This window comes from Argiope bruennichi, chromosome 3 (genome assembly GCF_947563725.1).
Source record: "Argiope bruennichi chromosome 3, qqArgBrue1.1, whole genome shotgun sequence".
Lineage (NCBI taxonomy): Eukaryota > Metazoa > Arthropoda > Arachnida > Araneae > Araneidae > Argiope > Argiope bruennichi.
Window position 1 is genome coordinate 21,978,254 of NC_079153.1, and position 144,179 is coordinate 22,122,432.

Below are 144,179 nucleotides of genomic sequence, written 5' to 3' on the forward strand. Positions count from 1 at the left end.
TGATATTTTCATTTAAATATTCGTCATATATAAAAGTGCAGACCTTTATTAATTTTTCATGAGGTAGATTAGTGTATAAATTTTCGAAATCAAAAGTATTAAGTTTATTAATGTTGTTATCTTTAAGAAAATCCAATACTTCTTTGTTACTAGAAATAATAAAGTTGTCTTCATTTTTTATTTTGTCCAGGATAATTTTTAAGTATTTAAAGAAATGTTTACCCGTATAGTAATTATAACTACCAGTGCTATAGGTTACGAATCTGAATTTTAATGGATTTTTATGAAATTTAACTGTTGGGAATAAATAAGGATAGTTAAGAGAGCAAGTCTTAGTTTTGGTTTTTTTTGCGAAAGCTAGCATTCTTTTATCTAATTCCTTTTTCCCGGTGTTCTTTAACATATAAGTTGCATTAGAGTTATATTCATTAATTAAAAGTTCTTTATAATAATATTTACAAATTAAACAGAAATTATTTGCTGATTTATCTATTACTGTAATAACAAATTTTTCTTTTAAATTTTTTATTTCATTTTTTAATGTTTTACTAAAATAAATCCCACGTTCTTTAGATCTGTCAAAATCAGTATTCAATTTTATTTTAATTTCCTTTAAAATTCTCACTTTCCATTCCCCGAAACCTTCCGCAGGCCAGTGGTATTTTCTAGATAATTTGGCAATAAAAACATCCAAATCATTACCAATAGAAATCAAAATTTTGTTATGGTTTATTTTTTCTCTTAATCTAAATTTTGTTCCTCTTCCCATCAAATCTCTTAAAGAGTTGGATTCAATAATTTTTAAATTACCTGTAATAATATGACCTTTATCAATATCTATAAAATCTTTATATTTTTCCTTGTTACAGTAACAATCTGTTTTATTTATTTTATCTAAATTTTTGCTATAGTAATTATAATTACAAATTTTTTTCTTTAAAGTTGAAGTGTAACTAAACGCTATTGATACATTAGTTTTATCTGCAAGAGGAAAAAATATATTATTATTATGTATAATTTTGGGTAATTTAAGATATTCGAAGTAAATATCCAAGAATTTAATCACACAGTATTCTTTGTAAACATTATTTTTATTATTAAAAAGTAAATCGTTTTTTCCAATGTTAAGTTTACATTTAATAAGATCTAGAATAATACATTTAGTGTACGAATTTTTAAACTCTAATTCCCCGAATTTATTATTTAAAAACCATTTCATTTTATTATTTCTAAGACCAAAAATGTATTTCCTAATTCTGTGAATGTTTTCACTATTGTGTTCCAGATTACAGTAATTTTGAAATTCCTCAAATATAATTTGAAAATTGCCTCCTTTCCCTTTACCTCTTTTAAATCTTTTAGAAAAGTTATCTTTATTTAGAAAATTTTTAAAAATGTTAAATTTGTTATAAATGCAATTATTGTTTAAATCTGCATAACCTTCCCCATTTAATTTACTATTGAGACCATAAGGAAATAAAGTTTTCAGGTTGCAAATATAAATGTTTTCCAGATCTAATCTTTTGTTTAAAATATATATATGTGTGTGTGTGTGTGTGTGTCTTCAAAACCGATCATTAATTAAAAGACAAAACTTGGTTGATCAAATGCAAAAGGCAATGAAAAGTGCTATTTCTCACATAGCCATTTCAAATTGAAGGACTTAAATTTAATTTACAATCTCACTTTAAAATTGCCCACCCTTGTTTTGCATACAATGCTTTCACAAGGCAAGCAAACTGGGGGCTGCGTCAGGAAAATTCCCAACTCATTCCATTAAGTTTATGACAGCAGAAACGGTAAAAAAAACTTTTCTTTTTAAGTTAATGTGTTTTCTTCCGATAAAAGTGCAAAAATAAATAAATCTCATCTTCCCAGCAGCAACCTGTTTTGTGGGTTCCCACTCACATTCCTTCAACAGCCAATGAGCAACCACCTGCCCCCCTCCTCCCCTTCCTCAGGATGTTGTCAAGTTCCTGACTTTTCCAACAGATAAAGAGAAAATTTTTCTGCAGCGAGCACATTTTCATCTTCATACTTTCTCTCTCGACGTCCACTATGAAACTCCTGCAAGCGGTCTTCTTGACCGTTCTCGCTATCTGCGTCACAGGTGAGTACCGTTCAACTTCGATTCAAGAACCGGCTCAAAAACAATCCATGCATTCAGTATCAGAGCGCGTTTAGAGAAGAAATATATATATATATATATATATAGATATAGATATATATATATACATTAAATATTAAATATTAATCGTAATTATGAAATAAACGTTATCAATTTATAGAGAAAACATGCAAGAAAAATAAATCGAAATTTGCTTCGTTTCTTGCTACTGCAAATGTCATATATATATATATATATATATATATATATATATATATATATATATATATATATATATATATATATATATATATATATATATATAGATATAGATATTTTAATTCATTCTTTGAAATATAATTTGAAAAAAATTAACGTTATTTGCATTATTATTGTATTTTTTATAAAGAAATCATTATTAAGATTTTTTTTTTAAGGAAAGAACTATTTTTCTTTTCTTTTTGTTTTAATGCGATTAAAACAGATATTAGATTAGCAAGATAGGACTGCTAATAATGTTCGATTATGATACAAAATAAGTAAAAGAATAAAGATTTAGTTCAGTTATTTAAATTTCTCAGCGAAAAATTGAAGGAAAAAAAATCGAATGCAGTATAACTCATATGCATGATTATCTTCATTTAAATTTTTAAGAAATTCCAAAACTTAAAATAAAACAAGAAAAATAAAAGTAAGAAATAATAAATATTTATCGGTTTGAAAAAATTCATCTACGGTTTTAAACATACGCATACTCAATGCAAAATCCTCCTTAATCTTATTTTTCCAATTTAATTTCAAAGTAAATACGAAACATTTTTAATTTCGTTACTGTTAACGCTACATTTTCAATTCCGTTTGGAAAAAAAATCATATGAAAAATAGCATGAAAATTAATATAGTTTTTTATTTAATTTAGATTTTTTTAAAGCAAAAAAATAATATTCCTTGTTTTATTTGAAATAAAATTTTATATTACTACAGCAAATAATTTAAAAAGTTAATCTTAATTCTGCTTAAATTTTACTAAGAAAACATCTTATTATAATTTGTTTGTCATAAAATTTAGTAGTTCGGTCACAGTTCGCCTCGAATTCCGATATCTGCATTTCATTGGCTAATGAAAACTTCTTGACCGATGAATCTAAAAGGAACACTTTTTTCTTTGATTTTAATGTTTTATTATCTTAATTATTATTTACTTTAATTATTATTATGTTTGTAATAAAAATCTGCATAATGTATAATTTTTTAATGAAAATTATAGCTGAATAACAAGAAATATTTCTCGTCCTTTTTAATATCAAGGAAAAGGAACAATTGTTACATAGTATAGTTTAATAAAAGCCCTTTTTAAAGTGCGTTTTAATGAATAAAAATGAAATATTTTTTTATCGTTATTATTTTCTATTTTTATGTCAATATTTTTTAACATTATAATAAATATATGAAGTCTTGAAACAAATTTTTCCTAGAGTTCCACCCTTGGAATAACTTTTATGTAAATTAATAATATTATTAACTTAATCTAGATATTGCTAATTAATTTTTCAGAATGTTAAAATAGTACTTTTCATTCGGTTTAAAATTTATAATTTTTTGTATTTTGTAAAATTTGTAAAATTTAACGCATTTGGAAGCGAATGAAGAAATGATTACAAAATTCCAACTGCACAAAAATGAAACCAGTCAAATTAAAGAACTGAAAACAAAACTGAGTTCAAGTACAGAAGCATTATTTTCATTAATTCAAAATAAAGATAATGATAATCTTTTCATTAAATATAATTATTAATAACAGAATATCTTTAAATTTTAACTTCTATAAAAGCCTATAAATCTCGAAAAGCGTGGGTATATTGCTAATTAATTTTTCAGAATGTTAAAATAGTACTTTTCATTCGGTTTAAAATTTATAATTTTTTGTATTTTGTAAAATTTGTAAAATTTAACGCATTTAGAAGCGAATGAAGAAATTATTACAAAATTCCAACTGCACAAAAATGAAACCAGTCAAATTAAAGAACTGAAAACAAAACTGAGTTCAAGTACAGAAGCATTATTTTCATTAATTCAAAATAAAGATAATGATAATCTTCTCATTAAATATAATTATTAATAACAGAATATCTTTAAATTTTAACTTCTATAAAAGCCTATAAATCTCGAAAAGCGTGGGTAAAGGTCCAGAAAAATGAAAGAAAATGGAAATATTTACAATAAAAGAAAAATGGAAATCAATTGTGAGACGAAATTTACAATTTTTAGAGATTTTCAAAACCCATCAGTGGCTATGAGCTAATGGAACTTCTAAGCATTTTACATTTACAATGTCACATATAAGAACGTGAATTTGGTTCTAAAAGAAATTCTATTCAGAAAAAGTTGGATATAATAAGAATGGGAATGGTTATTATAAAAGCGGAATTATTATTTATCGACAAATTATCTAATAAAAATCATTAAGTGAATATTGCAGCTTTTAAATGAATGAGATTTAATATAGTTACTAAACTCAAAACTGATTAAAACTTTGAAAAATTCATAATGTAAGTTGGTTAATTCTATTTCTATCTCTAATAATAATAAAGAAGTATATGTTGGCGATTTACAGGCCAGCCCAATCTGAATCTAAAAAAAATTGGCACATTACGAAATATTAAGCGTATTTTCTTCAGTAATATTTGAAAAGATTACAGAAGGGGAAAATGTTTACATCATCTTATAATTTAAGAAATCATCTTTTATATAATTACAATATTTTCTTCGTGTAATGCTTTCTATTTTTAATAAATTTAAAAAAAATATTTTGAATTTATTTTACAATATTACATTTTATTGCCGAACTGAAACTGAACTCGTTTTCCTTATTGCTTCAAGTATTTCATCCTTTAATTGTTGATGATCGAGTTTTGAAGATTCTGCTTTTTTTTCCCACTTTGAGTGTGTCGCAGTTTAAGGTATGCCTTCAATAAACGTTTTAAATTTTTTTCAATACTTACATCTTCAGAATCTACTTATCTTTCACTTTTACTTCAGAATCAAGCAATGATGAAAACATTTTAAAGTGCGCACATTTCTAAATACCATTAGTCTTTCTTGTGATATATTGAATTTCCTGTGATATAGACAGAAAATTAGAACAAACAATGAAAAAAATGGCATAACGCTTCTCAAATAGTATGGGCTATATGTCTATCAAAATTTGATGTTCAAAAACATTTAAAATCGTTTATTCATTAATTCAAAATTGTTTAATAATTAATTAGTAACATAAAATATTTAATGAATTTTTTAGCAACTAATTTCACGGAGAACCAACTGGTTACCAAAGGTGGCTAATTTTAATATAAACTCCCCAAAAGTGGATATGAAATATAGTGTGTTGCTTTTGTTTTCTACAAGAACAGCAGAAAAAGGAAATAGCGTTTTCGCTTTTTTGTTTTGATTTCACTTTCTTTCTTTTCTTTTATTTATTTCCTTCACTTTCTTTTCCGATATCGTTTTACAAGTTCATTCCATCCTACGAAGAGGCAAAAGAAATCGCAACCGATCCTTCTTCCAGTATGGCTTGAATAGCGTCTTGTTTCTGGAGACCGGTTTTCCAAGGTTGAGGTTCGGAAAACTACTCACTTTCGGTCTCGAACGAGACCCTTGACCTTTTAGTTTCTCGCAATGTTATCAGCCAAAACCTATTTTTGCACTCAAACACCTCAGAGGAAAGAGGAATTTCTTGAAAAGTATTATCAATACCATCAGTCAGTCTTGCTAGACTTTTCATTGCAATTCGTTTCTTCACATTTACAAATATTACCTTGTGGTTTTACTGCACGTTTTCGTGGAAAATCCATGATTAGTTTTAAATGCAACCTTGCCTTTGATATAGCATTATCATATCTGGGTTTCTTTTGGTGCCCTCAAATCAAATCGAACAATCAGACTCTTGAAAAGTTTTAGATTTGACTCTCTACATATTTATTCTCTCATTTGAATTTCTTATTGAAAGTTGACATTCTATTAACAATTGAGTCATTCCTTAAAAATTATTAAAATTATTCATAGGGTTTAGAAGAAAAAATAGCAAACTAAACGAAGAAACAAAAGTAACACAGAAGAAGAATAGTCACTTTTTTCCCCTTCTTTTCTTTTGCAAATATAATACCAAAGACTTTTGTATTATTCAACAAATATTATGCTACTGTGCCTGAGAAGTTAACATGTCTTAAATAACAGTAGCTATCATTCGCAAGTTAATTTGTTTTAAAATAATCAAGATGGTTTTTTTCGAAACATTTTTAATAGTTAAAATAGATGATAGTAGATTTGAACGGAAATGAATCCAAACTAATTAACTTCTTTATACATATTGACTAAATAATATCTCCTTTTAAAGTAAATGTGTAATTATTATGCTATTGTTATTGATTTATATAAGATGATAAAACATTACAACAACAAAATATATCATTCCTGCATACCGATCCTAATTTTAAATCTTCGAATCCCAGTATGCTTAGATTTAAAACTGCTGATTTTATAGAAAATAACAGTTTTTGGTATTAACTTTGAATTAAAATAAGAAAAACGGTAATTCATTTAAAAGAAATATGATATACTTACACAAATAAAGAGCAATAAATTTTAGAATTCTGAGCTATAAATATATTACACAAAAACCACAATCTTCCACTTTCTTCTTGTTGTAGATTCAGCAGATGCAGTTGATTCTTAAAAAGGATAGTTTAAATAATTATTGTCTCACTTTTTTAGAGAACACAGAGCTCTCGAATTATTCTTGTGAAATACAAAATTCGGACCTATGCCATCTTTATATTAATAAAATAATTTGCAAAAATCGGATAAATAAATCTTTTGGTGACCGTATTAAACTTACATAATATAAATTAGTGAAATAAAATCGTTTGCAAAGCAATATTTTAATTTGTGCAAGGTAAATGAATAAATAAATCTTTGCAAATAATGAATAATAACTAATTGATAATAAATCTTTATCAAGTAAAATGACAGTTTATTTAGTAATGAGTAGCTGTAATAGTAAGTAATTAAGTATCATCAAGTAATTATGAATAAATCTTTTGTGGATCTTAACTCAATAAACTTGCATAATATAAATCAGTGAAATAAAATCATTTGTAATGTGAGATTTAATTTTGTGCAAGATAAATGAATAAAAAAAATCGTTTGCATTTGCAAATAGCGAGTAATTATCAAATTTTTTAGGACTTTTTTTTTGTGTGTGAAGTCCAAGAGTTTTTTTAATCAAATTAAATTTTAAACAATTAATAATTTCATTGAGAAGAGATTATTTATGGCTTAAGGTTGTCGTAAAGACATCATTACATGTTTGCTGTTAAAAGATTAAACTTCTTAACAAAAGCATTTGCTTTTTTTTTTCTTTCTTTTAGCACAATTTAATGCTCCTGGCCGAAGACCACCACCAACGCCGAAAGTTCCAGAGATGGATCAAAGATGTATGGATTGTCTCTGTCAGGTATGATCACCTTCACTAAACTTTTAAGGAAACATTTATAATTTTTTTTATAATTTATAGAAATGTACACGATTATAGCACACGATTCTCCTAACATAATATAACATAATATTTCCTGATAATTAATATTCTTATCCCTTGTCGTGGTAGTTTATAGATTACTTTAATTTTCCTGCTGGGTTTTTTCAGTTTACTAAATAACAATAAAAAGATATAAAATTGCTGTGTCAGAGATTTGGTTTGATTCTTTTTAAAATATTGAATACTAATGAAAATAAGAAAATTTTAATAAAAATAGCATCTAAAAATATGGATTTAGTCAATTAAAAAGTTGAATTTTTTGTTTAAATTATGTTACATTTTACAGTCTTTGGATTAAATTTCGCTCCCCAAAAAATAGTATTCAATTTTCAAATCCGTCTTACTCAAAATCTTTATTATATGGCGTAAGCCTACGGAATAAAAAAAATATGAAACTATTTGAACAAATAACTGATAACGGAGTCCAAAATATATTTAAAAATTGAATTGTTATCGAGTTGTGTAAGCAATTGTATAATATCCCAAAATCTAACGCATTAGAAACTGAGATAAAATATATTACACTTTTTTTATCTTTACATCCATGATGTAAATCAAATTAAATAAAAATGTATGAAAAAATCGGAAATATTTTTGTATTTAAAAATTTATAAGTGAGAAAATAAAATTTCTGATTTCTGTTCCGAAATAATAATATTTATATGAATATGACAAACAAAAATTTATTTTCTTTGCTATTATCTGTTGATGAGAAATACTTGACAATACAAAATTTCCATACTTTGATGTATTTCTATTTGTTCTAAAAGGATAAATTGTTATTTCTGGTGTTGAAATGTCATGCAATTGTTGTTTACTATCAATCATTACTTCGCAAGCTGTCATAACAGATATACACACAAAACAAAACAGAAGTTTGGAAAAAATTATTTATAATACTTCAACTGATTGTTATAGGAACTTATGAAAATTCCTATAAAATTTTTATAAAAGTATAGTTTAATAAGCGAAGGACAATTTATTTCTTCTAAGCTGATAAGGATTGCAAATACTTATACTAATAATATAACTGCTACGATTAAGATCATTCATATTAAATACGAAATGCATTTTTTAAAACTTACTTATGTATTTCACACATAAGCAAGCCACATTGTTTATTAAATGAAATATTTAATTTTACTAAAAATGTATATAAACATACAATTTTTGAAAAAAGAATTGAGTGAGCCGTATGAAATAGCGTTCAATTTTATGATAGATTATATGTGTTGTTACGTCTATGACACTATAATGAAAACACGTGAATCAGCTCTGTACAGGATTTTATTAATTGTAATAAAATTATAACAAAAAGCAAGCCTATCCATTTACGAATTCGAACACATGTTTAGTTTAATTATATTAACATGTAGTTTTTGAAACTATATGAGGTGAATTTTCGAAAATACTTCTCAAAGCCACATCGAGAAGATAATGAAATTGCCCCTCCATTCAAGTGCTCAAACACGAAGATGGGAAGTACAACGATAATGATAAACAAAGCAAGTTTAGGAAATAAAATTGGTACGATCTGTTGTGCAAATAAAAAAAAAATTGAAAAATAAGTTTCACATTGCAATTTCTGATGCATTCCACAAAATAAATATTTAATTGCTATCGTAAACAGGAAGAAATATTGTATAAAAAATCAACACAATTTTAAATTTATTTATGTACTGACACAGTTAATTGACTGGGTACAATATCTTTAATAACTTAAACACTTTGAAGCAGCCGCTTGACAAACCATCCTCCTTCCAAGAAATTTCAATGGTAATTCACAATCCTTTGTTAGGTAAGTTCTCGCTATTGATGGAATTAGCAACCTCCTTATTTACACAATTCTCAAGCACTTTCAATGTATCTTTCCAAATAGTTAATTAAAATGTTACTTTAAAAGAATATTTCATTTTTAAAGTTTCTTGACAAAATTATACTAAATCTGTGTAAAAGAAATTGAAAGATAGTGATTTTCTTAAGGTGATAAATCATAAGGGAAAAGAAAAATTAACAAAACATAACAAATAGTTTTAGAAATGAGACACCATTGATGATTTTTCAAGGGGTGCAATTTCGCTTCGGTACAACACTGTCATTATTTATCTATCTAATAAAATTCTTTTTTTTTAATCTCAGGCCAGCAGCAACTGTGATGAGAGCCTGAAGTGTCACAATGCTGGGGGAGGAGCCTACTTCTGTGGCCCTTACGTCATCTCGTGGGCTTACTGGCATGATGGTGGAAGACCTGGTGATCATGGAAAACCACATGGTCTGTATCTATCCTTTGTATTAGAGTTTTCGAATAAAAATGTGTTACTAATCCCATTATCCATAAACTGTCAGTGTCACTGATAAGAAATGAATTTTAAATCTTTCTTTATGATAAACTTGATCATGTAGTACCTTGTACCTTATTTTTCAATAAGCTGTTTCAAAGAATAATTATGTGAAACTTTAGTAAGAAATAAAATTTGGAAAAAAGTTAAGAGGTAGGTAAGAATCTTCAATACCAGATATTGAGGCTTAAAATAATATTCTCGAGTGTCTATCCGTATGTTCAGATAAATTTCTTCAGAAATCGGGTAAGCTTTTAAATGATAATGACAATCGAGCCTTACACAAATGCCAAAATTGTCTTTCTGTGTTTTGTATCATATTCGTAAACCTACACTCTTTAATATCGTCGACGACGGAAAATTTTTCTAGCATCAAGGCCACATTTTTCAAATAGGCAACCTAGGAACTTTCCTATACGAAGTCTGGTATTCGAATTACTGCAACAAAAATCAAATATAGTACGAGTTTCAAAGTGTTATTCTAGATAATTTTTTTTTCTTGTTTCCAAGTTTTCTTGCAGATCACTCCAATTGTTGGCCCAATTTCTTAGCAGTTGGTTGACTAATTTAGAAGTCAAAAGTTCTTGTAACTTTGCATTAGAATATTTAAATTGTGTCAAACTTTTTTGAAAATTTTTTACATTTTGTTTGAATTTACATTCTAATTTCATTTTTCATTGATGGTGACCAGCCCTCGTGAGAAACTCTAATGCCTTGTATATTACTCTAATAAAATATTTCGTTTTATCAGATTTGTTATTTAAAAACTTGAGCTTTGTAACAGTTTCTTTTACAAAATTTTGAAACATAACCCATCATTTTTTTTCCACCGTAGATTTCGAAAACTGTCTGAACAACAAGACCTGTGCCGAGCAAGCTGTCCGGGGCTACATGCGCAAGTATGGCCAGGACTGTGACCGCAGCGGTGCCATTGACTGTTTCGATTTCGCTCGCATTCACAAATTAGGTTATGGTCAGTGTTCGAGCGACTCTATCCTCGACACCGATTACTGGGAGAAATTTGAAATTTGCTACGTCGGATATCCGGATGACAACGTCGCCAGCAATTACGGTAACAACGATAAAATCCCCGGACAGTTTGGCAACGATGATGAGGGACGTTACGATTATGGAGAGGCACAATTACAGGCACGGAGAGCCAACAAAAAATGAAGAGTTTCGGAAAATGGAAGCCTACAATATCATGGACTCTTTCATTAGTAGTTAATAGACAACCTCAGATGACAGAACCCTGACTAAATTATTCATATGTGCCATTTTCCTGATTATCAGGATAGTTTTCCAATCGAGGTTATTTCTTGATGTATCTTTAAAATTTTACTTGTTAATAAGAGGCAAGAAACTATGTTCAGTGAAATATTTAAATTGGTCATATTTCCTTTTTTTTTTTTTTTTTTTTTTTAAGTCTGGTTGAAGATTTTATATGAGTGCAATGTGCAATAAAGACATTGTGTGAATGCGTTTTATTTTTACTGAAATTTATTTGTGAACTCACTTTTCCCCCCAATCTTCAAAATTCCAGAAACATTTTACTTTTTATATACTGATTAAGTTTATTATATTAACTGTTGCATTTAAATGCATATATTTCACTAGACAGCTACTAGGACACCAAACACAACGACTAAACTAATGTTTCATAATATTGAATGCAAGCAATCTCTGAACGAATTTTGCCCAATAAACATCAGTCAAACATCTTCGCGGTAAAAACTTGGCAAACAGTATAATATTTCTTTTACTGCATCAGTAACATAAATATTGAATACACCTAGTTTTTGCTAAGTTTATAAATTTCGCTAAATGAACGATGCAGACTGCTATCATATTAACACTTTCACTACCATGACGCATGTCTGTGATTCATGTCTTTTATTGAATTAAATGACTCCTTTTCTAACTAAACAGGGTTAGTTAGTTAGCTATATTAACGTCCCGTTTAAAGCAACACTAGGACTATTTTGGAAAGGACCTCATAATTTTGAACTTCGGTCAGATGACGAGGATGACACCTGAGCTGGCACCCCCCTCTCCACACCACACCAACGGGAGGACGTTTCTAACTAAAAAGGGAAGCAGTCATTTATTTAAATATTAATTAGGAATCACAAGGGTAAATCAAATGGTGCAGTGAATGTATATTAAGGAATACTCTCATTAAAACTTACGAAATCAGAGCAGATACTATAGATTACGCACAAGACAAGTCACATAAATACTCTTTTTGAAAGAATCTACTTACATTTTAGCTTGGGTTCTGTGATCTGAGACCTCATACAAAATCTCATTTTATAACAATCTCTTCTTTCTCGTTCAAATGCAAGTTGAACTCGATATAGTTTAGTTTGAAATCCTACACTACGTTATAGTTCTTTTTTCTGGATTCAGATAAAAATTTGAATTGGGAAAATGGAAAATTGTTATTTTGTTTTTAAAAAGAACCATGAGAGGATCGTTTATTTCTCTCTTACAAAAGTTGCAATTACAAAACATTTTTTCTAATTTTTTTATGTTAGCTTTTGTTTACTTCTTTTATATGTAATACTTCGTCGGGTACGATGCGTTTCGCATCCGATGAGAGGTAATTGGTTGGGGGTATTTTTGTCTCTCGAGAACTTCTTTTTTATTTTAGTAAAAAACGGAGATTCTCACCACTAATGTATGTTCTTTCTTAGTGAATGTGCCAAATGTGTGTGTGTGTGGGTTTTTATAAATAAAATGTTCGTAGAATGTGTTCTTTGTGGTGATTCTTAAATTTCTATATTTTTCTGAAAATAAAAACAAATTTCTTAATTTTTTCTCCTCTTTATTCCTTAACTTCTTTTTTTTATAATGACTTCCAAAGATTTAGAATGAGTACATACATCAGTGTAAATGTATACATAATTATAAGTATTTAAAAATAAGGTATTAAGATCTTTTCAATAGAAATCTTTTCTTTCTTGAAAGAACCAAAGAAAATTCGAGCTTCTGAATCGTGGCATAATAATGTTTTTAAATTTGTTTTGTTTGGTTCGATTGCATCAGCTGTTACATTTTATTCTTAATAACTGTTGCATTATCAATTGACTGTAAAATGCTAACCGAAGACCAATATTATGTTAATAGAAATGAAAGTGAAAATGCTGCATTTAGTTGATATGAAATGGAAGCCATTATTTCTGTATATTGCAGTAAAAACATATGACTAAAAGATTTAATGATATAACGCTTTGAATTTCACTATAGCAATAAAGTCATTATTTCAAGTTGTGTTTCAGAAATTTTTAAAAATTAATTACAGAAAATATTGCATGAAAATTAAATTAGCTATATTAAAACTGGCCCAGTTAATTTTATTTCCAGCTGATAATAATTTGTCTAATTTTTTTTTAAATTTTAAATTGATCTTTAAATTTATTATGTGTGATTATATTCTCAAAAGTTATTGAAGAAATTATTAAAATTTTGATTACTTTTTAATTAAAAAATCTTATTAAAACGTCGAAACATTTTTACTTAAAGAATACCTAATACTCAAGAAATAACTATGAGCCAAATTTGGTAATTTTAGATCCAATGGTTTGTCTTCCGTAATGTTGAATTCTGTGCGTAATGGAACCTTCATGCAAATTTTCTGTAATATGGAAACATCACGTATTAAAAATAAACTTTGCATATGAATTAAAGGCATATTTTGCATTTATAACATAAAAAGACCCGTGAAATAGGGACTAAAATAAAAAAAAAATGATACTATAAATTTTTAACAGAAAAATGTCAATTTTAGTTTGCAGCCTACTTTATGCCACACTAGGTACTTAGTTTTCATTTATATTTCTTAAAAAGATATCTTAAAATATTAATTAAATCTGAAGTTAAGAACAAAAGCGATTTTCAAATAAAAAAAACTTAAATTACCGAGAAAAATTTTCAATAATCTTAAAAATTTATTATTACGCGAACGCAAAATAAAACAATAAATAGGTATTTATAAAATCATATAAACACTAAAAAGGAAAATGTAATGGAATCATAACATGCCGCTGCTGGACAAAAGATTTTTCCTTATAATACCTGATATCCCCCCCTTCCAGATTTTCTCATAGGAAAATGTTTTTTCCATAGCATCGGATTTAATATGCACCAAGCCCGTATAAATTTCGTATCTCTAGTGCAATCGGGTTTCAAGTTAGGTGCAAATCTCTAGTGCAAACGGGTTTAGAGTTCTTGAGACCCGAAGCTGAGATAACAAGGGGCCACCATGGTTTTATTGATGGTGCAGAGTTATCTACATTTATCCAAGCCTTTCCGTCATTGACTTATTACATTTTTTTAAACTCATAGTCCTAAATTCTGAATTTAAATTTATTTCCTCGATAGTGCTGTTATTTTAATAATACCTGAATACCTTTATTGAATGCCTGTCACAAGAGGATTTACATTATAAACTAATGGGGCAGATCTCCCAAATACTTTCTCGTATATTCTATAATAAACGTCATTAAATGACACTGGCGTACAATAGTAACTAAATATTAACTTTTGGCTCAAATTGTGCATTTTTAGCATCGTGTTATTCTTGGCGAGTTATTTGGCGATTAATTCATCCCACGAACTAATAATATATAAAATAGAATTTGTGTTTTAAACACGTTTTTCTAATATTATAAACCAAAATTTGACAAAAAACTGAAACTGTAGTCACAAAATCTCATACCGGATTCGATACAGTTAAGACATTGCGTTTTTGTTATCACATTTACAAGTTTCTGAAAGTACAGACAGATAGACAGTAAACCCGTCGTTACATTTGGCTCAAAATTTGACAGGTGTCTATACTGTAGATGTTAAATCTGCGTATCGAATTTTATCTATATAAATCTCTTCGTTTTGTAGTTATCGTGTTAAATTATATTCGAACAGACGGACTTACTCTGAATCGATTTTACTCAAATTTTGAAAGAAATCTGCAAAATATGTGTAAAGACCGTATACTAAATTTCAATTGTCTAGCTCAAAGCGTTTTTGGTTTATCTTTGTCACAGACCGACAAATGAACATGATCCAAAAATGTGTTTTTCGAACTCAGGAAAGTTTGAAACGTTGCGATTCGTCAAAATCTCGAATTCGAAGTTTTTGAAAATTACTATATTTTCTCTATACTAAGAGAAAGTAAAAACGGAAATGAATTTTTAATCACTCGAATTACATCTCAACGTAAAACGTTCTTCTTGGAACGGGAGTTCTATTTTCTACTTCTAAAGCGAACGACTATTCATTAATCTTTGGACTAATTGCTTAACAACAATGCCTTAAATTTTTTTTCTCGTAATATTAGGTTATTTCTGTTCTTATCAAGGTTCATTTACCGATTTTTACCAATAAAATTTGAGATTGAATGATTATGCGTTACTCCAAATTGAAAATATTAAGCAGTTATAATAATTTATAACTGCTTAATTTTAATTTTTGGATGTAGTTGGGAAACAGCAATTTCTGAGACAATAATCAATACTTCTTATCATTTCAAATACATTCTTTTCAAATCAGTTCGCTATTATGATCAGAAACCTAACCACATATTCTTAATTATCCCATAACTTCTGGAATAATTGAGGACTTATGGGATAATTGTGATCATTGCTACAACTGCGATTGGTTAATTTATAAATAAATTTAGGAAAAACAAACAAACATGATCATACGGTCTTCTAAATTAAAGGCAAATTTTCTATCTCGTATGATCGTTTTAAGATGCACGTACATATTTGAAGATTTTTTTTTAAATTTTAATTTTAAAAATCCAGTTTTTTCACAGTAGGTTATTAATATATGTTTAAACTCATTTCAGTGAGAAAAAACCATATTACACTAATTATTAATTAATTAAATAATATTTAATGAGCTAATTAGCCTATTTTTTGAAACATGATATCTTAAATTCTAATTTGTACAGACACACAATTCTAGTTGGAAATGATGCCTAATATTAGTCTTCATGTTGTCTGCCTCAAACGAGTTATAAAAATGTATAGTTCTTTTTAAACAATTTTTTCATCAACGTTGAATAGAAAAAGCGAGATTTTTTCTGTCATTTTAACATTTAAACAGTTATTAAAAATTTATTTCTAAAAATATAACTTTGATTGAGGCACGAAACATCCGCAATTTCATACAGATTATTTTAATATATAAATAACTGCATTTGGTTCATTTCTTGTTGAGTTATGATTGTTTGAATGAAGCAACATAGTGGAAAAATATCATCCTTCATAAAATGAGTTTTAAAAACACCGTAACTAGAGTTTTTAATGAAAGCACCTCAAGAAAAATAATTATAACTCGAGAAACATTTCGAATATTGATAACATCTTGGTATCATTTGAAAGCTAAAGGATCAGAGAACATTATAAAAAAATATTCGATATTTTGAACGATTTTTGAAGTTTCAAGTGTGTACATACAGCTTAAATCGAAGAAAATGGCAGTCTGTAAAATTTGTTCCCATTCTCCCTAACTGAACATATATTCACAGAAAAAGAAATTGGCACTTTTTGTACACGAGTTAACCCTGCTTACTTGAATATTTAAAGTGGTACGCACATTTCAACAAATTTCTTAGCAAAGCAAGTCTTTTTTTCAGTTAACATATCTACACTGCCCAATATAAATTTCAATTAAAAAGTCCCAAAGCAAGCTATAGCAAAAGAAATTAGAAATTCTGAGTTAGAACCAATAAGTTAACACTTAGTAATTTCGAAGTTTATTCAACCATCACAACTAGACAACTTTGTAGCAAAAGGGTTAATTATTAAAATACAAAGCAAGCAAGTAAAAACGAACCGGTGAATTTTCGCCTCGTGCGGCTCTTACATTAAGTAAGACCTGATACTTCACTAAACAGTAGAAAATTCAATGCCAAACGCGTGGCCAACTCCGAAGAACCATGAAGGTCAGCAACACCCGAACAATAGGATGAACCCATTGCGCATATTTACTGCCACATGCCTACCCACTCTTAATAAATCTAGTAAACAGTAAGAATTACACGTGCGTTCTCATCTGCACGTTACATTTAATTATTTCTGGTTGTTAAAAACACAGAAAAGAGTAACAATCCGTAAATTATTAGCTCTCAATCGGAACGAATGTGATTGCTTCAGTTAAAAGCAATGATTTATGCCTTTAGGTCAACCCGTTTGTACCTAAACTGAGATATTAACCCACCTGTAATGCTTCAAGGGCGGGTGCTTCACATAAAAAAAACTTCATTTCTATACAATGCATCATTGTCAAACAGTGATGCATAAAAAGAGTTTATTACCATTGCATGAAGAAAATGTAGAGGATACTTACACGAATCTCCTGTCAAATGATTTGGTCGATGCCAAAATCATATCTGTATTATTATTATTACTTTTTGAATTTTTTTTACAAATCAAGTAAACAGTAAGACTTCTATGAATATTTCTGGAAAATATTCGTACACACATAGATCAACATCCCAGAAAATCAAAATAAAGGGAAAATGTTGAAAATTAATTTTTTTTCTAGACACCCTGGCAAGAAAAAATTATTTAGACTTGAATCCAAGTTCTACTTTTGCTTTGAAGTTTGATAAAAAAAATTGGAATTTTAATTAAATGAATTCATTAATTTGCTAAATGCCAAGCGTTTTTATTTTCATTTCGTCTAACCCGATTTCTTTCATGGAGTTTGGATGTTTATGATTTTTTAATAACAAATCATACGAAATGTATAAAAGTGTGTAGTTGTAAATTTTGATATGCTAACAACCTGAGATGTGCACAAAATTGCGATAAGACTGCATGGATTTACATGCATTATTTTGTGATATCCAGATTAAAATTTGTAAAGTGAATATAATTTTTTAAATGTATGTCATCAGTCAACAATGATTAACGCAATCATACAAAAATTATATTGTGAGTCCATAGTGATTGAACGAAAATTACGAAGTCATTCATTGGTGTGTAGCGAAGTACAAAGTGGAAGTGCATTGTCAATGACTGGAGATTGACAAGGCGCTTAACATGTCAAAAAAAAATTAATTTTCAAAATTTTCCCTTTATTTTGATTTTCTGAGATATTGATCTATGTCAGTACGGATATTTCTTAGAAATATTCGTAGACATTTCCTAGAAATATTCGTAGAGGACTTACTGTTTACTTGATTTGAAAAAAAAAATCAATAATAATAATAATAATAATACAGATATGATTTTGGTATCGGCCAAATCATTTGACAGGAGATTCGTGTAAGTATCCTCTACATTTTCTTTATGCCATGGCATTAAACTCTTTTTATTATCACTGTTTGACAATGGTGCATTGTGTATAAATGAAGTTATTTCATGTGAACATGTCAATTGCAATTGATTAGTTAGTTGAGTATACATGCAATATACTCTATACGCTTTTTTATACAGTTGCATTCAATAGCGGAAGGAACCTTTTAAATGTTTCAATAATATAAGTACAAATTTTTACGGAAAAAAAAAGAAGAAGCAAACTACCTACAAAAGAAGCAGTTTTCTTGACCAAAGGAAAATACTATTCTTAATTCTGTTGCTTCCTATATTGTTCTTATTCTGTAATTTTATACTAAATGAGATATTTAGCATGATTAAATTTGTAATTAGCGAACCGTAAGTCTGAAAGTTTCCCGAGTCCGATTCGATTACACAAATTTTGATGTGCCTGCTGGCAACACAAGTTGCCACCCATACATTTTACCTCAAGACTTTCTCCCTTACTCTATAATAAAGATGTTATCACCCACCTCCGGCGAAAAATTAGGGAATGGGGTATTTGCGCTCAATAAATTATTCCCTATCCCTGTTGTATTGTACGTTTACTGGAATTTGGATCTTTGGCAAGAAAACTTGGCGCGCATCTGAAGGAGTGACGGCATTGCAGAAGTAAAATGCACAGCATCTTGTGAAAATATTACTCCAAAGGAATCAAAGCTAAAAAATTTCCATTTTGGAAATTAAATAAAGGTGGAAATACAAAAATAAAAATCACAAATATTATTTTCAAGTGCAGGGCTAGAAAAAAAAAAACACAATAAGAATGTTTTCGTAGCTTTTTCTCCTATGGATATTTTTATAACTATATTTTTTAAATATATATATAATTCAGAAATCGATGCTATTTTGTCTGTATTTTTTTTTTTTTTTTGCAAAATTTTTATTTGACCTTGCATTTATGAGATTTTGTACATACATTTATCTTATTCATATATCTTGCAATAAATGATAATTAATTCTATTATTAATAGAAAAGTAAGACTGTTTTTATCAGAAAAATAAATAGCGGCATTAAATTCATTTAAAAATAAGTAAGATATAAGAGAATCTATAGCTGTCTTATTTACTAATATTTGAACAATCTCAATTTCTAAATGAATTTTCTTGAAAATCGCTATAATCTATACTCATAAAAGGGAAAAAATGTATGTGTGTGTATATATATTAATATTACAATAGTTCATTAAGCAATATTTTTGTTAAGAAACTAGCCGCCTTTGGTGACCAGCAGTTCGCCAGTATAAAAGATCTCTAAAATTTTCAATTATATATTTTATGTAACTTGATCTCTTAATAGCTTTTCCTGCGAAATATTTAGCTATCAAAGTTTCAGATTTTGATAGTTATATAATTCAGTCATACTATTATGTAGGCCTTAAACAGTTCTGTTCATTGTATTACTTACTAATTTCTGTCAGAGCTCATACAATTTGCACGTTAAATTAGAGTGGAAATGTTAAACTGCAATTAATATAAAAACATTTTTTACTGAAACCAAGCACAGCTTTTTTTTGAATATGAAAATTGAATGCAGAGTCGCTCAGCATTAAAGTTGTATATGCAATGCTGAATAATTTTTGTAATTTATACAATATCTTAAAAAATTACTCAACAAAAATTTCTCTAATTCATCGTAAAATTCAGTTTTTAGTCTTACTTTCAAAGCATTTAAATGATGCAAATGAAAATATTTTAGTTGACTTCAGTCAATAAATGTTCTTATGAAAAAATTATGAAGTTTAAATTTTATACAGTCCTTTTGTCCTAAGGAGTCATATTCTGCGAAATACTCTTGACACTTCAACTCTTAACTCAAGTTCAGTAAATAAACTTTCTATCTTCTGCGATCAAATCTGTCAGTGTTTACATATCAATATTAGAACAATCAATATTTTCATAATCATAAGCCATTCGCTGTGGAGAAATCCTGGTAAAAGATTGGCTATCTTCTTTGAAAAGTACTATGAAGTGTTCTAAAATCGCCAAGTTTTATTGAAGAGTGATATTCAAATTTCATAAATTATTTAGTTTTAGTGAATGATTTAGTTGATTGAAGTTCAAAGATTTTTATTTAACCCTTAGCGCTCCGAAAAGTAATTAATGCATAAATATTTGCCGAATAAGAGAACTTGTTCATTGCTCAGCAAAATTAATATATATAAATTTTTTTAAGTTGAATTTTTCCAGAAAATTAATCTACATATTTTTACCACTCTTAAGTATTTTTACCAGTCAAAATTTAATAAAATAATTAAATAAAACGCCAAAATGATGCACTGCCTTGAATGGTTCCTGAGAGGAGAGATCGGAGTGCTAAGTGTTAAAATATTGATGTCTCAAAAAGATTTGTTAAATATGATTCAAAGGTTAAAGGTTAATGTAAAAGGGTAAACATGTAAAAGGATTACAAAGGATAATGTTAAGGACCCATGTAAAAATTTAAAATTCTTAATTCATCGGAGCATTTATTGACACCAGTAACATAAAATAGAATTGTTTAGTTCATTTAGACCATTTTGTTAGTAGATGCGTGCCCCTGATTAAAATTAACTGATGGGCGCTGATTACAGTGATTATCCAATAGACATATTAAACCATGTTTGTCTTAAATTTAATTGTTTGATTTAATTAATAATATAGATATTGTAAAAGGTCATAGAAATCTTTTCCTCCATTTACTTTTTAGAAAATATATTTCAAATTTTTTCGCTTCATACAGACACTTGCTGAAATTTACACTTTTATATATTTAATTTACAATAATAGTTGATTTATTTTTTTAATTTGAACTTCTGTCAATGTGATAGCAACAGGTTGATAAAAGCTAATATTTCCCATTGGCGTGCTCGTGCAGATTAAATTTTATTTTTATTTTGCGCGAAATACATTGTTGAAAAATATAGTTAAAATATTTCTTTAAAAACTCGTTAAACATGGAAACTTAATTTGTAGATTAAAGCATTGATATCATTAAGAAGATAATTTTTTGAGTTTTATCAATTTTGCGCTGTAATTTTTTCGGAAGTTATAGCGTTGTAATTTTTAGAACGTGTATCCATTTTTAAATCCTGTTACTCTTTAATGTAATAAATTATTGTATGTATAAGGAATAATGGTAGTGAAATTAATTAATATTAGATAAGAATGTTATCTGTAATGCGCATAAACAATGCTGAATGAGAAAGTTTTTGTATTAGTTGAAATTTAAACATTTTCGTTTTTCAAGTTTCCATTTTTGTTGAGATTACTGAAAATTAAGAGATGCATTGCACAAAAAGCGGAATAGTTTTTAGTACAGTAGTAAATGTTACATGTCCAATAGAATTTGAAGTTCAATATGCTCTTGTGAGTAAGCGATCAAGAACAAGCTAAGTAAATTTTAGCAACCATAAATCTGAATTATAAAATTAAGTTCGTCACTGCTTTCATAAAAATTTTTTAAAAAAAATGCTTTTTAATGTGTACTAGCTTTTGTGTAACAATATATTTTGCAACTATTTTTCTTCAATTCCTGGTTATATAGGAGTAATCATAATTTCTATTTTAAAAAAAAGCAACATTCCTACAAATTATTTAATTGAATCTCTCATTTTTTTTTAAAATTTTAGTTACATAGAAATGAACAAAAATTGCTGATAAACTTTCAGAAATGCGGAACAGTCTTGACTATGCTGAATGTCAGATAGAGAAATATTTGCAGTTAGTTTATTCTTTTTTTTTTTTTTTTTTTTTTGTTGTTGTTAAATGTAAGTGACCATATTATGCATATTGTGAAATATTAAAAAATGAATTATTTAGAAATTATATTCATTTTTTCAAAAATTTCTAACGCCTTTGTATTATTTTCATATTATTTTTTTATGTAGCAAGTTTAAATGTTGCATTTAAATGTCGTTTGTGGTACATTGAATTATGTATAGTTAAATCTGATAGTAAATAAGCTAGAAAATGAAGTAATATATTTCAGATTTGAAGGAATTTCAGTAACTATCAACATTTTCTTATTAAAAATATGTTTTTTTTTTCTCCTGAGAATTAACTAGCAACTATTTTTAAAATTATTAATATGATTCCTATAATTTATTTTAGCCAAAAACGCTTATTATTTTGCAAAAAAAAAAAAAAAAAAAAACTTATTGGAACAGCTTTAAGGTAAAAAATACATTAGCTCATTTCAAGAATCAGCTTGTGGAATACATAAAAGCATACATACATATAGAAAGAACTTTAATTTATTGATATCCATTTAAATTTGAATTTAAAGCTCATTCTATGTATTTTTTTTCATTTTGTTAAATAAAGTTAAACTGTAAGAGATATAAAGATTAAATTCTCATAAAACTAAAAATTATAATTCATTTTATTAGATAAAACTTGTATTATGTACATCAGAATCATAATTTTTATAAATGTCTTGCATGTGGGAAAATTATAAACGTGTTCCTTAATAATAAATACATTTTTAAAGCAAATTTCTCACATTTTATATTAATTATTTTAAACACTCGTCTGAAACGTGGTAAGGGGCTTCAGCATTTTTCTCACGGAAGTTTCGTTTCGTTATCAGAGACAAGGAGTATCACTGTCACTCTCATAGGGATTTGATTACCATTTGGCGTACATTGTAAAATCGCCAAATCTGACATGCAAAGATAAAGTTTATAATGTGGTAGCCTTATTTAAGCCTTGAAGGGTAGGGGGAAATTTATTGAGCGCAAATGCCACACAACCAAAAATTATGAAACTATGGCGACTCTTCTTTAATCTTAGGGCTAGTTGCTTAACAGCAATGTCCTAAAAATTTTCTTCTGGTAATATTCGGTCATTTCGTTACTTATAAAGCTTTATTAACCGACTTTTACTGATAAAATTTGAGATAGAATGAATATACATTACTTTAAATTGAAGGTATTAAGTAGTTATAATTATTTGTATGTGATGGCCCATGAAATAGAATGCATTTTCAAACAGTATTTCGGGGTAGTTAGGAAAGAGCAGTTATATAAATTCTCAGACGATAATCAATATTTCTTATCACTTCAAGTATATTCTCTTTTTAAATCAGTTCGGTATTATGATCAGAAACCACCCCACGTATTTTCAGCTACCCCTTAGCTTCTGGAATAATTGAGAACTCACGAGATAATTGCGATCATTGCTACAACTGAGATTGGTTAGTTTATAAATAAATTCAGAAAAAAAATATAGAACTATGCATTATTTTAAATTAAAGGCAAATTTTCTATCTCATATGATCGTTTTAAATCGAAGAAAATGGCAGCGTCTGTAAAATATGTTCCCATTTTCCCTAACTGAACCTACATTCACTGAAAAAGAAATTGGCACTTTTTGTACACGAGACAACACTGCTTACCTGAATCTTTAGAGTAGTACGCATATTTTAACCCTTTCTAGGACCGTGGGAAGTATGTTTCCCACCAAATTTATCAATCTTTGCATGAAATTATGTAGGTTGGCATAAGTTCTGACAATTTTTTTTAGAAAGACAGAAACTTAGAGGCTTCAGTTCTTTATCTTACACAAAATGATGTGTCTTGACTTTTTACTTAATTATTAATTAACCAAATTAATTAATCAATCAAATTAAATGTATCTAATAAGCTAAATGATTCTCTTTTCTTATTCTAATTTCAAACCTAAAAATATTTTAACATAATATGACTAGAAAAAAATGGTCCTTTAAAGGGTTAACAAATTTCTTAGCAAAATTAGCAAGTTCTTCTTTAGTTAACATATCTAGATTGTCCAATATAAATATCGATTAAAAAGTTTAAAAGCAAGCTATTTAAATTTATTTTTAATCTTTCCACACCATATCTAGACTGCCCAATGTAAATATCGATTAAAAAGTTCCAAAGCAAGCTACAATAAATGAAATTAAAAATCCTGAGTTAAGATCAATAAATTAACAATTAGTCATTACGGAGTTTATTCAACCATCCAAACTAGAAAACTTTGTAGCAAAAGGGTTAATTATTAAAGTACAAAGCAAACAAGTGAAAAAGAACCGGCGAATTTCCGCCTCGTGCGGCTCTTATTTTAGTAGACCTGACATTTCAGTAAACAGTAGAAAATTCAATGCCAAACGCGTGGCCAACTCCGAAGAAACCGTAAAGTTCAGCGACACGTGGCAACACCCGAACAATAGGATGAACCCATAGCGCTTATTTACTGCCAATTAATTACTGTTCTTTCCGTTCTCACCTGCAAACCATTCTGAACTATTTCCCGTTATTAAAAACACAGAAAAGAGTAACAATCCGTAAACTATTAGCTCTCAATCGGAATGAATGTGATTCCTTCAGTTAAAAGCAATGATTACTGTCTTTAGGCACCTTAACTGAGATATTAACCCACCTGTAATGCTTCAAGGGCGGGTGCTTCACATAAAATAACTTCCTTTCTATACAATGCACCATTGTCAAACAGTGATAATAAAAAGAGTTTATTACCATTGTATGAAGAAAATGTAGAGGATACTTACACGAATCTCCTGTCAAATGATTTGGTCGATGCCAAAATCATATCTGTATTATTATTATTATTATTATTTTGAATTTTTTACAAATTAAGTAAACAGTAAAACTTCTACGAATATTTCTGGGAAATATTCGTACTGATATAGATCAACATACCAGAAAATCAAAATATAGGGAAAATGTTGAAAAATATTTTTTTTTTCTAGACACCGTGGTAAGAAAAAATAATTTAGACTTGAATCCAAGTTCTACTTTTGCTTTGCAGTTTGATAAAAAAATTTTTGGAATTTTATATATATAATTTTAATATATATAATATAATTTTTGAAATGTATATCATCAGTCAACAATGATTAACGCAATCAAGGAGAAATTATTATTGTATGTCCATAATGATTGAACGAAAATTGCGAAGTCATTCATTGGTGTGTAGCGAAGTACAAAGTGGAAGTGCATTATCAATCACGAGAGTGACAAGGTGCTTAACATGTCAATTGCAATTGATTAGTTAGTTGAGTATGCATACAATGTTTATCATTTTTATTGAATCTATCGTAATCAAGAATTTTTTACCAACACCATCAATAACAAAGGTTACTTCTCAGTAATTTTTTTAAACAATAAGAGTTTAAAATACCTAACACTTGGTAGCACTTGTTTCGGAAATATCCTTTTAGATGATAACATTGGAAAGTTGTTGTAATGTGGAAAGTCTCATGACTACGTTGTTGAACTTTCAGAAAATATTGAAGCTGATACTAAACCATTAATTCCCATTTGTTCTATCTTTTCGATTTAAGAGAGCGCAAATAAATCTCATGCGATATTCTTATTTTGCGCAATATTTAATGATTAACAATGCCCTTTCAAGAAGTCCAGTATACTGTATTGCACGAGCTGAGATTATTTTCCGAGTTTTATTTTAGGTTTTATTAATGAAAAATTAAATGTTTCATTAGTTTTGACAAAACCGAGCTCATATTTCAGTACCTATGAAAAACATTTGTGGTATATAATACAGCAAATTTTATAGCAAAAATTCAAATTTAAAATTTCTTTTATAGCAAAAATTCAAAAATTAATCAGAACAAAAAATCAGAGGATACCTCTGATGTTCAGATGAGAAAATTCTGGTTTTGTGATTGGATTTTTCTTTCCTGATTAGTATAATAATGGAAATGGAATTATCGTCGATGACAAGTCATACATCTGTAGGAGGGATTAGCGTATGAGTTGCTCGCAGTAAAGGTTGTTTCTTTTGTTTACTACAGTACCTGAGGCTATTTGTTCCAGTGTCTCTATCATTCAATTCATTCCTCCTACCGAAACAAGGCGATGGTAATTTTTTTATAGTTATCAAATATGAAAACGACTATTGAAATTTATTTGATTTAAGCGGCGCATGACTAAAAATAAAAAATATGAGTATTTGCTTGAATTACAACACAAAATTCATCATGCAAATTATTATACAGTTTCATATGATGACTATTATACAGTTTCATATGATGACTATTATACAGTTTCATATGATGACTATTATACAGTTTCATATGATGAAAATTAAAATTAATTGATGGGTTTATGAAATAAAATAAAAATTTAATCCAAAATTGAAATTTTCCAAATTCTTCATAGGAATTGGAAAAATTGAGAAGCCTCACAAGATAAAAAAAATTTAAAGGAAATGGCCAGTTTTATATAATCATGTTTTCTAGAAGAGTACTCGTTCCTTTGAAATCTCCTCTTCAAAGAATTTTATGAAATGGTTAAACACGAACTATTAAGTGAAATTTCTGATTGATGTCTTCCAGTGGTATGCTTCCCAAAAAGCTAGGCGATATATGAATATGTATTTATCTCATAAAGCCTAATTAGAACATCCAATGTGAAACCTCTTCAATATCTTCTGTAGATGGCTCTGACAGAATTCCGCAATTCGAAAATATACAGCATTATTGTTTCCAACTCTGAATTTTGGCAAATAATGTTGACTTACTCTTTTGTACCAACAACCTTTATTACACCACTTGGTAGATTTAAGTTTAAACAATTTCATTCGAAATAAGCTGTACTTCTGAAGTGTTTAAAAAACAATGACTGAATGTTTTAAAAATCTATAGGAAAAGCTGGAATAATAGACGAATTTGTTAGGCATGGGGAGAAAAATCAAGTAAAAATAATAAACATAACAGTATAAATTTATCCAAAGTTTTACCTCACATTCGGTATTTATGACAATTAAAAATTGTAATAAAATATAACCTCTTTTATTCAAAGAGATAAAAATTTCTTCAGCAACTAAAAGAATAAATTCTGCAGTCGTGTAGACAATCCAGGATGATTGCACTAGTTTTTCCATACAGTTTTTTTACTTGATCTTCTTCATGTTGTCTGTATAATCTTTGGCTCTCCTTGAATAAAGCAAATACCCAATATGTCCAGATGAGTTTAGTTATCAGCAACAATTAATTTGATTGATACGTGTTAAAACTACTAGAATTCAATGCCTGAATTATATAATAGTCATTCTTTGACGACCAGTGTGTTCTAATGAAATATTGAGTGCCTTTTATTTCAATTAAACCACTTACGTATAACACATTTTGTTCATGGTTTCTTCAAATAAGTATTTAATATATCAAAATGTGATAGATATCAGAGTCATGTTATATTAAAAGTTTTACAATCAGTGGCGATGCAGTTCCGATTGTGAGAGTAGTAGATTTCCCTGACGCCATTCTTATGGGGTATCATATTTTCATTAGTGAGTTTGTATTATTATTTTTAAATGAAATGATATGAAGGTGAGAAAAGTCATTGCATTCATTAGTACCATCCGCACTTGCTAAACCACTGAATACGACTAGAGGGGAGCGAAAACATTATCTCATACCCAGGCGTTAGTTACCCTCGTTACGCCCTTACCTGCATTTGACCGTTTACTGAATAAAAGAATCTTCTTAACAGAGTAAAATCCTGTAGTGCTATTAAACTATTCAGGCAATCCGTACTGCAACTTCATGACTTCTATCACTCTATTACAATTCCACTTTTTTCACTGTTTTCTATTCGCCTTTGGCGATCAGTTTTTCGTGCTTAATTTTCCTTAAATCTGTTATGCGCAATTACGTTCATAGTTCTTTTTTTAAAAAAAGATTTTTAAGTTTAAATTATGAAAAGAGTTAGAGCAGCTTTATTTAAATAACTTTGAACTTCTTTATTAATTGCACAAATGAAAACTCACAATGGAGAAATGTTTCATAAAATCATAATGCTATTAAAAATTTAACCATCCGGTTTATCTAACTATTGATTTTCACTGCATAATGACTTCACGCTCTTATTCTTACAGATATTAACCATTTCGACAACAAATATAAAAACATACAGACAAACATTCACATAATCTCCTTTATTAGCTGTAGAAGTTTCCTCTATCATTATTCGATATAAAGATATTTAATTCGATCTACGGAAACTGTTTTTCTAATGAAAATTTATAAATCAGGGAGAAAGTTCTAAAACTTACAGACTTATGAAAGCTCAATGCATGGAGTTTCGATTGGATAGAATTTGAACAAAAAATGGAATCTATAAAACTACTTTTAGAATTTTTTTGATATAAAATACAAAACTGATATGCATTTCTGAAAGAATTATTAGAACAATTTTTAAATAGGGAAGAAGATTTGAAAGCCTTCATTTCAACTAAATAAAAAAACACTTGTCGAAAGCTAGTCACAACTTTATTGCATCTGACTGCTTTTTTTTTTAATTGAAAAAGGTTTTGAAAGTGAAGTACATCAGATTTTTACTCTGATGTATTCTGATGATGATTAGGTGTGTGCCAAAAGTGGCGTTACACCGGTAAAAGCTCATAAATAAAATTTAAAAAAAAATAGAATTTAAATAGCCATCAAAGGACTAGCTATTCAAAAAAAAAATTTCATAATTTTGTGTACTAGAAGCTAAAAACAGCGAAAGGAAAAAAAAAAAAAAAAAAAAAAAAAGAGTAGGCATAAAAAAGAAAAAGTGGAGTGGTCTAAATAGCCCAAGCAGAAGTGTCTACATAATATTCCAATAACATCATTGAAACATAATTTGTAAATAATAAAATTTACCGAAGATAGGCAATTTAAATTTAGAAAAAAAATAATAAAAAAATAAATAAAAATTATGTAAATAAACAAACAAAAAAATATAAATAAACAAATAAGTAAATGTAAAAATAAACAAACAGAAAAATAAATATATACAATGGCTCAGTCTAAGGTAGAGTCCATGAATCAGGAACAAAAGGCCTGATAGAGTTCTTTTTGCAATTTTTCCCTTGTATTCACTAGATACTGTCCACAGTGCTTGACAAACCAGGATAAATTATTGTTCACTTTGGAAAATTCTGTTTTCATTATGATGTAGGAAGTCCAAAATATTTTGAGCTTCTAAAGTCAATTTATTGTTTAATAGAATTTGGGAAATATTTAGTTGAGTTTTAATAAGTTTTCTCAAATGATGAAGAATAGGGCAATGGAAAATATAGTGTGGTCATAGTCATCATAATCATTACCACATCTACAACTACAATTTCTATCATTTTATAATAGAGTGAAAAATTTATTATAAAATTCCATTTTTACGAACAAAAAACACCTATGACATTACGTATGAAAATAGGCTAACAAAACAAAAATTGACAAATGAGACATTCATTAAAATTGGGTATTTCCTGAAATGACAACTTGAACATTTCATTTAAAAACAAATTATTTATATCACTCTCCTTAACCTTCAAACTATGAATAATTATTCAAAACTTTTTTTTGAGGCTGATGTCATCTATTTAAAATGAAACAGGCTATAAGACAAAACATCTAAAGTGAAAGGTATTCCAAAAAAATACGTAAAAAAATCCTTCCAGAATTTAACAGATGAGATATCTCATTATTAAATGCTTCAAGAACATTCTTTTTATTATGAAGAAAATAGAAAAGAGAGTTGCAGCAATTTCGTGCTCGTGCCAAATACTGTTTTTAATCCGAACATGAAAAGACTGCGTTTAACCTTCTTCCGAATTATTTTTATTATTGCATCTTTGGGCGTCTCGATTGCGAAATGGTTGTTGTCTTCTTGTGGCTGTGTTCTTGTGTTGTCATCAACAACAAAATTAAATCATTCAAAGGGAAATCAAGATTCTTCTCCGAAATACTGTAGCATGATAAAGTTTCAAGCTTGATTCGTTTATATATATATATATATATATATATATAATTTTTTAAAAAATTTTACTCAGAATTTTATAAAGCGACAAAATGCGTCCACAAAAATGCATTTAATTTTATTACAACGCGCGTGAGTGAAAAACTATGAAAAGCGTTTTAGTGAAAAGTGCTTGCAGAATATACTTAAAAATTTATTAAAATTAGAGGGGGAAAAGTTATGGAAATAAAGTTGAAAGGATTTTCGTTTGAATTTTAAAGTGATGTAAAAATTATTTTTATGCAGTAATATGTTCTGTATTATTGGGAAATAACCTAAGCATTTGGACTGATTTTGAATTAAAATCCTAATTAAGGATTGGAAACGATTTTCTTAATAAGCACCTACTACCCAAGAAGTAACTACGTGCCAAAATGGGTAGCTCTAGATCAAAGGTATGTCTACAGAGCGTCATGAAAAACCTTTTGACCATGTATGTCCTATGATACCCGTTTACGGAATGAAGGCAGCTTATAAACATTATTATGTTAAAATATTAAAATACCATCGTTTGTATTAACATGCTTTAGTCAATTGTTTTTAATACACAACTGAAATACTTTAGAGATTATTTTCTGTCATGCAATTTCACAAACACAAACTTTGCCAAGTTTTATTTTGAAAAATGTATCTTTATTATATATATATATGTATAAGTCGAGTCGGATAATATGATAGGTCCATTAAAAACTTGAATGTTTGGATAATCTATTTAAAATTACATGTTGTCTTTTGTGGTAATGTAATTTCTTTTTCTGATTCCTCTTGTAAACTGCGCAGATATTAAACATGAAATATATTTTGTAATTTTTCACAATGGGAGAAAAATTCAATCTTAAATATTGAAGAGGGAGGGGGGGGGGAATGAAAAGGTTTGAATTTCAATGCAAAGATACTATTTTTAAAAATTACAAAAATTAAATTTTTTAAAGAAATTTTAAAATAGAAATATAATACATACATGAAACTAAATTTATCATTCCTATGTTTTTGAAAATATACTTCTGAATTTTTTTTTCATGTTTTGAGAATAAAATCAATTAATCTATTTAAAAGTCGTTTAAAATTGATGGTAAAATTGAACAACAATAACGCGTTGCAAACAATAAAAAAATGAAATAAACCAGTGGGTGTGGTCTCCTCAAAACGTTCTCTCATACTCCCTCAAAAAACGGTTGTCGCAATGAACGCCTTACGTTGCTGTACAATAGTTGCGAACTATTAACCTTTGGCGTAAAATTAACATTTTTATTGAATCTATTCTTGGCGACATTTTTTTTCTTCTTTCGATTAATTCCTGGTATGCAACTAAAAGTATTTTAGTTTTAGTTATATTAATGTCCCTTTGTAAAGCAACACTAAGGCTATTTTGGGACGGACCTCGTCATTTTGAACCGCGGTCAGATGACGAGGACGACATCTGAGCTGGCACCCCCCTCTTCACATCACACCAGCGGGAGGACGTTTCGCATGACGGATTTAACGGGCAACAGACCCCCTCACACGACGGTTCTTCGGTGGAATCGCGTCTCGAACCTGAAACTCTAAGGCTCACAAGTTGAGACCTTACCCCCAGGCCACCGCGGCCTAACTAAAGAGTATTCAAAAATAGAATTTCGATTTTTGATGCTTTCTTCCCAAAAGATTGAAACAAAAATTTGACATGAGGCTACATTTAAAATCACAAAATCACGTTCCAAATTTGATATATTTAAGTCATCTTTATTTTTGAATTATCATGTTCACTTGTTACTGTAAGTACAGACCGACAGACAGTAAATCCCTTGTTGGATTTCATTTAAAATTAGATAGGCGTCGAAGATAGCGATGTTAATCTGTGTACCATAAAGATATTAAATCTGTGTAGCGAATTTATCTATGTAGCTCTCTTTGTTTTGTAATTATGGTGCTAATTTATATTCGGACTACCGGAGGGACTGACTTCGTCTTAAAGAATTTGGCTCAAATTTTCATAGAAATCTACACATTTGGTACACAGGTACAGCCTGTGTACCAAATTTCATCCGCCAAGCTCAAAGCGTTTTTGAATTACATTTGTCACAGACAGACAAACGAACATTTTCCAAAAATGTGTTTTTCGAACTCGGGTAGGTCTGAAGCGTGGAAATTCGTCGAAATCTTGTTCGAATTTGTTGATGATTACTATACTTTCTCTACACTTCGTATACGAGAAAGTAAAAAGAAGACCAATCACTTTTAAAATTTAAAATATTTTGATGAGGATGTTTCCTCAGAATTCGCATGTCCAGCAACAACGAATTAAAGAATGAAGACTAAAATCAGGACTCTCAATTAAAAAATGGAGAACTGTTAAATTCACTTGGCATTTCGAACAGAAAGAAATTCCATCGCCGAATTACAGATATTTGTGCGCTAAATAAGTCTGATCAATGAGCAGTCTAATAAACCATCGAGCTCCTACATTGGAATACTTGATTTTATTGTTATTGTGGGTTTTACACAATGTAATTTATTACTGATATGTTGGTTCTCTGATTCTTGCCATAGTGAGTAAAGATGACATGCAAAAAAGTTTTTCACATCACACGAGGGTATTTTATTTTTCATAAACAACATACATTGTTTTTGAAAAAGTATCAGCCAGCTGATATCCACATATTCCTTCATGATTCGGAACCCAGCAAAACAATATTTCATTGTCTCTGCTTTTTAGAGTCCTTAAAAAGCACCGGATTTCCATGGTAATGGTATGAAATCGACTGTGAAAATGGGAAAGGGTTTCCCAGAAACCTATGCTGTCGATATAAATACAAAATTTGTGCTCAGTCGAAAGAGAAATTGTTTGTGGAGTACAGAAAATTGTCAGAAAATCAGCAGATAAAACAGGAAAAGATGCATTAGTACTTGGATGTTTCCGTTGACAGTGAAATGTTTTATTGTCTTGTAAAATTTAAATCTCAAATAGTCGATTAATTTAATTTTAATAATTTTTTTATTCCAAATAGAACAAGTTGGTAATGAGACTCTTTTAAGATTCTATGATACTATGGTTAATGAATATAAAATAGGGAATAATTAAAATAAGAAACATTTTATTATTTAGAACGCTAATGAAACAATAATAAAAATGTGTTTTTAAAAATAATTTTTATCAAACTTATTTAAACTGAAAAACATAATTTTTTTTTGTAAATTTAGCTAATAATTATACAATTTCTTCCCAACATTTTATTAATATGAAACAATAATTTACTATGTAGTATCTTTCATGGACTATTCTATTTTATAAATGATATTTCTTATCATAATGTCTGAATATTTAAGATTCAAAATCGTTCAATCCTTCATCAATTAAAATTGAATCTTCCCAGATAGTTTATCATATGTAAAAAAAAAAAAAAGAAAAAAAAAACAGTAAAAAGTTTTAATTTACTAATTACCATTTCAATTTCAAGGTCTGAGATTTAATCGACAGTTTCAGTTTCAAATTGCCCAACCTTGTTTTACTTACAATGCTTTAAAGAAGCAGACTAACTGGGGTCTACGTCAGGGAAATCCCTAATTCATTACATTAAGTTTATGATAGCTGAAACAGTAAAAAAGCTTTTGTTTTTGAGATAGTCAGTTTCTTCCGATAATAGAGGAAAAATAAACAAATCTCATCCTCACGGAAGCAACCTGTTTCGTGGGTTCCTATTCGCATTCAGTCAACAGCCAATGAGCAAGCCCCTCCTTCTCTTTCCTAAGATGTTGTCAAATTCATGATTTTTCCAACAAATAAAAAGACATTTTCTTGGAGGCGACCTCAATTCGATCGCCACACTTTCTCTCGTGATGTCTTCGACTATTAAACTCCTGCAAGTGGTCTTCTTGGCCGTTCTCGCTGTCTGCGTCAAAGGTGAGTACCGTTCACGTTCAGTTTCAAGACCCGGTTCAATAATAATTCCATGCATTCAGTATCAGAATGTATTTACTGAAAAAAAAGATCTATACATATTAAAGATTAATTTTGTTTGTAATAATGAGATAAATATTATCAGTTTATAAGGAGCAAAAAAAAAAAAAAAAAAAGTTAGAAAAATAATTTAATTTTCGTCGTTTTTAGTTGCTGCAGATGTCACATTTTTAAAAAACTTACTTTCTTGAAATTTAATCTGAAACGAAAAAGTTAATAAAATTATTTGCGGCACTATTGTTTTTATGAAGAATATTATTATATCGGACATTTTTGAAAGGACGGAAGCGCTTCCCTTTTTTTATATATATACTAGCCGCCTTTGGCGACCAGCCGGTTCGCCAATCTTAATGTTCGTTAAAATTTTAATAATTAAATATTTTATGCAATTTCTACTTTAATAGCTTCTTCATCAAAATATTTTAAAATAAATTTTGATTATCATATAATTCATTCATAATATTATAAAGGCCTTCAGTCATAACGTAATATGTATCTCTCTCATTTTCTGTTAGCACCCGTAGAATTTATGCTTTAAATTAAAGTGGAAAGAATTTATCTTCAATTAAAATAATAATATTTTTTACTGAAACAAAGCATTTTTTTATAATCTGATTACTGAAAATAGAGTCACTCAGCGTTTAAACTTTATGGGCACTAAAGAATATCTTTTTAAATTTATGTAATATCTCAAGAGTTGGTCAACAAAATTTTCTTAGATTCATTATGAGCAGATCGATTAATTAACAATGTTTAAATTTAAATGCATCAAACACTAAGAAAATAAAACGAATCGTTTAAAATAAACGGTTGAAAACAGGTTTAAAAAAAACTACTTAAAAAACGATGTACTTAAAACTATAAGCATATACAAAAAATATATAACTAACATAAATACAATTTACTTACAAAAGCATGCAACTAACCCAAAAATAATTTAAGTCATCCATTGATAACGTTGTCATGGCAACAATCAGAACAGAATGCGCATGCGTGAATTTTCTTCGCCGGTTACGTAACGCAAATACGTGATTTTTTCTACGCCAGTTGGGGTAACGCTATGCGGATTAGAAATTTTTAATTTCCTTTATTCTGTTTTATTTTAATTCAAAAGTACTTCAGAATGAATCTGAAAGATTGATTCATTAACAATGTTTAATTTTAAATGCATCAAACATTAAGAAAATAAACAGAACCGATTGAAATAATCCGCCGAAAAATTTTAACCCTAGCCTCATTACTGTTGGGAGAAAAAAAAACTGAAGCCTTTCTCGTTTGGCGCTGGAGATAATGGAAGATTTTTTTGGCGGAAAAGTTGGCGGTGGGGAAAATGGAAGATTTTTTGGCGGGAAAATTATTTTTTAATTAATAATTAAAATTGTAATTAAAAATTCGAAAAAAGAAACCCCAGGTGCACATTCCCAACCTCCAAGGTATACATGTACCAAATTTGGTAGCTGTATGTCAAACGGTCTGGCCTGTAGAGCGCCAACACACACACACACATTGAGCTTTATTATAAGTATAGATATGTGTGATTAGTTGGTAAAATAGGATCGTTCATAACTTTGATTATAAAATGAATCATTATTGTTTTACTTCATTTTTAACAATTATTTAAAAAATGTATCGGCGAAATTTTTTTAAAAAGTACCGTACAACTCATATCCAAAACTTAAAATAAAATAAAGATAAAATTAAGAAATACATTTGCTAAATACTTCTAGGTTTGGATCTCACTTATGGAAAAATCTTTTGGATTTTGTTATAGTTACGTTGAAAAAATAACAAATCATATACAAACAAAGTAAAAAAAATGAGTTTAAAGAAAATTAGTATAATTTCTTATTTAATTTAGAATTCTTTTTAAATGCAGAATTTCGCTGATCCTTGATTCATTTGAAATTCAATTTTATATCATTGTAGTAAAAATTTAAAAAGTATTAATTGTATTGACGTTTTAATAAAGTAAAAGCTTAATGTAGTTTCGTTTTTATGAAACGTAGTAGTTTTTGCCGTAATGAATCTAAAAGAGTCTGACACATTTCCTTTAATTATAAAGCGTAGTATATAATTATATAATTCTTATATTTAAATTCTTTTTTATCTAAAAAAAAAACTGCATTATACTCAATTTTTTTATAAAAACTGTAAATGAATTATAAGTACTTCTCATATTTTTTTAAACATTTCTTTTAAAAGGAAATCACAACCGCTACCATAGTATAGGTAGAAAAGTTACTTCAATTTGAACTTTCCCGCCGACGAGATGATATCAAGGATTTATAAATGTGTTTTAATATGTCTTTTTTTCCTTCAATACGTCTTAAAATTTCTTCGCAGACATCAATTGAAAAGAGATTAAGTGTAAATTATTAAAGAAACGTTACTTTTGGGATTCAGTTTTTAAAAAATCCCATTGAAATTTATTCCAATTCGAATACAGTAAACTTCCGATCCAATTATTCATAGTTTTCGTGAGACCAAATACTGTTTGAATTTTCATTCACAAAGGAAAAAAAAATGGTTTTAACACACACTCCTCTCAAAAGAAATAATAGCGAAAAGTTTTACAGTTTTTTTTAAAAATAAAGTAACAATATTGTAAGTATAGAAATCTTCTAGTTATCAAGTCATAATTGTGTGCATAACTTTTATATTGTAAATAAAAATTGTTCGAAAATATTTGTGCCCTTTTTGTATTATTTTGGGGTTATCTGCCGAATGTGTTGTTGCCCCAATACCTAATTCTGTTTATATAAGCATTTTATTTTTGACTGTTAATTTTATGTGCTTTTTATGTAATTAAGTGTAAAATATTATTACATATAAAAATATAATACGGCATATATTAGGTATTTTCAACAGAATAATTTATTTAAATGAATGTTAGGTGACAATAACGCTTAAGAAGAATTGTAAATCAGAATCTGTTTTAGGTAAGACATTAATTGTTAAGTAATAAATAATGATAATTTACTAATTAGGTAATTACAGCAATGAATTTGAATTGTTAAGTTATGCTGACTTTCAAATTATTTATAAATTTATTTTTCATTTAAAAAGAAACTGTCAACTGCATCCGTATGCCAATGAAGCTTTTTACATTTATACTCAAAAATTTATTGGACAAACAAATAAAATCCCAGATTTAAAAAAAAAAAAAACGAATGTGCAATAATATTTGCTGAATTGTAATTGCTTACAATAAATACGTTTCTCATCCTTAATTTTTCCTCATATCCCAACATTTTTTTCCCCTAATAACTTCGAAATTTCAGTGCAATTTATTTCTATGATTTATATTTAATAAGATGTATTTGAATTAAACATGCTAATAAAAGCAATAAAAAAATTTCTAAATAATAAATATAGAATTTTTTCTATTTCCTTAAATTAATAAACTTAATAAAAACAATTTTTAAAACATGTTTTTTACTGTAAAAGCAGATTTCTTTTTTTTTTTTTTTTTCTTTTTATCATTTTTCTAGTTTTATGTTTTATAACCTTGTTATAAACATTACAAAACTTCGAAAATAATTTTTCATAAATTGTTTACCAGAGGAGCCACTATTATGGAAATTAAAAATTTAATTAATTTATTCGATTAATTTCTAATCAAATTCTCAAAGCTTTAAAATAAAGAACGCGTTGCCATTGAGTGTATAAGATTTGATAATTATGGAAAATCTGGAAGTGAATTAAATTTAAATGTTAAATAAACTTCCAACTTTACAAGAAAATTTCAAACTTCCAACTTTACAAATATTTTTGATTTCTTTGAAAAGTAGATTTTGTCATTAGTAATTTAAAATCAAAGCAAAAGGATTATTAAAAATAATTTATATATTTGCATTCAAAAAGAGTAATAAATTTAAGAATTCTGTTTCACTAAAAACATACAACACATATACGAAATTTTTACAATTTGTTTTAAAATGCAGTCAACTGCTACAAAAAAAATTATCTCTTTTTATAAATTATGAGTTAATTTAAGTTATTATTTTCTCTTTTTTTCGCGCACACAGAAATCCTGCATATTTCTTGACAGTCAGAAAATGTATAACATTAATATAAAAGTAACTTAAATATAACTAAACATTAATATAAAATAATTAGATTGCTAAATAAATCAGTTGCAGCAGTTTAAAATCAATGAAATAAAATCGTTTGCTTCAAAGTAAATAAATTGCTATTCGTTTGCTTAAGCAAATAGAAAACGATCATCAAGTTTTACAATTCTTGCATTCTTTAACATCCAAGAGTGTTATTTTTAATTAATTTTGAAGAATTAATTATTTCTTTGGGGATATGTATAGAAAAGAATAATGGCATTCCATATTTACTATTAATAGATCGAATTTCTTTGTTAAAATATTTGCTTTTCTTTTTTTTTTTCAGCCCAATATAACGACTTAATTCCAGAGGTGGACCAAAGATGTATGGAATGTCTCTGCTATGTACGTTCATTTTCATTAAGCTTCTAGAAATTTTTGATAATCTTTAGAAGTGTCTGAAATTATGATTCTTTTAAAATATTTTTATAATAATTAATAACTTGTATCTATTGTCTTGAAATTCCATGCATGGTTCTAGTCTTAATCAGCGGTATCTAACACTGATAGCGCAAATTCGAATGCAAATTACATAATTTGAGCATTTTAATAATGAAACCGTTTAAAAATATAGTTTTAGTAAACTAAAAAGTAGTTCTTTATTTTATTTATGTTCTACTTTTAAGTTTTTAATTTATTTCCTTTTTAAAAAATATTATGGAATTTTCAAGTCACTTTTGCACAAATTTACTAACAGATGGCATCATGTGGAATAAAAATCAAATTAACGAGCTAACAAAATGATAAATAAGTTCGGAATGCATCAAAAAGCTTAAAATCTGACGAGAATACAGAAATGCAGGAGATTTCAAATTTCAACATATAAAAAAGAAAAAGAAAATCGACACAATTTTTCATTTTTGCAAACATGAAACAGGTCAAGTTAATTAAAGGAGTATGAAAAAAATGTAAGTATTTTTGCAATAAAATTTTTTTATTGGAAAGTATAATTTCCGATTTCTGCACCCAAATAATATAGTATGTGCAAATGTGTTGAAAAATGTAATTATTATTATTGGCACATATGAAAATGTTCGATAAATTATAATCTCAAAACTGTGGCATTTCTCTGTTCTTCTCAAAAATCATTGATTCGTAATTTCAAAAACAATGAAACTTTGCTTAATAAGCGCATATTCTTGAATCTTACTTGTAAAAAAGAAATACTCGTTAAATGAATTTTTTTTTTCATTGGAATACAAGTAAAATAGGACAACTCATTTTATTCCTAAATTCTTAAACAATTTATAATAATATCATTTAATATTTATCTTTCTTTTTTTTAAAGAAAATTGTGAAATGTCACTTGTTTTTGGTTATGCCTCAGAATTTGACGAAAATTAAACAAACCTTTCAGAATTATATAACGAACTGGAGATGAAACATATATAGAAAAAATTAAATGCATGCTAATAGCTTTGCCGAGAAATTACTAAGTTATATCAACATAATACTTTATTTCAAATTAATATAGTACCATCCGATCCGAAACAAATGAAGTGAAGTAACATCATCCAACCCTAATAAATATATGAGGATTAAATAAAATAAAAATCAAAGTGTCACCACTAAGTGAAAAAAAAAATATTTCATGAATGACAACTTGTACTTTAAAGGCTCCATTGCAATCTTATATGGGACAGGAAGATATTATGTATATTTATTTATCATATTTATTTATTTATTCTTCTTGTAAACCAGGCTGGCAGTCACTGCGATTTGACACTCAAGTGTCACAACCCTGGGGGAGGAAACTACTACTGTGGCCCTTACGTCATATCATGGGCTTACAGGGCCTTACTTATCATGGGCATGAAGGAGGAAGACCTGGAGATTATGGAGGACCACATGGTTAGTATCCATCCTTTAAAGTAGAATTTTCGAATAGAAATATGTTACTAGGTCATTATCCATAAATTGTCAGTAATAGCTATTGATGAAAAATGAATTTTTGATATCGATTGATGCTCTCTGATGCACTTCTTCAGAGCTAAGGTAAGATTTTTAAATGATGATGGCAATCTTGCCTTATGTAAATACTATGAATGTATTTGTGCTTTCAATTTATTCATAATCTTACACTCTCTAACAACATTCCAGATGGAAGGTTTTCATACAAAAGAACACTTTTTAAAATAGATAACTGCTTGGAAACCTGCCTGAAAAGTTTTTTTTTTTTTTTTTTTTTTTTTTTTTTTGCAGTGGGGGTAGAGGACGTGTCAAGTATTTTTACAATATTTTCAATTTAATTCTTGTGCTTTCGTTTAATTTCTAAGGATCATGTACTTGAATTTATTAAAATTAAAAGCAAATATAGAATAAGTTTCAAAGTATTATTTCCCATAATTTTTTTTCATGTTTTCCGACTTCTTTAAAGTTTACTAAGATCTAACTTCTTCGCAATTAATTGATCAACATGCTAATAAACAATTCTGTTGTTGTTGTTACTTATTGCATTTTACAAGCCCGATGACGACCTGTCAGCGATTTAAGCCAACTGTGCAGTAGCTTCTGATGTCAAAGCCTCTGAGCACCCGAAGGCAGAAGTCTGACTTCTAGTTCATTTGAAGATGACACACACATTCGCTTGTACAAGCCCTTTGTACAGGGAGGGGGACTCTTTCATATATTTCACAGGTTTCACAGACACCATGCCCGAACCAGAAATTAAATAATTCTTATGCCTTTGAATCAGAATATTTAAACTGCATACTTATTTTTATATTTCATTTCCTTTGTTGGTAACAGGGGAACTAAAATGCTTTGAAAAAGATTATAATAAAATATTTCTTTTTATAATTTAGTCATAATATTTGTTACATAAAAACTTCTTATATAAAAATAAAAATGAGGTACAATTTCTGTCATCTAAGGGGCCTTGTAAGATATAATTCAACTCTTTCTGATATGTACTGGCCTTCAGGTGCCATCAGAAGGAAGTTAAATTTCAAATATTTCTCTTGGTAATATATCGAATTACCAGAAATAGTGCACTATAATAATCTGAAACTTTCTTTCAATAAAGTATTTATAAATAATTTAGTGTCTAATCTTGAAATTTGTGACGACAGCTGATTTATAGTTTTTCAAGAAAAAAAATAAGGTCTGAGTTATCTTTAATATTTCTTCTACTTGTCGCCTACATTTAATTTAAATTTTAACCTGGTTATTCTTCTTTTCATTTTGTAACATTGCAGAAATTTCTTTTATTGAGTTTTGAGATATAATTCATTTACTTTTCCCACCGTAGATTTTGAAACGTGCCTGAACAACAAGACCTGCGCCGAACAAGCTGTCCGGGGCTACATGAGAGTTTATGGAAAGGACTGTGACCGTAGTGGTACCATCGACTGTTACGATTTCGTTCGCATTCACAAATTAGGTGCTGCCGGATGCAAGAGTGATTCTATCCTCAACACCCAATTCTGGAAGAATTTCGAAAGTTGCTATGGTTCATTTAACAATAATAACGTTATGCATTCTGATCAATATTGGTAAAAGATAATGTCCTTGACCTTATGGCAACAATGACAAGAAACTCGGATACTATGACTATGGAAATGGGCGACTGCTGACACAGAGAGCCAACAAGTAAAAATGAAAATTTTCAGAAAATTGGTAAATCTTTATTCCAATATCATGGACTCTTTCATTAGTAGTTAATAAACAACCTCAGATGACAGAATCCAGACTGAATTATTCGTATGAATCATTTCTCTAATTGTAAAAACAGTTTACCAATCGAGGTTATTTCTTGATGTAATCTTAAAATTTTTACTTAAAATTTTTAAAATACAACGATCAAATAAGTACTTCATAATGGTGGATGCCAGCAATATCTGGGCGAATTTTGTCAAACACATCGTTGAAAAATCTTCATATTAAAGGCAATAGTGTAAACATTCCTTTATGGTATCAATATAAATATTGAATACATACATACATAATAATGCATTAATATAAATATAAATCAATATGTAACATAAATATTGAATATACGTAGTTCTTGTTAAATTCGTAAACTTCGCCAAATGAACGATGAACTATTCGTTGTCTTGACTCATACACCTTCTATCGAATGAAATGATTCATTTTCTACTATCTTCTAACTATAGTAGAGAAAGAGTCATCTGATTAAATGTGAATCACATGGTGTGGTGGCAGCCGATGTATTAAGCAATTCTCTCACTAAAGCTTAAGAAATCAGAACAGATGTTATAGATTACGCACAACACAAGCCAATTAAATACTTTTTAAAAAGAATCTACTTGCATTTTAGCTTGGGTCCATGATCTGAAACCTCATGTAAAATCTCATTTTATAACTTTTTCTTCTTTCTTGTTCAAGTGAAAGCTGAACTCGATATAGGTTAAGTTGAGATCCTACACTACGTCATAGTTTTTGTTAGGTTTTGTTTTCTACATTCAGATAAAAAACAAATTGAAAAAACAGAAAATTGTTTTATTGCTTTATTAAACCACAAGAAAATCGTTTTCTCTTCGTACAGCAGTTGCCATTTTCAAATGTTTTTTTTTTGTCTCATCTTTATAGAACTTTTTTTTGTCTTAGCTTTTATTTGTTTCGTTTGTGAGTAATGCTTTGTCGAACACGATGGGTGTCGCATCGGATAAGAGGTAATTAGTTGGGATTTTTTCTTTTCTTTCGTAAAAGAAAAAGAAAAGAAAAAAAGGAAATTCTTCTTACTTATGTATATTATTTCTTAGTGAATGTGCCGAATGTGTATTCTTTCTTATAAATAAAATGTTAGTAGAATGTTGTCTCTGTGATGATTTTTGCGATCCTTTATTTTTCCGAAAACAGAGATTTTAAAAATTTTCTTACACATTGTTCTTTAAAGTATTTTTTGCAATAAATTCCAAGGGTTTAGAATGAAAACAATTAATATTCTTTGGAGTTCATACATCAAAGCAAATGTATATATAAATATAAGTTTTTAAATATGAGGTCTTAGAATCTTTTAAGGTTTTCAAGGTCCTTTTTAATGATACTCTTTTCATTCTTATGAGAACTAAAGAAAAAATCGAACCTCTGGTTCGAAACATGGTAGCATAATAATGTGTTTTAGATTTGTTCCATCTCTATAGTAATTTTTATTATTTTTTAAACACAATCTTTGGTGCATAAGAGCTTTATATAAAATCAGAAATATCTTTTGCTCCTAAAAATTATTTAGTCATAATTTAGATTTAGAAGGTAATCGTGTCTCTAGTTCGAAACATTGAAGCGTGATAATTAATGTTTTAGGTCAAAATTTGTTTTAAATTTGTTCTTCATTATTAAGCGGCTGGCGGAGTATAGTCAGATATGGCTCTTGCGCCAATAAACACCAAATTCCATTCCATTCATCATTAAGCGGCAATAGCGTGTACATGTATGTAAAATAAAAAATACATGTATTCAATATTATGGCAAATGAATATAAGCATAAATCTCTCAGGGAAAAGTTTTCTTTAATATATAGTAAAAATTTGTTTAATATATAGTAAATATTTATTAAAATTAGAGCAAAATCTAAAATCCAAAACAATAAACCAGCGGATTGGTCTCCCCAAAATTTACTCGCATACTCTCTAATAAATTTATTGTGCCAGAGAACGCTTCACGTGGCACTGGCGGACAATAGTTACGAAATAATAACTTATGGCGTAGATTTTTACTGAATCTATCGTGTCATCCTTGGCGAATTTTTTGGCGACTAACCCCCTGGTATGCGGTTAATAGGATCCGAAAATCGAATTTATGCTTTAGACGAGTTCTTCACAATCGATTCAAACAAAGATTTGACACAAAACTGCACTTGTAGTCAAAAAATATCATAGCTAATTTAATATATTTAAATCATTGCGTGTTTGAATGATCGCGTTTACAAGCTTCTGAAAGTACAGATCAGCAGACATTTAACCCCTTGTTGAATATGCTTCAAAATTTCAAAGGTTTCTACACTATAGATGTTAAATCTGTGTACCGAATCTTATTTATTTAGCTGTCTTCGTTTTGTAGTTAGTATATTCGAACAGATGGACTTCCTCTGAACAGATTTTACTCAGAATTTGACACAAATCTACAATATTGTACGTAAAGACCGTATATTAAATTTCATTCGCCTACCACAAAGCGTTTTTGATTACCTTTGTCACAAACAGACGGACGGACTTTTTCTAAAAATATATTTTTCGAACTCAAGGAGGTCTAAAACGTGGAGATTCGACAAAATAAAATCTCGAATTCGAATTTTTCGAACGTTTACCAACATTCACTATACTACGGATTAGAGAAAGTAAAAGCAAGTAGAATGAGAAAAATTGAGTTATAATCAATTAGTTTTCAATCACTCAGTCCTATCATACGAAGTTTATTCAACTGCTCAAGCCAGAAAGCATTGAAGCAAGAGGGTTAACTGTTAAAGTCAAGAGCAATTAGGTGTTAAAAAAAAACACAGGGAATTTCCGACTCAATGCAATCCTTGGGTCAAGTAGAAGTGCCATTTAAGTAAACAGCTGATAATTCAATGTCAAACGTGTGAAACTCCTAAACAAAGCCACGAAGGTCAGTAACGCCCTCACTGTGATGAATCCGCTGCCCATAATCAACACCAATTAATTACGTTTATTTTCGTTCTCACCGGCACGCCACTCTGAACTGTTTTTTCATTGTCGAAAACACGGAAAAGAATAATTGTCCGTTAACTGTTATCTCTAAATCGGAAAGAATGCGATTACTTCAGTTAAGAGCAATAACAACAGATGACTAACGTCATTAGACCATCTTCTTAAGAAATTAATCCACCTGTGACGTTTCAAGGACAGGCGCCTGACGCAAAATGACCTCGTTTTTATGCAATACATTATTGTTCAAGCAACGATAATAAAAAGATTTTAATGCTTTGGCATGAAGATGTGTTGTTATAGATGCTTATGCGAATTTTCGACGAATCATTTGTTCGACACGAAAATTTGGATTTTTCTATCTATTCTGACTCAAGCAAACTCGGAAATCCTCTACGAATCTTCCAGGAAAAGTTGACTCTGATTATTTGTTTAGAAGGTCAAAATACAGAGATAACATTATGTGTTAATTTTTTTCTAGAAATTTCATGAAAACTAAATAATAAAAATATTTTAACTGTGAATCCAAGTTTTACCTATGTTTTGCCGTTTGATATGACAATGTTGAAGGCTTTAATTAAATGGATTCATTAACCAATTGACTGTTTTTGACGAGCAGACTCGTCATGGAAAAAGTACAACATTTTGAGTTATAACGAGTTTATTCGTCAGGAGTAATAAGTAATGACAATTTGCAGTTTGAACTACAATTTTAGAAAAACTCAAACATATTCGTAAATTTCAAGATATTTAAAATATCAAAGGAACAAATAAAAAATTATTATGCGTTGTATCATGCTTTGCTCAATACTATTCTCTAACAGCAAATTAAAGCAATAAATTAATTCTTCATGTTTCTTTTCGTTATGCACAAAATGTATGTTAGTTTAAGTAAATAAATAAATGTGATTATTGTAATAAAAAAAATAAAAGTCATTTCATTACAACGTAATTTCATATTAACCATACTCTGTATTTGACGAGTATACTCGCTAAATTTTTGCGACACAATTTAGATACGCAATTTTCGAAGAGGACCATAAAGTTAACTGGTTAATATTCACAAAATCGAAAACACATTCAGAATATTCTTTTTTGTACCTTTACATTCAATAATGTTAATTAAATATTTTCAGTACATAAATAGATATTTATTTCGAAAAAAAAAGGTGTATTTTTGATCTGTGGACAAACAATTGTCTTCAATCCGTTATTTCGTATATTATTCTGTGATTTCGTATTATATGGCTTTGTACTAAATATGATATTCAGTATAGTTCAAAGGATTCGTTTAAGTTCGTTTCCAAAATACTCTTTCTGTACATAAAAGTTAATAATTTTATGTCCTCAAAATTTTCCAGAAAAGCTATTGCCAGATCATTTTGAAACAATTTTTTTAACATGATAACGAATATATGTTAATACGACGTATAAACTGCTATATGCTTTGTTAAAAAAAAGGCTCAAAATGCTCTATAGAGCAAATCGTTAGACCTAGATGGTCCAAATTCAACAAATAGTTCCCTCTTAAGTTGTAAATATTTTAATTTTTTTAAATTTGAATTAATTTTTTTTTTAAAAATAAAATAAAATGTTAATGTTTTTTCTCAATAAACAAGAAGTATATATCATAGCATAAAAACTATTTGTATACCACATTAAAATAAAAAAAGTCTGGGATAACAATTCCTGCTATACTTTAAAAAAATTGTAAGAATATATATATATATATATATATATATATATATATATATATATATATATATATATATATATATATATATATATATATATATATATATATATATATATATATATATATATATATATATATATATATATATATATATATATATATATGTGTGTGTGTGTGTGTGTGTGTGTGTGTGTGTGTGTGTGTGTGTGTGTGTGTGTGTGTGTGTGTCTTTGAGTAAATGTGATTAATTCGATGATTATGTATCATTAAACACACATATATATCATAACAATAATTTTATAATAACAATAATATAATAAATGAAATAACAATAATTTCATTATTATAGTCACTAGGATTTATATTCAAGCTGCAATGCCAATATTAAATATCCTTTTTATTTACTCATTATCATTTTTGTGTAGTTTTAAGAGCAAAGTAAAAAAATTGAAAGTAAAGGTATACAAATCAAGGTTTAAATATTATCATGCTACAATGATTTGTACAAGAAAAATTTTTCTCTTATGCTGTTGTCACCTCCGCCATTCAAAAGGATGTATAACATATGAAGCAGCTTACTTATATTTAAAAAGACTTTCTGAAACTGCGCAAAATCTATATAAGATGGACATTATTAATTTCATTAAAAATCAATAAAGGAGAACTGCACCTACCTAGATACCCCACTTTCCGAACTTCTACATTGCAACAAACTGAAGTTATTTCATTCACAGTAGCAATTTAACATGGAATTAGACTTTCAAGCAAGGCGAATCGTCGGTAACGATTCGATCCAGCAGCCGAAATCTTACCATCAGGTCGTTTCCATAAAACTTACAGAAAATAGCGACACAACTCGCAATCGGCGTTTATTAACTTGTACAAAAATGCAATCAATTCGTCGAGATATCGCAAATCAAAATAGCAACTGAAAAGCAGCAAATCGGTGTTCTGCATGTAACTTTCAACAGAATGCTCAACAATCTTCATTTGAACACCACATGACGCAGTCCTTACCTCTCAGGAAAAATAAACCCACAATAAGCATATTAAAAATTTTATCCTAATACGGCATATGCACAACTACAAAGCCTGAATACAACTTATCAATTACAATTAGGCCTGCTTTCTAAAATGTAAGATCATCACATTCGCATCTGTAATTCTTAAATGCCGATTCAATTGTTAGAAGTGCAGATATTTCACTTCTAATGTTTCCTCACATTTTCTGCTTTCTAACTTTCTGCTTTCAAATTTTTCCTGCTTTCAAACTATTTGGAAACAAATTTCCTTAGCTGACAAAATGGGCTATTTTTAAAATAAACTGTTGTTAAATGTGCCTTAATTAGAATTCACGTGGAAAAGTTTAAGTGTCAATAGAGTAAATTTTAGCAGACAGTTGTTTTATAATTATTGTTGTTATTATTGTTACTGTTATTTTTATCATTATTATTTGAATATATGAGCTCAAGGAACTCTTGGAATTAATGTAAGGTTACATATGAAAATAACCATGCTTATTCACCAACATTACAGATTGAAAAAACATTTTTATAATGATTTTTTAAAGTAAAATTCAATAGATACCCCGTGTACCTCATAAACATGCAACCTCATCGAATATAAACCCGAATATATCCTCTACGAAATCCACCACATATTTCATTTAGTTTGGTTTGGTTTGGTTATATTAACGTCCCGTTTGAAGCAACACTAGGGCTATTTTAGGACGGACCTCGTCATTTTGAACCGCGGTCAGATGACGAGGACGATACCTGAGCTGGCACCCCCCTCCTCTCCACGCCACACCACACCAGCGGGAGGACGTTTGGTCATGACGGATTTAACGTGCAACAGACCCCCCTTACACGACGGTTCTTCGGTGGAATCGAGTCACGAACCTGAAACCCTCCGGTTCCGAAGCCGAGACCTTACCACCAGGCCACCGCGGCCCATATTTCATGCAGATGTAAGTTTCCGGTTGTGTAAGTTTTCAGTTTTAAGTAATTAAGTTAAGATTAATTGAGAGTAAGCATTTATAGAATATAGCGTTATGAATCTACAGTATTGATTTCCTGTAATGCGAGTCTCATCGCTTTCAGATATTCTGGAGAGCCGCGGTGGCCTGGTGGTAAGGTCTCGGCTTCGGAATCGGAGAGTTCCAAGTTCGTGACCCGATTCCACAGAAGAACCGTCGTGTAAGGGGGTCTGTTGCACGTTAAATCCGTCATGACCAAACGTCCTCCCGCTGGTGTGGTGTGGCGTGGAGAGGGGGGTGCCAGCTCAGGTGTCGTCCTCGTCATCTGACCGCGGTTCAAAATGACGAGGTCCGTCCCAAAATAGCCCTAGTGTTGCTTTAAACGGGACGTTAATATAACTAAACTAAACTAAATTCAGATATTCTGAATAAATGTCAAATGCTTGCCAGGTCAGTGACCCCCTAGCTTGACGACAATTTGGCGACTTGGCGACAAAAATATCTCTAAAAAATGCAAGAATTTCGAAGGCATCTATTAAGATTTGAGATCCGGTGTGTGGGTTGAACACCAAATTAGTAGCTTTATATCACTTTAAAAAAAATCCATTTAGAGCAAATTTTTTGTCCATTCGAGTATAAATAAACACAATAATAATAATAATAATAATAAACCCATGAAAAAACTAAATAATTAAAATGTGGCACTTAGTTTTAATATCTAAAGTGTAAACTCTTACCAAAATTTGAATCTCATCCATCAATGCGCTAATCGCTTGTTGGACGTACATTCTCATGCATGTTGTTGTTGTTGTTTATAATGGCACTTGCCATGCACAAGCTCGCTGACGAAGTCAACGATTTTAAGCCAAGGGAGCGTCTTTTGTTTTAGTAACGCCAACTAGGGCCAAGAGTAAGCTACTCACGCATTACAGTCGCTTGCACATCCCCTTTTTATAGGGAGGCACATTCATACATCTCACAGATAGAACAGTTGAAGAACAACCATGCCCAAACCGGGACTGGAACCCAGGACACCCAGGTCACGGGGCAGACGCGCTACCCCTATGCCAGGACGCCGGCTCTCATGCATCTAAACCCACTAACCCCTCCCCCTTAAAAAAGCAACGATTTACATGAATGAACTTGGTATGTAACCTTGTCATTATAATTGTAATCCCGTGTCAAATTTTGATTTGAATCAATCGAAACAAAATTGGTCAAAAATGCATTTTTAGTTTTCTTCACCATATTACGGAGCAATAATTGCTCATGTTTGAGAATCTAAAACTAAAACTCTGAGCATTTCTGGCGTTCACGGCCTTACTCTATTTTATGCGGGGGAGGGGGGGGGGTATTAAGATGCATGCGAGAAAGTTTTAGGAAGATCACTACCCTTGGCTTTTCTCAGTTACCATAAACAGACATAATCCCATGATTTTTAAAAAAAAATTATGGAGGTTTAAAACCCGGATATTCACTAGGAACTCGACATCGAATAAAAAAAAATAACATTAGTTTTGTTATTATATTTTGAGGATTCACATTGCAAAAATAAAGTTTGGGTTTATACATTTTCACAGTACAATAACTATTTTTGAGTGCGTTTCATCCATGCACAAGGTTAAAAAACTCACGTTTTCAAATGATAACCCTCATGGTAGGTTAAGGTAAAGTACGCAATTTTATGGCGCAGGATTTAACAATTCTCATAAATTATATCAAGCATCAAAGATAACAGCATGCAAATCATTGGAAAATCACGATAGCTAAGGAATCAAAATTACTTGTGCAGTAAAAAGCTACTTATGCAAGCAAGAACTATATAAATAAAAAGAAAAGAAAAAAAAGAAGAAAAATTAATTTAAGTATATACATAACATATTATGCTTTAAAAAAATTAAAAAAATTTAACAAGGGGTGATTGATGATGAATATTATTTGTTAGATCAACCGGTTTTGATTCAACAAGAAATTAGTTCAGAGAGTGGTTATTATTTTGAATCTTAATCTGATAAAAGGGCCTATAAAGCGTTTTAAAAAAATACATAGTCATGCCAATAAATAATAAGAATAAATCTATTTCATAACACGAGATTGAAATACCACAGTAAAAAGTTACATATTGTTATGCAATGATTGATTCTGACCGGATAAAAAAAAATATCTTTTTTAAAAACTCTGTGGTTTTATTTTACAGTTCTTAAAATGGAATTAACGAGTTATTATAGTTCAGCTGTCTGTTTGGTGTTTATAACATATCCGATGATGCACATTCTCGGACTTTAAAGTTCCTGCATAATATTTGACCTGATAAAATATCGAGTGAGGACCGCACTCTCCATACAGTCCAAATCTAGATCCGTGTGATCTTTTTTGCCCCCTAGCTTTAAATTGGAATTACTGCCCTGATATATGATTCATCAATGATTTTAAAAAGCAGAAATTATTTAAAGATGTCAAAAAATTGTCGTTGTGAGGGAGGGTGAATGGGTTTCTTAAGAGAATCTTTTAACCTCCAGATACTGCTGCTGGATAGGGTAATGGCTTGGGAATGATATTACACAACAAGTGGTTGCGAATGAAAACTTTCAAATTTGCTTGGAATGTATTAGATTTTCTTATAAAATTTGAAGAAATCTTATAATATAGGAAAAAAGTCTTACGAAATGGAGAAAAAATAAGATGTCAAAAAATATATTGCAACAGAGTTCTAGAACGGCAGAGACTTTGGATCAGGTGTATGCACCGCCAAGAGCTTTACTTTGAAAAAGATCATATCGAAATCGAACTCTACCTGATTATGCGTAATAAATATATTTTATTTATTACGTATAATTTTATTTACGCGTTATTTTATGCGTAATAAATATATTCCCTTTTTACTCGCCCACGTAGATCTAAAATAGATAAACGAATTAATATTTTCCAGCTCCTTGTGATATGAAGTGAAATGATTCTGTTATTCCCACTACGAAGAACTATGCATCGCTGTTTGCTGAAACTGTCCTGATCATACCCTTATGCATTTATCCTTTTAAGTAGATAATTACGTTAAAAAAAAATGGAATTTTGATAAAAATACTAAATATTTTTTTCCAATATTCTTAATTTTTGAACAGTACAAATCCATTTAAATTCCATTTCTATATTCAGCCTTTAGGAAATTACATTCATTTTTATATTTGCATAATATAGTTTCAATTCAATTTTATATGTTTAAATTTTCTGATATTTTAAATTTTACTTAAATTTTCCCCTGTAAAACCGTGTAAACACAATTCAATACACATTCTCTTATCCAAGTGTATTATAATTTCTCAGTATATTCTAAAATTCCTGAATTGCAGAATAAGCAATCTGTCCATTTAAAAACATTTACAATTACTTTAATGTTGCATAATTCGAAAAAAAAATTGAAATGTTCATTTATTTATCAGTCTATATTAACTCTTTCACCCCTATTGAACCCTTTCATTATTGTATCGGCCCAACCGGCCTTGAAAAAATATATTCTTGCAGGCGAGTTATCAACAAGAATGTCTTCGCTTTATATCTTATATCACTCGTTTAAAATAGAAATCGACAAGCTAGAATAGAATTTGTACGGTTATTTGGGACAGATCAGTAGTGAAAGGGTTAAAATGTAATGTAAAGAATATGTAAAATGTAGTTTGTTTCTTAATTCAGGATTTAGGTACTGTAACACCCAGCGCCATCTATCGGAACATCAAAAACAGTTCAACTTATCTTTTTTATTTCGAGTAAGAGCGAGAGAGACAAGAGAAATGATCGCTTAGAGTGAGAAATGGACAGACTAATACAAAATGATTCAAAAATTTTATTAATTGAATATTAATACTTAACTTTCTAAAATGCGTATTTTTTTATGTATACAATATAAATAAATAATTGATTTGGACTAAAAATGATTTTGATTGTAGACTGAGTAGTTTGTACATACGTTATAGTTAGTTCTATATTTTTAAAAAAAATATTTCTAAAATTCTGAAGATAATTTAAAAAATCATCTTTTAAACTTCTAAACGAGAACCATTTTTTCTTTATACCTATTTTTAGCCTAAATACCTCATTTTCCCCCAATTTTCAAAACATTCTTAGTTTTTATCTGATATCTACTTGCTTCATAGATATTTTTTTTTTCAATCTATTTTATGTAAAAATTCAAAAATATTTTATTACATTTTTCAAAAAATTCCTATCGAACGTAAGCATATACCTTTACTAATACTCAGGCACCTGCATGATTTTCACACATCAGCTACGTTGGGATTAAGTTGCGCTCTGTCTGTGAAGTTCTAAGCTCCAGCTGTTCGACAGGAGACGTTTTCGTATGCAACATGAATGACATCTTTGCTCGTTAAAGGTAAAGGATGGGATTAATAGCTGTTTTTACTGTATCAGGCATAGGATAGTTGTATTCGATTGTACCTAATATAAACGGTAATTGATTTCTTTCGTGTATGTACGTTTTTACATTATCTCTTAACAGAAATTAATTTTTAAGATTGGTATCTCTATCTAAATTTAATGAAAAGATTTATAGTTTTGCCTGCTAATTTTAATTTTTGTAATTTGCTTATTAAAATATTATTAAAAAAAGGAATTTTATAAAAAGACAACTATAGTTCATTCTACAAGATTTCTTTTCATTGTATTTTAAAATATTTCATTATTTATTTATGTTTTGGTTTAAAATATAAATATTTCTCTTTTAGATATATTTTGTAAAAATATTATATTATTCAAAATTCTTTAAATTTTCATTTGTACTCTATTTGTTTTATTAATAGTAATTAACTACAGCACAATCTTGCTTAATCGATCTAAACGGAGGGGATGGGGGATGGGAGTGGGGATAACAGTTATTGGCGTTTAATACGTCTATTATTTTGTTCTAAATTACAGTATGTAATCATGAGACATTTTAATTATAAAATGAATTCAAAACTCTCTTAATAGACTATATTACTTTTCGTTATTAAAATTATATTTTTAATATTACAATAGGTACATCAATATATACTTAGTAATAACTTATAGCAAAGGAATTATTAATTCAAAAGCCTTTTTTATTATTAGTGTTTCTTGTTTCTTTCTCAACGTTTACGAGCAACAATTTCTCTTCGTCTTTCCATTCCCGTCAGCAAGTGTTCATTCATTGCATTGCTCAACAAATCTAACAACAATTCTAACCTAAAATAACGATTATTCTGGTACAGTACTATATATGTTTATGTATGTACGATTTGAAAGATAAATTCGCCTGTTTAACTGAATTTGTTTCAAATAAAGAAAGTGATCAAAATAAAATAATATTTATTTATTTCTAGAAAATCCTCTATCTCTCTATCTCTACTTATAATAATAATAATAATAATAAAGATGAATGTGTTTGTGTCTGTGTGCGTGCGCATGCTTGTGACCGTGTGTTCATATGTTACAGTCATCCAAATTTTACTTAGATATATATTAAAGGGTAGAAATGTGCAGTGATTTTTTTAAAAAATCTTAATTAACTTTTTAGGTAATTAAAAAAAATAAGCTATATTTTTATATTTTTCAATATATCTTCTGAAAATATCCTCTCACGGAAATAATTTTTACACCGTTTTAAAATCCAAAAATTATATTTTATATGAAGCCAATTGAGTTCCGGTAAAATTCTTAAATCTAGATTTAATTCACTTTGAAACATATTTTAAACATATTTCTTAACAATATTTTTATTGTTGCGAAAGAAACTGAAATCGTTTTCATTGTTTCATCAAATATTTGATAGCTTACTTTTCTTCTGTTGTTGAAAGCTAATGAAGAATCCTGCTTAATATCTATATAGTTTACAGGACGAATAAAAAAAAAAAATGAAATTACAACACTCTTAAATTTAGAAAATAGATAAACCGGACATAATAGCGCTGTGATATCTTAGAACTGGTATTTATTAGAAAAATTCTTATATGCAATGAACAGAATATATGCATGAATAAACATATTAAAATAACACAACGTTGATGCTTAAAAATTTGACAAAACCATAGACATGAAATTTTGTTTAAAAGATTTAAATGAAATTAAATATAACCAATATCTCCGGCGAACCTGTTAGTCTATTAATAATTAGTATCTACAATAATTACTACTTAATAAGAACTGCAGGAATGATTCAAAAATGCTTTAAAGATATTCCTATATAATCCCCATAATTGTCCTGTGAATTCTTAAACGAGAATTATTGGCCAATTGCAGCGGTATGTTATATTGTAGCGAAAAACTGGGAATTTTCAATCAAACTCAATGCTAAATGACATCTATCCTTCGTTTCGACACATCTTTCAATTTTTATTTTAACCTAATTGTTACGAACTATAAACTTTTTTCTAATTCATCCGATGGTCAAAATCATTTGTTTTTTTTTTCATTTTAATATTGACCCTTTATATAAAAAATAAGATTTTAAAATAGTGAGAGTGAATATTTGAAAAAATAAACAGAAAATTGAAATTGACCATCAAAAGAAATAAAAAGCTGCGAAGGTATAATTATGTAAACTGCAAAACAGTTTAAATTCAACTGAATGACTCTACCAAGAATTTTGAATCGAAAATTATTGTCTAGCCGAATCTTATACTAATGTTGATTCTTTGAAAACTGAAAACTGTGGATTTAAAGAGTATGGAGAAAAAGGTGAAAGATATATTCCTCTTAGCAGAAGAAATACCATAAAATCACAAAATATTTCCAAATCTACATTGTTCCGAAGTGTGAAAAAATAAAATCCCCGAATCGAATTTTAAATACCATTAAGCCATTTCATACGGAAAAGAAAGCATCGATGCGTAGCCTAAAGATCTCACCTGCAAATTTAAAATGCAGTAACGAATTTATTGAAAAATCCAGGAACTACCTTAACAATAAAAATAAACCATTAGGAGTAATGCTTTTAATTTATTTCTTAATATAATCTAGTTTTTTTACTTTCTCGTTTATGTAAGTATAGAGAAAGTATAGTAAACGTCAAAAACTGGATATTATGACGTATTTCCACATTTTAGATCTCCCTGAATTCAGAAAACACATTTTTGGATAAAGTCCGTTTGTCTGTGAAAAAGATAATTGAAAAATGCTTTAAGCTAGACGGATGAAATTTTGTTTATTGATTTTACACCAAATTTGTAGATTTCTATAAAATTTTGAGCAAAATCCGCTCTGAGAAAGACTGTTTGTGCAGCTGTTAGAATATAATTTAATACAATAAGAACAAAACGAAGAGAGCTAGATAGATGAAATTCGGTTCATAGAATTAAAATCTATAATTTAGACATATGTCAAATTTTGGGCGAATTCCAAAAAGGGATTGACCGTCTGTTGGTTTGTATTTTTAGAAACAAGTAAAAGCGATAACTCAAAGACGCATTGACTTAAATATCTCAAATTCTGTATGTAATTTTGTGACTACAAATGGAGTTTTGCATCAAATTTTTGTTTCAGTAGGTTGGGAAAAACGCGTGAAAGGTACAAATTCAATTTTCGGTGACTATTAACCGCCAGCCAGGGATTATTCACCAAATAACTCGCCAAGGATGACACAATAGATTGAGTAAAAATACAAAATTCTGTATCAATATAATCAATGACGTATAATGTTTCATAACTATTACAAGTCAATTCCACGCAAGGCGTTCTCTGGAATTGACCCCTGGATTAGAGTGCAAGTGAGAATAGTAGCAATAATAATAACTACTATTATTATGGGGTAGGAGTGTATTGTTAGTTAATGAGGGGAAAAAAAGACATAGCAATTTCTAAAAGCTCACTGAAGCAGAACGGCGATCTAGGCTTGGGTGATATTGTATCGACCTCATATTTTGTATCAGTCTGATACAGTATCAGTTGATTAAACGCAAAAGAGTTCAAGGATTAAAATGAAAAAAGAATGCTTATTGGGATTTTTTTTTAAAACATTCCTATAAAATGTTTTGCAAGTTTTAAAGCCTGCTAGCAGTGAAAGAAGAATAGCTACAGTCCGGTTTCGAGTACGGATGACCCCCACTCCCCCACACTTTATTATATGCACCAATCGGTTCTAATTTTTAAAAAAAATAAAGATGAGATATTAGATGGTGGAGGATATTTTTTATTATGAGATATATAGAAACGTAACATAATTGCCGAATTGAACCAAAATAACATGATTAAAACAAAAATCAAAATCAACGTAAAAAGAATAATTGAGATAAACGAATGTAACCAAAAAACTTTTTGGTTACATTTGTTTGGGATAGCCATCTTCTAACCCATTGTCTGTCACCCCCTCTGCAGTATAAAATCATTCAAAAAATGATAGTCACAGTTTTCTAAAACGAATTGAGGATTAAAGTAAATAAATATTTATTACCTGTCACGAACACGGAACTTGTTGGGAGCACGCATTCAATTTTTACGCATGTTAGTACCAATACTGTAGCAAAGTTTACGTAATACTACATATCTATCTTCATTTGAATTTAATTTTACGAAACTCAGCTCTTTGAAATAAGCTCTATGATTGCATCGAAGCTGTCATCCGTTTTATTTGTAAATTATTACAATAAGTACTTTTAAACTTTCATCTTATGCCTATTCAAAATTTCTTTTGTTTTTATTTGTTAATACGCAGAATTAATCTCTGTCACAACTAATAATAAGAATAAATGCGTGTGTTAGTGCTCTGCAAGTCAGACCGTTTGTCCCAAAACTATCAAAGATGACGCTGGAGAATGGGAATGTACACTTAGGAGATAATTTTTTTCTTGATCTTAATTAAAATATTAAAATTAATTGAAATTTCGACGTTTTTTTTTTCACCATAATTTCTAAAAATATAACAGCACAAAAATAATATTTTCATCTTCTTAACATTTTTAAAAAAATATCGTTCCAATTATATAAATTTTTGCGGTAGAATTTTTTCTGTTTTTATTAAAATAATATTTTATGTATATTTTAGTGTATTATATTTCATTGCTGAAAAAAAAGCTCAAATCATTTTCTTTATAACTATAAACATTTTATACTGACATTTTTTTGTGGTTGTTATTTTTGATAATCAAAATATGAAGATTCGACTTATTATTCCATGTTGAGAATGTTTCAATATAAGTTAGGCTTATAATATTTTTAAAAAATTTTGTTGAATTTAAAATTCAGGTTTAGAATCAACTGAAAATTTTTAAAAGTGTTTTCATTTTTTAATGCCGTTGTTCTTTACAGTGCTGTAATTAGATATATAAAGACATAGATAATAAATTAAAGAATACATATCTCAATGAACAGAAGGGTATAAACTTTTAAAATAAAATGAGTTATATGCCTATCAAAATTTTAAATTTAAAATTATTTTGCTCATGAAGTAATTAAGAACAGCTTACAAAAAATGTTGAATTGAACTTTTTAGCAACCACAAATCCTTGCGAACTAACTTTTAAAGACTAATAATTTTTTTTTATTCGTCGTTAAAAGCAGTAAGTAAAAAATAAATACAGTATCAAAAATAAAGCCTATAAATAGTATTAAATTCATTAAAATCGTTTGATTCATAAACTAATTTAAGATCTTAATATTATTAATAAAAATACTTTTGTTAAGAGATTTTTAACCTTTTTCTTTTGGAAGAAATGATAGATGAAGAGTATACAGAAAAGAGTTTTCAAACATAAAATTTTTAATCAGAAGGCACGAAAAGAAACAAAGGCTGGAATCTTCGTTCAAAGGAATAAAAATTTAAAATTGAATTTTAATTTTTCTTTTGCGCATATTTAAATACACAATTTCTTAATAATATCATAAATGAGTCATTTATTCATTTATATTTTTAAAAATAATATAAAATGTGTAAGTTTAAATTTGTCGCAATCTAAAACTATCGTAATAGAAAAAAAAATTAAATTAAAGTCTATCGAATAAAGAAGAATTAGCTCAATTTTTCTGCATCATCGAATATTGCTAATATAAAATGAAAAATGCTTTTAAAACAACTTTTCATGTTTAAAAAAGTTGTCCTTGAAGAGGTTAATGAGTTTTGTATGACTCAGGATATAGCTGACGTCATGCATTTTGAACTGCGAAATAAATGTAGTTACTTTCTCTACTGGAGAGAACCGCCAGATTTTCTGTCTTCAGTTCAGGATTTCTAAAAAGGTGTGCACAGCTATGCTACTTGAGATTGAAAAAGAGGATATATAAGGTATGTACAATATTTCGACAACTTTATAAGTGAAATAAATAATTGCTTTTTTTCACCGAACAAAGGAAAACGAAAATTATTTCAAAAGTCGGGAAAAGAAAACAGGGGAGATAAAGAAATATAAGCAATGAAATTTAAAATTAGCTTTTCTTCAGGTTGATTTAGGAATTTGATATTCGAAGACCATATTGAATATATTGTTACAACTGGAAAAAAAGGAATTTTTAAAATCAAATATTGTTTGTTACTTTTGAATTTTTTATAGGAATTATTGATTTCTGAAAATATTTATGAACCCGAATAAATCCTAGATATTTTTTTAATCTAGAGTGAAGATATGAAAAAGTAGAATTGTTCTGGTTAATTCGAATGTAGGGTCATTAAAAAAAGTTTTCACATTCAGTTATATTAAGAATCATTTCTTTATTTTTATAAGATGACAGTTATATATTATTAATATATTTCTCTTTTTCTTTTTAAGTCTATTCCTTTTTTACATCACTTAATTTATTTTCACTTGTTTCACGCTTGAAAAGTTGGTATCTTGTAAACCATTTCTTATTCAATTTCTGTTGCTTTTGAAATCTAAAATTTTGTACATATGATTTCAGAGATATTACGATAAACGGATTCAGAATTTAACTAAAAGAATTTATTTCTTAATTTAATTAAGTTTTGATTCAATACACAAATTGCCATTTGGTTGTGAATTTCAAAAAATGTAATTGCTGAATTTCCATAATATTTATAATTATGAGTTATAATGGAACGAAAAAAACAAATAAAAGAAAATGAAAAAAATTAATAGAAATTTTTAAAAATTTACTTTTTAACGCATTAAAAAAGTATATGTTTAAAAGTACTAAAACTTTTTTTCGGAACTTGTCTTGTTTCAGTTCTTCAGCAAAATATTTCATAGTATACTGTCTGATAAAATTTCTAAATTATTTAAAAAGCCCCAAAATATCTTGGTCGTTCTTTCAAAATTTGATAGAATACAGACACGGATGCACATATTTCATAGAAAACAGACATATATTTGAACTTTTTCCACGTGCAGAAGAAATCGAAACATCCATTAAAAAGTAACAGTGATTAAAATATGTGCTCAAAACAGATGTTATTTCTGTTCTCAATAAATGCTCTAGAATTAAAATTGGTCCAATTTCTTGATTCATTGTCAATCTTCATATTCATGCAATTAGTTCTTTTTGATTTATTCCTTTGTCACTAATAATTCCAATAACTGACAGGAAGCTTTCGGAACACAAACAGATGTTTGGCCTCTCATTTTTTTCTCTTTTCATTGTGTTAATGTTTTTCCTACAATTCTGATCGATTTTAGTTTTCTTTTCATCCAAACAATTCATAGTTCTAAAATTTCTGGAATTTCTGGCAAATTAAAATTCGACGAAATCATTTTAAATTCAACATGTTCGGTCTTATATATATATGTGGGTTATTATTATTATTATATATATAATATATATAAACTTCGTACTGCCGTCATTTTAATCAATATGTGGTTATTTTCCGCTGAATAACTTAATTTGATGATATTTAGTTTTGCATGATTAGTTTTAATTTTCGCATAAAATTGTTGGTCTTTTTTATATCCACATCAATCATTTTCACACGTTTATAGCTTTACTTAATTCAAGTTAATGAAAGACGAAATTTGTATTCGATTTTTCACGTACTTCCTTATATTGTAGTAAGCGAATTTGGTATGTTTATGTATTATTCTTAATGACAATACACTATTCTGATATTTTCAGAACTTCATTATTAGTAATTAGATTAATTTAATTAAATTATGTATGTCATCCTTAACATAACATCTGACCGTGTTTCATAATTACAAAGTCCATCCCAAAAATACCCCTACTGGAACTGTAAATAAAGGGATGTTAATATAATCAAACAAACCAATCAAGGTAAAGTGGCGTCCGGGATAAAATATTTTTATATCCCCTCTAATCATCATCAGTGGCCAAGAAAAGATAAATAACATCAGGGAATGCTATTAATTTTTCAGCCCTTTATCATAAGAAGCGGTATGAAGGCTCTAATGTTTCGTCTCCATCGCGTCCCTTCTCCCTTTTGCCCACCAACCACTACGCCTGTACCCTGCCCAAGATTCGCCTACGCAAAAACAGTCTTGAAAAAGTTGCCCTTTCTATCCACGCAACGTATTTAAACTCATACACCTTGCAGGATGTTTCTAAAAGCATGAGAAAACCATGAGAGGAAAGATAGACACAAGTCAGTTTCTTAATAGAACTTGAAATCGGAAACTGAAAGGGGATGTCAGGAGAAGGTTCTATGTTAATGAATTAAATAAAAGTATTACAACTAAAATAAACAATAATGTTTTAATTGAATTCAAATTTACAGTATCACAACAGAAAGAAGTAGAACAGTTTAATGAAAAAAGACACTACAAACCGTAATATGGCAGTTACGTATGCTCAATTAGTCAAAATAAAAATTCTAATCTCTTGTTACATTTTAAGATTTTGACTAGTAAAAAAAGTCTAAAAAAATCTCCGAATGCCTACTTTTGCGCATTTTATTGGTTCAATCTACTTTAGAATAAATTTGAACAAAATTGAGGTCTCGTACAAATTTGTAAATCAGTAGCGTATGAGTTTAAGTGACGCCAAGAATGTGGCATTATTCTGTTGCCTTAGGCATAATATTTTATTTAAAAACCAACACAAACAAATGAATAGTATTAACCCTTGGTGCCCGGAACACATGTAAACGTACGTCCCTTACTTTCCAGTTTCTACGCCACTGTTGTATATTAATTATTTGGCAGTGAGTCCGTAAAAAGTTTTTTCATTGAATAAAAACATTTTTGATACGGATAACATTTCATATTTATCCTTTAAATTTTTTTTTCTAAACATATTTTGCGGTTTTAGTAATTTTAAAGTTTTGAGATTTAAGGTTTACTGGTTTTAATAACTTTTACAAAAATTAAAAAGCATTACAAATTATCAAGATTTCTAAGCCTCTATAAAAATAAATTATTTACTGTCACAGGGAAGCCATGATGCCTTTCTTAAGAAAGAAAGATCATCCAAACTGTCTGAAGAAAGACGCAAGGAAGACATAGAAGTGCAATGCTATTAATTTTATTTTCAAAACCAATTCTGTCTACCTCTACTTACGGTTCAGAGAAGCGGTAAATGTTTGATAGTTTTAAGATGTTAATAAAGTACTTATATAGTATTTTGTTTCAGTAGGTTCTAAAATAATTTTTGATTTTGGAACTTTGAGTAAAAAGAGATAAATGAATGAAGCAATAAACAAATTTATAAATATTGAATTTTTTTTCCCAGACAGATAATTTATTTACAACGTTCAACACAAATTTGTGCTCTTATTTCTGTATGATGATTTATTTGATTTTATGCAGTTTTTATGGAAAATTGTTTAATAGACACTGGAATATAATATTATCTCTTCTCGTAATTTTTAACATATATTTAGCGCATATATTTCGAAATACCTTGTTTTCTTTTTTATGTTCCTTTAGCGATATTTTATATTTATGACGTAGATTTCCAATTACATTTAGGGAGAATTCGCCAAAAGAAAATATTGAGCTATCGCGTACATATGATTACGATTACTAAAAAAAGGCGAAGAGCTAAATAAATAAATTTTAACAAACGATTTTAAAAGGTTATCAAATTTGGAACGAAATCCATCAACATATATTTCATTCGTCAGTTTGCCTGAACACGTACACATGAACGCGTTCACTGCCACGACACAAGTCCTATTTTCGGACTACCATCTAATTACATAATCCTTTTTTTTTTTTTTTTTTTTTTGCTGTCTCTTAATTATAGTTAAGAAGAAATCTACTAATTAGATAGGTGGTTCGATACTATTAGAAAATAGGCTTGATCTATAGGTGGCGCTCTTCAGATGTGAAAGTGTTAAATCAGCAATGATTTAAATAAATACATACATTTTATTTGCAATTGTTGTCTCATAATTTTAGATTTGTTTCGAATTTCACTCAATGAATAAAAAAAGAAAGCGTTTAAAAAGCATTTGTAAGGCGTTAAAGCGTTTGCAGGGTGTCCTAAAATATTTGGACATATAAGAAAATCATATAAAAGAATATTTAGGAATATATTATAAACAAGGATAGTAAAATTTCATTTTAAAACATTGTGAGTTCACAGAATTCGATAGATGGCGCTATGTATGGCCTAATGATGATTTAATAAGAAAATTTCATTCAGTAAACAATGGCGAATTAGGTTTTTTTTTTTTTTTTTTTTTTTTTTAACACTCGAATGTTATTAATGATTTAATGGCTAAAAAAAGCCCAAAAAACTGGCGTCCTTGCATAGGGGTAGCGCATCTTCCCCGTGATCTGGACGCCCCGAGTTCGAATCTCGGTTCGGACATGGTTGTTCTTCATCTGTGTTCTATCTGTGAGGTGTTTGAATGTGTCCCCCTGTAAAAAGGGGTTGTGCAAACGAATGTGTGAGTTTCATCTTCATATGAGCTAGAAGTCAGACTTCTGCCCTCGGGTGCTCAGGGGTCTTTACCCTCAGAAACTACTGCACCTCTTTTCCGTGGTAACACGGACAAGACATCATCATCATCAATGGCTAAAAAAATTATGAATCTGAATAAGTCAAGCATATTTAGTCAGTTTTTATTATTTTATATTTCATGTAATTTTTTTTATTTATTTATTTTGCACCTAGGTTAATAACTTTTTAATAGAGCTGCTTGATGCCTTTTTCATTTTAGTGGCCCTAGGCAGCTAGCTACCTGACGTGCGTAGTCGGAAATCTGCCACTGCTTACCATGAGCTCTTTAAATGACACTTTCGGCAAGGCTTCGGCGAACCAGCTTGTTAGATTATCAAAGATATTATATATTTAACAGGGAAACCGAAGAAAACTTATGATTTTAATTAATTTTATTTCTTTTAATTTTTTTTCCCTCCAAAAACAAAATATGGAAAGACAAGGTGCAATGATTCGGCTTAGATATTTTGATGGATCTCTGTATTTTCAGATATCCAGAAGAAAATTATAATGTTTAAAAATTATATCTGTTGATCAGTCTATGAATGCGATAATACAAACAATGAACGAGCTAGATGAATGGTATTCAGCGTACGGCATTTACACAGAAATTAAAGATCTGTTAAATTTGGACAATATAATATACATACAAGGAAATCTGATTGTTTACTCGTCTTTGTGCATGTGAACGTCACAGGTGAAAAGGGCAACGAACTAGATGAATGAAATTTGGTGTATAGTTTTATCACCAAATTTATAAATATTAATCAAATTTTGGGCCAAGTCCGCCAAAAGATTGAGTATGTGTCCGTCTATCTATTCGTGAATACATGAATGCTATATCTCAAAAAAGCAAAAAATTGCATAAATAATCTTCAGCGCGGTATAAATAAAATGAAATGTACGATCTTAAGTTGTAGTTTTATATCAAAAGAAATCGGTCAAAGGAAGGAGGTACAGAATTAAAACATTTTTTTTTTGCTATGCTACAAACACTTTGATGACATAAAAGGCGCTGTATTGCGTGTTAATATGCGATCAAATTGCGAGTAGAACACTCCCATTGATTGTTTTCTTTATTCCAACAAAAATGCCCAGTAGATATATCTAATCAACATGACACTTGAAACCCTTAAATTTTACGATAGGAACATTAAATTTACACTATTATTGCGTCCTATCTTGATGAAAAGGCCCATTTTCTTCAAAAGCTGGCGATTCCGTGCAGTCCAGGTTCATCTTATCTTTGACGCCCACGCCTAAGCATCTCCCGTCAACCGTCAAATAGGGCCTCCATTGTATTTGCGGAGATTTCGATTCATTTTTCACTTATTTCAGAACAGAGCGGGTTTTGTGTTCTTTTATGTCTAGGGATAAAAAAAACAAAAATGGCTCTTTCGTCGCAGTTTGGCGTGACTTCCCGCGCGGTCAGAGAGGGTTGGCGGCCACTCAAGAGGAAACTCGCGCGCTCTTCGTCGGTGTAGGGGTGCAGAGCGTGCGAACTAACCACCACTCCATCTGCAAGGTAAGTGGCCTTCTCTCCATTTCACGAAAAGGTGGCACTAAGATTTTTCTAACTTATTTTACCTTGAGATCATTTTGACGAATTAAGAATTTCATTAGAAGACTTTTAAAATTGCTCTTTTATTATTATTATTATTTACTCCATTACGAATTAGAAATTTCATTAGAAGATAATTTTGACGAATTAAGAATTTCATTAGAAGATAATTTTGACGAATTAAGGATTTCATTAGAAGATAATTTTGACGAATTAAGAATTTCATTAGAAGATAATTTTGACGAATTAAGAATTTCATTAGAAGAGTTTTAAAATTGCTCTTTTATTATTATTATTATTTACTCCATTACGAATTAGAAATTTCATTAGAAGATAATTTTGACGAATTAAGAATTTCATTAGAAGAGTTTTAAAATTTATTATTCTTATTTACTCCATTACGAATTAGAAATTTCATTAGAAGATAATTTTGACGAATTAAGAATTTCATTAGAAGAGTTTTAAAATTTATTATTCTTATTTACTCCATTACGAATTAGAAATTTCATTAGAAGATAATTTTGACGAATTAAGAATTTCATTAGAAGAGTTTTAAAATTTATTATTCTTATTTACTCCATTACGAATTAGAAATTTCATTAGAAGATAATTTTGACGAATTAAGAATTTTATTAGAAGAGTTTTAAAATTGCTCTTTTATTATTATTATTTACCCCATCACGACATTGTTATTATTTACTCCATTATTTACACCATTACTTAGGGCATTATCATTTATTTCTTTGCTTTGGCAACAAGCAATAAACGGATGGCCAGGCATTCCAAATCAATTGGATTTCTTTCGAATTTGAATTTAATTTCCTGGATTGTCGTGTGTTTTTAATTCATCAGAAAACAGTGTCAAACTTTACTATACACCATATACATAATCCTAAATGGAACAATTTGTAAAAAGGAACGTGAAATAAAAATCATAAAAATAAAAGTAAGAATATTATTATCTATATATTTATTCATCTGAAAATTTGGTTACATTGAAAATATACATTACTTTTAAATTATACCCGCTTATTTAAAAGATTTTCACTGTTCCACCCATTCTATTATGATTTGGCTTCACATATGTTAATCTCGGATTAAAACTCCGAAAATTCAGTGCTTTAAATAAATTTATCTGATTCTTTTATATTCTTGCGTGTAGTAAATTCTTTTTCAACTAAATGAAATATTTAACACTGATGCCTTACCCATTTATAATTAATGTTTTTTTTATTTCTCAATAAAATTAATTTACTCCCAAATAAGAACTAAAAAAATCAATAAAAAATATCTTCTCATTACAGTAACTTAACAGTCGATCACCAGGTTTTAGGAGAAACACTGCTTCTTCTTTCTTTTCGCTTTTGTTTTAGTAAAGTTAAAAAGTTTGTGATCCTGCTTTGTCTAAATAAAATTTGTTTAAAATTAGTATGGGAACATGTTAAGTCATAATTTATGTAAACCATGTATAAGTCACATATTTATACGTAGGTTTAAGTTATTTTGAGAATCATTATCGTTCTATGAGCGTATAATTAAACAACATTCGCATGTGAGTGTGGCTACAGTAAATGACTGACTTCAGAGGTTCTCTACCTTTTAATCTTTGCACCTCTATTTATCCTTTTTTTTCCATAGTTATATCATCTTATATATTTTAATTAAATTCTCTCTCTCTTTTTGTGCAAATTTGTTTCATTCTAAAATTGATATCAAAATACTTTTTTTTTATTTCTGATATTTATATATATATATGTCTTTAAAGGTTGCATTTTTGTTGCTTATTTTAGCAGATATGTCTTTGCTTATTCTGGCTCCATTTGTGTTGTTTATATATATATATAAATATATTTCATTTTGATACATAAAATAACACGAAAGATAGTGCATTATAGATGTTAAATAGTGTTTTACTTAAAAATTTTTCTTTTTCTTTTGCTATTATTCGACATTTTCATTTATCTGATATCAGTAATGACTAGATATGGAGGATGGTTAAGATTCTTCCACCCATCATAAAAAGATTTTATCGTTATAGCATACTTTTTTTACTTTCTTGTATACATGGTATAAAGAAAATACAGTAATAGTCAAAAAGCTCGAACTGGAGACTTTGACGATTCGCCACGTTTTAGACCCTCCTGAGTTCAGAAAACACATTTTTGGAAGTCCGTTTGTCTGTGGAAAAGATAATTGAAAAATGCTTTGAGCTAGACGGATGAAATTTGGTTTGCGGATTTTACACCAAATTTGTAGATTTCTCTCAAATTTTGAGCAAAATCCGCTCAGAAGAAGTCAGTCTGTCCGATTGTTCGAATATGATTTAACACAATGATTACAAAATGAAGAGAACTATATGCATAAAATTCAATACTCAGAATTAATATCTATAATCTAACCACCTATCGAATTTTAAGTCAGATCCAACAAGACGTTTATAGTCTGTCGGTCTGTAATTTTAGAAATATGTAAACGCCATGACTCAAAATAGGAATTATTTAAATACATCACATTTGGTATGTGGTTTTATGTGGCTACAAATGTAATTTTGGGTAAAATTTTTGTTACATCGGTTGGAAAAATTGTGCATAAAACATATATTCGATTTTCAGATTCTATTAACCGCATGCTAAAAATCGGGGAAAAAATCTCGCCAAGGATAATACGATAGATTCAGTAAAACAGCTAAATTCACTCCAAAAATTAATATTTCCTAACTATTGTACGCCATTGTCATGCAAGGTGTTCTCTGGTCTGACAAGTTTACTAGAGAGTATGCGAGAAAGCTTTGGAAATACCACTCCCATTTGTTTAAAACTTACTTTCAACTGGAATTATTTTAATTCTTTTAAATTATAATAAACATTCAAAATTGAAAGTATAACTCCTAGAATACATATTCAAATAAGATAAATTTCGCTCTTAATACAACTGCAATCAAACTTTGGCAGCTGTCCAATTTTCATGCCCTTTCGAATACAGGGTAACGCTGCAGCTGTCATTAACTGTCGAGTTTCTTTTCAGAGAGTAAACACGACGGACTTCTTTGCATAAAAAGGATTTGCCGGAAAAAATTGTGAAAAAAAATTTCAAATTTTTTTTCCTATTTAAGAGAAAAAAAAAGCTTTTTTATTCGCAAAGTTACATGTACATACAATGTGACAAATAAATAATGAGATTCAGTCAAATCTTTCAGTTTATGAATATTGCGAAAGTATGTTTCTGCAGTATATAAGCATTTCTTCAAACTTTCTTTAGTATGGGCAAAAGTAATTTCTAGTAACATTTATAATGCAATTCAAAGATGATATTATCATTTTTTAATGTTTTAGAAAATATTCATCCATTTTTGGAAATGATTTGATCTTATATGTCAAATTTGACCACAGAGAAATTTTTTTTTCATCCGAAAACGAACTGTAGAAAAAATCTATTGCTATAGTAGATTTATATACTTAGTTTATTAATATTTCAGGAAGAGAAAAGTTATTTTATTTTGTTATCTTATACCATTTATAAGCTGGCATACTATCTGTAACTTCCAAGATGAGTAATGTAAGAATAGCTGTAAAAATCCTACATAGAGATGTTAAAAAAACTTTTTTTTAGTAGTAAATGCAGGCTGAGATTTGTTCCTAATAAATCAAAACTATTTTCCCCATGAACTTCAGAGCACTTCATCACACAAAAAGCATCTTGATACCATTTTAAAGTTCGAAAAATAAACTTTGCCACTACATCATCTTTATTTCCGTGCAATATTTTGTCCAATTTTAATTACCTTCCTCAAATATTTTAAATATATTTTTACAAGAATACTTTTTATTGTTCGAATGATTGGATTTATGACAGCATGTTTTGTGATGATATTAATATATATATATATATATATATATATATATATATATATATATATATATATATATATATATATATATATATATATATATATATATATATATGTATTTAATTTTGTGAACGCGTTATTGCTGCAATATATTATTAAGAGCATATTAGTACAGTGGTGTAAAAAAATATAAGAGCAGCGAAAAAATATTTATCAATTTTGAACTATTTGTTTTAATGTATTATAATTTTTAAAACAATAAGAGCATAAATAAATACATTTTTTTGAAGTTATTTTGAATAATAGTTCATTTTAATTTATTACAGTTTTACTCTTGTTTAATTTTTGTACCGAAAAAAAATAGGAAAATAAAATAGGGACAGTTACAATTTACCTCCCAAAACAGTTAATACCTCAGAAATTTGCCCTTTTTGTATGATATCTAACAATCGAGATAGTCAGAGAGTCCACAAGACTTTCTAAATGTTGTTTTAATGTTTTTTTCCCACGAATTTTCGATTGTATATTGTAAATCACATTTATTGGTTGAAACAACGCCCTCTGCCCTAATATCATGAGTCATTATGGCTGACAATTTTTCCATAGAACTCTTGTCGGGGCATTTTAATGACCAATCCAATAAATCTACTTCATTTATTTGAAACTATGACTCTATAGACGATGAGGCATAGATTTTTTTTTTTTTATTGAATAATTTTGCATTTTTTTTCCCACATTAAACATTTTGTTGAATAATATAATGCTCACTTGTAATGAGAAAAGCTTCTGGTAATAATTTTTCGGCAAGAATGTTTTGATATCCTTCAGAGTTAGTTTTTGGTTTCAAAAAGATTATCGAAGTTGTTCCATTACGAGCAAATTCTCACCAAACCATAAACTACCATCTTCTTGTGTACAGCTGACCACCCCGCCACCACTGAATGAAACAGTATCGACAGGATTTTCTAACCATAAACTACCACCTCCAAATTGGCTTTAAAAACACTGTTCGTGCACGACGTAAAGCATGCCAATAATATCAGAAGTCGTCAGGTCCGTCCAAATTAAATTTCTTTCCATCTGAGAAAATTATGTCATTCCATTTATTTTCAAGGACATTTTGCTGTTTAGCCCATTTCACACGATTAATCATTTTTTAGTTTTGTTAATGAAGACTATTTTATATGTGAAAATTTCAAAAGTACATTGCGCATAGCTCTACTCGAACTAGACAGCTGCAATTTCTTTTTAATTTTAGTAGAATATTGGTGTAGAGAAAGATCTCGATTAATTACGGCTTTTTTTTTGATCGATTAGACATAGACAGTTTTTTTCTTCAAATCATTTATATATAGCACAAAGGTCAAACTCTTTCAAGAAGTTATTCACGACACTTTTTGAGCGTCATAATCGTTTTGCAATTTCTCTGGAAGACAAACCACCTTCTCTAAAACAAAGAAACTTAGCTCCTTCTTCGTCACACAACTGAAAAAATATTTTGATCTCTTCAAAAATACTTTTAACCGAAAACAAAAATAGCGTTAATAAATAAGTATTTACTGTAAAAGTAAGAGAAATAAAAGAGTACTACATAACAACGATGAACAAAAAATATATTTATGTAAGAAATTTTACTATTCAAAATATATGGTGAAAATAAGCAACATCTTATGTATCAATAAAATTAACATATGCAGTTTCAAATTTTTTTTAATAAAATCGTTTCCTTTGCGATTGAATTCTAAAAAAAAGAACTAAAATCGCTTGGCTAAAAGCTTTTTGTATCATCTATTAATTGATTCAGAATAAAAATAAATTCCGAATAATGTTAAAAACTGACTGGCTTTATTTTTTTTTCTTACTTTCACTCTGTACAAATATATAAAAATGATTAAAATATAAAACATAAAAAATTATTAAATTTTTTAAAATGAAATAACTTTTTCCTGCTAGATATTTAACTCCCAAAGAGATTTAATATATAATATTATAATAGTTTAAAAAATATTGGAAAATTTTATCAGGCCTTGTCATTTTTTCCACCTCCGTATGAAAATAAAAGTAAATAAATCGAGTTTAAAAAATTAATTTAAGTTAAGCTACATAGTTTCGAATTAGAGATTATTTATTAATCTATTTTTTACAATCAAAATTTTTTAGAAATTTTCAGCTGACAAGGATACTATGCTGTTGTATATTTTTGAATTTCGAGGTTTCAAAAATATTAAGAAATCACCTACAGCTATTAATAATGTCTACCTGTAGGATGGAAAAATAGTATAATCTCTAATATTGTTTTGAATTTTCTATTGAAAATAAATAATTAGATTATTTCGCATATTCATTTTAATCTTTGTGAGTTGACAAATAAAAGAAATGTCATTGAATAAAATTCCTAAGACTCGTAGATGAATATTTTTAAATTCTTTTCTTTATCTTATCTTCGCGTATCTTCTGATCTAATTCCGATCTAATAGCATAGTTCAAAGAACAAACAAAAATAATTATTTTCGCATATTTTCCCAACAGTAAGTTAATAAAACTAGCGCATGTATTATATATAGATGTCAATTCTTGACATTCTCTTTTGACTTTGTCAGAAAATCTGTTTTTATAGTCAAAGTATCAAAAACAGACTTTAGATAAAAACAGACTTTATATAAAAAAAAGATAAAAAGAGGCAGCTATATACCTCATTTCTTTCATGCACAATTCTATAAACAAAGAGCGCCTGCAAAATGCATATTAGAAAGTTCCAATTAAGTGAAAGTAGATCCAGACTGCAGACTGGTAGTTCCATGACTTCAAAATCCAAATGTCCAATGCTTAGAAAGCTTTGTTCTCCGATATTGTCATGCAATAATAGCATTTTCTGCAACAATAGGCCTTGGCGTTTTGTGCGGTTTACGCGTTTCCTTTAATGGGTAAGTATCCACCGATTGATTTCAACTATTTCAATACATTCCAACAAGAGGAAAATAAAGATAGTGCATTCTGCTAGTGATAAAATAAAGTTTACCTTCCAACAAAGCAAAAAAAAAAAAAACCCTAATACAATAAGTAATTGTTTACGCGAGGAACAATATTATAAATTGCAATATATGCTAAACAATAATTCAGTTTCATTAGGACTATATTTCAATACGAATACTTTTGACATGCTTATCTATTATCTGCTTTTAAATCTCACAAGAGACATACGCAGAAGAACCTAGTTTTAAATAATGTTATGTCTTTATTTTAAAAATCAAGTATTGTGCATGAAAAACGACCTTATATTTTATAGTGCGATTATCTCTGCTGAGTTCGATGGCGTCTTAAAAATAATGTCTTTTTAAGATCACCTGAACTAGTGACATTAAAAAGACATTAATTCTAAGATCTAAAACTAGTCGACCGATTGTGTGTCCCTCTACTTATAACTTAATTTTTTTTAGTTGGCTACATGATTTATTTTATTAGAAATTTTCAAGAAACTGCCTAGTCCCATAAGCTGTTTGAAGCCACCATGACTGACTGCACTCTAATTTTTAATTACAAATAATTATCATTGTCATTCTTTGGAGCTCTAAAATTGTTTGATAATAAAAAAGGAAGAGCATTTGAAACTAAGAATTTGTAAAAGTTGCCAAGGGGATAATTATTTTCATGCTTTTAGTTCAAGACGTAAAATAGCTTCATTTTTAGATTGCATCTAATAGAAATAATAACTCTTTTTTAAATGGGTGATTTTAGTGAAGAAATCGGTGTTTCTCCCATTTTAGAAGTAATCTAAAATTATGATGCGTGGTACATCGAATAGCGGCAAATTGCTATTGTTTATCTTGCAATGATAGAACTAAGAAGTATTACTCTACAAGGTATCTCAGAAATTGGTCCAAATATTAGGGAACAGAAGAACCCACTGAATCTAACAATGTTATATAACATGAGGTAGAGAGTTAGACATCAGACGCAATCTTATTATTAGGTGCAATCAAATGACACAAAGTAACTTAGAAACTTAGCGACACTTCTGTATTTGCGTCTAATAGATTTATTTGTATCTAAGATTGTTACTATTCCTAACTTATAAGTGAATTTTCGATCGCAAGCTCACTGTAGAATATTATTAGATTCAATGTTACTGTTTTTTCTCCTAAGGTTTAGAACACGAATTCTTAAACACCTTGTATATTTGCTTATTAGAAACAAATCAGCACCACGAAGAAATGGAAATTCTATTGATGTATGCAGCTTATGTACATACAGCCCACAAATAAGGGTTAAAAATATTGGTACAGTGTTAGTATCGCGTACTGTTTGTAGAATTTTTTTTCAAAATATTTGAATAAATTTCTTTTTCTCTTTCAGGTTTTAAATCCTAATGTCCCTAATGTCTCCGAAGAATAACTTATGGCTGTGGCGGCCAATTCTGGGTCTGCTCTTTGCAGTACAATGCCAAGCATATGAGAGCTTCTTACTTGACAGAGGTAATGAAGTCATTATGGAATTTTTACATGTCGCTGGTGAAGGAGAAAACAGAAACAATCAGATATATTCCATACATAGAGTTAACTAAAAGAAAAAAGGAAAAGAGGGAGACAGAGAGAGCCATTATAGCTATTAAAACAAAGCCAAGAAACTTTGTTCATAAAAGGGTTTAAAGCCAACTAAATATAATAATATATATAATCCCCAATTATAAACTTTAAAATCATCTCATTGCTTTGAAAATCTATTAGAATTGCGACGAACCCTGTTGCTAGAACACCAGAAAATCGAAAGTTCACTCAATATTTCTGTACATAACGATACTTCAAGTTAATAATACTTAAAAAACTAACACTTCATCAGAATTGTTCACTTTAGTTAAGTTCAATTAGAATAGAATCTCTTTTTTAAACCAAATGAGACATACCTGATGATTTTGAAACGTGGTAAGGTACGAAAGACGATATCATAGTCTTTAAATAGAAAGAGCTTGTTTGATCCTATGATGACAAATTTAAAGGGCCTCAATTCCAAATGCGCAGTTGATATTCAATGAAATCAGGTCTTGAACATGTAATCTTTCTATCTCGAGACCGTACATACAAATTCCCACAAACACTATTTCACAGTTAATTTGAATATTTCAGCGCTTTACAGTTTAAAAAAATATGTATGTGAAAATAAACAACAATCCTTTAAAATATGTTAGTTGCACACTGATTATTTCAATTTAAAAGTAAATTCAGTTCAAATATGTCAATTACTTTAAAATGTAACATGATCGAACGATTAAACTAGCTATAATAAACAGCGTTCCGTAATTGTTTGAGTTTTTGCCTATCACATATTGCAAAGAATATACAAGGTTAGTAAGAAATAAGTTACCCATTTCAGAGGGCTCTAAAATGCGTTCTATTGGTCCAAATAACATAAAATTTGAACTACAGATTATTCAGATGATGCGTTTTACATGTATTAATTTAAAAATTTAGTACAAAGATTCACCAATAGATGGCGCTGTAACACAAATGGCATTTATTTGCATATATTGAAAATGTGAAACATAATTTGTGTTACAGCGCATTTCTATTATCATTTTTCTTTGGATAAAAAAAAAGGCGGATTTTGCCCGAGCATTAGTTTTTTCTTCTGTTCGTCATGCTTACGTTGCAAGAAAAAGCGCTACTGGTGAAATTGTTCTACCAGAATCAACAAAACTCCGTTGCAGCTCTAAAGGAATTTCATTGTAGAAGATACGAAGAGGTCCAATGTCTCCAGGTGCCCTACGCAAGATGATACTGAAATTTGAAAGAAACTGGGCAACTTAGCATTCTTCCAGGTAGAGGACGAAAAAAATTCCCGTCTTATAGCGTCGAAAATGTTGCGACCGCTCTCATTGAAGCCAGCAATCAGTCGCCGCATAATAGTGTGAGTTTGCCAGTTGTTTCCTTTGTTTTGCCAGTTGTTTCTGGATATGCCGTATTCAACTGTACGAAAAATCGTATGGCATATTTTGCATTTTTATCTATACAAAATCAAGTCTGTGCACCTGTTTCAGGACGGGGATTTAGAGGCCCGTAAAACTTTTGCGCTTCAGTTAATTGCTCGAATGGTGGTTGACACAACTTGGCCATGGAACATTCTGTGGAGTGATGAGACCCAGTTTTGCCTGATTGGATAAGTTAACCTCCACAACTATCGAATTGGGGCACAGGAAAACCCTCACGGTATCAAGGAACAACCCTTGCAAGCTTTTCCAGCCCCCCCCCCCTGAAAAAGTGACAGTACGGTGTGGTTTTACAGCTACCTTTATCATTGGACCGTATTTCTTTGAAGAGATAACTTCAAATGGAATCCAAACCTGTTCCGTCACAGGACAACGGTACCATGTTATGCTGAGGGATTTTGTAATCCCAAGGCATCATTTTCATGCAAATTGGTGCACCACCTCATATTGATCGTCATGTAAAGAGATTGTTAATACAGCATTTCACAGAAGCACGAGTTATCAGCCGTCATTTCCCAATAGCATGGCCTCTTCGCTCGCCGGATATCACCCTTTGCGACTTTTGGTTGCGGGGTTATTTTAAGGATAATATCTACCGTCAAAGGTTATCTCTTCTACCAGATCTGAAGGAAAACATTCTTCGTCATATTCTTAATATTCCGGCAGGCTCCCTCCGGTCATCTATAGAAAATGTATGGTTCTCCTATTGGAACATATTGTTGAAAATGAAAGAGGTCATACTGAGCAATTTTAATTTTACTTTATTTAACAATTATAAACCAAAGTGTATTAAAACGCCACCTACCGGTGAGTTTTTGTACTAATTTTTTATATTTAATAAGTGTAAAGCGCATCATCTGTTCAAATTTTATCTCATTTGGATCGATATCTCATTTGGATCATTTTAGAGCCCTCTGAAGAGGGCACCTTATTTCTTGATAACCCTGTATATTGCCGCATTGAAAAGAGGCTGTCGACTGACTCTCTGTGGCCGAATGGTCAAAGCACTGATCTCATAATCAAGCGATTGTGAGTTCGAATCCCTCTAGAGGCAATGCGATTCACAGTCTCTGTAAATATCTAATTCATTGATTTTATGTTTCCCTTTATTTCATGTTCCAAAAGATTCTGGACCTTTCTTTAGTTTACCAGACAAGTGTTCTGAACTTTTCTTACTGTCTCCAGAAAAGTTTTCTGGAACTTTCCCTGCTAGTATAAAAGCAGAAGATCAGTCATTCACTGTGTTCTCAGTTCAATTAATAAATTGGTTTAGCTCTACTTCGCGTGTGTGTCATTGAGTTCTATACTAAAGTATCTACGTGATAATATGTAATAATTCCTTTTCACTAGCGCAATTAAAATTATGGTTAATGTAATTAACTTTCTTTCTCTTAGTCGGCTAGTAGTTTCCAATGATTTTTGCAAGCCTTTTCAGAATCCTGAACAAGCTATTAGTCGTTTTTTGCCTTCCAAACTGAAGGTATTCCTCTTTTCTAAATTAGCAACAAAAAAAAAAGTCCTTCTACTAATTTAATCTCTTTTATCAGTTTACGAGCTATGCGTACAACCACATGCTTTGCATTCAACAAGAGTCATAGACAAGAATAACTGAGTTTCATCTAAAAATATTGATATAATATCTTTGTTAGTTTAAATATTAAGTGAAGATTTGCATTTAAAAATTCTGCGAATTATGCAAAAGTGAAATTAAATTGTTTATAACGACACTTATTTTTTTCTCTTCTATTCCGATAAAAATTTTTTACAATTGTTAAATACGATATTACCGTGAAATATTTGCAAACCTTTATCCAAAACAATTCAAAACATAAAATATTTTTTCATTAATAAATTTTAAAATTTAATTTTCAAAGCGCTTTGAGTCATTATTACAACTACTTTTGCGCCAAATTAACTGCGTTAGGTTTATCTAGATATCTTAAATATAAACATACGCATACATACACACAAACAAACAAATATTTCTTTTTATAAGAATGTTAGATTTTCAAGATTTTTTAATTTTGATATAGTAAGATGGATTATTAAGCATGCTTTATTATTTGTAAAAACTGTAAATACATTATGTAAATGTGTACTATTAATATAATATTTCAACAAAATTTGCATGTAACTAAACCAAATCAAGAGTTTGGTTTAAATACTAATTCATCAATATTTTTCTCTGGCGTTAACCCTATCACGTTGGGATTATGAAATAGATGCATTTTTTTAAAGTTTTGAAGTGAGTCATTCTTTATTATACGGAGTATTTCTTTGTTATATCTGAAGAGAGTTTTCGTACTTCGTTTCTTAGATGTTCCAAACGTCTACCTGACGGTTTCTTCTGTGGTATCTCAATCCGGTGCCGCCCGTCTCTTGGAGTTGAACTGGCTCAACCTCCCGAATATCGAAGGCGTCAGTGTGCACCTGTATGGCCGGGATCCTTCTCTGTCCAGCGGCGCAGCCCTAGTTACTATCCGCCCTACAACCACAAGTGGTTATCATAAGTAATTCCTTGCTCACTATTTCTGAAATGAAGACAGTTCAAGCAATAGTATAAACACTAAACTATATATATAAACTTATATATATTTATTGGTGATTTCCATTTACTGCTCCTATTTTTATATTTATTTTTGCTGTTTCATTTCATGTCTTAATTTAATTACAAGTAAAACCAGTGACAGTGTTGTCTTCATATACTTTGAAATACTTTTTCGTATACTTTGAAAATCCAGTACTTCCTTTTCTGTTCTTCTTCTATCTTCCTCTGCAACACCTGAACATATAGCGAGAGGAATAGTGGAAAAGGAAGGATAATAGCAAGTTAACCTTCACCATCCTTTCTTCAGATAGTAATGATACATTATGGTGGATTTTGTGCTTCATACTAAACTAGCTACACCCCTACAGAGTTGCCCGTGACATAACATCAAAAAGGAAAAATTAGCTTTAAACTTAAGTCTAACCTCCACCCGATATGACATGGGCATGTCACACAACATCAAACAAACATAAAAATATATTTAGAAATCATCAAAAATAACTACAAAACAATTTTTTATAGCACACATTCAGAAACATTTCGACTGTTAAAAAGGTAAAAATATTACATGTTCATAGATAAAACAATTCACTAAAAATATACAATAGAAAAGCTGTTTTAAAATTTAAAAATATACAAATAAGTCATCGTACCCACTGTTTCACACTTGGTTATCAACTCTGTATAATCTGATATGGAAAAAAAAAAGTCTGATTGTTTCATAACATTTATTTGTAAACTATACTGGCTGTTTTTCCACCTGGTGTCAAGACAAAAAGATTTTGTTTGGATGTAACTGTAGAAAGTATCGCTATTATAATACTTTTTTTATTTTGGTATGAATTCAATATACTAAAACCTTCCCCAATAAATACCCTACAAAATGGTACAAATATCTCCAATATCAGTTAAATATTTCTCGAATTTTTCTCTTTCAAACATACAGACATTTTCAGGAGTCTTCATTTCATACTATGTCTAGATTATAATTGTCCATCGCCATCTGTAACGGTAAACTGAGTTTTCCCTGTCCTTTTGACCTGCGCCATATGAGATGTGAAATTCCAACATATGTTTTGATATTTCATAACTAAAACATGTTTTTATTTAATGCTTAAATTGACTGATTTATGATTGTGCGAATAAAGTTAAGCATGTATAAAAATTAACTATGAGATCGTAACTGTTTAACTGTTTTACACAACCAATTCAAATGTCTGAAAAAATAGTATCTCAGCAGCATTCCTATAAATACATTCTTTTACTTCCAGAACATCAGTACAGTTCCCGGAACAAGTCTTCTACAAGAGCAACCTTACCAGTTCCTGTTTGGGTTTCTGGATCGCGTATCGTCTCAATGATGTTTTGGTCACTTCCAATTGCATTAGATCCCGACCTCACTGGATGCACGAATCCCGGTCTACACTTGGTAATCTCACTCTGTTAGACCTCATGATACCAGGGACACATAACGCTGGATGTTATTCTCCCTTCAATGCTCAAGAAGACACGATGTTCACACGGTACCTCTACACGCAGGTGAGTTTGTGTAAACTCTGTTTCTGAGCAAACAAGTAACCTTGAAATTAGAGTCAGTATTTAGACACTTTTCTTTATCTTGATTACTTTCATAAATGGAATGTTGAATGGAATTTTTTTTTTCGCTCACTTCTTGTTGTGGAACAGTTTTAAAATTTCGTGTGCTTACTTACCCTCGATTCTTTTGATATTTCCAAAATTTACTTATCTGGCAAACAATTCATTTAATCAAATTTTGATGGTTTGCTCGAGGTGCCATCTGGTGACGAATGGGAAAAAAAAACTGATTTCATGATCTGATAATGTTGTTTATAATGGCACTTGTCATGTTCAAGCTCGCTGACGAATCAGCGATTTTAAGCCAAGCGAGCGTCTCTTGTTTTAGTAGCGCCAACTAAGGCCAAGAATACGTCTTAGCTATTCACGCATCACATTCGCTTGCACAACCCCTTTTTAAAGGGGGGGGGGGGCACATTCACACATCTCACAGATAAAGAACAACCATGCCAGAACCGGGACTCGAATCCAAGACCCTCAGGTCACGTGAAAGACGCGCTACCTCTATGCCAGGACGCCGGCTTGATAATGTTGAAAATAATTAAGCTTAAAAAATTGTTTTTTAAAAAATTTTAATTTTTTTTATTTAATAAAAATGTGTAGTTATTTTTTTTTTTTATTATTATTATACTATTTGTTCCATGCTTGTAAAAATGAAATTTTGGTATTTATTTTTCCCTCACTTTTTGATGAATTAGAATTCACAAATTTTATATATTTATATATTTTCGATGACTATAAATCATTTTAATATTTTCAGAATTCGATCATTAATGAAAAGATTCATTCAATTAAATTTTGAGTTCATATGAATGGTATCACTAGTAGCAAAATTGAACTTAAAAAGTGAAGAAAGAAAGGAAGATTTTAATGAATTATAAATCAAAGAAAAATAAGCGGAAAATAATTAAAATATTTTTTTTTCTGTTTAGTACACCAATTTAAAACTATTTAATTACATTTATTCTTACTAATCGAACTTCTGGGGGACCGCAAAATACGATTGAGAGAATTATATTACATCATTAATATTCAAGTTCTACATGATACGCCGTCCAAAATAAGCGAAAGTTTAAGTTGTGTTGGTGTTAAGAGCCTCTATTTAGGGATTGCAATACCGGTATACCGGGATACCGAATACCGGTATTTTGAGCCATTTTACAATTTCGTAATACCGGTATTCACAAGTTTAAATACCGGTTTTTCGGTATTTACTAGAGATTTTTAAAATGGTCTCCACTATGTGTTCAGGGATCGCCAACATAGCAAAATAGTATACGTTTTTGTTTTTATGTCTCCCTAACTGGCGAAATTAATTAGCTAATTAATGGCTTAATTAATTGTTTAAATCTAAATCAGCGAAACATGGATTATCCCTGAAAAAAGATATTGTATTCATAACGACACATGGAGCAACAGTTATGAAAAAATTAGGAAAGTTGATTGGTGCAAATCAGCAATTGTGCTATGCTCATGGAATTCAATTAGGAGTAATAGATGTATTATACCAAAAAAATAAAGAACAGAAGAATCCAAATACTGTGTATATAGAAACTTCGGATTCTGAAATTGAAGAGAGTAAGAGTGAGAGTGATATTGACAATGAAGATAATGACAATGTAATTGTGGAAGAAGATATTGCTAATGAGGATGAAATATTAACTCATCAAGAATGGCTTCCTATAATTTATAAAGTTCGAAAAATTGTTAAGATATTTAAACTTTCCTCTACAAAAAAATGCCATATTACAAAAATATATACTAACTGAACATAAAACAGAATATATGTTAATAATAGATTCTAAGACACGTTGGAACAGTTTACTCCTAATGATGGAACGATTTTTGAAATTTAGAAATCCAATCCAAAAAGCAATAATCGACTTAAACCTGCAAATTAATTTTTCAGACAGTGAATTCGACTTAATATCCAGAACTATATCAGCTCTACTTCCAATAAAACTGACTATAGAGGCATTATGTCGGAGTGATTTTAATTTATTAATAGCTAATGCAACAATAAATTTCATGTTGCAACATGAAAGAACAGCACACATCACTATCTGAAGAATTATATATTACATTGAAAAATCGCACAGAAGAACGGCATACCGAAATAGAAAATGTCTTATGGTATTTACATAATTATAGTGATTTTAAAAATGAAAAAGAAGAAAAGAAAATATTCAATTCAAATCTGATTAAGTTTATAGTAAATTTTCTTTACCCACAAACGTTTCTTTTTTTACCACAAACCTATCCACATTCAGAAGAATTCGGTTCAATTATCGAAGATTATGATGACACTAATGTCGATAATGAAAAGGAATTGTCTCTTGAACAAAAATTAGAATTAGCGATGAATTAAAAAATTTCAATGAACCAAAATACAATACAGAAATCAGCTATATCCAAAACCATCCGACGAGAAATCGATTTATTTGAAGATGTGGGATTTAGAGGTAAATACTTGGAAAAAGTATATCGCGTATTGCTAACAGTATCACCAACTAGCGTAGATGCCGAAAGAGCGTTTTCGACAGCTGGTCATTTTTACACAAAATTACTTTTCAGGCTTTATTATAGTACAATTAATGCATTATGTTTTTTAAGATCACATTTCAAAAATTTGTAATAGTACCACTGACTGAATAGTGATATTTACACTTTTTTTGTGATTTAAATAAATAAGTTGTTCCTTTATTTTTTTGTGATTCTCTATATACTGTTATAATTTATAAGATACAAATTATTTTTTGTGATATTTACCCTTTCTAATAAAACTGGCAAATAAAACAAAGAAACACCTGTGTTTTCTTTCTTTTTCTAAAATTTCTAATACCGCTATTAAGATCTAAAAAATACCGAATACCGGTATTGAAATTTTGGTCCGGTATTGCAATCCCTAGCTCTATTATCAAGAAAGTATGTTACTTCATACACATTTAGATCATTCAAAATAGATTTATATGGAAAATGGAATAGATTTATATGGAATCGCATTTTCGCCATTAGAGATAAAAGAAATACTACAAATTGAATTTGGATCTTAAAATAAACATATAAACTAATCCAAATTTTTCATTTCAAAATTTTGAATCATCTTGATCCAAATGTTTCAAATAAACTGAAATATGTATCATCAAAACTTTGAAATGGAAATTAAAAAACAATGCATATCTCTATTTACAGAAAAAAAGCTATAATATTTTTCCTCTCGACGAACCATCGGTTTCTGATTTGGTCAGGAGTTTCTTAAATGTTTTTTTACCCTTAAAATGAAAATAATAATTTCCAATTTTCATGTATTATTCGAATTTTTTCTAATATTATTCAAAAACTCACATATCGGTTAAAAAAAAAAAACCAAAAGAAATTACTATTGACAATTAATCCAGAAGTTAATCGCCTTTGACAACCAGTGCCTTCCCCGAAAATATTGGCTTGATCTAATTTCAATGAAATCTTCTATGAATAAATTCCTCTTTATGATTCTCTCAAATAATTAGTTTTTATTAAATTTTGACAAACATTAAAGCCTTGCGGTTTTAATAGCCTTATACGTACTCGGTTTATTGCGATATGACCCTTCTAATTAGAGTTGAGTCTAGTGGCATCTATAGTGGCATCACAAAGTATGTCGAGGCTCGAATATTTTATTTCAAATTGCACGTTGTCTTTTGCAGCCACTTAACTTCTTTTTCTGATTCCTTATGTAAACTATGCTGATAATAAAGAGAATCATTCATCCATCGTCTTTCAACAATGGAAGAAAGTGACGAGATTAAATATTTGATGAAATGAGAGAAACCATTTGAATTTCATCGTAATAGTGACATGTATTGCCGATAATCATGCAATTGCAATATATATATATATATATATATATATATATATATATATATATATATATATATATATATATATATATATATATATATTCGGTTGACTACAGAAGTTATCATTCGGCGTAGAATTTGATGCGAGTAGAACACGTTTACGTTGAATTTATATCTCCTTGTTTTGACACGCTCTTTACTATGTGAATCGCCTATGATTCACACCTACTATCTAATTAGATAGTAAGTGTAAATTCTAATCACAAGCTTGAAAAATGACAGTGAATGTATTAAAGTGATATTTGCAGTAATCTATACTTATAATAAAGCTCAATGTGTGTGTGTGTGTGTTGGCGCTCTACAGGCCAGACCGTTTGACCTACAGCTACCAAATTTGGTACATGTATACCTTGGTTGGGAATGTGCACCTGGGGTTCCTTTTTTCGAATTTTTAGTTAGAATTTTAATTATTAATTAAAAACTAACTTTCCCGCCAAAAAAATCTTCCATTTTCCCCACCGCCAAATGAGTAAGGCTTCAGGGTTTTTTTTCTCCCAACAGTAATGAGGCTAGGGTTAATATTTTTCGGCGGATTATTTCAAACGATTCTGTTTATTTTCTTAATGTTTGGTGCATTTAAAATTAAACATTGTTAATTAATCGATCTTTCAGATTCATTCTGAAGTACTTTTGAATTAAAATAAAACAGAATAAAGGAAATTAAAAATTTCTAATCCGCATAGCGTTACCCCAACTGGCGTAGAAAAAACCACGTATTTGCGTTACGTAACTGGCGTTGAAAATTCACGCATGCGCATTGTGTTCTGAATTCCGCATTGTGTTGACAATTATTATCAACAGATGCGGACTGGATTTAAATTATTTTTAGGTTCGTTGTATGCTTTTGTAATTAAAATGTATTTATGTTAGTTATATATTTATTGTATATGCTTATAGTTTTAAGTACATCGTTTTTTAAGTAGTTTTTTTTAAAACCTGTTTTCAACAGTTTATTTTAAACGATTCGTTTTATTTTCTTAGTGTTTGATGCATTTAAAATGAAACATTGTTAATGAATCGATCTGTTCATGATGAATCTAAGAAAATTTTGTTGACAAATTCTTGAGATATTACATAAATTAAAAAAGATATTCTTTAGTGCCCATAAAGTTTAAACGCTGAGTGACTCTATTTTCAGTAATCAGATTATAAAAAAAAAAGCTTTGTTTCAGTAAAAAATATTATTATATTAATTGAAGATTAATTCTTTCCACTTTAATTTAAAGCATAAATTCTACGGGTGCTTTTCTGATTTCTATAAAGTATCGGATACTTTGAGTGGCTTCGCAGCCAGTTGCAGTGAACTGTTTTGGCACAAGCGTATTAGAAATTAGAGAGATACATATTACGTTATAACTGAAGGCCTTTCTAATATAATAAATGAATTATATGACAATCAAAATTTGAAGTTTTAAAATATTTTGATGAAGAAGCTATTAAAGTAGGAATTGCATAAAATATTTAATTATTAAAATTTTAACAAACATTAAGATTGGCGAGGCGGCTGGTCGCCAAAGGCGGCTAGTTTTAAAATAAATGTAAAAGTGAATTTAGCGCAATAAAATTTTTTGGGAGATACAACGAAAAAATTGCCAAAATCTTTATTAATTTACATTTTACTCTATATTTAAAAACATTCTACCTGGCGATCATATTCTCATCCTCCAAAGTACATCTTTGCCAAATTTGGTAGCTCTAAGTCAAATGGTCTATCTTGTAATTGGTGGGTTGAACTTTATTGGCGCAAGAGCCATGTTTGACTATACGGCGCCAAGCATATGATAGATCAGATCAAGATGCTAAAACATTTGTTGATATGGTATAAATGGATTAAAATTCTAAAAACGTGAAAACTACACAAAGTAAAATCTAAATATTAATTTTCAATATTGATTGGTGGCTGTTATAGAAAATCGCAAACGCAAAATGTTGAATGCACAATATGTCTAAATATCAAAGGGTAAGCTAAGAATAATTACATCTACATAAACGTAATAAAATAGATAAAATGCTAAAACTTTATAAACAATCTATAATTTTTTAAATATCCATACAATATTTTGCTTTATATTAAAAACAGATGAACAGGGAACAGTGATGCACAAAAGTAAAAGGACGAAGGATTACTGCATGCGCTTATATTTTATGAGTATAATGTATTTTCTTTTATGTTTTTGAGGTTTGGCAGGGGATGGAGGAGAAGTAGATTCTGTTGAGTCCTCGAAGTCCTGAGACATGTCGTACCATCTTATAGATTGCTAAGGCACACACACACACACACTTCCTCTTTATTAGTAGTAAAGAGAGATAATAATCTTACGTTATGTGTGCAATGATTCCAATTTTCTTGAATTCTCGGATAGGAAGAAAGCATCTGGAATCAGCTGGTGTTCGGCATCCGGTACCTGGACCTAAGAGTGGCTTATTCGCAAACTAGCGACTCGCCCAACGAGAAGTTCTGGATTACCCACAGCAGTTTCAAAACGGACATCACGGTCATGGACGTTGTGCGGCAGGTCAAAGAGTTCCTCAAGGCCACCAGGGAGATTGTGATCATGGATTTCCACAGATTTGTCAATGGGTGAGTATTCAAATTTATTTTCATTGTCCTATGATGTATTTTAGAAAGAATGATTTAACTAAGTGATGTAAATAAAGTGTCTTCTTCTCTGGCACGGCAGTCCCGGATGAGGCCTAGCCTTCCTCAAAATTTCATTCCATACCGTTCTGTTCTCGACTAAGATTTTCCAAGTTGTCTGTTTAATAGTTTGCAAGTCTTTTTTCTGGGCAATCAGCCTATCTAAGTCACCTATAAATTCTATTTTATTTCTATTATAGAATTTATAGTTAATCTCTTTCTTTTTCGGATAACAAATGGTAAGTCATATCACTATTCTCCGACCAGCTAAAGAAAACTGAATGACCAGACCGCCGCAGCAGCAACACTGGCTGGAACTGTGGTTGAATTCTAAGGGCCATCACCGGCCACAGTACAACCCTTACCGAAGGAAGTACGTCTCATCGTCGACGGAGGAGCCAAATCCCCATCCTTTTTGGGTACTCTCCAGGGTGGTGAGATCCAACCACCATACCGGAAGCATCTCATCCTCTTTTCGAGGTGCCCCCCGGGGGTCTAATAACAAATGGTAATAAAGAATATTTATTACCTAAGCAAATATATGTGAGTTTTGTACATAAGCAGCGTCGGAGTAATCTCTTAGGGGGGGATACTTAGGCAATATAAGTTTTGCACACGCTTTTTTTTTCCTTCTACTCCTCAATTTCTAAAATCAAGATGTTTTTTATAATAGATTGAAATTTTAATCTTTACACAAACAGTTTTAAGTAACAAAATATGACAAATTGAAATAATATGATTAATTTTGGTTCAGTTTCAAGAAAATTGCTTTCAATATTTTTATTTAAAATTTAAAATTTTAAAGAAAATTTATACTTTAAATTAAAATTTGGATTTAAAAAGTTTAAAAATTCTAAAAATTAGTTTAATAATTAAAAAAGTTAAAATTTAAATTTAAAAGTAATTTTAAATAAAATAGAAAAAAAATTACTCAACTTTTTAACATAATCCAGATACTAGTCAACTTCAAGATTGGGTATCTTTCTTGGATTATTTATTATGTTATGTATCCTTTTAGAATTATAAAACAACGTAAACAAAGTATGTTAAAAGGTAATAAATTAGAAATATTATTAGAAAAATAATGAAAATTTTTAATTTTGCTAGATTTTATTTGAGCGCAACGACCTTGTAAAATAAGAGAAGTGACTATGTTAAAAAGTTGATTTTTTTTTTTTTTTTTTTTTTTTTTTTTTTTGCAAAATACGAAACATTTTCTTATTCCATATTTTTAATTTCAGAACAATCTTTTCAATAGAACCGTTTGAATTTTGTTTCTAAGCTTATTCTCGGAAAGTTACAATGACTTTTATATTTGTATAAGATTTGTTTGAATGCTATTTTAAAACTTTCATTGCTATTTTCTCAAATTCTAAATTTTGGCAGAAAGCTTTAGCTTTACAAAAAGCGTCACAAATTAAAATCCAATGCAAATTTTCTGTTCAGATTTTTATAATAATCAATATATTTTGCAATTCCTGAACTGGAGAATAAACTGTCTGTTCGTTCAAAAATATTCTTTATATAGTTGCTTTAATGCTTCGCAATGCCCCCCGCCGCCGCCAAAAAAAAAAAAAAAAAAAAAAAAAAAAAAAAAATTAAAATTTTATATTTATCAGTCGAACCTCAATATTTAAAAACTAGACAGAAGGAGAGCCCTTTTTTAATTCCAGAACATGAAAAAATATATATTAAGCTATCTGCAACATTTTGAACAAACTATTTGATAAACACTTAAATTAAAAGTTTTATTTACTTTATACCTGTTTTTAACCGAAAAATCCGCACCTTTTGCCAATTTTTAAAAACATTTTGATGTTTAACTGATATATTTTGGTTTCATTGATATTTTTTCAATCTATTTTATACAAAACTTCAAAAATGTTACAATTTTGCAGCATTTTTTAAAAAACATTTCCCGAATGTAGTCACACATATTAATAAAAACCCAAAACTCAATTATTTTGATAACATCACAAAACAAAATCTTGATACCTTTGATACCTTGCGGCCCCAAGGGATTTGCCCACTTTACCTGGTTAATAAACGGTATCCCAAAATTAACGCAAGATTTGAATTTGCCGCCATTCGTGCAGTAATGTGTTGCCAATCTTATTAAAAAAGACCATTTGATAGTTGATAGTTTAGGGTTCGTAAAAATGGAGAATTACACGATAGAACAACGTGTTTTCAATGTTGAACAATATTTCAAAAATAATGAAAGTCTGGAGGCCACAATCCGAAAATTTGAGAATTGGCCACCTAGATCGTGTGATTTAACACCATTGGAGTTCCTTTTATGAGATTATTTGAAGTCAAAGGTCTATACCAGCAAGCCCACTAGCATTGAAGGGGGGAATTCAACACTGCATCAAAGAAAACCAGCCATATTTATGCAAAATGGTCGTGGAAAAATTCGACAAACGAGTGCGCATGTGCCAGGAAAGCATGAAAGCCATTTGCCCTATGTGTTATTCCATACATAACCCGATCCTGTGTATTTTAAGATTCAATAAAAATATAACAATTTAAATTTTAAAAAATGCTGTGTTTTTTTATTTAATTCAAGTTTTGTTCTAACAAGTTTAACTCTTATTTCAAGTTTAACTCTCTCTTCAAGTTTAACTCTTGCTTCTTCAAGTTTTGTTCTATCGTGTAACGTTCCATTTTTACTAACTCTAAACTATTAGCTATCAAATGTTTTTTTTTAAATACGGATTCCAACACTTTACTCTACGAATGGTAGCAAAATCACATCTTGTGTTAATTTTGGGACACCCTTTATTATGGTCCTGAATATGAACGAATCCATCGTATTCCAGTTATAGGAACTGAAGCTTTTATAGAAAAATATTGTTACGAAATTTCCGGGGTCGTTTGGATAGTGGAAGTTATATGGTGTGAAGAACGCTCAATCACCAGGCGGCAGTAGAAAATAAAACACGACGTTTATTTACACGAAGACACACAGAACAGCACAAAAACGACAACTATATACAGCACAGAAGACGATTATCTTTAGCCGAGACGTACAGCATACAACAGCATACACAGCAGCATACAAAACTCTACTACAGACAGTAGCACACAGCTTAGTTCAGCACTAGCTTCACTCCGTCGCTGCTCCGCTTATCTCTGGAAAGCCAGTTCTTTAGCGTCGGTTCCGACTACTTTCTATAGCAGCTGCGGCCGCTTCCTTTTATATGTCTCGGGAGGCGGGGCTAGACGCCTCTCAACCAATCAGGAACGTTCGAGGCGTATCTCCGTTCCTACTGGACGGATCGGGAAAATTCTCGATGTTTCGGGTATAATCTATTTTGGCGCCAAAGTCGCCAAATGGACGCCAAGTTTGTCGCCAAGCTCCGGGACCCGCCGACGCGACACCGGACTCCGTCCAATACCGATGACTGTAAAACATTCTTTCCGATGGTGGAACCAACTATGCTGGGAAGCAGCATTACACATTTGTAACAATATATATATATATATATATACAAGTTTAAAAAAGGACAATAGGCCAAAAGTTCTAAAGTTACTGTTCATTTATATATATTTTTAAGGATATTTGTATGATTAAATAGATTAATGGCATTCTTCATGTGAATAAAGATTAATTAAGATAGTGCAATGTATCTTTCAAACAGAATACATTGGATTAAAAATAGATCTCAAGGTCCAAGTACAATACAATCTTACTTCGATAATACAAAATAATAATAATAATAATATCACTAAGCAAAAGATTATGGACACCATCTAACTATAGAAATTACAAACGATATTCATACCGTTTTCTGTTCTGTAGTATGACATTTCTTCTATTTCCCTCAAAATTATCTTTAATTAAAGTTTATTTCAAAATGACATATTAGGGCTTATTTTTTGGAAATTAAAGGATTTACATATGTTTATCTATAGTAGCTGCAATTATCAAGTATGATGCCATTAGCTGGTACATGAACATGGCACTCAGAACTGTTATTCTCTTATGACTCGTTTCTTGAATAATCGCTTCACTTATACCTTATGTTCATTAACAGAGCAAAATTTACCATCAATAATTGCATTAAAATGAGATCGAGAAAGAGATACTGATCGTTTCAGGATCTTGGGACTACTATTTTTCGACGCTGCCACTCCACTAAAGGGTAGCAAGCAGAAAGATGAGCCGTTATTATGCCTCCTAATTCCATGAATAATTTTTCACCCTATTGGTAAATGTATCCAACTCCTCCTTTTAACTTTTCTGTCACCCCTTTTTGATGAAATGAATGCCTCCTGACGTATGCGTTGAAGGCGGAGAGTCTCAGAATGCGAGAATAAATAATGCGTTACATTCTTTTTTTCTTCATCAAGCTAACACATTTATCTGCTTAGCCAGAATTGCTGAAATTAAAATGTATCAGTTTGAATGGCTCCAAATGAATATTTGCTACATTTTCTTTCAAATTTCACAATCAAAAAACAGACACAGTATTAACCCGTTAACGCACTGGGCGTACTAGATTGACCCATCTTCACTTGTTGCTGGGTGAACAACCACCTCTATGTTCTAAATGTGACTGTCAAATGTCACTCCAACATATAATGTCAGAATAACAAATTTCAATACTCAATGTTTGCAATTTTTTTCAAAACTGGAACACTCTATTACCTTTCTCACTTAGTAAAATACCACATGCTCATATTTTTTCATTTTTATAGTCTATAAAATTTTATTCACTCATTTAAATCTTGTTTGTAATTTTTTAGTACTCTTGTACAGTATTCGTTTTTCACTATTTTACATTGTTATGATTTTAACTCTGGTTTGGCGCAACATAATCAAAACCATGGCTCTAGGGTCAGAAAAAATCCAAACAAATAAATTCAAAATCAAATTTCCTCCAGTGAAAAATAATAAAATGAGATCATTTTATAGATTCCAGAGAAAAACTGCTTCTACCAGACGTCGCCACAGGGATCTTATTGCTTTACTTGAACGAGAACTGGAAGAGTTTATGATTCCTGTGCACTATACTTCTGGAGCAACGCTGGAACAACTATGGAATAGTGACAAAAGGTTGTACGTTGGATATGCAGACGAACGTGCTAGAACAAGAAGTTTGTACCTCTTTCCGGCAGTCAAGCACTTGTGGGGTGATAAGGACAAGGCTGGAGACCTATGGAGCTACCTTAATGGAACCGTGTGCAATCCCTCTCGGAGCCGATTAACTTCAGCCATGGCCCAGCTCACCCCAACTAAGGCAGGAGCACTCTTTAATCTATACGGTGGGCTTCGAAAGATGGCGGAACAGGTAAATCGTCAAGTGACCAGGTGGTTCAGCTACGATTGGAATGACTGTGCCAACATTGTGGCCACGGATTTCTTTCTAGGAAATAACATTATCGAACTGGCCATTGAAACAAATAAAAGAAGATTACCATATGAGGTTTTACTATGAAAATATAATCGACATAATTTCTATATACGAGGGACATTTTTTTTTTCTTCTGATATGCCATAAAAACAGATAATATTAGAGACCACAATGAATGTATTGTCAAAAGTTATATACCAAAATGGTTTAGTTTAGTTTAATTATCTTACTATCCCATTTTAAAACGACACTAAGGCTATTTCGGGACAGTCCTCGTAATTTTGAACAGCAGGCAGATAACGAGGAGACACCTGAGATGGCAACCCCTCTTCAACTTTCATACCACACCAGCGAGAGGACGCTTGCCCCCCCCCGAAGGATTTAACATGCACCAGACTCGCTTATACGACGGTTCTTCGGTGGAATCGGATCTCGAACTGGAAACTCTCCGGTTCCGAAGCCGAGACCTTACTTCCAGACTACCATGGCCCGTTACAAAAATGGTACTTTTCGACATAATTACCTTGAAGTTTTAGGTATTTCTATATCAGTAGGTTAAGTTTCCGATCCCCTTTTTGAAAAACCTGTCGCCAGTGATGTTAGATGAACCTCAACGTTCCTTTAAAACACCTCATTAGGTTGAAATTATTATTTTGGCATCCTAATCAGTTCTTCAGTTTAATAAAGAGAAGAAAATAACTCGGCTCTAAGTCGCGTTCTCGATGAAAGGAAACAAAGGCGTCACATTGTCGCAACAGAAGAACCCGTTCAACGAGTTGATCAAGTCGTTCAAGAAATAAAGGATGCTGGAATCCCAGGCAACGAGTTGGCCGATCAGTATACCAAAATTTTCGACTCTGTAAGGTGAATGTTTAGACTTTCTTGCAGACCATTCTTTCTATAAAAAGAAATTTAAAGAATTTCCAAATTAATGAGAAGATTCAAAGGAACATTTAGGCCTATTTCACATTCCTGGCGCGATGTTTTTCAAACAGATGGTTAGAATCCTTAACCATCTATATAACATATCATGATTCTCCAAGACGATTATTTCAAAGAGTGACCCAGTGTGTACAGAATGTTTGGCCGTAAGTTCATTATGTTCTCAACCTTTATCTTTATTTTTGTGGTCCATCAGAATTTGAAAGAAAGGAAAACCGACCCTCGTATGTTTTTGTTTTTAATTTTGTAGAGGACCAAAATCAAAAAATGAAATGCGAATTCTTAAAAACATTGGTATTTTAAAATCATAGTCAATTAAAACGCGACTAAATGATGATTAAAATAAGTTAAGTAGTTTGTTTGCAAAGACTCTTGGGAAGAATGAGCGGAAATAATCATAGCCAATGTTTTTTTCCCCATTCTTGAATATTAAATTCGTTTTTTTCATCCAGTATAAATTATTGTTAAAAATCAATCAAGCAAATCTTTAATTCGGAACGAAATATGTTTAAGGAAGACATTGTTCAAATCTTGCTTTTGAAAAAACAGTCTTATGAATTATTAATTTTTGCTTGAAAAATTTACAATACGAATATTTAACTTATAACACATTGGAGAAATACTGTGGTCCTCATTTCATTGGAAAATATAAATGATGTTTATGCCATGTCAAGCTTTTGCAATAACAAAGCACTATTTGGAAAATTCAAAGATGCGAAAAAGTCACCTCACCTAAATCCTCCAAAAAAGTTTACAAATGTGATTGTTTTGATATCCTTCCTTCTCACATAGCTATCATGCCATTTTTCAAGTACACATTTAAAAATTCACCAAGAGACCACCACCCCATGGGAAATTTTTTCTTTCTATTTTCCAAATTTCAGCGGCAATTACTGAAAACAAACTCTTTAATTTCAAAACAACTCTGAAAGTTTCTCTATAGTAAAAAATTCAGAAACTTTTTAATTCCTAAATTAGTAATACAGAATTTTCATTTTTCAAGAAATATGTCTGATGTCAAAAATTCGATATTTAAGACTCAATACATCAAAAGTTAGAGAAAAAAAAAAAATAATTTTTGTAAATAATTATAACATGTGACAAGGATTTTCTGTATTATCTACAGTTTCAAAATGTATTTTTAATTTTCAAAAAATGATTGTAAATAAACATATTTTGTACAAAGGAAAATTTTGTGTTTAAATTTAACATCCACTTGATAAAATTCTTTCTATTATATAAAGATAGGTATATGAATTATACATAGATTTATTTCACATAATTAAATGCAAAAAAAGAAAAAAAAAAAAATACCCAACTATTTCAGAATATTAAAACAAATTTTTGAAGAAACAAAAAATTCGGGAATACTTTCTCTCCCGATTTTTTCGTTCATAAACATAATATGGCTTATTTTGTGCTTCAAGTTACAGAGATGGAAACTGAATATATATTTTTGATGTCATTCAAGATATGTCCCAAATTGGATAATTATCTTCAACATTGATCAAATGACCAAATATTGGATTTCATTTATGTAAATCATTGCGTTTTCATGTTACCACTTAACAAATTTGCAAACACAAACGAAAGATAGCTCTCGTTGATCTTGTCTAAAATTTGATACGAATCTGAGGTTTTAATGTTAGTACTTAATCCTCTCATTTATGAAATCATTCGAGTTCAAGTACCTCAGAAAAAAACGGCGCCGAATTTCTCTTTCAAATATAAGAAAAATCCCTTCCTTCCTCCATGATAGTGAGGAGATTCGTGATGACCAATCTCCCAACGTTGGGGTTTGTCGCCGAGCAACAATACCACTAGACAAAAGTGTACACTCCAGGCTGGAAGTTTTTATCTGGCTTATAAGCTTCACCGCAATAGTTTGAGTTCTTGAAGAGTTTATAGACAAATGAGGACACGATTTAGCTTATTGCCACTAAGCAAACGATATAGCTCTGATATCGGAGGCTAATTGAGATTCTTTTCGATCGCAAGTGATCGTATTGTCCTTCGAAAATCTAGAGAAAAAATTATAGTTTAATGAATACTACTATATCAAAGATAAATTTACTGCACTGAACAGAAGGAATTTCAAAACCATTTTGTTCTGATCTTATATCATAAATTAACTGTTACGGACACAGTCGGTTCTAAAATGAGAAGATTTAATAAATTCTTAAAGTTGAATTTTTAATGATATTCTATACATACGAGAAAGCAATAAGAGTGAAGTAAAGGAATAATGATACAATTCATTTCGTCGTAGCAAATGATTAATAAATAAGAAACACGTATTCTTCTGTGTTCCAGATAAAAGTAATGGAAAAGAATTGGATTAAAAATTGTGAAGGATGAAAACTACTTTATCATTCTCTTAGAGAAATCCTAATCAATTTTTTTTTTTTGAAATTTGATTAAGAAAAATAATATTCCAAATAATGCATTAATAGAATTTTGAGTAATTTCTCAAAGAATCTCTCTTAGAGGAATTCTAATAAAAAATCTAATCTTTTTATTTTTCTGAAATTTGATTAAGAAAAATAATATCCCAAATAATGCATCAATAGAATTTTGTGTAATTTCATTTGATTTTTAAACAATTTTTTTTTTAATTTTCTCTAAAAAATATACATAGAAACAATCTAAATATACCATTTTATGTTCCGAAATTTGAAAGCAAAATGCATTATTCTTTTCATCAAAATTTTACTTTCAATAATATAATATCTCCTTGCTTCTAAAATTAGTATTAATGTAATCTTCATGTTTTTTTTTACAACCTTCATTTAATGAAAATGGAATTTTGAAATCGATTTTCACTCACGTTTTTTCTGATGTGCCAATTTTAAAGATTTGTTAGTTCATTGTACAATGTTCTATTTTAATATTTTCAAAATTAACAATTAATCAGTAAATTGAATTTAACTTTCATTCCATGTGAGAGGCGTCATCTGGTCTCGAATTAGATTAAAATTCACTTCAATATTACGTACTATTTATATTGAATTAAAAAGCAGAAAATAACTAAAATAAAATATAATTTCAATTTTTAAAAAAATGCTTATAAAAATTACTTTCATTATATTTTTCAATAAAATAACTATTGCTTCCCTTGCACAAGATTATTGGAATACTATAAAATAAGAGGTTTATGCAGTTTTCTTCTAGCTTCAGATTCTGAAAAATATCAAGAATCTCGATCATAGACAAGTACAAACGGAAACGCAATCGACAGAAGTAATAAAATAAACAATGTTCGTTTCAGAAAGCCACATCTATCTTTTTTTTTTTTTTTTTGAATAATTTTGCTTTTCAGAGAGGCTTTGAATAAAGGTGATACGTAGTAGCAAAAAGAGTTCTTAAAAAAACTTATATAAATGTCTGTAGCAGTTGCAATATCATAAAATATTTTTCTTCCGTTTAAAAATAACTTATTTAAAAATATTTTCTCTTTCTAAACATTATTATTCGGAGAACAGTTTTTTTTTTATAATCATATTGCCATTTGCCATCTACATAAAGATGCTGAAACAAAGTTTGTATATGGTTTGTAAAGATTATATATCTATACAAAGAAAAAAATAATTAGTAATATTTTTTAATATTCCAAATTTATAGCAAATCAATAAATGAAAAATAAAGTTTCTATTTACTGCATGATAAATGTAAACAACTCTTCCTCAATTTTCCATTTTACACCTTTCTTTTTTTTTTTTTTTTTTTTTTGATGAAATCACTCAACTGGTATATGTGCAATAAACTGTAAATAATAAAGAGTGTCCCAAAATTAACGCAAGACTTGATTTTGCCACCATTCGTGCAATAAAGTGTTGGCAACCCTAATAAAAAACGCCAGTTGACAACTGATAGTTTATGGTGAGTAGAAATGGAGCGTTACCTGATTGAACAACGTATTTTCATTGTTGAATAATATTTCAAAAATTATGAAAATCTGGCTGTCACAGTACGAAAATTTGAGAATTGGCCTCCTAGATCATGTGATTTAACACCGTTGGCTTTCTTTTTATGGGGTTATTTGAAGTCAAAGGTTTATGGGACAATGGGGTCAAATGGTTTTTTTTTAATAGGGTTGCCAACACTTTAGTGCAAAAATGGTGGAAAATTCAAATTTTGCGTTAATTTTGGAAAACCCCTTATTAGACAATAAATGGCGTGGATCACAAAGAATGTTGCTATAAAAATAAAACACTGCACAATAAATTATCATAAAAATTTTTTATCTAACTTTTTATGCACAGAACTAAAATACATGTAACATGGTTCTATGTACCACAGTTTTATGCAAAATACATGTTGATCACAAGCAATACATAATGACAAGGCATCTAATTCAATGGAAGGTTTAGGAAAATTATTTTCTTTTGAATAGTTGTACTGAACACACAGACTGCAAACAGACATATTGCAGACTGCAGGCAATTTTGTATTTTATGGTGCATAGTTTAGTATGATACAAAATCCTGTAATAAAATCTTACTTATTGTCCCTTTAAAAAACTTTTTGAACATTTTAATTTCATTTAAATGCTCTAAAGAACACTTTTGTCAAATATGTATGATTGAAGCAATTCAGCATTTCAATACTGTTCCTTTAGTGTCTATTTCATGAAATACAAGGTGACAAAATGAAATGTTGAATTACTTCAGAGACACAAAACAAAATGTAAGACATTAAAAATCAACAGTAATATGAAATAAACTACTGTTCATTGATATAACACTAAATGCCATATAATAACATATTCTGTAAATGCAGTTCTCAACAAAAACCTAAACTAAAATAAATCATATTAAAATCTACACAATTCATATGATATTTTCTATAGTATTTAAGCGTACAAAAAGTTCTGACAGGGAAAAAAATACAGTCCAGTGAATTTAAATATTAAATTTATAACTGAAAAAAAAAACAGTATAGAAAATGAAATTTTGAATTCAGAAGGGGAAATTAAAGTTTTTGTGGCTCAATATAAAAGAAATTCATTCACACTGGATCAGTTTTTAACCAATATTTACAAACTGGCAAATATTCCCTAAAAAAATGAAAGCATGTGGTCCCTAAGATAAATCTACAAATATTATATATTTTTCCTAATAACTTTTAGAAAAAAATGTCTTCTATTAGTTCATGCAGTCCTTCTAAGAATAATATAAAAATAAAGAATATTTTAAAATGATCTAATTTTTTGAACCCTTATTATATTTCAGTAATAAACTATTTACAAATAAAAAAGTAAAGCATAAAAATGCATTAATTTAAAGAGAATAATATGACTTAAATTACCATTTCTAGGTATGTTATTTGAGACAGAAAATGTCATTCTAATTCTATACTAGTAAAACATAAAGGATTCTGTTTTCATATTAAATTTGTTTTACAACAGAAACACTAAATTATCTCATTCTTATTTCTGTTAATTTAATTCAATTCCGACTATCTGATTATAATGAATTATTTGCTTAAGTAAAATTATCTTGAGATAAACTACTAAATTTAGTTCTATTGACAAATAAATAAATAAATTGCCATAGCATGCAGAAAATGATACCGATTTAAAATTCAAACATAACAAAATATATTTGAGTAACATTTTGTAGGCACCCCATTTGAATTAGTCTCAGAATTTAAGGTTTTATCTTCATAAACTTAAACATTTAACCTATTTTATTATAATAAAAGCAATTAAAAAAATTCTTTCTAAAGGGTAAAATTTTCCAACATCTAATAATAAATAATACAGAAGATGCAAACAATGCATATTTGAAAAAAAAAAAAAAAAAGAAGAAGAGGAATTTTATCACATACAGAAATTTTTATTAATCCCGAAGAAAGTCAAACAATTACCTGAAAAAATAAATCTGGAAATATTTAAACTTTTTAAAATTATTTACATAGATTTTTGTTTCATACTAAATTATTGTCTTAGGAACTAAGAAATAGAAAAATTCTATGAGATATTTTTAAGAGAAATGCAATTCAAAAGCTTTAGAAACTTATTTTTCTATTAATTTAATGAGTTTTAAGATGATAAAAATTATATATAAAAAAGAATAGACTCAAAAGTAACGATAACTACTGACTCCCCCCCCCCTCCAAAATCAAAATTTTACAGCATTTCCCTAATTTAAAAAAAAAGGATAATTTCAAACCTTCTTTTTATACTGGTTTTAATACTGCGATGCTGATGAAATGCCACATCTATCACTAGTCACTGAAAAGGCCACGTGAATAAAGTTGCTAGCAAGGAATATGATGTTGCATAAATGAAAAAAAAAAAAAAAGATCAAAATCAAGATGATACAATTCAGAATGAACTTACAAAAGTACTTCACCTTGTAAGTACAAAGGGTATGAAGCATATTCATAATTCAAATATTTTATATTGAACACTATTCTCACAGCATTAATGTTAAATTTTCAAAAGAAATTGTTTCAGAAAAAAATATGAAATTGTGTATATAGTGACAAAAAAAATCCAAGTGTTTATATTTTTATCATAAAAATTAAAGAAAAGATCTTATTACACATTTGTTTAATAAGAAAATAAATATTTCTTAAACGGTAATAAAACTATTTAAAAATTCAAAACTGTTTAAAAAGAAAGAAAAAAAAAAAAAATGCAAAGCATCGTAACCACATTTGGAAGACAAAAACAACTGCAATCCCAACAGTCCCCAAATATTTATATGAATAGGCAATAACACAGGATAATAAAATATTTGTTAAGTATAGAATATATAAAAATAAATTTAGGTACATTTCTAGAAAAATTTCAATGAAACTTTAAATAGTAAATACTTATGAATTGACTACATTGACATAGTTATATGATATTTGTATCCCTCACTATTTAAAATTAATGCAAATAACCCCATAGTTTAAAAGGCACTAGTCTAAATTAAAATAGGCACAGAGCTTACCTGCTTCCAACAATCCTCTTTAAAATAAATAGCATACAAATTAATTTATCTGTAAAAGTTAACAAAAACAAAGCAAATAAAAACTGAAATGCTTGAGTAAACCTTTCAAATCAGGAAATCTTTTCCATTAAAATAGATAATACCTAAAATTAACAGCAAAGTGGAATCACACATTAAACATTTGTTCTTAGGCAACCATGGTAATTAGAACATTCACAAATTGAAGAATAAAGAAAATACTAATTATTTATACCAACCAATGGTATCTAATTACATGATGAAAACTGGTGAGATAATTTTTTGTTCCTTTGTTAAAGCATAAAATAAGTGTATAATTAATATTATGGTGAAGGATGTATAACTACAAAATAGCAGAATTTGAATAAACTTTTATAATTTTGATTATTTTTTAAAATATAAGGAAAATATTTAAATAAACAATTAAATTTTCAAAAACTTTAACTTAAAAGCTATTTAAGAATTTTCTGTCCAATCTGCTTTATGAATGTGTAGCATTTCAAATGTCGAAAACAGATAATAACTTACCTATAAAAAAATGTGATCTTCAAAGAAGAAGGATTTTCAATTTAATGTGATTATTTTCTTTTTGTGAGAATTATTTTCATAGATAAAGATCACATTAACTAACATTCTTACCATAATAATGAAAACAATTGCTATAACCATTAACTATCACTATTTTAAAGCACTTATTCTAAATATATTATAAATTATTTATATGTGTATATAAATATATTATGTAAATGCCAGTAATTTCCAAATACTAGTCTTGTAATAGTTCATTGCTTACAAATTTATGCAGAGAAATACAGACAATCACTTGTTATACCATCAAATAAGGAGAAAGTCATAGTTTCATAAGCTATACAATTAATAACATCACATAATAACAGTAATAATGCATCAAATCACAAAAATATAATGCATACCATGCAATCAACATGTATTGAAATAAAACCTTTTATATACAGATATTGCTAATTCATAAGGCTCTGTTTTTTACAATCAGTTTATACACTGAAATCCAAAAGAAACAGAAAAAATTTGGCACTAAGATATTTAGCATATTAAACATTTCATTAATAAAAACATGACTTAATAAATCACAATAAAGCTTATAACAATTACAGCAGACACTTTAAAAGCAATTTTATATAATAAAAACAAGAAAATGACAAAAAGTCAAAACATTTCCATAATAAATAGACATGTGTTATGCTCTCCTAAAGAAATCAATTTATAATATATTGTTTATCATTACACAAGTAAATTTAACTAAAATTCAAGTCTGAAAGTTGTAAACCTGGAAAATAATGTATTTGTTTACAGACATTTTGACTGCAATTTATAACAATTTAAAAAAATTCCTGTAGATGAAAACATGACGTCAGCTTGATATACAAGAATTTTTTTTTTCTGAAAATAAATTATGGTTATTTAACTAAAAATGTTTACATGTTTTATATTCACACATTTGAGAATACTCTACATATTTTAATATCCAAATAATTTCAAAATATAATATTATAGTTATAAACTGAATTATGGAAATTCAATGAAAATGTAGGGGAAAAAATACTTTAAAAGTTATTCAAGACAATTTAAAATGAAAACTAACTTTAATTTTGATTCTTGCAGCATTTGTACAGTTTCTTCATTTCATTAGAATAGTTTTAATTTGTCGAACTTCAGTAGAAATTTGTTCTACAAATTATTCTAAACAAAAATGCTATAAAAATTTGGAAACAGTCTTTTTATGTCAGTTAGATAATATTTCCTACACAAATAAGTAATTCTGAGTTAAACTTTAATCAGAAATTAAATATTATAATTTCTGGTACTGAACTATATTATTTTACAGATCTCATGATTATTAATCACATTTTTAATAAGTTGACTGCCTCATGATTCACACCTACTATTTAATTTACTGAATCATCTATCTCAGATGACCTCTATTCTACTATAGTTAAGAAATAGTAAAATAGGGTCATCTTATTAAACAGACGGTCGAATGTCAGACTTTAGTCGTGGCACATAATGTGTTAAGACAGAAAAAATGACAAACAGAAACTTTCAATTTAATTGATTAATCACAAATGCTTTAAAAAATCACACATACAGCAATTATACATTGAAAGACCATGTAATATATTTATGGTTTTAAGTATAACTGTAAAATAATACAAGTTTCATAAATGAATATTTTTTCATATTATTATTGTATGACTCGCAGAAAAATTTCATTATTATAATAATCTAATAATTGCACTATCAACTTAGAAATTATTAATTTTGAAAATAACAGAGAGAGGAGAAAAATTATTCAATCAAAATACAATTACAATTATGAATTAAATAATTAAGAAGGCTTTTTTATAATAATCAAGAGAGTAACTACTTTGAATTTTTGACTAACAAACATATAATTTACACATGAAATATCAGATAGTTCAAAAATGTAGTAACAGCATAACATTTCACACCTTAAATCAAAAATATTTGCATACATAATATTATTTAAAAGTTTATTGCATAGAAGTATGGTTGTAAAAAATTCCACAAATTATATTTTATGTGGAAGACGCTGTTGCATAGATTATTTATCAATTTCTCACTAGTAGGCACTATTAAAGCAACATAACGAACATAGTGTAGTTTGAATTATCCAAACTACATGACTCTCAAATAAAATTATTAGAGAAAAAATATGCACATGTAGCAGTCAATAAATACAAAATTCATTAAGGCTAATCAATGGAACAATGCACTTGCTTATTGAATTTCTGATAAATAAATATCTAAAGAATCAACTCAAACTTTGACCACAAAGTTTTCAAGCTGAATAGACTCACCAGCTAGAGATCTAAGCAAATAAAGGGTACAATTTTACAAAAATCAACTTTGATCAATGAGAACACTCATTCACTGAATAAATTGGTTCATTTCTATCATGTAATAATTATCCTTATTATTGCTAATATAATGACAACTCATGTTGAACGTAAAGAGAAACTTGGATAGTTCGTCATCATCCTTAGTTAAAAGGACCTGAAGATATCCCAAAGGCACAGTGACAGGGAGACATATAGAAGACAGATTCCTCTTGTACCAGTCTTATAAGGCAAAGCCTTCTAACACTGATGTTACTTTTAAAGATAAATATGACAAAGAGGCATAAAAATAATGTCACAAATGACACTTATCCTCATAACACCATTTATATAGATTGAGGAGAAAATTTATATTACATACTGGGCAGGCAGCATTTACCATCATTATGCCACTGATATAACAGAATAACTGAAAAAACTTGTTTATTTTTATGGCTGCTGTTTACTTAGAAATTTTCAGATTATGTCAGATTCATTTATATATAAGATGGCAAGATTTTTCCAAGACAGTTTACTTCCAGGTTTATTTGAAAATTTTCAGACTGTGCCAACTTCATTTAAGCTCTATAATACATAAGATGACAAAATAACTGACGATTTTGGTTGATGAAGATGTGCATTTTTATCTGATTTATTCTGGTAGCTGTTAAAATAAAAAAAAGTAACAAATAATCAATCATAACAGTAATTAATAAAATTGCACACTTAAAAGTTTTTGCTGTCTAATTTCAAAAGGCTGTTTCTACTGTCTTAATGCATATTATTACATTTATCAGTGATCAAGCTTCTCTTAGATACTATCAGCATGAATTGTCATTGTCAATTAATTCACACAAAAACATTTTTTATTCACAAAGGCAAGGCAGTTTAGAAAATGAACAAGCATTAAATATTAATACTACTATACATCAAATAAAAAATAAATATATGACTGAACAGAATAACATTTCGGTCCAAAAGACTTCCTTTGAATTATAAGTTGCCTGCTTATAGGTAGAAATGTCGATTAAAAGAGGTACAGTAAATGCAATGATTTTTTTAAAAAAACTGGACTTCAACATTCAGTAAGACATTTTAAATATGAGTTCATGATAAATGCCATTCTTTAATTCATGATAATAAAGGCTTCATAAACGTGTACTAAGAATTTAAAGTTTGCACTTTATTTGGACTTGTATGAAATGCATTGATTTCTCAATGAAAAGTTTACAAACAAACCTTGTGAGTGAAAAAAGCCTGTCTGACATTGAGTTTCTTTAAAATTAAATATTTGTACTTGTTTTCAAAACTATTTACATATCTTGCAAATAAAAGATTGACAGGAAATAGAAAAATATTTAAATCAAAATGTAAAAATTTTAAAACATGTAATTTAATACACTTAAAATTATCTGTGCAATTAGAAAAAATTTAGCAAATTTCTTAAAATCTTTTTTTTATAATATTTCAGAAAACAAAATGATTTATTCACAAATAAGATATAATATAGATACATTATTAAAACTGCTTTTAAAAAATAACCTATTGTTATCAAAATTATTGTTTTAAAAAATGAAAAAGATATTCAGTTTTATATTTACCTTGGAATATCTAACTTCACCTAAAGTTTTGAAGCAATTTAATTTGTAAATTCTTCATAGTTAAGGAAGATTTAATAAAGCCATTTGTACTTGGTTATCGGCAAATGTAAAATGCATACATTTATAGTTCTACAAGATAAATTTTGAATATAAAATTATATACAACAAAGATGAATACTAAATATAATTTACTGTTTAATGGCTTCAAATTAACTGCTATTCTAATATTATTTTATATGTTTCAAGTAAACACCATTGAAGAAATTAAATACAATGTAATCTGAAATTTAAAAATCTTCAATGACAATGTTTGACTGAGTTTTTGTTCTGGACCTAAATCAGCTTTTTCTTAAAATTAAGAAAATGAGGAATTTCTCTTTTATCATGTTCCATGAAAGATGAAAGTAATAATATAATTATTGGTTTTCCACTTTAATGCTGAAATAATTATTTGTTTTTCTATTTTTACATTCACAAAATGCACATATTAAAAAGACCGATATTCTCGCAATATCCATAAGTTTTCAATGGTAAACTTTAAAATACTTTCCAACTTTGGAAACGAAAAAAAGATAATTTTGAAGTCATAAAAATAAATAGTAGATAGATAAAATAATAGTAGATAGATAAAAATAAATAGATCATTTCATCTTTATTATTTTTGTCATAATTAATTAAATATTCTTCATTCCATGTAGCACAAAATAAAAAATTTACTTGGTTTTAATTTAAAATTTCATTAAATCAAAAACTTTTGATTAATTTAATTTCTAAGCATGTAATTTTCATATAATGATAAAAACAATAGTACTATAAGCATCACATCAAAAAAAAAATATTCATAACAGAACTATATATAAATCATTATTATTTTTCTTTTAAAGCATTTAATTTCATGGCAATAACCAAGTTCAATCATTTTTATCTGCACAATGAACAATATATACATCTAACTTTATATTTCCAGAGGATAACAAATTTACACAATCACAATGAACCAATAGTTCTTGCATTTACAGATAATAGTGCATTTGTAATATTCCACAACAGTAATAAATTTCTTTCAAAAAATCACCGGGAAGTTTGAAATTTTAAAACTAATTTGCAAAGACATATGAATCCAATTGAAATTTTTTCTCAAAATTTTAGTTAAATTTGTTCAAAACTAAACAAACTTATAAAAACTGAGCATTATTTATATACTTTCCGATTTTGGCAAATGTCTGAAAAAATAGAGAAAGTAACACATTGAACCAATCTCATTACAAACATAAAACATGTTTCAAATATTTTTTTATAGAAAATCCATTGGAAACATTCTGAAGAAAATTAACTATATATACAATTTATTCTTCTTTAAATCCTTTAAACACTGGTTGAGGAATTCGGTTGTTTCAGTATAAAAGATTTACTTGTCCAGAATATAGTTATTCCTTGACAAACAAAAAATTTAATTCGTATATACCACATCATAAATTAAAACACTACTTTTTCTCATAACTGCAAAAACAAATAATAATTCTAAAAACATCAAAGACTACAAACAGTATTATGAGATTTTTTTCATAAAGATCATTAAAAAATATTTAAATGCTATTCAACTTCTGGAATCTAAGAATCTATACTTGCTTAGTAAATGATTCTACTGCATGGTTTTGGTTGAAACATTCATTTTGTACATAATTCATTGAGATGTGTCTTTCCCATGAGGTGCATTATAAGATGACTTACCATCTTTTATTTAGTCGGAAATAAATGCGACTAAAATATTTTTAAAAAATGGAAAATTCAGAATGTTTGTTCCAAGGCTTCAACAATATACATAAATATTTTTGATGATTCTGAAAATTATTTAATGAGCATTAAATAATTATTATGAAGGACTTCAGACACACACAAACACAAAAAAGCAATACAACATGTATTTTTAATACATGCATACAAACATGATCTTTTGGAATAGATGACTGATGACTCAAAGATAAGTGAAAAGCAAAAAGATAATTTAGGTTAGTTTACATTTAAATCACATTTTGAGTTATTTTATATGGAGGAGAATAATCTTGTAATTTTAAATCACAGATCTTAAACTAATTTTAGATAACATTCCATGAGCACATTATATCAATGATAGCATGAACCACTTGTTATAGATTAATGTGCAACAGTCCCCCTTAAAATTACAAATCATCAATAGATTTCTTCTAATCCCAAAATCAAGATTGTCACCAGCTACCACAGCATGCATTAAGTAAGAGAACTGCAATATATATATATATATATATATATATATTGAAACATTGAAAAATACCTATTAAAAAAACCCCAGAAAGGGAAGATTCATTCATAATTAATAATGAGACTTTTTAAATTTGTTTTTGTAGAATACATTAAAAAAACGCATATTAATGCAGTTGGAAAAAAACAGCATAAAATAATGAAAGCTATTTATTTTTTTAACCAAATAAAAGTCAGTTATATTCAAATATGTCTCTCAAACCAGAATTAGAGAAAAAAAGAGAATAGAATATTCTAGATTCTTTTACTTTTATTCTGGTTGGTTATTTATGATAAATAAATGTGGTTATTAAAATACTTACAGATAAATTTTATTTCATTGATCACAATTCAATCATAGATTTTATGATGAATTTTAAAATTATGACAGTACTTTTGAATCAAATTTCAGCTAAGCAGACATGAATATCAGATAGTAAGTTAGAAATGGTTCAAAATTTCATTTCACATTTTTCATGGTGTAATGCTTTACTAAACAAATTCTTTTTTTGAACAAAGATGAACTTTCAATTAAGAATTGAGAAAATTCTTTATTATTTTCCCATTTAGTTTTTTTTTTCCCCTATGGAAAGAGGTAGATATGACCATACTGCCCTAAACACATGTTGATTCTTCACTTATTTAATTGATTTAATGTGCTTTGAAGTACTAAAAAACAAACATTCTGAATTATTTTAAAGTAACTAAGAATTACTAAACTACAGAAAAGATGAGTTTTCCTTCTACATTCCTCTTATATGACCAGAACTTTAATGAAATTACATGGCACAGACTGCAAAAGGAGCCTTTCAGGTGCTGTAGTTTGTATTGCCCATCTAATCCAAAACTTTGGAAGTATAAAGGGCACTTGTTTGAGGTGGCACTGCAAATCATATTGCATGCAAGCAGCATAGATTACAAATTATATATCATCACTACAGACAGGTATCATACATTCTATACAGCAGCATCTAAAAGTGGCTTGGCAAAAAACTGCATAACATCTGCAACATGACATTTGGCATATGCCATTCAGCCATAAGCAAATAATAAGTTTCACACTCCACCAGAAGACTGAACATGGTATATTTGAATTGGCACAAACTGCAGTATAACCCTTGGTATAGATACACCCTTTTACTGAGCCACTGAATTATGATGGATCTTGTTATGTTCTTCCAGATGAGTGGAGCTTGTAAAGGTTGCTTGGCAAAGACTGCAGTAAAAAGAATCTTTTTTAGTATGTTGAATGAGATGAACCTCAACTTCAGACCTTAGTTCAAAAGTCTCAGAACAGAGTGGGCACTTATTTGAGTTGTTGGAAAGATGTTGCAAGATATGCCGCCTCATGCTGCCTTTCTGAGAATAGCAACGGTGGCACACTGGACATTTGTGTGGCCTCTCTCCAGTGTGGTGTAACATGTGCAACTGCACACTGCCTTTTTGTGTAAAACCCTTATTGCAAACAGGACACTTATAAGGCCTTTCAACTGAGTGAACTAGCATGTGCTCTCTTAAGACACTCGGTAGCAGTGTCACAAATGGACAAACATTGCATTTATATGGGTGACTAGAGTTGTTTAAGACATCTTCTGCCAGTAATTCATGCTTCAAATTGGAGTATATAGTATAAAGTTCAAAATCGCATGTCCGATTTCTTCTAGTCCCTAATAAAAAATAAAAAAACTAAGTTTAAAAATATGCCTGGAATGTTCAAAACATGTGAATATCTTTCTTTATTCAAGAAAAATTTAAAGTAGCTCTAAATATGAAGTTAAAATATTTTTAAATTACTAAAATTATATAGAAAAATGGAACAAAGTAATAAGTAAAATAGTAGTTTAAGAAATAAATAGTTTTAAAGATTATCTAATAATATTCATAAAACTATAAGTTATTTATTGAAAAGAAAAAAAATATTTGAATAATAAGAATAAAAACCTTATGGCAAATAACAATTATTTAAACTTGTTCACTAATATATATATAACTAAGATATAACATTAGATTTTCTTTCTTAAATGTAAGAGCACAATATTATATATATAATATTTTTATTTTAATAAAAATAATTAAAATATATTTTACATAATTAGATTTTTAAAAAATCCTAAAAATTACAATAATATTACAACATTGATCTAGATAAGTTAAGGATACAATAAACATCAAATATAAATGACATTAAATTATATGACATTGTTATCAACAATAATTACTGAACAAGGGGATTTTTTTTTTTTTTTTTTTACAACAGTATATTAATAAAACAATTTAGAAATAAAAATCACTATTGTTAAAGAAGAATAAAAGCACATAACAAATTCAATTTTTCAAGTTTAAATATAAATTAAAAAGATATCAACATCGGAAGGAAAAGAAGAAGGGGGAAAAATTGCATCACAGTCTCTCGAAAAAAATATTTTACACAACAGCAATCTGTTTTAAAATAATCATACATTATTTTTTTCAATCTAATCAAAATTTTACAGCACATTCATTTTAAAAATTTATTGAATAAGGAAAAATAGACAATATAAAAAATATGATTATTCATGTTACCAAGAGCAAAAAAAATCTGAAATCTTACAATTGGAAGCAAAAAAAATCTGAAATCTTACAATTAGAAGCAAAAAAAAAAAATAGAAATAACAAAAGAATAATAATAAAACAATCACTAATTACAAACAAAATAAAATTATTATAATAAAATGTTAAAAGATAAAAAATTTTCATTTTTTGAATTAAATATTATACTAACAAAGATATTTATATTTTAAAATTATTGTTTATAAATGCTATTGCTATTAATATACAACTTAGTTTAAATTTATTTTTTAGTCTGATTTATGTTGAGAAAACCATAGAACATTTATTTCCCACTCCCTGACAATTTTCAAACCTAAAAAAATTGATTCCTAAAGAATAAAGACATTTAAATTCATGTTGGTAAATCTCATGAAACAAATCTGATATTGTAAATTCAACATCCTTTGAGATTTTAAATATTTAAAATTATTTCACATTGAATCCATATCAACATTAATTAAATAAAGAAAACAAGTTTACCATTCTATAATCATTCTGATTTTAGAAGCTTTGAGGCTTACAAAACTTACACCCAATATTTAAAATTTGAATAATTCGGATTTGCATAAAATTTTGTAGATAAAATCTAATCATTTAACAGAAAGAAAATTGATAAGTAATATTTTAATCTTTTTTTTAAAACTTAAATAAAAAATATTTATTATATTTCTCATACTTAAAAGACATAATTTGATTTCATAAAAGTAACTACTAAAGTAAATAGCATTAAATATAAGAGAAATAAAATGTAAACCATAGTGCATACATGCATAACACTTTTAGCAGAAATTTAAAAAAAAATGCTATTTTAAAACTGCATGTTTTTTAATTTTTAAGTTATAATAAAAAATAAATAAATAAAAATGGGCAGGATACATCAACAGATTCAATCTATAAACAGTTCTTTCAAAATTATAGTTTTTAAACTTAAAAGCATTAAAAATTTATTTTTAGTTTCAAAAATAAGAATATTTTTTTAAGTCAAAAATTCTTTAAAGCCATGGTTTCTATTTGCAAAGCAAAATTTAATTGAATTAAGTACACTCAATTAAAATATATTAGAAACATTAACTCAATTAAAATAAGTATTAAATAATATGGATATAACCATTTTATTTATAAACAGTTTAATTAATATTTGTAATTTTTTAATGTAATATTTCATCAATTTCATTTAAAATATAAACATTGAAATTATTTCACATATTACAAGTCAAGTGTGAAAACTAACAATTTCAAACAATTATCTTTGAAATTGTATGAATTCACAGATATCAATGCTACCTAATGAGCAATTTTGTCATGTTACAATAGTCATCAAAAATAACAAATAACATGCCATAAGATAGAAAACATCCTTTCAAGGAATAATAAAACAGGACCATTAAAGAAAATGCATCAATATTTTAGAGGCTAATAATAGTGTTTAGATATATATGTGTTATTTTTCCTACGAAGGGATACAATAAAACCCAAATTAACCCAATACAAAATGCCTTTAAAACTGCATAACCAAAAACAATGTACAGTACTACATAGGAACTAGCAATTCTTAGTGTAAAGATATGAAGGCAATGGAGATGGATAAACAGACTGTCACTGATATTTCTGGTGAGGGAGGAGATCAAGAAATTGTAATTATAATGTTGCAATCAAATGTTAACTTGAGCAAAGGGCCAAAATAGTTGGATAACAGAGTACCAGCTGATCATGGTACTAGAATAATAGAAATTAAGCCCAAATTAAGTTTGTTGTGTTTTTCATAATTTACTATAATATTTAAAAGTTTCGATTTTAGTGAAAGTTAAAAGTGATCATTGTACCAAATGCTGCTTACTTTATAATTCATGGTAATATTTTTCATTTAAAGCACCAGAAATTGCAGAACATACAATACTGTTAGTAACACTAGGATTTGTTGAAAAATGTAATGAGTCAGCTAGGCTGACATTTTTTAAATAAAAAGTTGACGAGACATACTGCTTGATATTGTTGGAATGAATACAAAAGACAAGTTTGTTTTTTAAAATTAATAATCCATATGGTAAAAACTATTATCAAATATATTGATGTAGTTATAAAAAAAAACTAAATTCTAAAAACTGATGAACCTAAAATGCAATTATAACTTTAATAAAGAACCTAAGTATAGTCTGCAAAGAGTTCTGAATTATTTTTACACTCAATACATTTCAGAATCGCATGCTACAATTAGACACAAAATAGCCATATGTTCATGACTTAACAAAATAAATAAATAAATAAAACTTTTATTTAAAATGATGACTTTCTTATAGTTTGGTCAAACCGAGGTTATACTGCACAAGAAAATTCATTCATTTTGAAAAACAAAGAATCAAGCATCAGCAACTTCATAAGCCCTGTAACAGTTAAATATGGATTATTTTTGGTGGTTAATCTATATTAAATGTACAGAAGTTTCTAATATTTTCAAGCATAATGTACCTTAAAACAATGTATTAGATCTCATAAACAATATTTTACAGAATGCATATGAACTCTAAATCTGAAATTAATATTTATCGTATTTCTCAAAAGTAAAAGTTTTTCATTCTGAAAAATATTAATACAACAGAATATAGTAAAAATTCAGAAAAAAAAAATAATACTGTTTTTTGAAAAGTTACAAGGCATTAATGCAAAATGAAAACTAATTCTTTTATTACTATTATAAATCAAATAACAAATAAATGCAACATTCATAAGTAAACAATTATACATAAAGCCACTAATTATAATAAGTGTTTTGTATTCTGTATTCAACACTCTTTCTTGACCAGTATTAAAACACATTATTTGTAAACATTCAAAGCTGAACTATGCATATTCATATGTTCCATTAATTCGTTTCCTCTTCTATACTTCACTTTGCATACAGGGCACTCGTCTTTACTCAGATCAAAATGTACTGTCATGTGGCGAATGGCGTTGCATTTCTGACTAAAACTTTTGCTGCATACTGGGCAATTGAAAGGTCGTTCACCAGTGTGCTTTCGAATGTGGTTGCGTAGGTGTGCAGCAGAATGAGCAAAATATTTGCAATGTGTACAGGAAAATCGAGGTACAGGTAGAGGATTAAGGGCTTGTTTAAAACCAGAAGAATGCATATGCAAGCTCTCTAGAAATTAAATTTTTAAACAATCAGCATATAAGTAGATGCATGAAATCTGCTTTCTCTCATATTAATACTTTAGATATTTGTTTAAAAATCAAAACTGTTAGAATAAGTAAATAAAATAATGAAAGCATAATATTTAACAGTCTTTCTAGTTATATAGAGAAAAGATTAAAAGAATTGTAAATCAAAAGATAAACATTCAATATTATTCAATATATCTACTAATATTAATTAAAAATTTCTAAGAAATAAATTTCTAAAAGAAAATAAGATTTTTACAGCTTTCAAATTCTTTATAAAGCTGTGCATCAAACTAGAAAAAAATATTTCAAAGCAAATTCAACATTATATATATATATTGATAAGAAATAAACACAGAATAATAATTTTCTAAAAAGAACTATTGAAGTTACTAATAACCATAAAACATTCCACATACCTTTATGTTCAGAGGTTAAAAACATATTTATTTAGGAAACAACTTTAAACTGCAATCAAAGATAATGTAACTTGAATTAAACAGAAAATTGAAACAATGAAATTACACTTTTGTTAAAATAAATGTATGACACTAACCGAGCCTGGATGTGAAATTCCATACACATTATATTCCAATATCACCCCTGCAGAACAAAACTGCCTTGCAAATAAAAAAAAAAAATACCTATCCATTTATATTAAATAATCATTTTATATATCTGATAGAGAACTATTTGGGTATTAAAAAGGATTGTAAATAAAAGTGCAAAAGAGTAATATATATTGTATATTTAAATAAAATTTGCACATGAAAAAAAAGTTAAAATTAAATTATTTGTAGTCTCATTCACTCCCCCCCCTTCCATTTTAAAACACTACTAGTCTATATTTATTAATCAAACATGCAACAGAAAGAAATACTAAAAATAACAATAAAATAAAAATATGAACAAAGAATTCTTGAGATAAAAGAGTATATTTTATTCAGCAAAATAACCATACCACTGCAAAAAACAGTGATCTTAGGAAGGTAAAAAAATATCAAGAAAGGAAATTTCTTTCTTATACAGAAATATAATGAGCATCACAGCCATAACTGCTTTCATGACATTTCAACAACCAATTAACTTATGTTTGTCCACTGTCCAATTAATTGTTAACAAGGAGGAGTCACCAGGAAATGATGAGAACATAATAAGCAAATTCATGAGATTTAATTTCAAAATAAAGACATATGCACAATTTGCCCTGTAAATACCCACTTCTTAAATCAAAACAAAGAGAGGAAGAATTTTTAATACATATATCAAATTTCTCAATAAAATGTAACACTTAAAATCCATTATCAATAGTTAAAAGTTCTATTGCTGTAATTAAAAGTTATATTTTTTCATAAAGAGTTTAGTCTTTTGTTAGACCATAAACAAACCAATACAAAATTTGTTGCTAAAACAGATTTTAAAAAATACCCTAGTCAGGCACAAAGTGAGTTATAAAGTGTCTGTGCAATGATGATCACAGTGTAAAATGTTTATCACAATTTGGGCAGGCATGTGGGTACTCTCCTATATAAGTCAAACATGTGATCACGTAGTCAGTATTTCTGTAAGGTAGCATAAGAGCAGCATGGGCATTTTCTAATTTGTTGGGTCCATTTTCCAAGGCCCACTGATGAAAAGTGCGATTCTGCAAAAACAACAGTTAAAATAATTTGTTCCTTAGTCTGAATTTTATAAGAAAATATCAATACTAATAAAAAATGTACATACATACATATATGTATGCATATAATATCTCTTAGTTTATACCACAATTAATCTTTTTTTGTTATCTTAAATTATTCCATGCTACATTATTCTAAAATTTTCTCTTATTTCCTGATCCAAATCTAACTATTATTTCTGACATGTACTCTAAGAAACTGATAACAATTGCAATTTCTCATACTCCAAGCAAAGGGATAAAAATCCCTGACATCTACACATTTCTTTCAAAAATACCTAAGATTCCCTTTCCTAAGGCAACACATATCAAAGATATCCCTATAAGAATTTTTTAATAAAATCACTGAAGGGCAAGATTCCCCCCAATTTCTCTTTTGTACTAACAGACATATTCTGAATTTGTCTCAATTCTTTCCCTCCTGAAGAAAATAAAATAAATTTAAATTCTAAAATATTCTTCTTTTTGGCCACACCTCTCCAAAATTATATTATATATATAAATTCATGTATGAAATAGAATAAATTAAGATAAATCTATGTGAAGTTTATATTTTTTAGATACTGTACAATATCATGATTATCATATTTCCCACAATAAGCAGAAATAAAAATGCGAATAAAAAATTAGAATAATATTTATTTGAAATTATTTATATATTTATTTGTGGCAAATTAAAAGGTAAAGTGTTGTAGAAAATTAAACTTTCAATAATGTAAGTGAAAATTAATTTTGGCCTGATTGTTCCGAGATTTTAAAAATTGGCTTTTAAAATGAATTCAAAAAATTTGGCATTCAACAAAATCTTAGAAATTTTAGGAGTATTTTATCTTCAAACTTAAGAAAGCACATATAAAACATGAATTATTTCCTTTTGAAATGAACAATTCTGTCGCTAAGAGGGTTAAATGAAATGTTTTTACTTCAAATTGGAATACAAGATGATTCTATTTAATGGGTTATTCTTTCAGATGGGTGCACTGAATATGAAATTGTAAGAATTAAATATCCATTTAATTTAAAAATAATTAATCATATATATACATAAAACATAGTTTGAAAAAAACAATGGCTTCTATTCTTTATCATTTTAATGAAATAGTTTAACTTTTATGTTTTGTCCATATATCTTTGTCCAAGCTATGGCAAGCATGGTATAGAATACAGAAAAAGAAAGCAGAAAAGAGAAGCAGTGAGGAAATATTCCCAGCTTATATAATTTCATAAAAAAAAAAATTGTAGACACAGTATTTTGATTCTGTAGAAAATAACATAATTTACAATGAAGCTGGAGTTCAAGTTATTAGGAAATTAATTTTTAGAGAGCAGGTATTAACTAGAAATTATATCCAAAGGAAAAATTAACATTTCTCTATACACAGGAAACATCAGAACAGCATTTAAAGAGAAAAGAAAAGGAAATGTAATAATAATTTCATTCCTTAAGAAAGAATATAAAACAAATAATAAATTATTTTTTTAAAAAAAACTTCAATTTTTAATGCAGTCATTTTCATCAAATCCTGCATATCTGCATCAGGTCAGAAAAGAACAGCATAATTTTAATCACAAAATTAAGATAGTTAAAAAATTAATTTAGGAATATCAATGAATGAACTTTTTATTATAATACTTACAAGAAACAAGGAAATGTAAGAATAATTTTGTTCATCTTTTTATTTCAACTGCTCTTAAATCAATTTTTATAAGTTCTAAATACACAGTCTAAAAAACAGACTATAAAATAATTGAAATAAATAATTATAAGCCAGATTTCATCCATCTACAGTTAATGAAAAAATTTGTCTTTCCATTTAAATACCTGTGATGTTTAACATTTTAGAATAAGATATTTATGCACTTTCACTGTTACCAAATATCCATATAACAGTAAAAAATATATGTATATTATTTGAATTTCAACAATATATTACTAACATTTGTAAAAAAGAACTATATATAAGAAAAAAAAGTTCAACAATAAATTGGATATAACATCTACTAATTAAATTTAATACATAAATACTGCAGTTTAGATAGATATTTACAGTTATATTTCAAACTTTTCGAAGAGAAAACAAAAAAATCTTCTACTTTTACACCAATTAATTATTATGCTACATGTATAAGAAGAAAATCTATATTAAATTTAAATGCTGCTTGTTTTAATCAAAAACAACAGAACGCATATTTTTCTATCAGCACAGAATAAATATGATACAAAAAAAAAAACACACAAATACCTTAAAGCAAAAGCTAAATTATCTTTATTTGAGAAAAGAAAAGAAGGGGAGAAAAACATCATCTTTTAACTTCAAACATGCACATCTTTATTTGGAAATAATTCTTTGAATATAAAAACCATATCTCGTTGTCTTTTTTTTGTTTTTGTTTGTTTGTTTAAGAAACACAACATACACAAGGAATCCATAGTTATAAAACAACCAAAAACATTTTTCGGATAGTAACAGGGTTTTAAAAAGATACACTATTACTATTCGTATATTTAGGAACATATATTCTCATATTACAGCAAAAGAAATCGCTTAATAATGTGCATAAAATAGATCTGATTTTAATTAATAACTTCGATTTAACGAGTTTCCTTTCTAAAAATGAAAAATTATCATTTTATAAACAATACATCTAATTTTGTTTACAAATTAATACCCTATATTACCCAGAAATCTATTTATTATTAGTACACCTTATTACGAAGTCTAGTCAGTTGTGATTTATAACATCAAAGTAACAAAAATATTTTTTGCTCAGCACTTATAAATAGAAAATCACAACTGAGAAGTTTCGATGAATTGTTTTCAAACTGTCAAGTCTGCAAATATGGCAAATAATATGATGCCACTCACAAAAAACTTATGTTACGAGATTTTCAGACACCATACAGTTTAATCTACTATTCGTCGCTCAATAACTACCCCAAAAAAGAAACGAAACAATACACCAATAACAACAAAATGGTGCCCACAGTAACATCTATTAGCACACACAAAATATTTTAATAATATCTCCACAATTTTATTCGTTTTACAGAATGAAAATTTTAAATCAAAACATTAAAAATCTGTTCTACTTCAAACCGATAAAAAGTTATTTGGCAAGGAATAATCAGAATGTTTCCGCCGTAATTTTTTGTGTTTATGCAGTGAAAAAAAAAAAAAAAAAAAAAAGAAGAAGAAGAAGAAGAAGAAGAAAACTGAGGGGGGGGGCGAATTTACAAGATTCAGAAATCTTTGCAAATAATATACTTCAAGATCAATTATTTGAATCAGAATTAAATTGAGTATTAAAAAATAAAATCAGAACACAAAGTTTTTATTTAATATATGATCTTCTCAGCACATCAGTTTATCCAGAAATATTTTCACTAGCCATGAATTCGTTCTTGTTCCATATCTGGTCACATTTGATCAAGACGAAAGTCTTCAAATTTGATAAACATATATGCCAAAATGCAAAATCATTTCTAATCAAGACTCAATTTGATTTATTACCTAATGCCTTGCTTGAAATTACATGAATCCATAGCCACCTCTGTCACATGGCAAAAATGACTTTTTAATATCGAACTTTTTTGCACCATATCATACAATTCAAAGCTTTAAACCCAATTTTACGTACACCAGGTATATGTCGGAACTATCCCAAAATCGAAACTGCAAATTTTTTAATAATACACAAATACATTTATCAAAGAGTATGAAAGAAAAATTCCGAAAGCCCACTCACGCGTTTTTTTTTTTTTTTTTTTTAATGTTTCCAAAATATTACAACAGATAAATGCGATTTTATTTTCAATTGGGTGATTGACTAACGATTCAATAATAGTTCTGGCAAGCTTTTAAAAAAAATGCGTTGAGAAAATTGTTTACACTTTTTTAGAAAACTATTTTTAAATTTAAGTTACTTTTAAGCACAAAATATTAAAATCAACTATCTGCAAGTAAAACTGGAATTAAATATTTTGTAACTTGAAAATGATCATATGTACATTCTGTACAGGATGTCCAAAAAAAGTGGAATAAGCGTTTATTTCCGTAGCTATTGAAATCAGATATACAATTCCACTTGTAAAGTTTCATCAAATAAGGTACTCATATGTATGAAAATAATTTGATTTCTATAAAGAATGATCATAAAAAGTTACAAAATTTAAAATTTAATGTGGGGCAGAAAATGTGTCGCTAAGTAAGATTAATGTCCCTTTCTGCACTAAGCGACATTGGCTTGTCCAAGAACATTTTACAGAAAGAAAGATTTGATTTTAATTGAATTATGGCTTAATGGTAAAATTCTTGACATTGATCATGTAGCTATCCATATAACTGCAGTAAATTCTAAGGACTCCACGAGTGTTGTATAGCAAGATAAAAATTAATTTCTTGGGATATGAAATCAAAGAAGGAAGCATTTTCTCCTGACAATGTTTATTATAAGTTTATTGACTATATTTTGAATTGAATATTTAAATTATGGCATAATAATAAATAATGTTTTTAACTTATTGTTACTGTTAATTTTTATTAATAACGTTTTAAAATTAATGTTACTTTTTTAAGTATTTTAAAAAATACATATTTAAATTAAGACATAATGGTAAATAATTATTATGAATTATTATTTTAAAAATATTGTTTATTTTTAAATTTTTTTAGAAATTTATAATTAATATTTGTATTGTATTTATAATTTTAAAATAAGTTTCACTTGAAATTTAATATTATTTATATCAGGAAAGATTATAAGTTAGATTATCTAACCCTCAGTTTTGAGTTAAATAATAAATAAATAAGATTGATAAATCTAAAGCTAAAAATGAAAACGACATCGTGAATGAAGAAAAATAAAAATCCAATGATCTAATGTAACCTTTACTGACACGTCATCAACAGAATAAGGCAGTAAATATCTCAGAAAGATAAAATTCACACCTCTCATTGTAATTAAACTTTTCTGTATTATCTGTATTTTCTGTAACACTTTCTTTCAAAACCTACGCAAACAAACACTTTTATACAATTTATTACACGACTAATGTTTATTATAAGAGTATTTTGATTCTTGTGTTCATTTTTTCAGTTCGAAATTTTTATATAAAATCATACATATATTGACGTTTTATTTTAATGAAATCCTAATTATACTGATTTTGTAATTATATAATGAAATTTCTCAATTTAAGTTAAATCCCAATTTATTTCTAAATTTTTAACTTAAATTAGTCGATATTACTTTAGTTTAAAACCTCTTATTTCCTATTCCAAATCCTACTTTTGTTATTCAATTATTTCTACCACGTGCTCTAAAAAAATTGATGACTATCGCAATTTATTAAGCTTAGACTAAAAGGATAAAAACCCCTAGCACCTAAGCATTTTTTTAAAAGATATTTAGAATTCCCACTCCTAAGTCGACGGGCGCCAAAGAAATCCCTATTAGAATCTCTTATTGAAATCGCTAATGGGAAAAATTTCTGTCACTTTGCTTTTGTATAGTGATGTAAACAGAGCATCTCTTCCTTATTGATTTTCCTCATCCACAAATACTGCCACTCATGGTGAAATAAATTGAAGTTAATTCCAAAATTTCCTCTTTTTTTTCGGCCACGCATTTATTAAAATTAAGTTTTAATTTTTATACAAACCCTCGATTCTATGAATCATATTTAATAATATATTCTTGAGACACTAATGTTACAAACAAAAAGAATTCTTCATTCTATTGGGACTAAACTTAGTAAGTTATGAAAATCTGAATATTACTATCTTATAAAAGCGCACGGTTTTCCGTTTTGGGTCTCGAGGAAGGTACGTCGATTAGCGCCTGGAGGTTGTTTAATCTAAAATTATGTCCCAAGGCTAATCAACCTCTATTACTATGGAATTCTTTATTATTCTAAAATAGTGAAATTAAAAATTTCGTAATTCGGTTAGATTTGGTTACAGAAAAGTTGAAACTTTTTTTCCTTTAAATATTTGAGTATCAAGAATATTTCGTAGAATATGATTTTTTAGAACCAAATAATTGTATAAAATTTATACCTCATTATTTTTTCAGAAGCACGCTTATTTACTGAAAAAAAGTAAATCATTATTTACAGCATTAAAAGATTTTTTGAAAGAAAAACCAAAAATTGCATTTATGATTAATCAGATTTTTTTTTATAGAATAAGTTCTTAAGATATTGCATAAATTATATATATATATAAAATTTTGTAGTGCACACATATGACATCAATGCTGCACAATTTTGTTTTCTGTACTCATATTTTTAAAAATATATGTTTGGTTTCAATAAAAAAAGTTTCATATTAATCGAAGTTTAATCACTTCCACATTAACTTAAAGTTCACATTTTATGAGAACCGACAGAAAATTACAGAGATATATATACACTCATGTCCAAAATTAAGGTCACAAAAATCTTTTTCAAAGTAATTCTAAATGGCTACCAGTAAAATTTAAACAAATTATATTTTATATATTGTGAAGGACCGGCAACACGATATTAACCTTTGTTGTGGGAAAAAATGCTGTTTAGCATTAGTTTTTGAGGAAATACTGAAATTAGACCGCTTACGCATCTAGGATTTTTGTCTGCAATTTTGTGAATATTGAATTAAAACAAAAAATTTAGCATGTTTCCAGTGAGAATGAGTTCTCATAATCGTTTAGACGATTCATTGAGATGGAGAACCGTTGGCAGGCTTGAAGCTGGGCAGTCTAAAGCGGAGGTGTCTCGATGACTACAAATGATACCGAAAGTGATATCCAGGTTGTGCAATCTATTCCAAACAAGTGGTACTGTAACCAGGAAGGCTGCCCAAGGCCATCACAGAACAAAGACGCCTGCACAGGATCGCTATTTGGCATTAAGCACACGACGGCATAGGCTGACAACGACTCCGCAACTTGCTCTTGACCTTGCTGCTACGTCTGGAATAAGAATTTCCAGACAAACAGTATACAGACGTCTAGCAGTAAGGGTCTTTTATGCCCGGCGACCAGTTGAGTGCGTCCCTTTGACTACATCCAACAGAAAAGCCCGGTTCTTATGGTGCCTAACACAGCAGGAATGGGGGCGTGTTCTTTTCAATGATGAGTCGAGATTTACCACACAGAGTGACACTTGTCGAGTCTTCATCTGGAGAGAGCAAGGAGCTAGTTATCATCTCTTCTACGTAAATGAAATCGACAGATTTGATGACAGAGGAATCCTTGTCTGGGGTGTCATAATGTTGGGCAGTCGTACACCACTGCACGTCTTCGATGCGGGTACTGTCAATGCACATCTCTATAGAGATGAGATCCTTGGATCCTATGTGAGGTTGTTCCGGGGGGCTTTTGGGCGAGACTTCATATTTATGGACGATAACGTGCGTCCACACAGAGCCCAGATCATTGATGATTTTCCTGAGGAAGAGGATATTCGACGTATGGACTGGCTCTTGAGGTCTCCGGATCTCAATCCTATTTAACATGTTTGGGGTGATATCGGAAGAGCCATTGCACAGCGTAACCCCCCCCCCCTCCTAATATTCCGGAAGAGCTAAAAGCCGCGCTTTTGGAAGAATGGGCTTTGTTGCCCCAAGCATTTATTGACACCCTCACAAACAGTATGAAAGCTCGTTGTGAAGCCTGTATAGCAGTGCACGGTGGTCACACTCCATATTAGACAGGCTTTCCCCGAGATAAATGCTTTATCTCTGATTCATAATGTAACACTTTTTGATATACCTTGTTTCTTAATTCACAATTAAAATCTTTTCCATGTTGTTATGTGTCTATGTTCTTTCTTCCATTGTAGTGTACCTCTGTGCCAAATTTCGTGGTAACACAATGAATAGTTTTTCATTTTTCTCAGATTTTATATTTGTGACCTTAATTTTAGACATGAGTGTATAAAGAATAGAATTGCATAAGGCATCTATAATATTATGAGTTATATAACCATCAAAATTTAAAAATATGTTATAAAAGTTATAAAGAGTTTCAAATTACATAAAATATTAGCAATAATTTATCCCGGGCAACTAGCTAATCGCCAAATGCGGCTAGTATTGAATAAATTTGCACTTCTGAAATGAGTGTCACAATTTAAATACATGAGAAGCCCCACTAAATTAAAAAATAAGCATATCTCTGCTAATTTTGTGTGGAATGTGGAACTTCATGTGTGCATAGATTAATGCAAAGGAAATTGTAATTCTCTTCAAATAAAACTCATTTCTGTTTGGTGAACACCATTTTATTTTCGGACAAATTTTTTGTGCCTTTTCAGGTACTGTTACAGATTAGGACACCTCTCACAATTGGTGTCACGTCTAGGTCACAGAATCGTTCTTACACACACTAAGTTCAGATACAAAAAAGAATTAACAAAACTTCTTACGCGACAGAAACGCCATCTATCGACGTGAAGCTGTAACATTCTCCCCACCTTGAAACCCCAAGGTTTCAAGAGATTACAATGTTCAATAACATAAACAATATTACAACTTTTACACAAATCTAGTAAAAACACACAAGAAACATAATAATCAATATCTTAAAGAAATAACAAATCAAAACTTACAAATTTCAAAATTAAATATTACAAATTAATTATGTTCCATAGGCAATACACAAATTTTAGAAAGGGCTCGTTTACAAGTACTAGACTGTGTTTTAATCTTAACAACACGAATTTTCTTATCATCACCAAAACAAATTTTAATTATCCTACCCATAACCCATTTATAACAAGGCAAATTATCTTCGATTAATAACACTAAATCTCCTAATTTTACATTATTTTTGTCAAACATGCATTTAGATCTCTGTTGTAATTGACTTAAATAATTACGATGCCAAAATTTCCACATATATTGTACAAGTCTAGTTACCTTTTGCCATCTCTTGAAATGACTTTCTTTTAAATTTGTCAAATCAGAAACAGATTCTATATGAACAGCTTTAAAACAAAAACATACAAAAATACAAATATAAATTTTCTGTAAAGCACCTTTACGCTGAGCCTTATTCTCAATATAAAATGGCCCACAGAAATCGACACCAGCACAATTAAAAGCAAAATCTGGAGACACTCTTTCTTTGGGCAAATGGCCCATGATTTGAGTAGGCGCAATTGGTTGGGCTTTGAAACAAATGATACATTGATGAACGATTTTTCTGAAGCTATTAAGTAAATTTAGAGGCTAGAATTTTTCTCTAACAAGATAGAGCAAAGAAGTAGCACCAACTTGTAAATATTTATTATGAAAATGTTCTATTATAATTAGAGTTAATCTATGGCCTTTTGACAAAATTATCTGATGTTTTTTATTAAAACTAGAATTACTATTACCCAACCATCCTCCGACTCTTAACAATCCTTTAGAATCCAAGAAAGGATTCAAAGTTTTTAATTTACTACCAGGAGGCACACAGTGGTGTTTTTGGAGACTATTGACGTCTTTAGAAAACTCTTGTATTTGGACATTTTTAATTAAAAATGTCTCTGCATAGTTCAATTCCTCAGCATTCAGTGGACCTGTTGTCTTCACTGCTTCTTTTAGGTTCTTGACAAACCTGAAAACATAACTTAAAACACGAACATTTGTATTTTATTGTAATTGTTACTTATTTCTAATAGAACTCTAAAAAACTAGGATTATTACAAATGGAAAGATTAATCATAGGATCATTATTCAGTTCAGAGTTCTTTGCAATTCTTTTCACCTCAAGAAGATATTCACCATCTGAGACACCAGGATCGTCATTGAATTTTGGCCAGCTACTAGATGAAAGAAAAGACGGTCCATTCCACCAAATGTCCAATTGTTGGATCTGTGAAGGAAAAACTCCTCGTGATATCAAGTCCGCAGGATTCTCAGCAGTATTTACATAATGCCATTGGAAGTCCTTAGTGTACTCTAGAATCCTAGTTACTCGATTAGCAACAAAAGTTTTCAACGATTTAGGTGGAGTTTTGATCCAAGCAAGCCCCACAGTGGAGTCCGAGTACAAATGTACTCCATGAATGTCTAGTTACAAGGATGACAGAACTTTAAACGTAAGCTTGGAAAGCAGATCCGCTGCACACAGCTCCAAACGTGGGATACTAATTTCTTTGATAGGAGCAACTCGAGATTTGCTGCATAAGAGTGACATCTTTATCTCACCAGACCTTGACAAAGACCTGGTGTGGACAGCACAACCGTACGCATTTTTCGAAGCATCTCCGAAGCCTATCAGGTCTACTTTCAGAGTTTCAGAACATAGCACATGACGATCTACGTTAAAATTTTTCAATCGACTCAGTTGAGAACTAAATTTTTCCCACTCTTTATTTAAGTGTAAGGGAACTTCATCGTCCCAATCAATTCTCAAAAACCACAACTTCAGCAAGAACATTTTCGCTGTGATTATCAAAGGTCCTAAGAGACCTAAAGGATCAAACAATCTGGATATGTCCGATAGCATTGTTCTTTTTGTTGCAGGTCTCACAATTTTTTGAACACTAAAATTAAATGTATCCTTTTCAGGATTGAATTGTAATCCCAAAGTTTTTAAAGTTGCTGAGTTAGGGTTATCGAAATTGTATTTTCGGCCCGACGTTGTAATTTTTTGTAACAAAACAGGATTATTTGAGCTCCACTTGTGAAGCTTCATACCAACTGATTTTAACAAATGTATTAACTGGTCTTGTAGTTCAACGGCAGAAGATAAATCCTCGGTACCACTGAGTATATCGTCGACGTAAAAATCCTTGCCAGCAGCAGCGGCTAATGGATAATTGTCCTGCTCATCACAGCATATTTGTTTTAGTACTCTGGTTGCCAAGTAAGGAGAGCATTTGGTTCCGTAAGTAACAGTGAGCAACTTAAATACACGTAATTTCTCTTCCCCTAAATCCTTCCATAAAATACATTGTAAATCACACGGATCTGGATGTATCCAAATTTGACGATACATCTTTTTTATATCGGCGGTGAAAATTATAGAATGTTTTCGAAACCTCAACAAAATAATGAACAAATCATCTTGGACAATAGATCCTGAATACAAATTATCATTAAGCGATTGTCCAGATGACGTTGCCTCTGATGCGTTAAAAACAACGCGTAATTTTGTAGTAATACTTTCTGGTCTAAAAACGCCATAATGAGACATAATATACCTTGGAGTTTCGCAAGTTGCCTGCATATGCCCCAAGTTCTCATACTCAGTTAAAAATTCGCTGTATAGTTGCTTATACTCTGGTTCTCTCTTCAAACGTTGCCCAAGTGATTTAAATCTTTTAGTAGTAATGCTTTTTGACTCGCCTAAACATGGGGGGTCTATTTTAAACGGCATTTTAACGACATAGATTCTATCGTCGTTTCTGAAATGTGTTTTCATGAAATGATCTTCACATACTAAACTCTCATCATTTTGTAATTTATCCTCCTCAATATCTTCAATTTCCCAAAATTTCCTTAAATTTGCATCCAAATCTTCTATTACCAACCCAAAATAAGCAGTCGGAAGTGTTTCATTTTAGATTGGAACACTTCCGGTAGCAACAAACCCAAACAAAGTATTTTGAAAAACGATGTCTGTTCCCGGAAACCTAACTTGACACGATCTTAAAAGTTCATAGAATATTTGGGCACCTAATAAAATATCCACCTCTCCAGGTTCATTGAAACTCACATCCGCTAAATTGAAACTATTTTAGAGGTGTGAGACGCGTTAGGATAGAACCTGTGACCTTTTGGTTAGCAGTCCAGTAACGATCCGATTTTACCAAAACAGATGTCCGGGTAGAAGCGCTGTTACTGGCTTATATGCTATTCACCACAGTACTCTCCCTCCAGTGAGTCAAAGGGGAGACGAACGATATGGCTGTTGAGTGGTGATATATTTAGTAGCTATTGTCTTAATGGGCCTGTACCCAGTTTTGAATAGCGCCAAGCGTTATGGCGAGCGTTTGTGGGTGCTAATGCGCCAAGTGTGTCTGGCGACTTTGGGTTGCTGCGTCACGTGAGTCTGACGACTTTGCTGCTCCAAGTGAGTTTGGCGACTTTAGTTGCGGGTAAATGGCGCCACAACAGCTGTATGAAGGCTGAAGGTTCAGCGTCCGAGGTCACCAATTTAGAGGTGTGAGACGCGTTAGGATAGAACCTGGGACCGTTTGGTTAGCAGTCCAGTAACGATCCGATTTTACCAAAACAGCTGTCCGGGTAGAAGCGCTGTTACTGGCTTATATGCTATTCACCACACTATCTAATTCTAGCGTATCAATGTCAAATTGTTTAGAGGGGATACAATCTGTTATATGCAGTACTACCAATAGCTCAATTCCCTTTTCAAAGCTTACGCTAACGTTCGAAATTTTCGTTTTTACGATCGAATTAATATCAGAAGATGATTGATTTAATCCAGGAACCACGATGTTTCGTTTTTCTTTTTTCAAATTCAATTTATCGGCTAACCGTTTTGAAATGAAATGACTCATACTACCGACATCCAGTAACGCACATGCAGTCGTAAACATTCCTACATTATTTTGAATCATCACATTTGCAGTACTTAATAAAACCATCTTTTTTAGATTTAAATTGGTAGCAGTGAATGAATGCGTACTGTTCGCAAGTGACTCATTCGTCAGTTGTGAAGAATTATTATTGGGTTTTTCAATTCGCGGAACGAATACATTTGACCTTAGATTTAATCCCGCGTTAGCATTCTGTGAACGAGTTTCAGTTTCGCTTTGAGTATTTCCCAAGTGCAAAAGAGTGTTATGTCGTTTTTTGCAAGTGGAACAATTGGATTTTGAATAACAGTTAGCAATTTTATGGTGATTTAAACAATTAAAGCATAATTGCTTATTTTTAACGACCTCAATTATCTCATTAACAAGCATATTTTTGAACACAGGGCAACATTCAGGGAATGATTTTCATTAGATTTACAAACTACACATTTCGGAGTTTTAACTTCCGCTACGAATGCTTTATATAAGTATCGATATACATTGGGGTATTATTGCTAGTTTTTCTTGTTTTAATGGAGATTTTTTTTTTTTTTGATTTTATTAAAAATCGTTTTGTTTTTTCCCTCGAAATATTTTTAAAGCTAAAAATTAAATTAATCTAATACTTTTTAAAGCTTTTGATGATTTTTTTATTGTAATGACAGGTAATACATGTATTTTATAAGTTAACATAAAATTGTTTACTTCTCAAATTATGAACTTTCAAATAAAATATTAATGTATTTAATATAAAATTTAAATTTTACACCAACTAATTCTGTTGATAAAAAAGAATTACTTTCACAGCTTGTTTTTTCACATAAAGAATTGTTTTCATTTAATATATTAATAATTCATACAATTTAATAAACTAGCTTTTATTATATCTGATTTTATATTTCAATGCATTTATAATTAATTTCAATTCAATCTATAGAAACAGTAAAAGAAAACACAAATAAAAAAAAATCTCCCACTATTTGAATCATAACATTTTATTTACAGAGAGACAATAACAAAATAAATTTTTTTCCAACTTTATTCACACAGACAAATGAAAATAATTATAATATTAAATACAGTTAAAATACAAACTTACAAATTACTTCTAATTTGGAAGAAATTAATAAAGAATGACTTACCTTAGGAGCTTGAGAAATGCCTAGACAAATAAAAATTATTATGTTTGCTTTTTGAATTATACTCCATGTATTTAATTTAAAGTTTTTTATTTTAAAATTAAATCAGAAAAAGTGTTGATGTTTTCCATCTCCTCTCCTTTTGCTATGTCCTGGTGACTGCTATTTAAAGCTGATTTTAAGTTTTCTCATTTTTTTTATGTGTTGCCCTATCCATTGGAGTTTCTCTTCTTTCTTTTAATTCTGAGGAAAATTATGAGGGTAAATTAGGGAAAATTGAAGGTACAGCATCAGGTACAAGCCTAGAAAAAAAGAAAAATAAGTGGAATTCTTTAGATAAAAAAAATTTGTAATTTATTAAAACTTAAAATCAAAAACAGAATAGATATTTTCTTAATACATAAACTAAAAGCTAACATATGATGGACAGTATTAAATAAAATCATATTGAGTCTTAAATAATAAAATTTAAAATCAACAGAAACATTCATTCATCCAAAATAAATACCTAGTTCAATATTATGTTGGAATATCTATAGTAATTATTTATACTACCATTCAAGTAATACAATATTCTACATGAATTAATCAATTAATTTTACACAGTATGAAAAAGTGATTTAAAAACAGTAACTTTTCATTACTTTTTTTAAAAAAAGTTTCAGATATTTTGTAAAAGTTGCATTCATTTATAATTAAAGATTGTGTATAACTAATGATATTTAAAACTAATAATAAATATTAATTGTTTTATATATAATCTGATGATTTATAGATAAACAAATAAAAACTACATTTTTTAAACCTATATGAGCATGCAATTCATATTTTATTACAACTATATCTTACTACTTACTTATTATATCTTACTACTTACAAATATGATTCATATTGTTTTTACAACTATATCTAACTTTTTTACATAATATTTTTGAATATAAGTTTAATCTGCTACAATCTATAGTCATGATATATATAATTAAAAATTAAGTTTTATTATTCATTAGATGATTTTAAACTTTTTTATAAGAGCATAATAACAATAAATCACTTAAGTACTTTGTAAGGGTTTGGTGAAAATTATTAAAAATTTCTAAAAAAATTGCCTTTTGCACTCTAGTGGTACTTGAATAAGTTCTCCGGTACTGGTATTAAATGCTTCTCTAATTGTTAAAAACTGATTTTCTTGAAAATGTTTAGCACAGACCTAAATGTTAGCAACAAATAGTAGGTCTAAATCAGATTTTAAAAAATGTGTATGAAGTATAATTAAAAAGATACAGAAACAAAACATTTTAAATATTAGGAACAAATAAACAAAAGACTATGAGAAGTAACAACAAAACAAAGAAGTTTTTTTTATTTAGCTCAAGCAAACAATACCAAAGTAATTGGAAGCATAAGCAACTAAATGTAGAGCAAATAAAAATGGCAGAAGATAAATGGAAGTTATACATAATTTTAAATGTTTCACATTTCAAAAGAGTTAATTAACTAAAAATTGTACAAAAAAATCAAACTTACCTTACTATATTTAGTTGGTACGAAATCGTCCAGCTTTATTGCAGAGATCCATGCTCTTCTCGTGTTTTCATCGCTTGGAAACGAAAATACAGAAACATTGGAGCTTTTTTTTTTTGTGTAATTACTTTTACAATTGGGAACACAGCACGCACTAGGCATCTTCATTACGATAAATTAAAATTAATACGCAAAAAGATCAGAAAACTTTCAAACAAAGCCAATAACATTTCCCATTCTTCACTACGATAACGACTACCGTTTTCTACAGAATTCATCCAACCTCATGCGTCACGGGCTGAAAGCATTGGGAGTTGTGAGGTCATGTATTACGAAGGTCGTGCCTAAACTAAAGCAATATCATATTCTCACATGATAAAAATAAAAATGATTGAAATATCAAGTCTGATGTCATACTCTAAATATAGAGGCTGGAAGATCTAATTTTATCTCTCCTACTCCCATGACTCCTTTATAAGTATATATTTGTTTTGCATATTAATCAAGAGTATTTTCAACAGTTCATGATTTCATTATTAATATCAGAGACGAACTTGATATTAATAACTAAAATATCGATTTAAACCATCGACGTTTAGAAATAATTGAAATAACTGTCCGGAAAACGCGAAATCCTCTTTCTGAACTGTTAAATCGCAGTAAACTTATTTTTTCGTTCTCTTTTTGTATGAAATTCTTATCGGTGAAGCTCCACAGCATTCTTCTTCAACAAATTAACGATAATATTGAAACCACATTAAGTTTCCTCTTTAATGACTCAAAAAATAAATTTAGTAATGGCGTTTTATTGGTGATAGCTATTTCAAGACTCAACAGCACAAAAAACGTTTCATTTAATATTATATATGTTACGGCCAAAGCCCGAAATACGGCCAGTTTGCGAATTGGCCGGCCAATTCGCGAACTGGCCAAGAGGTTAGGCCAAAGTCCGAAATACTTGCAATTAATGTTGTATTTTCTACTTTGGCTGGCCATTTCGCGAAGTGGCCGGGAATCCTTGGCCAAAGCCCGATGTGATAATCTATACTTATAAATAAAGCTCAATGTATGTTTGTGTGTGTGTGTGTGTTGGTGCTCTACAGTCCAAATCGTTTGACAAACAGTTATAGAATTTGGCATATATATACCTTAGAGGTTGGAAATGTGCACCGTGGAGCGATTTTTTAAAATTTTTAATTAGAATTTTAATTAAAAATTAAGCGTAATTTCGGCGTTTTGTCGAAAATATTACAGCACAAAATCGATTTTTGCATCAAATTAAAGCTTTTTTTAAATTAAAGCTTAAAATTTTATTTATAAATTATGCTTAGATTAAATTATGCTAAAATTTAATCTGCACGAGCACGTCAAATTAAAAAAAAAATAGCTTTTATCAACGTGTTGCCGCCACATTGATTGAAGTTTAAATTAAAAAATAAATCAACTATTATTGCTAATTCAATAAACAAAATTCTAATTTTCTGCAGGTGTCTGTATAAAATGAAAAAAAAAAAAAAAAAATGAAATGAGATATTTTCTGAAAAGTAAAAGGAGGAAAAGTTTTCTATGAGCTTTGACAATACCTATATTATTAATTCAATAAAACAATTTAATTTAATGCAAACATAGTTTAATATACTTAAGATAATCATTCTAATCAGCTAATTTGGGGCATACATTTGCTAACAAAATGGTCTAAATTAACTAATTATATTTAATATAACTTTACTCAATAAATGCTCCGATGAAACAGGAATTTTAAATTTTTACATAGGTCCTCTACCCTTTGAATCATATTTAACAAAATATTCTTGAGACACCAATATTTTTAATAAAAATTGTTGAACTCCAACCAACTAAATCAATCACTAAAACTGACTGATTTATGAAATTTCAATATCACTCTTCTATAAAAACTGGCGATTATAGACCACTTCACCGACTGTCTCAATGAAGATACGCTAATCCTCTGCAGGGTTTCTATACAGTGATTGGCCTGTGAGTATAAAAATGTTGATAGTTCTAAAACTGATGCATAAAAACTTCATAAATCGGTCAGATTTCACTGCTGAATGACTCTGATTTCAATTTTCATATTTAAAAAAAAGACATGGTTAGCTTTAATATAAAAAGCTTTTATATTGATTGCAGTTTAACATTTCCAATTTAGTTTAAAGTAGAAATTTTTTGGATACTGACAGAACATTAGGGAAAGTAGTACAATGAAACAGAACTGTTTAAGGCCTACATAAAAGTACGACTGAATCATATAACTACCAAAATATGAAGCACAAAAATATTTTGCAGAAAAAGCTACTAAGAGAACAATTTGCATTAATTGAAAATTTTAGCGATCATTAATACAGGTGAAACGGCTGGTCACCAAAGGCGACTAGTGGTAAATAAATATAATGACATTCATGTATAAAATATAAATAAGGACATGTTGTAGGTGAAATTCGACAGATGGCGCCAACAATGAAATGTCTTTAAATCCTATTAATAACAAAACTATTTGTCCTACATATTTGTTTTAATTAGCCCTTATTTTTGTTATTTGCCTTTGCAAAAAATTTCATATTTTTTGAAGCGACATTTCGGGAGACACTGTGATCTGGGATCTTTAACATTAGGTCCATGGAGCAGAAAAAGACTAAGGATCACCCTTAAAGATAATTGAAAACTGAATACTCAATTTGCCTTTGTATTCATACACGATACGCAACGCCTTTGCTCAAGATATAATTCTTCCATTTTGAAAGGCACAAATCTAATCTTCACGCTATCAGGTTCTTACAGCATATAAGTTCACTGAATAATTTCTATTATGGCTTTAATATGAGAACAGAATAACACGAGATCATATTTTTATATATTACAAGCTTATTTTTAACTCAGAGGTGTCACTTATATTTGAACTCGTTTCTGAAACAATTGTACAAAAAAAAAAAAAAAAAAAAAAAAAGAAGTACACAGAAGTACTCATTTTTAAATTCTTTATTTTTAACAGGGTGTAAAACAATGTGCTCTTGATTCCTTTCTTCCTACTTTGGCCGATCGTCCCCAGCCATTTCGCAAATTGGCCGGCCAAAGCCCGAAATCAAGAAAAGATCGGACATTGGCCGGTAAGTTTACAGCAACGTTGGCCAGATCGCGAATTGGCCGGCCAATTCGCGATCTGGCCGATTTCGGGTTTTGGCCGTAACATATACATTGATTACAATTTATATGCATTCTTAAATGAATGAACACTAACTTGAATTTAAATTTCACATTCGATTTGCAGCTTTCTCCTTTTCCATGCATCAAAGTATACATACGCCTAAAATAAATGTTTGTCTCAATTTAATTCCTTTCTTAAGCTATATAAGTTCTGAATGTGTTCTCATGCTCTCTTTTTCTAGTATTCAGCTTTCCTACTCAGACTGCATCATCGCCTGGTTATGGATTTAACAAAGAACTTTAAAAGAATCTGAAAATGAAGCATTTTCTGTAAAAATGTTAAAATAAGAAAAAATATTGTTTAAAAAAAAACTTATCATTTCTTTCTTTTAACAAAACATAGCTTTACTCAGAAAGACGCATATATGAATAGTTAATAATATTTTCATTTTATCAGCTTGCATTATTGTCCATGGCTATAGAATAAACATGTTAAAGTAACATACTCAAATGTAAAATACAATGTAAACAGTCTTCAATTTTCCTCCGAAAGAAGACAGATATTTATGCTATTATTACATACTTAATTGCTCACTAATAACATTTAGTTACTCAAAATCCATTTTATAGACAAAAATAGAGACTAGTTGTACCTGCATTTATTTGTGCTATATAAATGCAAGAAAAAGCAAAAGCATGTCATATAGTTCATAGTTGTATTTATATATATAAAAAAAGAATTGCCAAAAGTTATCTTAATTTTTTTTTACATTCAAAAAAATGATTAAAAAGATTACATAGTATGAAATTGATATCATTATAAAGATAATTTTATAATTATTTTTCAAGATAATGTAAATATGGTGTTTATATAGTGATTTATTAAGAAGATATGGCAGAAAAACCTAAAATATTAAACACTTAATAATCCCTCCCTCAGAAGAGTGCAGAAATTTTTGAATAGCTCAGTAAAACCTACCAGGTGCCAAGAACATGTATGCAAAATTTCGTTTGAATTCTTCAAGAGGTATGGAATTGTATAAAGTTCGGTTTATAATTTTTGATAATTAATCACATAACATACAAGTTTTTTTTTATATATATATACATATATATAATGTCAAACTTTTTTTAATGCCAAACTTGTCTTAATGTGTACTTCCTTCAGTTTTCCAATGACCATCAGGATTCTAATACAAAGCAATAGTTAGCAAACTGCATATGATAGTTCCAAAAAGTATTCTTGTGGCTTATAAATTTTAATGATATCATCTCTATCTATTATTAGGAATTAATATTTCAGTATGAGAATCTTGTAGTATCTATTTTTAACAAAACTTCATTTAATATTTTAAGAATATACAACAACCCCCCACCCCTTTTGTTTGAAAAATCAATTAACAAAAAAAAGTTATCACACATAAAAATCTCAGTACACTTTAAAGAATCTATACTTATAAATAAATACTGTGCTATTTTGGCTAAATAATAATTGGTAGGGATTCTGAAGCACTCTCAATAGCTTTTAAATATATACAATGATCTAGTTTCTTTCTTTCTTTTTTAATTCTGCCATCAATATTCCTCTGTTCTTCCATTATTAAAGTTTTTAGCTTGGTTTTCTTATTAAAGTTCTGCCTTAATATTCTAACTCCCAGATCTTTCCAAATATATGGTATCCAGTGAATGACATGACTTTTCAAATTTCCTCAACACTAGAACAAAGAGCTAAGGATTGTTATCCTGATCAAAACAAAATTATTTCCAATATTCAAATTATGGGCTGTTTATTTTAAAACAACTTTAAAAATGTTTAAAGAGCATTATGCATTATTTCATCAATAAATAACTATTCTGATGCTGGTATGCACCTACATATAAGGACACTGCACTGGCAAGCTTTATGGTTCAAATTAAACTCTTCAGATTAAGTTCCTTTTTTTTCCACCATAAAATTGACATGACATAATTGATGCAAAAAGACAGATTCCATTATGTTCCAGGGTTATTTATTATTGGTTTCATGAAGGAGAACCCAAGCATTATATTTTTTTACACTAATAAAAATCTTCACACACATATTCATCTAATTCACTTTATCTGAATATTCCTCAAATAATTTCAAGTAAAATTGAAAACAGTTAGGTGAACTCCTCAAAATCTTTATAGTACTCAAGCATGGATTTTCACAAATGTTTTAATAATAAATCTCTTCCATTAACTTTGCTAGATAATTTTCCTTATCTTGCTTTTGATTCCATTTTCTTTTCTTTATAATATTTTATCATATATTGCATTATAGAATGGAGGAAAATAATCAATGTAGCAATATGCAATTTAGCAAAATTAATTTACCAATACTATGATTTTTAAAAAAAATCATTTTTTGAGTGCTTTTCTTACAACTACAAAACAGTTTAAAATAATAAATAAAATATTGAGAAATAAACAAATATTAAAGTCAAACAATTTTTAAAATGTCATCAATATGCAAAATTTGTTTTTAAAAGAGTGGCAGACAATAATTTTAGTTCTGAATTTATCAGAATAATTTTCAATGTACCACTTTTCTTCCACTTCTGTGATGCATTTTATTTCTGACCATGCATTTTCATCATTATTAAAAGAATACATAAAAAAAATCAAAATCTTTTTTTTTTTTTTTTCAGACTCGCATAAAGATTATACAAAAATTATTGGACATCAGATATAATTCCTGGCTATAAAACTTTTTTTCCCACATTTTGAAAGCATATAAACAATTCTGGAAACCACTGTATAGTTTATATTTTTACTTGCTTGTAGCTATTTTCTCCAAAGTCCATTATTTCAAGTACAAGTTAGTTTCTTGTATAAAAACCAACATTTTTTACCTTGCATAAATGACAAAAACATTTTTTTGGGGAAAGGGTAAAATTAGCTAATTTTAAATAACAAAAAATTATTCTTGCATCCAGACAGCCACATTAAATTTTTTAGTAACAATAAGATTCATTAGATCCTGTTATCTGAAAAGATACAAAAGAAATAACTAAAAAAAAAAAAAATACTCAAACCAATTATTTTTTTAACTATTATAGCATCTTTTAAATCTCGGATTACAACATGAATGAAAAAATGAGCTGTACATATTTCATCAATTTCAGTAAAGAAACAAATGGAATCATCCAACCGATTTAAGAGCTTCATATATAATTCTAACAAATATTTGATGAAATAAGAGAATCAAGTAATAAGTTTCCCACTAAAATAAAAATCTCGCCACTTCTTTAAAACTTACCAAATAAACATAACAGGATTTTTTTTTTAATTAACACAATAGGCAACTTATCCTTTAAAAAAGTTGCAAGGTACAATGTGCCTGATATTTCTGAATGACCAAATATAACTAGCTATTCAACTGAATCAAAGTAAATGAACAAGAATATATTGAAACAAAAGAATCAAGTAATAGGTTTCACCCCAAAACAAAAAATCTAGCCAAGTATTCAACATTTACTAAACTAATATAATAGAATTTTTTTAAAAAAAGATTAGCACACTAAGTAACTTATCCTTTAAAAAAACTTGCTATTCAAATGGATCAAAGTAAATGAATCATTAATAATAAAGCAGATATTATGTAGATGATTTATTTTTCAACTTTTAATTCAGCATGTATACATACATACATATAAGTTGTTAAACTTTAAAATACAAGTATACAAAAATTTATCTACATAAGAAACACTTCTACATAAAAACTGCACACATTCTCTACATAAGAAACATTTAGAGATTAAAACAGGAAACATTGAACATTTAAATTACACATGAAATATGGATATATACTTAACACATACATATATTTAATATAATGAAAGATATGTGCAACATCTATACAAAACAGGACTTTAAAAACCCACATGTTTTTAATTCTTTAAAGTAAAATTCTTTAAATCATAAAGCATAATCTACTTAGGGGATGATGACATAAAGCTCGATTCCAAACTTATATATATATATATATATAATATTTTTTCAAACTTGTTTTTAAATAGCTTAAAAAATAGCCAACAGCAATAAATATCTTTTCAGAACACAATTTTTTTAAATTAGAGAAATAAAATTGAGTACTGAAATATAAACAGAGAAATTTGAATAAATGTTTATTTAGAAGCTTCCATAAAAATAGTTTTTTTCCCCCCATAAAACTTTGATACTCTTATATCTAATATAAAAATGCATAAAAACTTTTGGGAGTCTATAATTCTTCAGCCCTATTTCAGGCGAGATCCACCATATAAAAACTTTAGTATTAACATATTTATCAAAATTTAAAGCTCGAGCAAATTTATTTGTAGCTCCATTATTTCAGATATCAGCATTTTCTTTTCTCAGCTTTACTTATTAATTTTTTATTTTATTTTTTAAATTAAAAGAATTGCGCTTTCTTATAGAAGATGTAGAATTCAAATGGCAACCTTTTCCTTTCTTTGATTTGGTACTTCGGGTAGAATGTTTTTCTTTAGCAGTTTTAATAACTGAAGAATTATAATTTTTCCTGGAAACTTTAATGGAATGAGGACTATGGTTTCCTTTAGCAGTTTTCTTACTTGACAAAGCTCTTTTAGTTTTTGCTGATTTGGTTGCTACAGAAATGCACTTTTTTTTATTGTTTTTCACAGAATTTTTCAGACTGTTATTAGACAACTGTATTTTTTTACTTCCAGTAGTTTTGCTTACTTTAGCAGGTTTTTCTTCCACAGAACTGGAGTTATGTTTTGATTCTTGGAGTTTATTTAAAGATTCAGAGACATCATTATCTAAATTTACACCAGAATATGCCAAAAGAAGGTTTAAAATATCAGCATTACTAAGCTGTTTAACAATCAGAGGAACTGTATCTAAATCCAAAAAAATCGTTCTTCCATTGTGTCTTGCATGCATTCTCAAATATAGAGCTTTATTCAATAAAGCAGGTCTCTCTAACTTAGAGATTATGATATCACGATAAACAGGATATCCTTTGGTAGTTGAAACATCAAGTATATGATTGAGTGCAACTTCTGATGCATTTGCACAAGTCAAAGGCATTGCATCAACCCAACCAGACATCACAAATTCAAAGAAAGATAATTTTTCATGAAGCAGAGTGGACTTCATTAGCTTGACTTCAAAAAAACTATTATTTATATAATTCCGTACAATAGGTATAATATTAGACAGGTATTTAGGTTCATTCAATTTACTGTGCTCAAAGTGTCCCAGAATCTCAATCTTCAAAAGCAGTTTTACACATTTCAGAATTTTATGAGTGCTTAAAGGCGATCTCCTCTTAATATTTCTTTTTTTGTAAAGATCAGCGACAGCTTTTGTAGCAGTTTTAAAAGTATTTTCTTTAACATATTGCATTACGCAATCCATAGGTGTTAAATCATCCTTGTTCTGCACATTGAGTCCTGCTCCATTTATAATTAGAGTTTTAATTCCAATTGAATTGCAAAATTTTGCAGCTGAATGTAAAGGACTATTACCATTTACATCAACACAATGAACACTTGCTCCATACTGAATTAGCGTTTCGATAATATCTTTGTTACCCAAACACACAGCTATATGCAAAGGTGTCATACCTTTGGCATTGAGAATAATAATATTAGCCTCAAATTCCAAAAGGACTTTCACTGCATGAATGCAATCACTCATTATTGCAGAATGCAAAGGTGCATCTCCATACGAATTTCTTAAATTAATATTTGCTCTTAAGTAACAAATTAATCTTAATGCAGCTATATTTTTCTTCATCACTGCCAGGTGTACAGGTGTGTTTCGATGTCGATCAGCAGCATCAATTCGTGCACCACAATGCACAAGAGTATCAATTACAGTCAGTTTGTTATGAAGCACAGCTAAATGAATAGGAGAATAGCCCTTTGAATTTTTAAGATTTAAATTGGCCCCTAAATAATAAAGTTCTGCAATGGCCTCCAAATTCCCTAACTTAGTAGCTAAATGAAGAGCACTATCTCCATCCCCATTAAGATAATTCACTTTGATATTATCTAGACAGCCAATTTTTGGAATAGCATCAATTTGATTATGCAAAACAGCCAAGTGTAAAGGGCGTAACTCATCTTTATCAAGAATATTTGGTTTAGTAACATATTGAAGAACAATATCAAGCACATCACTATTTCCCTGAATGATGGCAATATGCAATGGAGCATTCACTTCCCTATTTGGAAAATCAGCATCTGCTCCTCTTATGAGGAGTGCATGAATTGCATTAATTTTACCCAACAAAACAGCAATATGAAGGGCTGTGTTCCCATTCTCATCAAATGCATTAACATCACATTCTGATTCTGTATCTATTAGGTAATCAATAAGGGACACACAATCATGTATAACAGCCAGATGCAGAGGTGTAAAGCCATCTTTATTCCTGATACTGAGATCTGCTCCCAGAGATATTAGTTTTCTTGCAGCAAGTAGTTTACCTCTGATTAAAGCCAGATGAAGCGGCGTCTGTCCGTTTTCTACTTGGCTAACTTTTACACCATATTCTGCTAAGGTCACAATTGTTTTTATATCTCCTTTCATAACAGCAATATGCATTGGTTTTTTATAACAGTGACATGTAGAGATTTCATTCTCATTGTCAGCAGATGCTTCATTATTCGAGGTTGATGGCTCTTCCATGTCAGAAGTCCTTTGCTTCCTTTAATAATTAATACAGGCCACTGTTCGATAAATTAATGAAAAAAATATTAAAGTTGATAACTGCATCAAAATAATGGTCTGCTACTCAGGTTAATTTTGTTTCAATGGGTGAAACAATTTCATTTCTCAAACACAATATGCTTAGCATCATTGAGAAGAAAGCAAATGTTATATAAACAAACGCGTCTCAAAGAGCGTTAGTGAACCAAAAGTGAACGTTAGTATCCGGATCCGACTGATCTGCTAATGATGATGATGCCAGGATAGAGATTAATACGAAGAAAACAGGAAGTTGATTTTTCTTAAATGATTCCAACTGAAATAATAATTTTTTTTTCTTCTGATAAATAAAGTTAAAGAATTTTATCTTGCGCAAGTAAATTGTTAGAACAATAAGAAAGCTTGAAAAATAAGATAAAAATTTCTTGTTAGTCTTAGAGGGTATTTCATTGCCTGCTTATTTTAATGTTTATCAACATCATTAACAACAAGACACCTACATTTAAAACTTAAAATGGTGATATGCTCTTTAATTTTTGAACTAAAAAAATAAACAATTTCTTTCATTATTTATTTAATCGCTGTGGTTTCTTTTCAAAAATATATTTATATATATACTAAAAAAAGCACTTTTTTAAGTATAAAGTTTATTTTTGGATTTAGAAATTTTCTACAGTTAGTTATTTAAACTTTTGGCATGAAGTTAGCATTTTTACTTAATCTATCATATTATCCTGGCGAATTATTTGGCGATTAATCCCTGTGATGCATAAACCCCTTCAGGATTAGCGCGTGTATAAAGTAGAAAGAAGTGCTCTCACACGGCACTTCTGATTGATAAGAAGGTCTCACAGCGGAAGGAATGACATCACTCAACTTAGGCCAACACAAACTGCATTGGATGGCGATGGATGGAGTCCACCGTACTAGCTTTGATGTTTGTTTGAATGAGGGGGATTTAGGGATTTTTAGCGACAAAGGCTGTCATCCCAGCGTTCAGCGTTCAACAATATCACCAATTAATAAATGTCAAAAAATTTCAAGTATTGAAGGAAAATATGGAGAGATAGTTTATCTGCAAATGCTTTGCTAGTGAGTTGTTTGAAATTATAGGTTGAAAGAGAGTTGAGGCCCAGCTTCGACCAGAGGCAACGTCTGATGTTTGAGTCTTTTCGGCAGTGCAGTAAGATATGATCCAAATTATTCAAAGATTGGCATGTTTCGCAATTTGGTTGATTCGACAGGTTAAAACGATGTAGAAGGTCAGGTGTAATGAGTGTTTAGGTAGAAATTCTAGCGCAAATGATGTCTTCTCTTCTATTTCTTGTCCATTTAGCAATATTTTTTTTGTCAGGAATTTCTCCAAGAATTTCATAATATTTGTTCTGTCTATAGCTATCTGTTGTTTTTCTTTTTGAGATTTGTTTGATGCGTGAGATGATGTCTTCCGATGCGATCCATTCAATGCATGGGCTGATTTCTGTTACTGATTTTGCTATCAAGTCCGCTTTTTCATTCCATAATATTGTCGAATGCCCTGGGATCCATAGAAAAATAATATGTTGGTTAATCTGAGATTTTTCCACAATTTTATGAATAATGGATGGGGATTTATATGAAAATTTTTGAAGTGCTGTAAGATCTGAAATACTATCTGTAAGAAGAAGTAAATGTTTCTCAGGAACGGAAAGATCGTCCAGAGCCTGGCAAATTGAAAGAGCTTCAGCTGTAAAAATTGAATTGATGTTGTGGGTTCGAAAAGCAAATTGAGACAAATCCGAAATGCCGGCGATTGAAGTTAAGTTTTGCGATTTCGATGCAACAGTTGCGATTATGAAACATTGCTTGAAGTCCTTTTGTAGCGTTTCTTGAAAACTGTCATTAATAGCTGAGTGTGGGAGAGATTTGTTTTGAAAAGGGTATTTTGAAATAATAATACTGCAGTTTTCTCTTGGAAGTTGCAAAAAATGTTGATCAGAAATAATGCGATTCAAATTAATGTTTAGATCAGAAAAAATTTTACCCAGAAAAATTTTGTCCTGTTCAATAAGAGCAAGATTGAAATGTTCTAAATCTAATTTGTAGATGGCGGAGAAGGAACTGATAGAAATCTGCTTAATGAGAAATTATAAGGATAAACGTTTGATTTTTTTTACTGAGAATTTCCTGATTGGAGATGTAAAAGAGAGTTTTATTTGGTGTCCACTGTGGAACACCAAGTGCTTTGGTATGAATAATATTACATACTTTCGTGTGAGTTTCTGGAAATTTGTTGATAATTTGACTGGCGTAAAAGAATAAGCTGCAAATGCTATTGTCTGTGATTGTGATTAAATCTTTTTTCTTGGACCATAATGTTTATATGAAAAACCCTTTAATGCGTTGATTTTTTTAACGCTTTATTTTTAATTTTATTGAATATCGACCCGTTTGATTTCTTTTTGAAAAAGGAATTCCGAGGAATGTAATTGAGTTTTTCCATTGGATGTTCGTTCCTGCTAGTGAGATATTTGGGTGGGAAAAATTAATTTTGTTTGGAAGATCGGCTATGTAACTTTTCTCTGCATTAACTGAAAGCTTCCACTACGTACACCATTGATATACATTTTCCATTGTTTTTAGTAATTTCTTAGTAATAAGTTCAATAGACTGGTGTGAGCAAAAATAAATATGTCTTCCGCAAAGATCAAACAATCAACTTCATTTTCAAGAGTTTCAAAAAAATCCGATATAAAAATTGCCCATAAGATTGGCGAGATGACACTACCTTGTTCTAATCCTTTGTTTATAGCTTTGATGAATGACATTCATCGTAACAATTACCAATTTCAAGTTAAAAAAAAGTACTTAAACTACAATCGATAAAGTCGATCTCCGTTTATGGTTTCCATTCTGTCTCTTGAGAAAGAAACAAGGTGCCTTCTGTAAATTTTAATTGATTATTTGATTTCGATGTATTTAAAGTTGTAACTGATCACAAATTATAACCATTTTCTGAATTTCATTTTATTAAAAAAATTACACGTTGAGGTAAAAGAAAATCAAAATAAATTTTTATTTTATTTTAAGGTATTACTTAAGGTATTAATAATTTAGTATACATATTATCAACATAAAGATAAAGACAAAGGGAAAATATATTCAGAATTCCATTGCAGGCGTATCAGAAATCCAGCAATGACAGAGTACAGCATGTTCGGCTGTATACTCGGCGGACTGAATCTTTCAATTCCGACAAATTGGATGGGAGGGATCGATACACCCATGATTTTAAATTTCCCCAAACTCAAAAATCTGTTGGTGTCATATTTGTTGACCGAGAATGCCATGGAAACTTGCAACGTCTACTAGTGATTCTCTCTTTCCCTAACATCTGCATCAAAATTCCTTGACTGGAATAGCAGTGCGACTTGTTGTTCCATCTTGAATAAACGTAACAGCAGAAAGCGCATCTTTTTCACGCAAACATGGAACAACGTTTTCGCGCAGAAGCGTGAAATAACGCTGAGCTTTTACTTCCACCCATTTATCGGGCACTGTGTTTCAAAGAAAGGTCCTATGATGAAGGAACCTGTAAACCCACACCACACTGTGACTTTGGGGGAACGCAGTGGTTTCTCAGCGTACACTCGTGGATTTGACATCGTCCAAATGCGACAGTTATGTGTACTAACGTCGCCGTGGAGCGAAAAATGAATTTCATCTGTCCTCAAGATGTTAAATACCCAGGAGGGATCTTGTTCAATTTTGGAGAGAGTCCACCTCGCAAATGCTTCTCTCTCTACAGTTCCGATGCCAAAAGTTCATGGCCAGACTGTAATTTGTATGGATACTGATTAAGAACTCCACGAAAAATGTTGCGTATCGTGAGGATGGTGGTAATCCCAAGCGTCTGCCAGCTTCTCGTGCACTGCTAGTCCTTTCCGCTGTTTTGAAAGCTAATGTTTCTATTTCGGCAGCAATGCACTCCGAACGTGTCTACATTAAACTTGGTTGTCCGGACCTTACACGATCTTCCAGTGATCCAGTTTCCTGAAATTGCTGAATAAGTTTTATGAGGCCTCCACTGTTATAGGTCTTTCTCATTCTTCGCATTTTTGTGAAGTCGGAGTTTACGCAGTTTACAACGATCGCTGATTCCTGGTTCAGGTAAAATACCTTCACCATCAAAGCTTTATTTTTTCGACAAAGCATTTTTGTTTACTTACATGGCATGCAACGGAGAACTGTTTCTTGATCAAGAGTGTAAGTATTTATAATCGCCTGTCCCATTTGCGTATTTCCAACTAAGTTTTTCATACCAGCGCCACCTATCGGCTCTTTTTTGAATAATTTTTTTTACCCCAAAAAAATTCCGGGACTTATCGATGCTAAATCTACGTTTTTTATTTTGCTTAATTTTACGACTTTTATGGATTTTTAAAATTTCTGAGAACTTTTTGTTCACTCGGTAGAAGAAAATTAAGGAATTAAAAACTCTATATATCAACTTTAACAAACAATTACAAAAGAAAGACAAATACATATAAAATATTTGAATGAAACAGTCTTTCTTGATAGGCGTACAAGGAAATGAATATTCATTTATGAATTATTATGATCAAAATAATCAAATGAAAAATTCATTAGAAAAGTATAATTGTCCTACAAAAATACAATTTTAAACTGTTTTTGGAAACATTAATTTTCGTTTCTTGTTTTGCAGAGCAATAAAATTTAGATCATTTACTTCTTTACAATAATTTTTCAAAAATATATTAGTTGATTTTTTGCAAATTTCATGTAGTAAGTAAGTAGACGTATGACTATTCAAGCATGTTTTTAAAGGTAAATAATTTTCAGTTGCATACAGATTTTCAGATGTTTGCAAGCTACTTTTCTTTTATTTAGAACTTTCAAAAATATAGTTTCATATTTACGAGATAATAATGTTGAAGTTATTACATAGTTGTAAATTATAATGGTTTTTATATTATCATTTGGGTATTTTAAACTACCCAATTTAAACTTTTTATTAATGAAAAGCAATTTTCATCAGGAATTATATCTTTTTTTCAATAACAGTTGGGTTTTGCAAATATAACAATTAATTTTCTTTAAATACAAAATGTACATAATAACTTGAAACAAAGACTGAAGCAAGAAACATTGAATTTACCTTTCCAATGTCATCATCAGAAACATATATTTCATTAAAAAAGGGTGGAATATTGGAGTTTGCATCAAAATTATCATCATTAGAATGCGTTACAGAAGTTTCACCTTGTTTTTCAGATTCTGTAAAGATAAAGGTAGCATAGTTTGAAGTCTAATTTTTCTCGCTCAATTTCATAAACTTAATGGTACATTATATTGAGACCCAGAAAGCTGTCGATATTTGCCAAGACGGTTCTTTAATTCATCAGTTTGCAATTTTTCATTTAGAATGTATTGAAACTGTAGTTCATCAACTCACTATCTTGTTATTTCAATGACTGCATTAGTTGTTTGTTTTAGTGGCAAGAGGGTTTTCCGTGAAAGCCTTCCAGTGTGCATACTTACATTTTTCCCATTTTTCTAACCAATTAAAAAATATAGAAAATAAAATGTATAGTCATCATCTTTTGGTGTTAAGAGTTGCAGGAAAACATTATTTTTACGATAACTTTTAAATATTGATTTTACATTCATTCAAATCAGTCATTCATTATATCAAACCAGTCAACAATAATTTTTATGAAATCTGGAGTGTCAGCATTTGCAGTATTGTTATTGAGACTGACAAGTTTTAAACTTTCACATACATTTGAATTAAAAATATCCAAGGCTAAACGAATATTTTGCCTTTCAAAACTAGTGGGGAATAATGATTTAGCAGTCAGTATGCAAGCACATTTAACCATTCCATCCTTTTCTAAGTCACAAAGTTTTTTAAAGGATGGAATGACGCGGTTTTGTTTATAATTTGAGAACTTAACAAATCATTAAAAGAATGATAATGCATAACTTGTTCACATATTTTGGTTTAACCAATTGTTTATTAAAGATTTAAGCAAATATACAGCATCTATAACAAAAAACAGAGGTTTGTTAAGTATTACTGGATATAAATAGCAAATACTTAGTTTAGGAGGTTGAGAAACATACTTTTTGCTTTTCCGTCAATGATATTGTAATCACTTGATATGCAAATTACATTATGATCAATAGTTTCTTTAATGATCAATAAAGTTAATTTATATAATAATTCTGAAATTATTGTTTTTACGGGAAAAATATGGACAATATCTTTGTATGTAGATTTTAAACTTTGTATTATAAATACAAATGCAGAATTTTGCAG

The 144,179-nt window shown here is 29.2% G+C and overlaps 3 protein-coding genes across 6 annotated transcripts; 2 read left to right on the forward strand and 1 right to left on the reverse strand.

Moving 5' to 3' along the window:
* Positions 1–1,953: 1,953 nt before the first annotated feature.
* LOC129962779 (uncharacterized) lies at positions 1,954–42,903 on the forward strand. Its single transcript, XM_056076774.1, has 7 exons — positions 1,954–2,110; positions 7,534–7,619; positions 9,840–9,972; positions 10,875–11,201; positions 38,473–38,511; positions 39,888–40,037; positions 41,437–42,903. Exons 1-7 carry the CDS (start codon positions 2,059–2,061, stop codon positions 41,682–41,684), a joined length of 1,035 nt encoding a protein of 344 aa, XP_055932749.1. The 5' UTR covers positions 1,954–2,058; the 3' UTR covers positions 41,685–42,903.
* Positions 42,904–52,788: 9,885 nt separating this feature from the next.
* Positions 52,789–92,764, forward strand: LOC129962631 (PI-PLC X domain-containing protein 1-like). 4 transcript variants are annotated; one of them, XM_056076486.1, is made up of 6 exons: positions 52,789–52,870; positions 73,059–73,177; positions 77,003–77,195; positions 78,505–78,772; positions 85,092–85,309; positions 90,288–92,764. In XM_056076486.1, the coding sequence occupies exons 2-6, from the start codon at positions 73,072–73,074 to the stop codon at positions 90,808–90,810; spliced, it is 1,308 nt and encodes a 435-aa protein (XP_055932461.1). In that variant the 5' UTR covers positions 52,789–52,870; positions 73,059–73,071; the 3' UTR covers positions 90,811–92,764. The 4 variants fall into 4 exon arrangements, with proteins under 4 accessions (XP_055932461.1, XP_055932462.1, XP_055932460.1 ...); XM_056076487.1 differs by lacking the exon at positions 52,789–52,870 and adding an exon at positions 52,929–52,947; XM_056076485.1 differs by lacking the exon at positions 52,789–52,870 and adding an exon at positions 58,600–58,729.
* Positions 92,765–134,904: 42,140 nt separating this feature from the next.
* LOC129962630 (ankyrin-3-like) lies at positions 134,905–138,080 on the reverse strand. The gene has a single exon (XM_056076483.1). It carries the CDS (start codon positions 137,834–137,836, stop codon positions 135,542–135,544), a length of 2,295 nt encoding a protein of 764 aa, XP_055932458.1. The 5' UTR covers positions 137,837–138,080; the 3' UTR covers positions 134,905–135,541.
* Between the last annotated feature and the right edge of the window lie 6,099 nt (positions 138,081–144,179).

Bases quoted from the DNA above. Each gene is read 5' to 3' on its own strand.
- LOC129962630 (XM_056076483.1), bottom strand. From the start codon at position 137,836: ATGGAAGAGCCATCAACCTCGAATAATGAAGCATCTGCTGACAATGAG.
- LOC129962631 (XM_056076486.1), top strand. From the start codon at position 73,072: ATGTCCCTAATGTCTCCGAAGAATAACTTATGGCTGTGGCGGCCAATT. The intron at 73,178-77,002 runs GTAATGAAGTCA...TTCGTTTCTTAG, and splicing joins GAGCTTCTTACTTGACAGAG to ATGTTCCAAACGTCTACCTG. The intron at 77,196-78,504 runs GTAATTCCTTGC...TTTTACTTCCAG, and splicing joins ACCACAAGTGGTTATCATAA to AACATCAGTACAGTTCCCGG.
- LOC129962779 (XM_056076774.1), top strand. From the start codon at position 2,059: ATGAAACTCCTGCAAGCGGTCTTCTTGACCGTTCTCGCTATCTGCGTC. The intron at 2,111-7,533 runs GTGAGTACCGTT...TCTTTCTTTTAG, and splicing joins TCTCGCTATCTGCGTCACAG to CACAATTTAATGCTCCTGGC. The intron at 11,202-38,472 runs ACAAAAAATGAA...TTTTTTTTTCAG, and splicing joins ATTACAGGCACGGAGAGCCA to CCCAATATAACGACTTAATT.